At 41.7% G+C, this 117,326-nt stretch overlaps 2 protein-coding genes across 2 annotated transcripts; one reads left to right on the forward strand and one right to left on the reverse strand.

The window, feature by feature from the left end:
• Positions 1-9,754: 9,754 nt before the first annotated feature.
• Positions 9,755-46,508, reverse strand: FAM124A (family with sequence similarity 124 member A). Its single transcript, XM_053971095.1, has 4 exons — positions 46,348-46,508; positions 35,722-35,753; positions 19,590-20,329; positions 9,755-10,546 (listed from the first exon to the last, which is right to left on the reverse strand). Exons 1-4 carry the CDS (start codon positions 46,404-46,406, stop codon positions 9,755-9,757), a joined length of 1,623 nt encoding a protein of 540 aa, XP_053827070.1. The 5' UTR covers positions 46,407-46,508.
• Positions 46,509-74,407: 27,899 nt separating this feature from the next.
• Positions 74,408-78,760, forward strand: C2H13orf42 (chromosome 2 C13orf42 homolog). The gene is made up of 3 exons (XM_053969816.1): positions 74,408-74,821; positions 77,535-77,682; positions 78,528-78,760. The coding sequence occupies exons 1-3, from the start codon at positions 74,408-74,410 to the stop codon at positions 78,758-78,760; spliced, it is 795 nt and encodes a 264-aa protein (XP_053825791.1).
• Positions 78,761-117,326: the final 38,566 nt, after the last annotated feature.

Raw genomic sequence — 117,326 nt, forward strand, 5'->3', positions numbered from 1 at the left:
CCATGCAACAGTACATGTGAGCTGTAAAAAAAGCCTGTTAATTCACAGAAGCAAGAGGAATTATAAAATTGGTATTATGTGTTGCATTCTTAAAGAGTATCTGTTCCGGGCAGCCCTGTCCCCAGGTTCATTACACCTAAAGAGCAGGAGCTCTCCAGTAGCACTGCTAACCTCACAAGAAGCATTGTCTTGGCAAGACTTGGGTCACACTTAGCAGATTATCTCCGTACCAGGAGGGCTGAAATTTTCATCAAAGTAAACAGAGGAATTCGTGACAGGCAGCCGGCTTACCGTGCCGTGCTCAGGGGCTCCTTCCCAGCGGATGCTCGGCTCCATCCCAGGAGCAGCCCCGTGGGCTGCGGCTGCTTCCTCGCCCTTGTTTCCGGCGCAGGGAAAACACACACGAGATCCCTTCGGGCCACGGAGCTCACTGGGCTGTTCTGCTCCCCAGCTTCGCGCTGGAAGGGAGGGAGGGCAGAGAGGCAGAGCAGCGGGCTGGGAGCGCAGCACGGGCGCTGCGAGCAGCTCAGGCTGAACCACAGGGCACGGAGGCTGCGGGGCAGCAGGGTACCAGGCCGGAGCCGGAGGGTGCTGCGGGGCAGCGGGACACCGGGCCGGAGCCGGAGGGTGCTGCGGGGCAGCGGGACACCGGGCCGGAGCCGGAGGGTGCTGCGGGGCAGCGGGGCACCGGGCCGGAGCCGGAGGGTGCTGCGGGGCAGCGGGGCACCGGGCCGGAGCCGGAGGGTGCTGCGGGGCAGCGGGGCACCGGGCCGGAGCCGGAGGGTCCCCCGGTGCCCCGCGGGCGGCACCGGCCGGGCCGGCAGCTCCGTGCGCTGCCACTCGAGCGCGCCGGGACCACGAGATGGCACTAGGCACTTGTGCAGGCTGGTGGCTTCCCGGCGTGGCACACAAACCTGCATCGCTGCCATCCCGTCACACGGCACGGGCACTCCGCGGTCCCACAGCTGGGGACGGCGTGATTCTCCTACCGATCGGTCAGCTTTGGCGATACCCATTTCCATCGCCATTGCATTACGCGCCGTTAACTCACCAGTTTTCATTTACGACTGGCAGATTGAATTCATGGCCTCCACCTGCCAAGCTATTTTTCCATATTATGCACCAAATATTCAGGTGGAAAGGGATTAAAAAGGACATCTGATTAAAACGGCAGCCATGTCTTAATGCAGGAGGCTGGGCCACAGCAGGGGCAGGATGCAGCTGCACAGCTGCGAAGCCCTCTAAGACTGCCTTTCTGCGGCCAAATTGAAGCAACACTGCCTATCTGTAAATTGGTAAAAACCAACAAAAAACAGCAGCAGTTTCAATACTGTTCTTGAGCTCCAAGGTCAGCCCAGCACTGTTTGAGTTGGGTCCACAAGCTTCCGAGACTCCCCACAGGTCACTAGACACAGCACACTGCAGCTAGCCTGGCTTCCCTCCTGCACTGCCGCAGGAGCCGTCCAGCCCTCGGACACAGCCAGCCCACTGTGCATGGGGCTGTTATCTGAACTCAAGCGAGGACTGCACTGCAGCCCAGCTGAGAGGTGTTTTTTACAGCATGAGCCTGAGAGGCTGAGTTTCATGCTGTGGTTATGTCCAAGGGAACATAGGATGACAGGAAGATGCAAAAAGCCCAGTGGGAGAGTGCTGGAGACAGAGAGGCCAAAGCTTGATGTAGCCTCTTCCATAGTGGGGACAGTCCTAGGGGTGAAGGGCACCACCTGGAAGTGTCTTGGTGAAATCTGCTTGAAGTGGTCCAAAACAGAGACAAGCAATCAAACAATCCAGTGTCTGAACCTGCACCCTGTCCCAATTCTATTTACCACTGAAGACATATTCCTCCACAGGATTTATGCCTTGGAAGGCTACAAGTCTTTCCAAAACAAACACTCAGATTACTCCACAGCTATCTCCCAACCCACTGGTTCCTGAGCTCAGGGAGACACAATCCTTCCCAGCTACTGAGGCAACATGGCCCAGAAGCGTGCACTGACTTCTGGAACAGAAAGTTCTCAGTGAAACTGTCTGTCTGGGTGAAGGCTACAAATAAATGTGTCCCTCTTCTCATGCAGGGAATTAATTCAGTGTTGCTCATTGCCCTGACCTGCTGTGGAAACCTGAGGAATTAAGAGAGATTCAACAAGAAATCTAACAAATTCAGGAAGAATAAATCCATTGGTAGCACAATGTAGCAGTTGGTCACACAGTGATCTGAGCAGTTTTTGGCTCAGGAAGTCTGGGCTCTGTGTAAATTTAGCAATTTGCACTATGCCGAATCCTGGAAGCTGGGAAAGAATGCCACAGGGAGGATTGCTCTGTACTCAAATGACACCTGGGCTCAGATGAGAGACAAGTCACTATCTAAACAGAGAGAAGTTTGAGGATATTTTTTTGGGAAGAGTCAACATGGTTTTAGAAAAGGAAATCACACCTCTTCAATCTATTTGGGGCTACAGAAGGCATCAACAAAGAGGTGTAGAGCTAAGAACAGTTTTCCAAAGCCCTTCATCAAAGCCTTTACAGGAAATCCTGCTGTGATGGTTTAAGAGGTAAGGTTATGTGAATACAGGGCTGATTAAAAGGCAGGAAACAGAAGGTAGAAATAAATAGCCAGCTCTGACAGTGGAAGGAGGTTGGCAGTGGAGTCATGCAGGGATTTGTACTCAAGCTTACATTGCTCAGCATGACTTAAACCTGGAAAAAGGGGGGCTTTGTGAGATGGGAGTTTGTTGAGGTTATTAAGCATCCAAGACAGTAAAAATGATGAACAACTGGGGAAGCTACAGAAAAATCTCACAATAGACAGCAACTGGGCAATAAAAAGGCAGATGAAATTCAATGTAGCTAATTCTAAAATGAATTACATCTTAAAAATATCTTATTTTACATACATGATAGTAGGGTCTCAACTGACTTTTTCTGCTTGGGAATTGGACTTTAGGGCTATGTAAATATCTATGAAAAGGGTAGCTCAGTGCTCAGCTGCAGCCAAAGTAGCAAGTTCCATTACTAGGAGAGAAACAGAATAAAATAGAAAACACTTTCAAGCTGTTCTGTACACTCATACAGTGCATCTAAGTCTCCAAAAACTATACATATTTATGGACCCTCTAGTTCAAAAAGCATACAGCACAGAAAGGTAACAGAGGGGTAACAAGAATGAATAAAAGCATGGAATGGTTTTCTTATGAAGATTGAGTTACTGGCTTAAGACTTTTCAGCTTGATAGGAAAAACAATTATCTGATTTCTGCAGTAGTTAACACATGGACTGTTTGAAACTGCTTCCTAAGCCCTTTGTGAGGTGGGACTCTCTTCCCAATACCTGGGTAGCTCCATTCTGTTGGGCAGATGGGATGGCCAGTGCCAAAGCTCAGGCTGCTGAACCTGAAAATCACTCCTGGAAGACCTCGTCACTCTCAGGATGTAAAACCAGATGATTTAGAGATATGAAGAGGCAATTGGGTCCAGAGCTTTCATGGCTGGATACAGGTTCTTTATGGAAGGGTGGAAGATGGTGATAAGGTTTGTGCTCTAATCGACTGAGTGGCACGAATTCGTGCATGTTTGTGGGGGAATAGAGGGTGAGACACTCAAGAGCTCATGGGTCAGGAGAAGCTAACAAAAGGGATATTGTTGTGGGCATCTCCCACAACCCAATCAATCAATAAGGAAAGACAGATAGAACCTTCCTTAAACAACTCAGAAGTTACTCAGGGCAGACTAGAAAATTTTCTGTCTTCTGTAACTGGAAAAACCTGCCAACTGGAAAAACCTGCCAACTGGAAAAACCTCTGCCTTCAGTCACAAGGTCGTCACTCACAAGATGTTCTGTTAGGCCTGCCATGTGTCTGTATCTAGCAAAGTTCTGAGGAGAAAATTACTAATCACACTAGAAGACTGAGTCAAGGATGCAGAAAGCTGCACATACACAAGTCCACGGGGCTGGATGGGCTACCCACTGACAGTGCAACAGAAACTGGCCAATGTGATGGCCATGACTGATACACTGAAGGACAGGGCTACCACTCACAGAGACCTTCACTGGCTGGAGAAAGGTGCCAGTGAAAACCTCAATAAAAGCAAATGCAAGCCCAGCACCTGGCATAGACTAACCTGGTACGACCAGCACAGGAGGAAGCATCTCCTGGCTAGGGAGTAGAAAGAGACCTTGGGGTCCCAGTAAACAGCAAACTGAACTTGGTTAAGCAGGGCAACCTTGCAGTGATAAGGCCAACAGGATACTGGATGGTTGAACAAAGGGAGCTGTTATCAGGTTGACAGAAATTCTTTTTCCTGGCAGCTGAGCACCCATCATCCACATCCATCCATCTGTGTAGGGTTTTGGGATCGTCAGTACAAGAGTGATATCAACAAACTCGAGAGTTCAGAGGGTCAGGGAGTAATAAGACCATGGCTGCAGGAGCAACTGCAGTCTTCCAGCACCTAAAGTGGGATTATAGAGAAGACAGAGCCTGGATTTCTAATAGGTACTCAGTGAAACAAGAGGGAAAGATCAAAATTTTGGACATGGGAAATTCTCACTGCAGATTAGGAAGCAATTCTTCACCATTACAGCCGGTAAACACTGGCACACATTGCCCAGAGACACCGTGACATTACCACCTTTAGATACTTTCAAGTATGACCCAGCAAGGTCCTGAACAACTTGATTTAACTCCAAAGCTCAAGGCTTCAGCAGCTTTGTGCTTGCTTTCAGCAGATGCTTTGGACTAGATGATCTCCAGAGGCCTCTTCCAACTCCTGATGTTTCTACAGCTCTGTAAGTGCCATAAAAACATATATAAACCCCATCATGTTAAACCATAAAAACCAAACAAAGCCAAACCTACACAGCTTTGCATATAGAATGTAATCCTGACATGCAGACGTGTCCCATGGGAGGAATAAAGAAATGCATTATAGGTAACACCACACACTGATGAAAATAAGAGGTGATTATGAAGACCAGTGTACATCAAACAAACCCAGATGGGATTTGAGCATGCAAGATTACCAACATATTTGTGTCACAGCTCCTATTTTATCATTCAGCTTTACTAGAGAAAATTATTTACAACACCACAGTGAGAATCAAAAGACCCAGTCTGCAGAGGCAAAACTGAGTACAACAAAAAACATTTTTGCTGCGTTTATTTTGTAATTATCCCACCAATACATACCGCCAAAAGCTGTAGAGCTTGTGGCACTGCAATTGCTTTGGAAGCCTGGTTAAAATACTCTGTAAGTCTGCAATACTTTATAAATGAACACACAGAAGGTTACATACAACTGACTTTTCACCTCTATTTTATTTCACAGAAGTGCATTCTGGGGTGATAAGGAGAGAAAGTTCAGGAAAAACCTGCAGTTCTCAAAATACACTGTTGATAATTTAACCAAAACTTGTGCATATTCAAGTCTCTGAAGAGATGAGCCCCTTCTTAAATAATGGGAAGAGAATTAATGAAGCCTACCTTCAGTGAAACACGCTTCTAATCTAGCTTTCTTTTTATAGACAGAAAGTTTTCTGTACACTATCACCTGTTTTTCCTGACAGTAGGACACTCATTTTTTTACAAGATTTGGTTACAAGCACCATCAATGTAAACAATTAAAACTTTAATCTCTCAGTATCAGTAAACAGAACAGAGACAGAACCAGTGGGGACAGTACAAACACAGAGTCTGTGGTCAGTCATTTGGCTTGCTTCCCATCAGGATTAATGTGGCAAAATCTGGAGCTGAGATGCTTGTGGAGCTGCTGGTTAATAACACACACAAATGTCATGACTGACACTTGAGCTGTCCTGTGCTTCCCTGTGGACCTCCAATACCAGTGCTTCCTGCTGCAGCAGGTGACAGCCCCCAGATGTGATGGACTCCTTTTAGAGGCATGCCTTAGCAGAAAAATGGTTCAGAGCCTTGTCTTCATCAAAAACCCCAATCAGCTTTTTGTCAGGAGTGTTGGCAGGATGCCAGGATCAGACAGCTACATCAGCTCAAATGAGTTTATTATTTCATGTCCAGATCAAGTGTTTTCTGTATTATTAAAATATTGTGAAAATACCATGATTATGGACAGAAAATGATGAAGCATAAATTTAAACCTGTGGATGCTGACTGTCCTAGGCATCACTGTTTGTATAGTGAAATGCAAGCTGATGGAAAAAGTGGCTAGTCTGACTTCATAGTGTTTTATATATATTTTGGCAGGGTACATACAATAACAGGGGGATACAACTTTAGATAAATCAGGTTCACATGTTCCAAGGAGGGATTTGATCTAAAGGTCGTAACAGTCAGAGGAAAGACTGTGGGGTATGAAGGAGCACAGAGCAGGTAAACACACCATGACAAATTCTTCATTAGTGCTATTTTTGGTTCCAGAAAGAGAACAGTTTACCCAAAACTGCAGAAAGCCGAAACAGTTTTAGAGGGCAGGAGAAGGCTGATACTCTTCTGTGCTCTTTACCTTAATAGACTTTCTTATTTATTCATTGTCTTTAGCACAAAAGATAAAGTCTACCCCTGGTAAATGTTATGACAGCATCTCACAGAGAGGAGACTTTGGACTTCAGTTTGTTGCCTTTTCTCCTGTGTGAAGAAAATAACAGCAAAAGGAAAAAGCCTTGACTATCCCTCTGGCCTCTTCTGGACTCAGGCTGCAGGTTCCTTCCCTAAAAACTGTACTCATTTTCCTTTAGACTTTCTTCCAGTATAATTTGTAAAAACCATGCACTTACCAAAAAAGGCCAGGGGAGCAGTTCCACTTTTTGTAACTATTATTTACAGTATGTGTGTGCTTTTCCACCTTTTTTTTTCCCTGTCCAAAGCAGAAATTCTTTTGCTTAAAATTACCTGGCAATACAGCAAATATCTTTCTCTGAAAATGCGTTTTTATTCCACACACCACAATGCCATCACGGTACGACTTCAGCATTTACACCTGTATATAGGCTACATCCAGCATTATACACACACCTTTTAACATGGTCATTTCCCCAGTGGCTCAACCAGAGCTGTGATCAGTGACACTTGTCAGCCAAAAATACAACTTTTCAGAATATGCATAATAAAATTTGTTTATATGACTTAAATCCTGGTGAAGGTACTTAGCTGTCATATTAGCAGCTTTTCACTTACTTTTTTTTTAATACCAATTTAACTGGAACAAAACAGGTTATCAAAAATGCATATTTTAAAAACATCTTCTGAAAGCCAGAGAATTTGACCTTTTTTTCCCTTTGGGGAGAGGTATTCAAGAAGAAACAAGTTTTATCCAGAAAGAAGTATGCTTGCACTGGAAATATGAAGAAGAACTTTCTGCATGAATTATTTTTAACAGAAAAATAACAACCCATTAAAAAGCAGGGAGCTGTCTTTTATTTGGGTCTAATGGTGTAGCAATATATAAAAATGCTGTGTTATCTTTCTTGGTTTGTATTCTAAAAAGGTAAGCTGTATTGCCTGAGTTAGGAGTAGCAAACATGGTTTACTCAGGTTATCACTGTCTGTACAAGTGGTTCAGAAAACTGCCCAGAGGACTCCCTCCTAGCTGAACAGGATGGGCTTTCAGGGTGAGGGGGCTGAAAATGTTCACTAAGGTTTCTCTTTTGGCACTTTCTGCATCCTGGTCTGTCAAAAGATACAGTGGAATTTCCTCTTCCCTGGGGAAGGAGTGACACTTCTTCTGAAGAAGTTTCTATAAATACATTGGCAGCAAAAGGAGGGCTAAGGAATCTCCATTCTTTGCTGGGTGCACAGGGTAACACAGTGTCAAGGGATGAGGAAAATGCTAAGGTACCTAATGCCTTTTTGCCTCAGTAACACCAAAGCCAGCTGCCCCCAGCATACCCAGCAATGACAGCTGGAAGTTAGGGTTGAGGAGCTGAATGAAGTCCCCATCATCTGTGAGGAAAGTGTTAATGACCTTCTGTCCCAGTTAGACACACATCTATGTGCCCTGATGTGATGCACCTGAGAGTATTGAGGGTGCTGGCCAAAGATCTTGCCAAACCCCTTTCAACCCTTTTCCAGCAGTTTTGGTTTCCCGGAGAAGTCCCATTGGACAGGAAATCAGCAAATGTGATGCCCATCTACAAGAAGGGCTGGAAGGATGATCTAGGGAACTACAGGCCTGTCAGCCTGACCTTGGCACTGGGGAAAGTCATGGACCAGATCATCCTGAGTGCCATCATGTGGCATGTACAGGACAACCAAGGGCTCAGGCTCAGCCAGCATGGGTTTATGAAAAATAAGTCCTGCTTGACCAACCTGATCTCCGTTTATGACAACGTGATCCACTCTGTAGGTGAGGGCAAGTCTGTGGATGTTTTCCACCCAGACTTTAGGAAAGCATTTGAAACTGTCTCCCACAGCACTGTCTTGGAGAAACTGGTTGCTCATGGCTTGGATAGGTGGACTCTTAACTGAATAAAACTGGCTGGATGGCCAGGTCCAGAGAGTGGTGGTGAATGAAACTAAATCTAGTTGGTTGCTGGTGACTGGTGGTGTTCCCCAAGGCTCAGCTCTGTTTCACGTCCTCATTGATGATTTGGATGAGCGGATTGAGTGCATCCTCAGTAAGTTCACAGATGACACCAAGATGGATGGGAGTGTTGATCTGCTGGAGGGCAGGAAGACTCTCCAGTGTGATTGTGACAGACTGGATCAACAGGCTGAGGACAGTCTTGTGGAGTTCAGTAAGCTGAACCAAGCTGGGTCCTGCACTTGGGTCAAAACAATCCCATGCATTGGAACAGGCTGGGGGAAGAGTGGCTGGAAAAGGACCTGGGGATGCTGGTCAATAGCAAGCTGAACACGATCCAGCATGTGCCCAGGTGGCCAAGAAGGCCAATGGCATCCTGGCCTGTATCAGGAATAGCATGGCCAGCAGGACCAGGGCTGAGATTGACACCTGTACTTGGCACTGGTGAAAGCTGCACCTTGAATCCTTGTGTTCAGTTCTGGGCCCCTCAGTTTAGGAAGGACACTGGGGGGCTGGAGCATGTCCAGAGAAGAGCAATGGAGCTGGTGAAATATTTGGAGCAAAAGTCTGATAAGGAACAGCTGAGGGAACTGGGATTGTTTAGTTCGGAGGAAAGGAGGCTCAGGGGTTATTACCTCACTGATCTCTACAACTACCAGAAAAGAGGTTGCAGTGAAGTGGGGGTTGGTCTCTTCTGCCATATCTTGAGTGCAACGACGAGAGCAAACAGCCTTAACTTGCACCAGGGGAGGGTAAGATTAGATATTAGGAAAAAATTATTCACTGAAAGAGTGGTCAGACCTTAGAATAAATTGTCCAGGGATTTCGTAAGGTCAGTGTCTGGAAGTGTTTAAGAGGTGACAGGATGTGGCACTTGGGGATATTGTTTAGGGGTGATTATGGTAGTGTTAGGTTGTCACTTGGACTTAGATGATCTTGAAGACCTCTTCCAACCTTGATGTTTGTGTGATTCTCCCCCACCTCACCGCTGTCAGCTCTCAAACTTTGGAAGGAAACTGCTTCCTCACAAAAAACTTCTTGCCTGACCCTACTGGGGCTGTGCTGCTGTGCTCAGACTGCTTTACTGTACCCAGTTTGGGAATGCAAATCTCAGATGGTTCTGAGTATTTTCTTCAAATATTTAACACACTTCTGCACAACCTTCTCCTCAGCAAGGAACCTTCTCTAAGTTCAGGGTGGACCCACTGCTGTCATTCACAAGTAGAACACGTCTCCTCTGGAAGGTGTAAGTTAGAGAAACCTCAGATGTAAAATTCTTCTTCATTAACTGGTGAAGCTGGGCAAACATGATCATCCAGAGAACAGGGAGCTGCTCTCAAGGGCTGTTTGTGTTGCTTGGAGAAAGATGTTGACATGAAAGAGCTGGAAGACCATTCTGACGGAGAAGGCAGTGAACCATCAACTGACTCAAAAGTATTGCACATGGCTGATACAGGCCTTCCACTGGTGGCTGCCTGTTTAGCCCTACTGACAGTTTGTTTCTGTGATGGAAGAGAGTCTTCTAACTCACTGCAAAATCCATTAAGGGCAGAGTATGCAGAAACCACAGACAGGTCTGAGAAGGACAGCTTCATCCCTGTGTCCACATCAGTCTCTTGGGCACCCTCCAAGTCATCAATGTTAAGCTTGGGGCTGCATTTCCATGTTTTTAACCTGGTTGCAGGTGACCCAGTGTTTAAAAACTGAAATGGTTCACTTAAATGAAATGTCTCTGATGCAGAAGAGGAGTTCACTGTGGGCAAGCAGAACAGAGATTTGCTTCGTTGAAATGACCAAGAAATGCTGGAGGTACTCCTGGATCTGCATGTGAAGTCTTCTAGATCACCGTGTCTCAAGTCCTGCTGGGAGAAACCAAGATAATGACCAAGGCCATTTGTGGCCTTTTTTTGACCCATTTCTTGTGGCTGTTCAGAGACAGATCGGTGGCTCTGAGGAAGAAAGGCTGGCAGAGTAGTGAAGTGGGAATCTGTTGACACAGATGGATATGGTTGCTTGTTCTGCTTTGCAGACTTCCTACACCAACTGTGTGCTTGCTGCAGTCAGGAGAGGGAGAGAAGAAGATCACATTAATACAGAATTGGCAGTTTTACAGCCCTAAGTCTCCATTGCTGAGTTGTTACTGCAAATAATTACGAAGCAGACTTCAGTCAGTGTGCTTGCAGCAAATGTTTTACTGCAATAACAAAGACAAACCACCCTGCCAAAATCCCAAATATTTACATAAGGAGCCTCAAAGACAACAAGAATAAATGGTAGAGAAGCCTTGCCTTGTGGGCTGAATTACGCTAGCTTGAATTTCTCACTTCCTATTGACTTATTCAGATTCATTCATATTCTGTCTTCCAGCATTTGTACCTTAGTGGACAGCTTAAGAAAAAAATAAAGAAATGGAAGAAGTATGTTTTATAATTATAATTTCTCATGTCTTCCTTATTTTTTTTTTTGTCCTCCTTTAAAACATCAGAAAGCCTTCAGCAAGCATGCTCATTCTGTCTTCTCCATGGAAATTTACTAATTCTTTCAATTTTCTTCCTTACCTAGTAAGCTCTATTAACTAGCTCACAGTGACATTACAGACACACATTCAGTTTGCTTGTAGATACCTTGACTGAAGACCCAAACTCATGATTGTGATCCAAATCTGGACCTGAATTTCAGTCTCAGTTGCCTATCCACCAGACACTCAAGCATTTGAACAGGGAAAGCAGCTGTGACAAATGATGACCGAACATCCTACTCAAGAAAGAGCTGGAGCAAGGTGGCTTTCCTATGGAACTGATGTCTGGGTAACTGAACTGTGTTTGAGCAATCATAAGGTTTTTCACCTTTGCCCTTATTTCAGTGAGGCCTTTAGAAATTAGCCTTTTAAAAAGTTTAATTTAAAGTCTTCTTAATAGAATTTCTTGCATAATACAAAATGCTTGCTCCCCGCTCCAAAGGGGACAGGAACTAATGGGACAAAGTGCAAGATCATACCCTTGAGAATAAACAATAATCTCAGCTATGGGGCTTGTCAGTTGGAAACAGGAGAGGAGAAAGAACTGGGTATCCTGATCTCTTTCTGCTATTAAAGCAACAAGGCTGTGACAACATGGTATTGGGCAGTCTCAAGTGAGTTCAAAAAGCACTTTGGACAACACTGTTATGGCCTCATCCGGAATACTGCACATGATTCAAATCACACCTATGTGAAAAAAAATAAATTTGAACTGAAACGGATGGAGCCACAAAAAAAAAAAAAAAAAAAAAAAGAAAAAAAAAAAAAAGAAAAAAAAAAGAAAAAAAAAAGAAAAAAAAAAAAGATGATCTATCCATTAAAAAACCAGAACCACAAACTAATAAAAGATTTCTAATAACAACAGAAAGAAAAGAATCTTCTGGGGTGAGTAATGGATAAAGACAGAGCCTGCTCATTTTACCAAACAGATTATATGACATGACAGAAAGAGCTGAGACCTGGCAACCAAGGAGGTTCTTTGTACCCAGTCTCTAAAAGAGCTCCATACACTGCTGCTTCTAGCATCTTGCTAATGCACATCACATTGTCTTAGTGACCTAGATCTGTCATAGCCATAATCTGGTTTTTACTGAAGTGATTCTACAGGCAAAAAGAAGGATTTTCACATCTGAAAAAAATGCTTGGTTCTTTCATGATCTCTTGCTAGAGATTATAGGACAGCCAAACCACAGAAGTTCATTTAGATGCTGTAGATGAGTAAACATACATATATATACTATATATATGTATGTATATATATATCTGTAACAAGGTGTGTTAATTCATAATCTATTTCTATGTAATATAGTAAGCTCTTTCCCTTAATGTCATAGAGAATTATATGAATGAAGAAATTGAGGACAAAAGAGTCAAATGTAATGAGTCAGTTGTCAACAAAACATTAGCCAGAAATCACATTGAATCTCTATAAATAACATTATTTTATTAGTGCAATATGTGAGCCAATTTGTTTAAAATCACTCTGCAAGATAAAAAGCTGGTCCGCAAAGAAAATACCAGCTGTTTCTTAACTAAAGACATTTTTGGATAACTCAGAAATAAGAATCTGACATGCTGAAAGCCCACAAACAGATCACTGCACTCTTGTGATGTGTTTGACCAAGAAGACACTCTTCATTATATTTTGTTATCATTAACAAAAGGTACAATTTTTTTTTTTTTCTCTGCAGTAACTCTGATATGAGATACACTACATGAACTCAACCACCATGCCCAATGAATCAATTCCCAAAATCATTTTGGGAACAGATCTATCCTTGCACTGCAGAGAGTTCCGGGGCCATTACCTTTACCTTGTGCAGGCCACACCAACTGTGTACCACACGTAAGTCAGGCAGACCCCACAGACATCATAAATAAAACTGAGCTGTCTAGTTAATACAGCCAGTGGGGTCTGGAGAGCAATTCAGCTTTCCCTGAAAAAAAATTCTTGTGTGTGGTTGGTTAGCTGAATTGTTTTCTATGTCCTTGGGCTGTACTACACTGAGAACACACACTGTAGCTGACAACCTACTTTAGGTAAGATGTTAGTTTTAGGGTTTTGCTATTTTAAATGTTTTTTTCCTAGTAATTTTAATGTTCCTGAAGACAGATAGAGGTACTTCATTTTACACAAAGGATTTGCTGTTAATCTTGCTCCTGGATCACATGTCCTGGTCAAGCCCAGCTGGCCTGGCAGGAGGTAATGGTGGATGGTGGGGAGAAGAGAGCAAGCACAGCCTGCCCCCAGAATGGCTGCCTGCAGGGCAGATCAAGCGACATCACTAATACAGCTTATTTCTGAACAGCTGTTTATAGGAGGAACTGCTCCCCTTGATAACTTTTTTCAGATGAGTTAAGATTTAGAAGACCTATTTTCCAATGCTGCACTTCATTATATGGGCAGAAATGTGAAATAATGGGGAAATATTAATACTTTAATCTTAAAGCAATGTAACAGAAGACTTTCCTGGCTGTGAGAACACCAGGCAGTACAAGCAGCAGTGGTGTACTACAGGTAGAACAGTGTACCACAAGTAGCGTGTCAGAAGCTCCATCCCACAAAATACTAGTGAATAAAGATTACAGGCTAATCCTGTATTGTAGAGAACTGGATTATGTGGACTAATAGGACTTTTCTATATCTACATTCTCTAACATGTCAGAGATCACAGAGGGGATTCAGTGATTTAGCCAGGATTAAAAGTCAGGCAAAACTAGCTCCTTGTCCTGTGCCAAGGCCAGTGACTGTGCTCCCCTGTGCCACCTTGGGATGGAACACCGAGTGTTGCATGCAGCCTGTGCATTCATGTGACCACTCCTCTTCAGTTTTTGGAGGAGGCTTCTCTGCCTCCTTAATCCTGCCACTGGCTTTGAAAACAGCTGCATCTTTTCTGAGTTATTTTCTTTTTCAAATCCTCATCGTCAGCCTTCTCACGGCTTGTTAACACTCTCAGCATTGCCTGTTGCCTCCCTGCTGCTTGGCAGAGCCCTGCCTGGTACAGCCATGCTGCCTGCAACAGGCACAAGCACCAGGGAGATGTCAGAGAGGGCTTCGAGTCATCTGAGAGGCCAAAGACACAATGCAAAGTGACACGTTGATTTTGACCAAAATTCCAAATGCAGGGAGGTAGATTTGTCAGACCTTGCCACAAAGATGTGCAGCAAACCTGGCCACTGACAGATTAGCTCTCTAACAGAACAGATTTTTTCATCTGGCGCTGATCTGCTGCTCATTTATAATCTCTGCACAAATCTTTGTGAAGCCTGGAGGGATTTAGAGTCTTTGTGTTTTACAATGGGCTGCAGAAGAATTTCATGATGAATATCCGGGAATGCCATGAACAACTTGGGGTGAACCTTTCAGAAATGCACTTTCAACTTGGGCTGCCGGCACCTAACAGAAAAAATCCATGAGTGTTGCTGCAGTCTATTTTAAGTTATCTGCTTTTTAAGAAAGCAGAGAGAGATCTCCTTAAGCATTATCTGCATTAAGAACTGCCAGCAAGGCTTTGCTGAGGTCAGTACCCAGCAAGCACAGCAATGACATCACCATCTCGAGCCCAGATTTTGCCTGCCTTGCTCAACAAAAGTGCGATGGTGTTTGTTTAATTGTATTAAAACCAGTGGAACTGATCCAGAGGAAAAAAAATCAACACAAGAAAAAGTGGCAGAGATTAGTCCTCAGTATCATCATAGTAAGTCTTACTTGAAAGGCAAATAGTCAGAAGCACAGCATTTCAAAAAGGCAAAATGCAGAGATTTGATTAAAAATTGAACCTCTTTGAAAAAGCAGCTTGTAATGTGTTTACAAAAATAGAAAAGCTGAGTGCTTTGTAACACAAAATATATTCATTCTCAAGAATTTTTGCTGGGTGTATAGATTTGTAAGAGATCCTAGTATGCCATAGAATTTAACTAGATAAAGTACCTTAGGCTGAAGAAAAACAAGTGAAAATCTCTTATATGAGTTAGGGACTGATTCTCTATGCTCCCCCAAAACCCAGACATTAGCATTAAGGACAACCAAACACTTATGGCACAAAAAGGAAAGGAAAAAATAGAATAAAATATTTTGTAAAACAGGAGACTAGTATTAGATTTGCAGATTAATTAAATCAGTTCATGGCACCTCCCTTGACGGAGTCAATTTTTGCTCTGAAATTGTGTCTTTTCCACAACTTTCAGAAGAAAATAAATATAATTTTTGTAAGGGTGCCCTGTACACATCCTTGCCTGTCGTAAGACATAGAACAGTTTGGGTTGGAAGAGACTTTAAAGATTGTATAGCTACAACCCCTCTGCCATGGGCTGGGACACTTTCCACTACACCAGGTTGCTCAAAGCCCCATCCAACCTGGCCTTGAGCACTGCCAGGGATGGGACATTCACAACTTCTCTGGGCAACCTGTGCCAGAGGATGCTTTACTTGCCTTTCTTCCTCTTTGCGCTCAATTCTGCTCTATCTGCACTATTACGTATAATAATTCAGCAAACTTGAAGGTCTTTTCTCGTCTCCATTTTCCTTCCTGCAGACCAAACTGTTCTCTGAAAAAGTGCCCTTTCTTTGCCTGTTTTTGTCTTTTTGCCTTCTCTGACCCTGGTTTAGCTGCCTTTCTTTCTCTTTTCCACTTGTACGTAACTGAGTCCTCTTGTCCCAGCTCCTTGTGTCAGTTATGGCCACTACCTCTGCTCCTAAAACATGACACCACTTCTCAACTCAAGATTACAGTTGCCCCATACAGATAAGAACATTGGCCGATTAATTCAGCAAATCAGCTAAAAAAAGAATCCCTTTACCTCCTCATAAGCTGTGATCTGTTAACATTTGCAGTGTTATTTCAAGGATGCCTTAAAAACCAACACTAGGCAGAAAATAGCCACCTCATAAACTGCACAGGGACTCTCTGGCATGTAAAACAGCAGCAGGTCCTATGCTTAAGTGCTGAGTCTCTGCCTAGGTAAGATATTAATTTTTCTGGTGTCCACCTTCCTCCTGGGTATGTCTGCATGTTCCATCTCACACAGAGTGGCTAGAAAATCCTGCCAAAATATTATTTTACTTTGCCTACTCTATCCAGAGATGTTATCATAATTTAAAGAAGCCATCTGTGAACTTTCTCCTCTCTGCTCACTATCCTTACTTCCCACACATGCATGGCCAAGCCAGTCCAATCAGTTATCAACCTTTCCTGCTTCCCACACTGCATTGCCAGGAGTGTAAGTTGATTAGCACTTCATCTGTCTCTGTGTGGATTATGCCCAGAGGCAGCCAAGAATCTGGACAAGACCTATAAATCCAGCAGTATACTCAGTATACCAGTAGATGGTATATTCTTAGCTGCATTATTTACATATTCTTCCCACTGCTCTGACAAAAGCTCCCCAGTGCTCCTGCTTCTGGGCTTAGCTCTGGTGAAGCAGTGTTGGACATCTTCCCATAGGATGCAATCGTGTTCCTAAGTCTTGCTCCTGCTCCAGCCAACTGAACCCTTTACCTCAGCTGTTATATAGCTGCACCCTTGGAGCAACTTGCCAATGTGTAAAAGCTACTGTGACAAAATAATTCTGAAGGGCTTCCCTGCAAATGAAGGAATAGTTTCTTGGCATTAAACAGATTTATCTTACCCATGAATAACTTTGTTGTCTCTTGAACTGACTTTATCTAAGCCCCTAGATAACTGCATTTGCAAAATGGATTAAGAACATGGATCAATCTGGCTGGCAAGTATCCAAGTCCCTGTCAGGACAAGCAAGAGGTCATATTTCTTTAGCTTAAACATGAAAGTATACCCAAACTTCAAACTTTAAACACTGCCTGCAATTTAACAGGGATGTTAATCAACCATTTTTGGTACAATTATTTTTAAAAAGGTGCAGTATCTGTATAAAGTAAACAAAACCATTCTGGTGATTACTAACTATCAACTGATATGGAGACTGAAAAGTACTGAGCTGAGAGGTCATTGTTTAAGTTTATATAACTGGGAAGAAATCAAAGTTATCATCAATGCTGTGGCATGTATAATATTGCTAATAGCAACTCTCTGTAAAAAGTCAAAATGTAGTCTTGTTACTTGCAAAGGTAGTTACTACAATTGCTTTGAACTTAAAATGAATTAAATGAATATAAGGAGTCCATGGAGCACCAAATCTGATGTTTTCTATATCCCAACTCCATCATTTCCTCTCCCTAACTGACCATTCTGCCTTAAATTAAGGTATTAACCTGCTTGCACCTGCTGAGTGGCTGTTATGTGGTTAGCTATGAATATGTACTAAAGTCTACTTATTGGCAGGTTCTTGTTCCTGTATCAAAACAATCATTAAGTAAACTAGCCTTTTCCTGCTCCTGCTCTTTATCATATGATCTGTCTTCAAGTCAGAGCTCCCTTCAGACTTACTTTGGTTGGGCTCAGGTGACCCTACTCTTCCAGTTTCCATTTGCAGGACTGTTTCTCCATTCCTCTGCATGGGGTGAGCCCTTCCCTGTCCCTGCACCTTTCTGAGGTCACCTTTCTGGAGTCCAGAGCTGAAGACAGGTGTGGCCCTTGGGACCCTGTGCAACTTCCCATGCTTCCTATGGCATAGTAACTCTGGTACCCACCAGAGTATGCAATTTTCTTTTCATGGTCAGGTTGCACTGGTGGCTGTAGGTATCTGAATAACAGGAAATTTTCCCTTTGATTTAGCCTTAGAGCTCCACTTCTTATTGTACAGATTTGCTTAAAACCCATATACCAGGACCTAGTTTTCACAACTTTAAAACGGCATAAGTTAGATCCAAAGTCTCTGTTTTCCTTCCACTTTACATATACTAAATTTTTTGCTTCACCAAACTTCCAGAGTGATAAATGCCATTTCTGTAACTTCATTCTCATTTGCCTTTTTGTCCTCCTGTTCAGAATCATCATCCTCACCGAAAACAGAAATGACAATCAATTGTATTTGCAGGTCATACTCAGGCAGGTTTCTGCTCTCCTCTTTTGGTTCATATGGCTAAAATCTTATCCTGATTTTCTTTGCTCAGCAAGTCTTATTTTACCTCTGCACTGCCTGACATTTGTCACTTCTGAAAATTTGCTGAGTTTAAACCAAAAGCCCTATTTATAAGCCCTATTTTTTTTTGTTTTCTTTTTGTTTTTACCCTTCCCTTCAATTTGCTTGAAACCAGTGTAAGGGCCCATAAACCAAAGTTATATCACACAGCAGATACCTCCTGAGAAAGAACAGGGAAAAGAGGACATAGGTGAGTGTGGTTGCCATGTATAGGTTTGGTGATGACTTGTCAGCTTCAGTTTGCAACTTAGGCTAACACAGATATGCCTGAAGTGCAATCAGTAACTCTGACAAACTGGTGACTGTCTTGCCAGATGGGCAAGGAAGCTGCCCTCTCCAGTGCTTTACAAGTGTTATTCAGCTCTGGCATGGGATTTCTCTGATGGTAGCATCTGCAAAGCAGCATCGAAAGGTTCCACTACCACCTGGATGTGACTCACCAGAGCAGAGATGTCCTGTGTACTTGGAATTTCGGTCCCAGGAACTACAAACCCGGTGGCACTGTTCTACAGAGGGTTGAACACACTTCTCTGCATGCTGGGAGGTCTGTACGGTGCAAGGATGGCACTCATAATGTGTTTTCCACAGAAACAAGGTCAGGCAACTGGACAAGCCACATGAATGAAATTCACTCCAAAAGAACACCCTTTGAAATCTGAACAACAGCCTTATAAAGGTGAAGGACTGTGCTCCTTGATTTTAATGTAAGCAGCAATAAATAGCTCTGCAGTGCAAGAATGCACATTAACCTGGCTCTGGATTGCCACAGATACCCCTCTGCAGGGCAGACACCTATTAAGAGTTTGCTGCTTATCCTTTTATCTCCCTTGGATGTGGTGTAGTGAAGCAGAGCATGCTGATATATTGCCCAGATATGGTGCCTACAGATGTCCTAACAAACAAACTCTCAGGATTCGGTTATGAGCACTTGAGATTAGTTCAAAAAGAGAGTCTGGGAATGTCTCTCTTAGGCTGCTCTTCAGGATGCATTTCTTTTCCTTCATCACCTCTCTCTTCATCCTGATAATCACTGTGCAAAAGAGAGATGCAGTTTGTCACCCAGTGATGCTAGAAAATAATGAGTACCATCAGGACTTCTGCTTGTCTTATATAAAAGTCTCATAACTGAGGGCTATTTTAAAACTCCATGTCAGTTCTGTGCCCATACTTCTTATAAAATTACACTCACCAGCCATGATTTCTGCACTTGGGCTCATAATTCCTTCTCTCCTCATTTTTTAAAACTGCTATCTTATCTCACATCACTCTTAGCATAAACCGAGGTTGACTGATATCTGGCTAACATCATTCACTGCTTTGGTGATCAGTTACGCAATACAGCAAGGGGTTTCAAGTTATTTTTTCAGCAGTACTGTCCTGGCTCTTGCTCCAAGGATAGAGCAAAAAAAAATCCAACCAACCAACCAATCAACCAACAAAAGGGCAACTCTCAGCGCAGGGTAAGCTTTCCTGCACAAAACCAAGAAATGTACTTCTATTTCCCTGTGTACTGAGTTTACCTGCAAAAGGATCCTATTTCCATCGTGGTCTTCAGTCTGCCACCTGCCTTCACTGATGGGGCTGCAAGGGTTGGGTAAGAGAGGCACAAGCTGCCCCACATCTTTTACTCTGAACTCCAGCACAGCTGACTCTGTCCTCACTGGAACTTGTCCCTTTGGGAGTTTTTTTAAAGAAAACTGAATGTCTATTTCCATGTTAGAATAGACAGGAAAAACACAGAAGTCTGCTTTTTTCTGACACATTGGTCTTTTCAGTATTAACTCATACAATTTCAAAATGTCCACAAAATTCTCATTCCTGCAGTATATGGTGAAGCGGATCATCTCCTTCCCGTAGTGCACTGGGCGAATGGCCCACAGAGGAGTCTCTGGAGCCAAAGTGTAAAAGTCTTGGCTGCATGGCATGTAAGGGAGGAATTTCCCATGCATTAGCTCTGTGTGGTGGTAATGCCAAGGTGGCCGCTGAAAAGTTTCATGGAGCTGCAAGATGGGTTCTTCTCCATACTCCTCCTGCAGGAACAGAATGACAGCAAGGGCTGGCTGAGAAACACCAGCCTTGAGCGGCTTCCGGCGCTTCCTGGGCACTCGTCTTTCTGAGACCCGAAACAGCTGGAGGTCTGGATGGATCCAGGCTAGAAGCTTATCAATGGCCTGCTGAAGAGTCGTGGATTCACCTGGGTCTGTAATAATATGTACACTAACAAGGAATGGGTCTTGTATGCCTTCCACAGAAAGTTCACCTGAAATATTAAAAAAAAAAAGTCCTTTAAGATTTGCAGCTAAGTTACAACACTTAGGTGACTCTTAGAGGAGAAACAGTCTACTCAGTCACAGTGGGCTTGTCTTTTTCTCCAGCTCTCTGAATCTCCTTGTAGTAAACAACAACAAAAAAAGTACAGTGATATAGCAACCAAGAAAATAATCAGAAGGCAGAGAAAAGTTTCATCAAGCATACCATAAGAGCTGCAGTTTCTTTGAGATAGCATCCAAAAGATGCTAGTCAACATGCATTTATTTCTTAGAAAAGACCTGTTCCATACAGTTGAGAGGTAGGAAAGACAAAAATACTGGTGTGGAATGGAGGTGTAAGGGACATTAATGATGTGCAGAATGATAAGGGTAGAGAGTGTTCATGCCATCTTACTTTCATTTTTGCCAACTGGCCCAGGGCATAGAAATCACACCATTGAATTCTACTCTATCACCCTGACACTGGAGTTTTACACACAGTTAAGTGTTTTATGTCCTGGAGGCAACTGTTCTAGTAAGTAAGGCAATGTTTGTAGGGAAAGGTAATATCTTTTATTAGACCAACTGATACAGCTGGTAAAAAAAAAAAAAAAAAAAAAAGCAGACAAGCCTTCAGAGACACAGGTCCTTCTTTAGGAAAATATATTACTTGTCCCTACAAATCCTACACGGTTTATTTCTTCAGACTATCAGGACTGTAATACTACTGCTTCAAGGTTTTCTTAAGATTAGGGAAGACCTGTAAAGGGAGGAGGCACAAAAAAATTACATTAGGGGAAAAAAGAAACCTCTAGTTAACCTTGGCAGTGTTCAGAGGGGCACTATCTCTTGTTTGTCCCTGGAACGTCTTTGAGAGCCCAGCAGAGCAATGGCTGGGTAGAGGTCTAGGGAGAAATTGTTACTTTGTTCTGCTGGAGTTATATGCCAAAAAAGAGGCATGGTGATCCAAGACAGTTTAAAAAATTAATCAAGTAACCTTGATATTTTTGCTGAAATGGTTCCCCTTGTGTGGTATTCTGAAACCACCTCCGTGTCTGAGACCCTGAGTTTGGGCACAAAGCCTAAATGTGAGAAGCCTTAGAAAGACTTCCCAAGCTTTTCATTGTGCAGACCACATTTAATAAGGGGATTGTCTCAAAGGCTATTCCCCCTCCTATTAGCAATCAGTACAAACCTCTCCCTCCTCCCTCCTGGCATCAGAACAACATTCTTGTGATACTTCACCAATTGCTTTAATGGAAAAGCAGCTTTGTGCGAGTAGTGTATTTTAGTTGTCTTTCAATATAGAACAGCTGCAAGACCCAGAGAAAATTTAGATGCAACTGCATAGCTTTGCAGACAGAGATGACTGGTAAACACGACATCAGCCTCAATTTAGAAGCTGCAGAAAGATATGGTATGCAGAGCAAATAGCAAGCATGCATCTTGCCTAGGGGAAATAAAGAAAAACTATGTAAATAATCAGAAATACAATTACAGCAGAGTTCTCATATCTCTGCATGAAATGGGTGATGTGGAGTGACTTTGTCAGATATGTAATGGAAGTAAAAAAAATTGAAGCAAAAATAAAAATGGGGACAGTATGTTGCAAGAGGCTTTGCTGTGGCAATCATTACTGGTAGGTAATTCTTTGAGATACCCCCTGTGGGTAGTTGCAGTGTGGGAGAAAGACAAAAGGGGTGTGGGGAGAGGTCCTCCTGTGGTCCTCTACATCAGACAGCAGAACAGGAAGGAAATAAATTGCAGAGGCTAGTGATCTAATAAAACCTGAAACCTGATAATGATGCAGTCATTCATTTTCTAAGGCTTTTCTAAGGCTTCTATTTCTAAGGAATAGAAGATGTTCAGCTTTTTTCTCTCTCTGATTCCTTTGTTACCCAAATGCTATCAAAGCCTGCAACAAGTGACAGGCTTGATATTTATGCATATAAATGACTGCAGTTCTGAAAGAAGCCTGGGTACAACAATGTGAAGCACAGAGCCATCGCTTCTGTCAGCTTCTTGCTCTGCATTGAAAAAAAAATCTCTGAGCACGGCTTTTCTACCCTCCTGTTGCTCAGCATGGTGCATGGACACTGAATGGCTGAAGCATTTTTCAGAAGTGGAGCCTTGTGGGAGCCAGTGGCAGCATTAGTATTCTGCAGCCATCGCTGCCTGTGCCCATCAGCACCAGATGCTCACAGAACCAACCTCAGAGGCACAGCACAAAGCCATCCTTAGTAGCCAGAGTTATACAGAGCAGAGCAAATCATCTCTTCTTTTTGAGCTAGCAGCAACTATGTGAGTGCAACAGATCAGTACGGAAAGAGCTTCAGTCCTATTTTATGTTAGCACAGATGATTTAACAGGTTTCATTATGTGGCTTCTGTGCTTCTAAAATGGTAGCCCTTTCTGTTTGGGCAAGAAAAAGAGAAACTTAAGCAGAAATATGAGCAAGGAGAAACCTTCCCTCAGAGTTGCAAATTGTTTCTATGTTGCTAACAAGTCTTTTTCCTTCATCTGACAAAGGAGGAGGAGAAACAACACCATTTCTCATGACACAGTTCAATTTGCCCCGGGGCAAATTGTTACAGAAGCAAATGAAAGGTCTGCATATGTATTAGCCTTCCTGTGTTACTAGTTAATCCCACAGAAAATATCAAAATGCTGAGGCATCTATTTGAAAATGAGCTTCACAGTTCTCACAGCTATTACATTTTTTCTCTTCCTATGACAGAAGTGCATTAGGTCTCTCTGAGTTGGCAAAGCACTAACTTTGCTAAGAGGTAACTACTACCAGGAACAAAAAAGTATTTTATAATTCTAAACTTTTTACTCCTCTGCTCAGTAGTATTAACCACCCATGAGAGGTTAAAGCAGTCAGTCAGCCCAAATGCTGTGGAGCTGTTACTCTTCATTTATTAAAGCTGGGAGTGGAAGGTGGCCCTGATATTCTATGATTGTATAGGTCCTTCTGTACATATTATTTTTATTTTGTTGCTGATGTGGTATTGCTGAGCCGAGATAAAAGAAAGTCCTGCAAAGCAGAATGGCAGTCCAGCCCTGTGGTTCTTCCTGCCCAGAAACCAGGACATTTTCATCAGTAAGACAATCTGAAAGAAAGCAGTTGGTCTTGTCAAGTCTGCCTGTGCCAACTACCTAATTTTGGTGACTTCTCTGAAACTTAAGTTGCCTGGGCTTGGGGACAAACAGGACAGGTGGATTTGACAGTGCTGGGTTAACAGTTGGACTCGATCTTAGAAGTCTTTTTCAACTTAAATAACTTTATGATTCTATGATCTAGTGACACAAATACCCATGGGTGAACAGCCACCACCCCTGAGAGGTGCCATAAGGACTCAGGGATCACTCTTGCTGGCTGGGAAGGCAGGGCTCCTGACCCAAGGCAGGCACAAGTGGGTGTAAGGTCAAGACAGCAACCCCAGCAGCTGGGAAGCAGCCAGACTCATCTGCAGATACGGAGAACTAGATCTAACACTCCTTCTCCCTGCAGTATGTATGCATTTAACTTTAATCCACACAAGAGGCAAAATGTTCCTAGAATTTTCTTCCACACCACCTGCATAATCCTAGGTTAGAGAAGTCTTCCTCTTTCATTTGCTTTTTGACCCTAGGTCTCTTGCACACCTTGCTCAAGCAAAACTCTGGCCATGACCTGGCTGTCTGGTCCCTCTTTTACACTGTGACATACCCAGGTTTCATTCCCTCTGGAGGTGTCCTGAGCAAAGACCCATTCCTTCTCATGGCTGTGTTCCAACTACTTTTTTATTTCAGGAGAAGTCACCACCTTCAGCAGTCTTGATGAGATCTGATTTTGCAGGCTTCTCCAGTGGACTAAACTCATCCCATAGCAGAGCTTAGGAAGAATTTAAATAGCTGTCTGCCTGAAGTGTCTCTCCTCACCCTGTGCTGGTGAAACAAAGGGCGAACCTAAAGACCTCTCAGACTTACCAGGATTTATTTAATGAAGAATTACCTACAGGGCCAAGAAAACCTGGTAAGTTTGGTAAGATGGGATTGAATTTATAATGAAGTGAGATTTTAGGCAGACTGGTTCCTGGTCCTGGTTTTGCATGTGAAAAAGCATTTCCAAACAGTGGCGGACATTTTCAATTTTCTAGCCATGTACACTTTCAATCTTCTGTCCAGGAAACACAGAGGAAATACCCAATCTAAATATACTTGACAATTTTTTTTTCTGACCAGAAATATTGCATTGAGAATCAGAACACTGGAACACAAACTTCCTTTTTTATTTTCCGCTGTAGCATGCGGATTCACAATTCATGAGAATCAACACCTGACCCTGTCTTATGCCGTACAGACCAGATTCCTCTATTGCTACATCAATAAGATTTCAAATTCCATTTGCCCAAACCATTTGCATGATGCAGTACCAGAGGTGTAAATCAGGCAACAGGAGCAGTTCAGGGTGAATTTGCCAAGCTTCTGAACTGTAAGCCCCATCAAGCAGTACTTCATTATCGAGAAATTACTGCTATTAGGAAGTAATGAAATAATTCAAAGCCAAACATTACAAAACAGCATATTTATTCACTGTTAATCAATCAAAATATTTCAACTGTGGGAATGTAAAATAATCCCAAACAGTGTATAAATAATGTCAGAATAAAAAGGCACTATAATATTATATTTCCAATTAAATTTTCCCAGGATTGCAGTTGCACAGAAAGTTATCAGTACTTCCCTACTTTGATCACATTGCAAAACACAAAGAAATGTCAAAACTGTAGCATTTCTCAGTGAACAGGACCTTCACATTTTATCTGAGTCCAAGGCAAGAGTGATCCTTTTATGTGTACTAATTGAAAGGCTCATTGAAAGTCAGAGGCTATTTTCACAAACAAGGAGCATTGCTTTATGGGCAGCTGCAACAGAAGCAGTAACTGGACACCTCTGGCAGCAGAACCCACCGCTAGGTTGGTCATGTTTTGATGAAGTATGCAGCATCAATAATCTTTGAACAAGCAGGATGTGACAGATTCACCAGCTCCTCCATTCTCTTTCCCTGCTGTTTAATAGCATCTGACAAATGCAGGGCTACTGGATGATGTGCTTCTCAGCTTGCCCTGCTTTGCACCCCACCTCGAACTCAGGAAGGATGTTCAGAAGCAAGAAGAAAGGGGATATTCTGCACAGCACAGTGCCAAGAGAAGAAACCTCTTTCACACTCCTTTCAGAGCATCATTTTCCTGCAGTTGAATGTTCTACAACGCTCACTTCTCAATCTGTGCTAAGAAAGCATAGACAATGCACAGAAGGCCAGCACACACAATGCAGAGACAAGCACAGTAAAATGGTCAATCTGCTCCTCCAGTAGCTGAAAAACAATAAGAAAAAAACCCTGAGCAAAAAAAGAAAGCTCAAAATCAGGCCCATTATCTCTCTGATGGAGATAAAAAGCCATCTCTGGTACGTTAATATGAACAGTCTTACAAGGAGTCATTATTACCCTTAGAGTACAGCACTGCAGCCAGTCCTGAGGGAATAAATCTTGTCAACAACCAACACTTAATGCCCACAGAGGCCCTGCATGACCAAGCAAAGGCAATGGCAGATCTAAACATGTGGTACCTTTGCTGTTAGATGGTAAAACGTCTGCTGAAAGTACCCACTGTGCTCCAGCTCCAGTGAATTTTCATCCCTCCCTCGTCAGTTATCTTCTCCTGACCTGCCCAGGGGTAACTTTACATGATCAATTTAAGCTGCTGTTGAAAGGGGCCATCTCACACTCTTCACCTCTCCATGTACTCCTGCTGCCTTCCCTTCTGCTGGCCTGGGTGCTTGCATAGCTACATTTCTTAAGCTGATAATGCAACAATACCTGGCACTCCCATTTGCAGTCAGATGGTCTGTGGTGCCATCTAAGCCCTCTTCAGAGCCATGTGACCCTCATCTCCTTCACAGGAATCACAACTTTTGTGGCACAGAGTCCTCCCATGGAAGGTTATGGACCTGATGGATGTCCCTCTAGCACACGCCTGGCTGTCCTGGGCTCCTTTTGTAGCCCAAGGTGAGAAGCAGAGTCAAACCTCAGATAAGGCCCATCACTCTCCACTGTACACACTTCAATCTTGGGTGCCTAATCTGTGTGGGCCTACACACATTATCTTATTCAAGGACATTATCTTGCTGTACTCCTTGTCCACGAATGAGAAGTGGTTTTGTGGTAAGTGTTATGGAAGAAAAGCTCCTGAACTACATGATGATCATGTCTTTCATTGCATCCTCCAAAACTTCTTCGACTCCTTTAGTAAGGCTGCTGACTGTCCATACCAAGGCAAAGAGTCAGAGTCACTCCTTAGGGCACAGATACGTTCTCAGCCCCCATTTTCCTCGTCTCTTCATTCACAGTACTGCAGATTTCTCACCAATCCCCTCACTACCTGGCAGCTAAGGAACAGCTCATGCTTGGCATAAAAGGATGTGTGTGTTGCCTGTGGGCTGACTGTCCAGCTGCAGGTTAGGAAAAGGGGTAACTTGAACTCCTATTAGCACTTGTTCTCCCTCTTGTCCCAGTGTATTTCGTTCAGCTCAAATGAAACCTGTGGGAAGTTAGTGTCTCTGTTAAGAAAGATGGCACAAGTTCACATTGTATTTCCCTTCAAAGACAGGCTAAAAAGAAAGGATGAGAGTGCCATATTGTGTTTCTGGATGTGTAATCCCATGAGCCTGACACTTTTTACTGGGTGTGTGTATTCCACCCAGGCTTTATGGAGCCTGGAGGCATGTCAAAGCAGAGGCTATGCTTATTGTATATTAAGTACCCAATGGAAAAAAGGACTCCCAGCTCTGAGAAGACAGTGTATGGGATCTTCATGAAAACAAACTTAGGAACATACAGTGGGTGCTTTCACACCATGGTTACAAGCAAGTAAACTGCTTGGCACTTCCTTACAAACACCCTGTAAGATGATTTTTCTGCATATGTTCTGGGCTTCTCCATGAGCTCTTTATTTTGGCTGCCTGGTGTTCTCCCCCAAAATATGATGCTTGAACATTATGTTACATTGTTAGAAATAATCAGAATTTCAATTTAAAAACCCAACAGCTTTATCATCTACTTATCCTCTGGAGAGCACTGAATATTTCAATACTCTCCTCAACTAGAGATAAGGATCATAGTTCTTGGCAAGAACCCAGACACTGATATTTGGTATAAATACCAGATTCTGTAGAGAGCTGCAACGTGTAATTCAATTACAAGTTGTGTGTGTAATTCAATTATTATGTAAATAAATTACTACATAATAAAACTCCCATCAGCAACCACTAGTAAATCAAAAGCTGTAAAAAACTGCATCCAACACCATAATTTCCAAAGTCCTCTGATTATAGGCATTGTGTCTTCTCCAAATTCCACTCCTGTGAAAAGCTGAGATTTTCAAAAATGTGGTTTTTATAAAAGGGCAGAAAGAACACTGCCTTAAAAAAACTCGCACAAAACACTGCACACTTGAGCAGCTAACAAATTCAGTCCAACAATGAGCTCCATACCACACACAATGTACTTTAGTTAACTTAAAGTGTGATTTTATGATGGGCTTAAGACAATTTAAGACTTTACTGCTGGCACTCTTCCCCCTGCTATTCTCAGCTAAGTGTTTCCAGCGCTTCCCATTTGTCAGGTCTAGATGCAAGTTGAAAGAGCTTGCTGAACATACTGAAAAGAAACTCTCAGACTTCAGGAATAATAAGGATTGTGTCTTCTGGTGGCAGTCAGAAAACTAGTCTGGCTAAAAATGTTAAATTTCAGATAGATCTCTTTTAATCAACCTGTGCTTTTGCACAAATCTTCCTGGTATCACAAAGATATGGCAGGGAAAGCCAGCCAGAGAGAAGGCAGAAGTCACACCAAAACATCCACACTGAAGAAACAACCAAAGACAATATGGGATCAAACCCCGAGGCATGGCCGAGCATTGCCATGTTTGTGTCTCTGTAGACAATGAACAATATCAACATTACAGCAAACGACCCATTTCAGACTTGGCAGCTGACAGCAATGTGTGGCTCAAAAGATCTCCCCCCTAGCAGCTGATGGAAAAGGGAAGCAGGAATAGAAAGCATGCTTCGTTGTCTGTGCTCCATCCTGGTCCCCTATGATAGCAACCAGAAGTCACCTGGTAAACATTTCATGAATGTGTCATAAATTATAGATACAATTTTTTCTCCCCAAAACTATGAATCAACAAATGTTGTACCAACAAAAAAACAAGGCGGACAGAGGACATCTACTGCTCTAGAACGTGGCATGCACTATTACCAAATGCCCCGGTTTCCACTGAGCGTGCATAGACAAATAGTATTTATTTATTTTTAAAAATTCAGATGAAAGTACCCCACAATAATGTACTATGGCCATGAGGAGACTAACTGTTGGCATTGGCAACATTCACTAGAAACTGCCTTAATAGCTCCAGCCTTCACAAGTGTTTTGTTATTTGACCCGGTGACTCAGATGGCTTTCCCTGTTCTACCCCAACTAGTGCCTCTGAGTCAGGAGTTGCCATGGGACAGATTTACTTTTTTAGCTTCCCTCTTTGGGCTTTAACAATTCAGACAGACATAGCAACAATTTCCAGATCATTCTCATCACTGTACCAGCTGAACTTAAGAGTGCCAAGATCTTTCCTGCAACCCATTTCTTAGGGCTAAAACACCCACTAAATGGCTGCCTAGCTCCTTGTGGTTTTCTGGGACAGCAGCAGTAACACTTCCACAGGGGGAAATCTAACCCACATCACCAAATAATCCAATTTAACTTTCTCTGACATATTTCCTGTAAGATTTTACTACAACTGTATGGCACTCAATAGCTCAGTGTCTACCAAACATTTCCTATGCTCCTGAAATATGCTTGGATTATTAAAAATGAGGATGTATTTGGTTACATGGTTTTGATTATGACTATATGGCCTTAAAAAAAGAAGCTAGAAAAAATTTACATTGTCATCCATACACTTTATTCTTTTTTAATAACTAGTCCAGTTTTCATCTGCTGTATCTGTATGACAAGAAAAAAAAAAAACTGACTGGATGTGGTCAGAAAAGAGTATACAAACCAACTGCAAACAATGTTTTGATAACTCTGGTCCAGTTTAGAGTACACTTGCACATCCTTGATACAGAAATCCCAAGCTAGCACCAAGCCAGTAGAAAGTAATTAAGCCATGGGACACACAGCTTGGCACACGCTAAATGATTCTGAAGAGTGAAACCGAATTTAACAAAAAACAGAGATACACAGGTTACTCCAAGACAGACAAACTTGAACAGGAACCTCAGTCTTAACAAGGGCAATACTATGTTTGTGGTCAACACCACTTGGAATGCAAAAATCAAATCTAGGTTTGATTTCAAGTTACGCATTCGTCTGTGCATGTCCTTACACATGGCTGCGCCTCATCACTAGAAGTGCCTTCCAAGCTCAACTCTCTGTAAATCAGCACTGTACTTTTCTATCCTGTATGCAAGCATTTGGTCCTTCATCGCAGGAATCTGATGACAAGCAGTTACATAAATGTTTTGCACAGCCAAAGACCGCTAGGTTGCACGTACCAGTGACATTTTCCTTCTTCACCCTGCCACAGTGGGAGTCAGCATTGCATTTTAACCCCGGCACCATAATACGAGCCAGGCAAGATATTCAGAAGATGTATCATATTTTCCACAGCTTTATTTTCCACAGGAGCTGACACTTCAGATTTCATTACTATATAAAACACCTGAATTTGCAACACTGACAGATGCTGCAGGCTAAGACTCTACATGATTTGGGTCCAATTTCCTCTTGCATTTTTCCTCATACTTTAATTAGTCTTAGTTTTATAATAACACCTTCTGGAAATGCAGTATGATACTGGCAAGCCTGTTGTAAATTGTTTTTATAATTGTATTTAATACAGTTTATTGCCAGCCATTGTAAAAGCATCTCTGTTCTCTATGGAAATAAGAAACAATATACTACAGTGTATCTTTGTACAGCAATAAAAGAATATAATTATATCCTTACGCTCATTAAATTAGGTTGTTTGGAGAACGAAGATACCCAGACCCGCAGATACCCAGTGGGTCAGAATCAGTTAGAACTAACCTAACTTAAAGCAGGCAACTATATTACGGAATTCAAGCTTTGTGACAGATTTTTCAAAGCCAAAATCAGACCCACTCCTCTTCCTGATGCTGGTTAATTTTCATCACCTTTAACAGTTCATTGAAGACAGATTTTGAAATGATACACAACAGGAAGCCATTTCTCCCTGTGCTTTTGTTACAAGGCATCTTGTGGTGGGTTGACCCTGGCTGGACACTTGGTGCCCACCAAAACCACAGCATCACTCTCCTCCTCAGCTGGGCAGGAGAGAGAAAATTTAATGAAAGGGTTGTGAGTTAAGGACAGGGAGAGATCAGTCACCACTTACTGTCATGAGCAAAACAGACTTGATTTTGGCAAATTAGTTGAATTTATTACCAATCAGAATCAAAGTAGGATAATGAGAAGTGAAACAAATCTTAAAAACACCTTCCTCCAGCCCTCCCTCCTTCCTGGGATTAAGTTTATTCCCTATTTTCCACCTCCTTCCCTGCAGTGGCACATAGGGATGGGAAATGGGGGTTACAGTCAGGTCATCGCATTGTTTCTACTGCTGCTTCCTTCTCAGGGAGAGGAGTCCTTCCCCTGCTCCAGGGTTTATCTCACTGAGAAGTCCCTCCCATGGGAGAGAGTCCTCCATGAACTTCTCCAACATGAGTCCTTCCCACAGGCTGCAGTTCTTCCCAAACTGCTTCAGTGTGGGCTCCTTCTGTGGAGTGCAGGCTTTCAGGAATGGGCTGCAGCATGGGCCCCCCATGGGGTCACAAGCCCTGCCAGCAAACCTGCTCCAGCGTGGGCTCCTCTCTTCAAGGCTCTGCAGGTTCTGGCAGGAGCCTGCTCTAGTGTGGGCTTCCCACAGGGTCACAAGCCTGGGGAGCTGATGCAGATGACACTGACAAAATATTAACCAAACCTTGAACAAATCGCCAAAGATCTGAATTTATACCAGCATAGGAACAGAGTATCAAATAGAGCATTTATTAAAAAGAAACATGTGCAGTAACCCATATATTTTATATCTGCCAAAATAAACTTTCTTGTGTTCAATTTCTAGAACCAGAAAGTGGGTGAAATTCCATGGGCTAGGGACATGGGTATGTGCAACATGGAAATAAAAATTTTAATACCCCAGCTCTCAGGTTTACCACAAAAGAATATGAACACCCTACAAGGACTCGATTGTTTTCTAGCTGCTAAAGGAAAGGCAGGGGAGCAGGGGAAGGTGAATTACCAGCTTTCCACCTGCAACGCAGGTGAGTGGCAAGCTCTTTACCTCACTGAGAAGCACAACCTGAACTACTGCATGCTACTGGGTTCTACAATTTCAAATGCTCCAAACTCTTCTAGAAACTTGCATCTTATCCCCATAGGGCCATTTTTATATTTCATTTACCAGCTTAGCTGGACCAGTACAAATGTGTATCCAGGCAGCTACCTGACTGCCAGGCTAAAAATGGTTAAGGAAAAAAAAAAATCATTCACTTCCACAATTATTTCTAAGACAACCTATTTATATTGGTTCCAGGTCTGACTACGTGTGAAATACTTCAAATCATAGAATCATTAAGTTTGGAAAATACCTCTAAGATCATTGAATCCAATCATTAACCCAGCATTGCCCTGTTCACCACTAAACCATATCCTCAAGTGCCATGTCCACACAGTTCCAGGGATGGTGACCCCACCACTCTTCTGGGCAGCCTGTTCCAATGCCTGACCATATTTTCAGTGAAGAAATTTTTCCTAACATCTAATATAAACTGCAATTTGAGGCCATTTGCTCTTATCCTTTGTGAATATTACAAATGACAAAAGTCATGTTTCAAAACATCCATTTCTGGTTTGAGTCATTCTGAAGAGCCATTTTCATCAATGCAAAAATTAAGCAGAAGAGGCAATAAGCATCCCCCACCAAAACTCCTCCTCCCTAGTTGAAAATCATCTCTGAAACACATAGCTCAAAGCAATCTGAAGATAATTAAAATTATGATGTATGGAGACTGTTGTCTATTATGCCAATCAACACTAATTAATTATTTCTTTCTGATTCTAACTGTCTGTATCCATATGCCACTTATGGTCTTCATATTTTGGCATTATGTACTTCAGGTAAAGTCCCTTCTTTGGGTGTAAAGTGCCTAGCACAATTCTCTCTCATATAGTATTAGGGATTTCTAATGGTAATTGAACACCATAATTGAAAAGGTAACTGAAAATATGAGGAAAATGAAGGTTAATACATTTCCCAGATTAATGAAGAGCACACCAGTAGGCAAAATATCCCAACAAGACAAAGCACTCTTCCTCCTAAAGAACAAAGGAAAAAGTAACTACATACACCAGCATTCAGGTAGAAAAAAAAAGAAAAGGCATTCCTCTTCACTGAAATCATACTGCTGAACCTTTGAAAGCTGTAATACCTCCAGATGCATCATTCTGCAGACAGGTTTGTGTGACCTTTTTATTCAACTCAGTAAGACAAGGCCAAGTGGCACAGTTACCCTGACAACAGCCAGAGCCAGTGCAGCAGGCACCCGCTGCCTTTTCTTGCCGAAATACACATGCTCTGCAAACTTTGTCACTCTTCCCCAAATTACCTGCTGTACAAACCCACATTAGATGAATGCTGCCAGTAAAAGGCATTTTTGGTTGTCTGAAGCTGGGACACAAGGGCAAAGAAGACAAGAAGTGAGAGGCTGCCTAAAACCCAAGGTCCAACCGTTCCACCAGGCAGGGCTTTGAACTGCTGAAGCACTACACTGACCACAACAGCTGCTGCCTTGTGCTCAGAGAAAAAAAGTACTAGAAATAAACACAGAATGATCCTGCCACTGCCATTTAGCAGCCAAGGAGGTTTTACTTCTGATTTGGGGGCTCTGGAATTCCTGTACAACTTTGCATTGCTGCAAAGTCCTGCAGTTTGCTCAGCTACTGTGATAGAAACTGTAGTTGATCCACCTGCTAAGTCTTTCTTAACTTGTTCTTGGCATGTCTGTGGAAAACCATTGTCCAGTGGCCTAAATCCAGAAAGTGAAAAGATTATTCATTTGTTTGTTAAACACTGAAATTGGAGCCTCACTGGTACTACCAAATAGGACCCCCGTAAAACCAATTTAGCCTGTAATCCTTTTGTTTAGATAAACTCCATTAGAACAGGGGCTTCAGGTGAAGCAGCTGCAGGTAATGGAGATTCTTTCCTTCTTAATTTACAACACCTTACTTTGTGCTACGCTAGGGCCTAACAGCATAATTGACTAGACTGCTTTCTGTACTGTGAATGACTGAATCTTTTCCCCAAAGAAATTAAAAGTTCCAAATCACCTTTTTTTTTTCAATCTCTCTTCTCCAACAATCTTTCTTTAAAATGCATTACATACCCACTACCAGCCTCTGACATGAAAGTATTTCTATTTTACTAAAATTCTTGTATGTAACTGCTTCTGTTACTGATGCAGTGTCTGACCAAACCAACCACACAAACCCCTCAAAAGGCAAAGCTAAATACTGCTACTCGTGAAGCTGTATCACTGTAATTTGCCTTGGAAGCAGAAAAGAGAAAGAAGGAGACTTTTCTGTCTCCTGAACTTGTGTGTCTGCTGGAATGATAATACCTCCTTGTACTGACAAATTACTGGTGTTGAAACACAACTGCAATGGCCACATACACAGCACAGCAGTGGCCAGCACGACACTGAGCAGGCCATAGATAACATGACACACTGTAGCTGCCACGTAACAAAAGATTCATTCCCCTCAGAAATACCTCATTTAATAAAAACCAAGGCTTACACATGTAATTTGCTACCTTTATTTGTAAAATGTGCAGCAGCCATGCAAAGTTTTTAAGGGATTCAAACCAAGTTTTAAAATGAGAAATACTCTACTTGCACCTTGTCTTTTAAATTAATCTACCTCCATTAAGCAAGTAATGCTTAATCCACCCAAAAAGTGGAGGAAGTTGGCAGCATATTCCCCAAACCATCATCTGAAGTGAGCTGAGAGGGTGGCGTGACACACATCTGGTGTAATCAGGCAAATCCAATATGCTTTCACTATCACAGAGAAGCTGATTGCCTGGATTTTGCCTCCCAATCATTTAAAAAATTATGCCTGACAATGAGAATCCAGAAATCTATTTAAACAACAGAATTGAGGAAAAAGCTGCACTAAATTATCTCTTTTTTAGACACACACACACTGAGCAGATGGAGGAAACACAGCGAGTTCCTTGCTAGTCACATCAACTCAGGAGTCAGACATTACGAATGCTGTCTCATCCAGCTCTTGTTGAAATCAATTAAAGCCCTTCAGTGAAGACCACGGGAGATGGAAAATAACCCTCTCCACACTTCAGCCAGAATGTGTGAATGAGAAAAAAACTGACAGCTTTCTTCCCCTCTGATTTTCATGGTGCTTACAGATCCAGATTATAAAACACAACTTGTCATCTTGGAATTTTTGATGTGCTTGCTTGGCATAAATAAAGCTCATGTCTATGTGTAAATCAGGAAGACAGACATCACTTTGCACTTGGACAAGGAGAGATACCAGCAGTCATGCATGAATAAGCATTCTTGCATTTCAAAGTGCTGCGGATGCAGTGTGTACTACAACTAAGGAAGTAGATGGAGTGAAAAAGTGTTCCTCGTTGCTTAAAAAAAATCATCATTTTGCATTGGTGAAAAATAAAGAAAAAATAATCCAGACACAGGAATTTTTCTTTTATCAGTTGGATAACCTGAAAATCAACTGGCATTGTAAATATCTAGAAAGACTGTGGCACTTACTAGAGCATCTACCATCTCTGAAATAAAAAACTGACTTCACTAGAGATTCTCTGAAGTGCTTTGTTGGCATCAGCTTACAATAAACATTCAATTATTCCTGCATTCCCAGCTCCAATGGCATTAATCACTGCAAGCAAACTCCTTTGGCCCAAGGGCCCATTCACACTGGCCCACACTGTGTCTATAGATTTTTGTTCTCATTTTGCCTTGCATCCTTGTTGAGTGCCAATATTTAGGACTTTACACATGGTTTGTATTTGGTCATAAATATTCTAACAGTTTAATTTTCTATACTGTTTCTAGACATAGATGCAAGAAGAGAAGGAATGGAGGCTTTACTGTGTCCAAGTGAACTCTGGCAATAATTCCAGGTTGATGTTAATAAATATTAGCAAGCATAATAAAAGAAAATATAATAATCCACTTTAAAAAAGAATCTCAAAGTTACTTTAAAAAAGAATCTCAAAGTTATACTTACTGCTGGTAGAGGACATTCGACTGTACTCAGACCTGCAAGACAAAGATTTTAATTAGAATGTATTAAATCTAGAAGAGATAATGAAAACATTACCAAAGCTAACACACAGTGCTTATTGAAATAGTTTAATGCCCATTTAGCATTATTTTTGTGCTAAGAGAATAACTAGAACAGGTTTTGAACACTGCTTCAGAAAAACTGGCATCTCATGTGAATTTTGAAAATATGTAAGTAGAATGAGTAACTATGCTTTTATCTAGCGGTTATTCATGCTACCTAACTCTAGGTGTGAAAATAAAAGCTTGGAAGGATCTCCATAAAGAAGAAATAGTCTGCTTCAGACACAGGTGAGGAGTAGAAATCTACTAGACTTTGACGCAGTTCCTCTACTTCCTCACTTTATGTCCTCTAAATGCTGCTGTGCAGAATATGTTTTTTTGAGTTCTTTTTAAGAGAACTCTATTTGATGAGCAGAGTTTTTATAGTTCTACAATCACAACTGTCAGAGAAGGGAAAAAAAAAAAGAATGCCAAAATATAAACATTTAGATGACAAAGCTTTTTGCTTTAGTAGATTGTTTTCTTCTTGAAGACATCTCAATAAAACTACACAGCCATTGGTTCTAGTTCAGGGCATACTGAATTATCTGTGAGAAAGTGAGAGAAGTTGAGTGTGTTGAGCAGCAGTGCAATTAATTTTTTTGGCTGCATATAAGCCCAAACTCCTGAAAACCCCATTCTGAGCTGATTAAAACATAACCCATTGATGTCTTGAAGATTCAGAAATAATAAGGTAAAACAAACATGCCAGCACTTAATATTTAAAAGGAAAAAAAAAAAAATTCCACTGCTGAGGCCCTACCTATGACCTTTGAGTGTTTGGGTTTGGAGTTCACAGCTACACAGCCTCTACCCTCACACTTACTGGGTCCCCAAAACAGACCCCATGCACCAGAGCACCCTGCCACCATAAACATATGGCACATGTGCCCTGCAGTGCCCTGAACAGGCAAAGTGCTCAGGGAATCCTGACACAGCTCTTGGATTCAAGCTTAAATACTTGTCTTATATAATAGTTACAGCAAGTTTGCAACATTGCTTTAAATTAAAGACACCACATGAGCCTTGACTCCCAAGAGATGTGTGTAAGTAGATACCATCTAAGCCTATTCTCAGGATATGCTCATACTCTAGGCTCTCAGGCAACCAAGGGAATAAAGGACATCAGTCCCATATATCTACAGTATCTGCTTTTGATTTTAATGTAGACATATCTCTGCAGAAGAAAAAAGCAATTACAGTTATCCCCATATTTCATAGCTTTGCTCCCAGTACTCTGCAGATCAGATGCCAAAACGACTGGTTAGGTGAGAAGATGATGAGGAACTACCCCAAACTCTTGCCAATCCTCCTGCACTACTGAAAGATGACACAACCCGAATTTTTCACAAAACTATGAAAAAGGACTCAAGTGCCATGAGGTTTTCATAGTTTTTGGCAAAGATCTGGGCAATGCTGGGGAAAGAGTTGCTGGCGGGGGCTTGCAGCTCTCCCTCACTTTTCTCCACTAATCCTGTACGCCCAGCCACTTTGATAAGGCCAAGGAGCAAGGAAACACCTTTGTCCCACTGGCAGAGACCACAGGTTTAGGTCATTAGTAGCCACTCTCAGGCACCCCATACAGAGGTGCTCCACAGCACCTCCTCCATGAATCAAGTGCTACCCCTCAACCAATCACCTCCAGGACTCCAGGACTACATAGCTGGGAAGGGCAGGGGCAGTAATGACATTGTTGTCCTGAATGTAGGCTCACTGCCCCATGTGCAGCACCAATTTACACACCAAGATGAGATGTTTCTCACCATTTCTTTTGTCTAGTTTGTGCAAAGCAGGGAGCTGGTGTGGCCCACAACAGGCTGGCTCCCCAGTCATCAAAGCTCCATGCCACTCACGTATTCTAACAAGCAAAGAAATCAGGGCTCCTTGGCTACCAGGCATTCAGCTCTGTTACTGATCAGTATTCTGTCTTTGGTGGGCTACATGATTCTCTCACTTCCCATGCCAAGATCAGCCTGCCTCTTGGGTCAGTGGGCTAGGAATTGATGGTCACTATTTTCCACAGTGAAATTGTTTTCTACCCAGTTAGAGATGACTTCAGCTCAGTTGCTGAAATTAGTTGTTTTTATTAAGTTTCTTCCTTATCTTGTGAGTTCTGCCAAATGTCCTTGTGGCCCATGAATTCCATGTTCTTTGTGCCCACTATCAGCAGCACATCCCTTTCCCCAAGCTTTGCTAACCTCCCCCTAGATCTGAGACCACTGAAGCACATCAAGCCCTATAATTTACCAGGGCAATTTTACAGACTGATAAGTTCTAATTTATCTTTCTAAAGCCTGAACATCAACATAAGCAGAGAAGGAGACCTTCTTGTTCCTACTTCTGGGCAATGTACACACCACTGGTCTGGCTCTGGCCAGGGACCAAGGGGAAGTGATGCCAGGGGCTGGCTAAGGTGCTATGCAGCCCATAAAACCACATAGTATTTTCAGCAGCAAGTCACATCAGTGTCACTTGGCACCATGTATATTTGAAAGGGTGTGAAAACTGTGTAGTGTCACCCTTCATAAGCCTAGAGGCAAGCAATATATATCCAGCTGCCTCCAAGCATCCCAATCAAGAATTCATTTAGTCTGCACTTCTGTTTGAACACAGCCTGGGGCTGTCCTTCAATGTATCTGTGTTCAGCAGTTGGCAGCTAATTCAAAATGAATCTGCACTGCTTGTATTTCGGATGGAAGCGAGACAACATTATGCCTTTTGCTTACTGCAAGTTGGAACAGTATTCTATTACTTCACACTGTTATTTTATTACCCCAATGTGCTGCAGGCACATTATAGGACATGGAGAACTAATGAGTCCTGAACTGAGGGAGTAGCAGTCTATGCACATGCTGGATTGAAAAATGAAACAAGAGGAAAAATAAAAAGATGGGGGGTGAGAAAGGAGGAGACAACAGTGTGCTTGGAGACTAATTGCACATACACATTTTAATAGGCTTTATAATTGTATTGCAGGAGCTTTTTTGTTGTTCTAATATGGTTCAAGCTAATACTTAATTCATGTTTGTTGCATAACTGACATCCACAAATTAAAAAAGGGTAATTAGGCTCAGAGGCTTATGTCAACCTCAGATACCGAAATGAGGGCTGTACCCTTCTTAAGCTCCCTCTATTGTCAATGAAAAGAGAAGTCTGAAGTATCTCTCCCTAACTGTTGCCTAGACAAGAAGCCTACAGAAACCACATTTCTAATGTAGAAAAACCACATTTCTAATATAGAACCCTAGACCATGTGTCTAAAAATCAAATGGGATGAATATGAGTCTCTCTGTGTACTCTCAGGGAGAACCCTTTTTGTTCTCACTCCAGCTTCTTTCTTTGCTTTGAATCTAGTCCTTAAGAACAAAACAAAACAAAACAAAACAAAAAAAAAAAAGCAGTGCTAGCAAAATAATTATTGTTCTTAAAATATTAGAAGAAACCATTCAGATTCATGGCATGCATTGGTAAGTGGCTTATAAATTAAATTTTTTTCTTTACCGTCATCTATTTAGGACACTAAATTCTGAAGTTAGTCTAAGTATTTTAAGCTTTTTAGACCAGCACACACAACATTCCCTTTGACAAAATCATGCACTAGAAAAATCAAGTACTGAAATAAACATCTCCTGGGCATAAAGGCTCTGTGGACATCAAGTAACTGTGTTCATTTCTGTTCTTTTCATTCCTGTTTTAAACCTCCTGAGAACTGGCTTCTGTTATTTCCCTTGGAAGAGGGTTTTCCCAATAGGATAACTCAAGAGTAAAGCACTCATGTGCTTTAATGGTGACACCTGGGACCACACTGGGGCTCAGAGGTTCCAGGTTTATTAAGTGGTCTTGCAGCAAGATATTTCCTCTGACAGATGTTAGATTACAGATAAAAGGAAAAAACATCCACAACAGAAAGTGAACAAATACAGGACTGCTCCCTTTATAGGCACATAATGAGAAGAAAAATGATCAAACAGGGTATTGAAACAGTGTGAGGTACTGAAAAGGTAGGCTGATAGCTCAGTCAAAAGACATATCAGTCTGCGAAGAATGTGTGCTCAATGTGAACATGTCAAGAGACATTAAAATAGGAATGCAGAAGCTTCTGATTAAAGGTGGGACCTCAGTTCCAATTACCACCATTGAAGGATCAGACTTGTACATTATTAGACATGGTAAGAGCGTCAGGAGCACAAAAAGATACTGAACAATCCTCTGAGATCTGTGTACACCTCTCACCGCTGATTAGTAATACAGAACCTCAAAATATCCAAGAGAGGGAAGCATTCCACTGAATACCAGCAAAAGCTACTAGTGTAACTTGCAGTTGCTGAATGTGGTACCTAAAAACACCGTAAGCCTGTTTCTTTGGTAAGAACATGGCTATTTCACAGCTCTGGCTCACACAAGCAATGCAGCTCCTCCAGCATCACACGGTGCTTGGGTTCCTTGGGCACACTGATCAGCTGTGGCACAGCACCAGGTTAGCACAGCTACAGCCCTGACAGCTGCAGCCATAAACAAACAGCCCCCAGGGAACTGCCTGGGACCCAGGCCAAGTGCCGTGAAACAGTCTGCATCTGTACCAGTAAAACCTCTTGCCTTCCAAAACATCCTGGCAAGTGGTCTGCTGGGAATGATCCCTGAACCATGGCAACGTGACAAAACAGATTCCTGGCCCATGGTAAAACATACCCAGGAAAGATATGGGAAACAGCTAGATGGCCCCATTCAAACAGATGCCATCAAACCATTTTAAGGATTCAACAATATGGACAACTCTGTCCTGTGCTCAGGGACACCCCTACATGCTGTTTAATGCACTGCCGTGGCTGTGACCAAGGTCTCTGAGCTGTGCAACATCCCCAAAGGAAGCCTGCTGTGTAAAACAAACTTATCTCAAATAATTCTAACATAATCCTATACCTCAATATGCCCATGGTCTCCATTGCAAGGGCTCCTTAATCCCACTACTCAAAATTAAATAGTGGAAAGTTTACAATCTCTTCTGCTCTCTGCATCCTTTGCTTGCCTAGGACCGATGGAATGGAACCTGCTGGATTCATATTTCCCACACTTTCTCTACCTAGACTTATGGCACATTTCACTATTTCATACTAAGTACTGTATTTAACAGCTTCTTTTCCTTCCCTCTCTCAGAAAATGCTCCACAGGGCACATGGGAGTATTTTATAGCAGCTAAAGTCCCAGGCATGAATTAGAAGATTTGGCTTTATAGTTCTGTTTTGAGTTTCTTATCACCAAATTCCTGCAGGTAAGATTACAATCTGCTTCACTAATACCAGTCCAGCACAAATCTGTTACCCTCATGGTACTTCTACTTGTGCAGTCAAGATGACTGAAATGGAATTACTCACAGCAACTTGTCTCTAAACTCCTTGCTCTGGATTTCTAGGAAAGTGACAAAGATGACGGATTCCCACTGGGCAGCTCTAACCACTACGCTCCAAAACTTATTACCAACAGCAATGTTTGAGACCCCACGTGAGAGACACCATTGTTGTATAAGGTTTAAAAAGTTGTTTGTCATCTTCCAGAAAGCACCTGATGAGGCAGGACCACCCTGTGCTTTAGTGAGCACACCAAGCTGTACACCCTGCTCACCACTCCCTCACGGAGCACTCCCAGAGGGACACATCAGGTGGCATCTACCCACACATCCCAGGCCAGGGGGGGTGGGCTGAATTATCCTCCTGAGGTCTTGGTTCTCTTAATTAACAACAGAAGAAGCCTTATTTACACCAAACATCAAACCTTCACACAGCTACATTTAGCTGAGGTGAGCCTCACTTGCTGAGACCTAAAAAATTATGGGTATCAGCACAGAGTTCATGGCCTCCAGAGTGAGATCTAAAGTCTGTTTCAACTTTGCTGTCCATGCCTTGCTCCAGTGCCTGGCACTTTCAGGTCTGCCTGCCCCGATGTTCAACCAAACAGCTTCACTTCACTGAGTAAATCTGGTTGGAAATGTGCCTCAACCCCAGTTTGTGACAAACAGCCCAACTTCACATTATTCGAATGTCAAATGAGAGAGACAACTTGAGTATCATGACATATCTGGACTGATGGGTCTATACATGAAGTGAAACTGTCAGCAAAAAAAACCCACAGCAAAACAACCCCCAAAACCCAAGATAAAAATAGGCCTTAAAACAGCTTTCAGCATCAGTGGTTTGTGTTCCTGAGTTTCTCATAGATGGATGAAATATTTGACAAGAGACTGACGTGTCAGTTTGAAGGATTGCCATACAAGGTCATAAGTGTAGAATTCCTTAAAGCCAGAAACATGAGACATGAAAGCAACCTCTCACCCCAATAAAACATTCAACTATTCATTTGATAATTTAAGTGATCCATTCTGGCTGAGGACACACGTGGATTACAATGTTCTTGATATTTTACCTCTAAGTGGGGTACAACTTCATATATATATATATATATATATAGGCTGCCTTACCTTCTATTAACAAGTGTATTTTCTCGTTTAGAACCTCACACCTTTTACTGAACTGCAACAATTAAAGAAAGGCTTTTTTGATCTGCTTAAGAGATAAGTTAACAGAGGTTCAAATAATTTGTGATTTGGGCAGGATCACACATGCAGCTAGGGAGAGCCATAAGGAAAACAAACAAACAAGTATAGCACACTCCAAAAATGAACATAACCTCTGCATAATTAATTTGAGGAATGAAAGACAGGAGAAAATGTAAAGGAGGCAACAAGCACCATGAAAATTAATTGTAACCAAACAGCATTGGATTTTGCTAAGTATATGTTACAAATAGCTGCTGCATGGTACAGTGTCATAAACTTCAAACATCTCTTGTTTCTCTGTTTTGCAATGGATTTCTCTATCTCTTGTTGAACTGTTTTGTTGCAGTTGCCTACTACTAAAAAATACTATAAACAACCTTCCTAAAATTCATCAAATACCCAACAATTAACTACTGTTTAATTCAGTTTGCATCATCAATGTTTACATTTTAAACTTGTACAAAAAAACTTCCCCACTGGTACTTCAGCAATATTTCCCCACTTTCTCTAAAAAGATTGATAATTTATTTGAAATACAAGTGGGTAAGTTGCAAATTCAAATAAAAGTTATAACTTCTCAAAACTTTAAATAACTTTAAAGTGAGGAAAAAAATTACATGTTTAGGCAAACTTTGAGACAATCAGTAATCTAACGATTAAAGTGTAAACCTTTTAAGACATGGGCTCTTTCAGCTGTCTAAGCAAACAAGTTATCTTCTGCTGGGAACTATCATGGATGTTGAAATGCTTAGAAATTGATGTTTAGAACTGAGAAACTACCTGGTTTTCCACATTCACTGGGGATATCGGTCCTGAATGCAGTGAATTAAGCTGGTGGTTTGTCCTGGATACCAGTGGTAGCCAACCAAGTATGCCTAACAACTTCCAAATTGTCTTAGTTTGTCATCTTTGCTCTGCTGTTCAAGAACAGTGAAATAACAGCATTTGCATGGCTTGTAAAATGAAGAAAATGTTAAAATTAATATTTCTACAATTCATTTTAAGTAACTGTTATTTTTCTCACTTTTTTGGTTTTCTTTGCTGTTCAACTACAGTTCTATAAATGCATATATTTATCCTCCCTTCAATCTTTCTTCTACTTGTTTTTCCTCTCTGTTTTCTTTCTAATAAAAGACCAAATAAGGACTATTTTATTCTTCCTAAAATGTCAGGTTTTATAGTACAAATCCACTACTGAAACTATTACCAGAGAAAGCTCTGTGTCCCATACTTCTGGACTAAAAGTTTTCAGTGGCAGATGAAATAAGGTTCTTATACTAAAAACTCCCAAAATATGTTTCCTGAGAACATACAACTTGTATAGGCAAAGTGTCTCAGATCAAGGATGGTCAAACTATTTCAAATCTCATTAATAAACAGCCAATATAAACTAATTGGCTTATATGTTCTATACCCTTTATTTAGGTACTTGACAACACCAGCTCAATCCATTCTTATTGGATTCAGGAACTCCAAATATGCTATTTTTGTTCAGCAGACTGTTTGCCAACCCTATTTACCAAGGCAAGTGCAGTAAGAGGAACATATTTTCTAAAGGATTAGGAAAATGAAAGGTTTGAATTGTAATTGATCTTGCCTTTAGCAGAGAGTTTTGCCTGCTTTTGTAGCTGGCAGCCACAACAAAACCTTAAGCAACATATGCCCTGTGGAGTACTTGATGTGTTCAATTTGTTAGCTGCTCTAAGCAGCTTCAGCAGCCCAGGCTCTGTGTAAGAGCTCACACATCATTTCGTACAATCATTGAGATGACAAGGGCGTGCAGCGCCTGGAGTTACTACAGTCACTGTCCACTGTTGTTCCCTGAGTGACAGAAAGCGACCACTCCATGTAAAAGTGGTACTGAATCACTCTGACAGTTGTTCCTCCTTATTCTTTCACAGGACGATTGCTGAAGCTCAGAATAGTTAATGAATATTTTTTTTTTTACCATTGAGTAATTGGAGAAAAAGGAATACAGTTCAATTTAGCAATAGTGGTGATGGAACTGAGACAAAGCAAATAGCAGATCTTCTGGTAACAGGGAAAAGCAAGTGCTGTGAACAGTTGGTTTGGTGAGAAAGCTGAAATATAAACATTGTGAAAGAGACATACGCAATATGTTTATCAAAATTAAATAGCTGCTAAACAAAACTAAAAATAATAATTGAAATGCAAAGACCCATTGCTTTTCAAAATAAACGTCAGTGCAAAGCACTGCAGTTATTAATTGCCATATGTCATTGTTCAAATTCCTCAGACAGACTCTTCCACCAACCCATACTTTCCAGTGTCACACATGGGACAGAGACGCTTCATAAAATCTACAGCTTTAGCACCTCATCAACACCAGACACAAGCAGCTGTCATGCTGCTCCATGAAGTCTAAAGGCTAATGTCACCAGCTGGGTCAAATCCGTCCAAGTGCCTGTCCCAAGGAAACCCAGGTTTTTCCATTCCAGATACACACAGCAAATTAAGAGTGATTTGACCAATCAAGGGGGTTTTGAGCTTTGAACCAGGCATGAATTCACTGATTACTTTGTCTTCCTTTTACCCACATCCCTAATGGGGACTAACCTATATCTGGAAAAGAAGCCTGGATTTTTTCCTTTGAACTTATGTCACATAAAATATTTTAAAGCTTTTACTGTTAAGTGTGCCTACAATACAAGGGGATGGGAAAAGTCCTTAATTTCTCAGACTACAGAACAGATTTAAAAATTATTTGAATTACTAGCTGGATGTATGAAAAAGATTACCATATGCCATTTTCACCTTTTAGATTTTTATTTGCAATATTGCTACTTCAGTTTTGGTGTGGTGCACCTGACACCATTGTGCAAAGAATTAGCTTTACAGTTTTGCAAGAGTCAGACTAGAGGCCAAAGGAGATGCACCAGGCAAGGAGCTTGGAGAGAACAGCTGGAGGAGCAAGAAGAGAGGAGAAGGAAGACATGGGAAAGAACAGCCTTAGCAGGAGTATGCAACCTCCTTTTGCCCTTCTGGAGCCACAAGAGGAGCAAAGGCTCACTGCTATTCCTGACGATATCCCAAGGCAGCAGCATGTAGGACAGGCTTGAAAGCACTTCTCTTTCTCTCCCACAGAGATGGGCTGAAGGAGAGAGCTGAATGGGAGATCCCATGGATCATCCTTGCAGCTCCATTAACTTAGGAGAAGTCATCCAGCTAAGAAACACAGCACATTCCTGGCAGCAGAGTCATGAAGTCAGAGGGAAAAAAGTCTCCTTGACTGAGATGACACTACCAACAAAGTTTACAGCAGTCCACAGGCTAGCATGGTGAGTATCACAACGAAAATCACAACAACAGCAACCCTCTTTCAGGTTGTCTGCAAATCGAACTTGCTTTTGTAGAAGGCTCCCAATGGTCCTTCTGAGGAGTCAGCTCTCTCTGCCTGATGCTGCCTGGGTGTCACTGCCAGAAGAAGAGGATAGGTCCTGGACACGCTCTCAGACTATCCCTGGGATACAGGATTGGCGCGGCACCAAGCCCTGACCAGCGCATCTACAGCCCGCGCAGGCGAGCGCGGGCAGCACCGCCGAGCCATCACAGCGCACTTTGGAGCTCAAACTTAGAGCACACAGCCACGACCTGTCCGTGTCTTCCTCCCCGTGTGTAGCAGGAGGACGGTGGGGACTGCTTCACCGAAGGGGAACGCGAACTCCCCGGGGCAGTCGGAGCAGGGTGATGCCTCCTCGGGGTTACGCCGGACCGAGTCCCAGGAGGGCAGGAAAGGAAAGGCAAGGCAAGGAGATTCGGCGCTGAGCGGGATGCTGCCGGGGCGCCGGCCCCCGCTGCCGGAGGGAAGCTCTGCCCGGGACACGAGGCCGCCGCCCCGGCCCAGCCCCAGCCCCGCCGCCGCCGGGACGCGCTCGGCGGCGGCCGCCGGCAACAAGTGCAGCCCCGCGGGCCGGGCGGGAGCTGCGCCGCCGGCCCGGGAGAGCCGCCCGCACTCACCCGCCCGTCTCCGCTCCCGAGTCCACGCACTCGTCCTCGCCGCCGGGCTGCTTCTCCATGGCGGCGGCGGGGCTGGGGGGCTCCGCGCCCGCCCTGCCGCCCGCTGGGAGCGGCGCTGCCGCCTCTGCCGCCCGCCGTGTGCGGCGGAGAGAGCCGCGACAGCGAGAGCAGCGCCAGCCACGGCGAGAGCAGCGCCAGCTCCGCCGGCCCGGCCCGGCCCGGCCCCCGCCCCGCGCCGGGGGAGGCACCGCCCGCCGCGCCCGCTCCTTCCAGCGAGCCCGGCCCGCGGGCAAAGCCTGCCAGCCGCGCTGGGACACCGCGGGCAGGGGCTGCCGGCTCAGAAACGACGTCAGCTCCTTCACTGTGGCACTTCAGTGCTTCCCGGACTAAAGGTGCAGCGCCCCATGTCCAGTGGAAGTTAAGAGAGACTGTTGGATGTATGGACGTTGTCACTATCCATGCGGTCTTGGAACATCCGCTGTTACAGCCTTTTATTTGAAGTCTTTCACTGTGCTGAGCTTTCTCCAGCCTCCCTCAGTGCTGCCTGGCACTTGTTCATTACATCGAATACAACAATAGTTTTGAAATTACACACAGAAACGGGCAAGGGGTCGTTTCCAAGCTGATGAGAATTTTTGTAATGATGCAAAAGGAGCGCTAGAAGCATTTTGAATGCTGCCTCTGAGGAAATGCTGATGTAGAAAAGCTGAGTGGTAGTGTCTGTAAGATGAGAGTGAAGGGAAAAGTTGTGAGTGCACTCCTGTTGTCTACTTACTGTTTTTGGAAGTGAACACCAATCTCTTTCACCATCTCTTACAGAAATACAACTATCCATCCACGTAGATGTGAACCAAGATCTCACCCAGCCAAAAAATAAAAAGGAAAAAAAAAGTCTTCCCTTAATCCACTGAGTCCATTCAGTCTGTGGCAGATTTTACAAGGGGAGGGGAGGGGGCATAACTGATTTGTTAGCTCTGCTCTCTAACCTGAGAGACCAGCTCTTTGTCTCTTCTTAATCAGGTTCAAATACTCAAGCACACAACTGGGATGGGGTGCTCTGTGTTCCCCACAATGTAGATATTGTGGGACAATTTAATCTACCCCATACCTGGAGGCCTTTTCCCTTAATATTTTGTGGAACATGCTTTGACAAGTTGGAATTTTCTTTTGGAAAATCTCTAACAATCACCAGATTTCTATCACCTGTGGGCTCTTGGAGAAAGTGGTCAGAAGTAAAAAAAAAAAAAGTTATTTTAATAAAAAATTATTTTCTTATACCTTTTCTTATTTATGTCCTACAAGAAAGAAGAAAAATAGTGAAAATCTTGACACTAAAGACATAAAACTGACCAGAATATAAAAACATACCACACAAACCAACCTTCTATTGGTCTAATAAATGCTAAACTGGTTTAGTTTGCCACCAGTGCTTTCATATCCATCTCTACATTGCATGGCACTGCTGTCCTTTATGTCAAGCCTGACAGTGGTTGCTCAAGTTGTGTATGGCAGCACAAATTAATAGTGACACCTAGCACTGTTTAACAGGCTGGGTGTAGTTCATGCTACTGTTGTCTCCAATGGTCCAATTCTCTAAAATAATCAGGGTGTGGGTAGGACTTTTGTGAAATAAAAGGAAAGGAGAACACCTTGGGAGGAGCTGTCAAAGTGGTGTTGCCTTGTTGTAGGAACAACACGTCAGTACCGAACCCCAAAGTGCTTATTATGAAACTAGAGAATTCCCATTGCTCTGCCTTGGAGAGACACTGAACTCATGTGCTGTCCTGTGGCCTCTCAGTATCACAGAAGGTCAACCCACTGAGTGTCTTCAGAGATTTTTGGAGGAAAGTTTCAGCTTCTACTATTCATCAAGAATTAGGAAAAAAAATTGTAGTATAGAAAAGTTGGTGTTTGATCTGTTTTGACTATCTGGTTGCACGCATGCATGGGTTGTATGCGTGTCAGTTTGAAAGCGGATAAATGATTTCTCATTTTATGTAGAGGATTTCACATTAACATTCCCATAAATATAAGGATTTAGGTATGGAATAAGCCCCCTTAATAATCCCTCTTCCATTCTCCCCCCAGCAAGTTGTTAAAAGCTAGTTTGGACAAAACGCTATAAATGGGGCTCATACAGAACAGTCCTCTGCAGGCACCTACACAGTAATTCAGAACATATGGAAACAACCTATGCTATGCTTTGTGACTGGTAAACTGCCATCCAAAACAATTTACTCACAAGATGAAATTCATACAATTTCTTTTAGGACTGGGACCAAAATGCTGTGCTTGTCTGGTTCCCAGCTTGCTAAAATTTGAATCACCACATTCAGGTAGGAGGCATAAATATTTTCAGATATTCCGTGTCATTAGGGGATTCCCCCAAGGCTGGTCAGAGGCAAAACTGAGACACCAATTCTTGATTCCCAACTCAGGGCTCTGTTTTGGGTAAGTATTTTATTCTCCATCACTGCAATGGCCACAGACAGCCCTGGGCCTCACAAAAGTGCTGTTACCAGCATTGGACAGACCTGCTTGTCTGTCTGATTCTTAGCCTACACACATCCATTTATTTAGCTAGTGCAACTGTGCTTTAAAGCAGGTCACTATTATTTGCTTTTAAAAGTGGTTTCAAAGTGAAATAAACTGACTCTAGCCACTGTTGAACTGATTTAAGATGTAACCAAACCTCCCTAAATATTTAGAAATAGGTTTAGTTAAATTGATACATTTCTGTTTATAAAATTTTAGGTGGTCAGCTAATAGATCTTTTCCATTTCTGACTTTTATTATTCTAGTTAGTTTTGTTTAAACACTGGCATATGAGGGGATCTGGAATAGATTTTATGCTGCATTTAAGATTAATTTATTCCATCTGTCCCAGGGAGGGAAAAAAGAAACATTCAAAGGAAATATATAATTAAGATAGTAAGTAAAGCTACCGCAAACTGTAGGTTCTCTTTATTTATATATTTGCCCCATTTAACTCTGTTTTATTCTGGTCTTTCACATAATTATGGTGAAAAGGAGACTTCTCTATATTAAATTCCAAGCATTTAAAAGGTTTTAATGAATGAGGTGTTAACTCCTGCCCCTTACTTAGTTTTTCTCTGTTACCTGTACTTCACATTAAGTCCTCTCTACCATTTCTTGAAAAAAGAGAAGTTAAGTTTTAATTAGTTTATTATACTTATGATGCTGTAATATCAGTTTAAAGAGAAAGATAATAGTGAAAATATTTCTAAGTTAAATTTCCTCAAATTTCAAGCCTTTCATTTAATAGCAGTGGTGGCAAGAACCCAGACACAAAAGTATCAGGAGACTTTGGAACTTCAAAGATGCCAAAAAAGTAAAGCATTCTGTTCTCAAAATCAAACACTGAGGATGTGAAATGAGCATTAGTTCTGCAGGAAGTTCTCTTGCTCCTACTTGCCTAGATCCAGATCTAAAATAGGGCCTAAGGCACTTAAAAGAGGACGTAAAGCCCAGTTTTATGACTGTTCAAATCTATCATCATAGTAAGTCCTACACAGTGGATAATTAGGAGGTTTCTACCTTCTAAAGGAAACTTCCAATCTCTATGGGGCTCTATGTGAAAATTGCTCAAAGTTAACCATTTTAGCTTGCATCAGCAAAGTTAAGCACCACCTAACTGCAACCTCCATCTGCTATAATCTCTGTCCTCACCAAAGGAAATGGAGGCAGCAGATCCTCCTTCATCACACAATGGTCTCAGTAACTGAGAGCACGGTGCAGGAGAGCAATAGCTGCAGCCAGCCTCCAGCTGAGGAAAGGCAGATTGGGAAGCTGAAAGATGAACCGCATTGGATCATATGGGGACTAAAAGAAGGGGAAGCAAAAGCATCCATTTCCCTGATGAATCCATGCTTGGATTCAAATTTCAATATCTTTTCTGCTCCCTGAGTTCTGTCTGCTGGGATATCATCTTTCCTGCACCAGCTGGGAGGATGGAATGTAAGCAAAAGAGTGTAGCAGGGTAGGGAGAGAGGAGCAAAATGTGTCCCTTTTCATGTGACTGAAATTCTCGTGATAGGGGTGTTCTTTTGGGGAAAAAAGCACTCTATTATTTTCTTTTCATGCAGCACTTGGGATCGCTCCCTTTTCCTGAGCAATTCCAAAACAAAAGGGGACTGATGCCACTAAAGTTCCTTCTGGCGTTATGCTATAAATTAGAGTCCTCTTAGCTTTTGAGAGACAGACCAAGAACCCAGCTTAGCAGAGGATTCAGTACCATAGACAATGAAATAGCAAAGATGCCAAAGGATGGGATTTTTATTCCCAACTAAAACCTTTCAAATTGCTCTGTTTCTACCCTCTGCTACCTGACTCTGGAGGCAGAATCTCACCCTCTAATAAGGGGTTCTGAATTCCTTTCCTGGCACTTTCCACACTACTCTAGGTATTACAGTGATGAACTTCTCAGTTTACAGAATCTGGCATTTATAGAAAAGTTTTTCTCTTTTAATGGTCCCCGTGGAAATTAGCCCTCTGCAGGTCAAGGCTTTGTTAACATTCACTGCTGGACTTAAGACATGGGGTTGTGGTTAAAAAACAATTGCAGTTTTGGAAGGAGGAGGAAAATTATGGCTTGGCATGTGGTTCACTCTTCATGCTAGGTCAGCCCTAAAAGGCTGACTTTTAGACTGGCAAATGTTGCCAAAATAGTTGTGGCAGTTTCTCACATAGACTGTTGGGTTGTTTGGATTTTTAAAGGTTATGATAAGGTCAGTTTCATTTGTGGTGGGTCTCAAGCCAGACACCCAACGTCCTAAAATTCTACGATTTTGAGGTAAAATACAACTATGCAATAAAAAGCTATTTCTTCAAAGTACCAAGGTGAGGGTTTTCAGTGAAGTTTAAGGAAGCTTGGTTCTCAGGTCCCACTCTTCTAAGTTGCATTTGAAATCTGTAGCACACACACACTCCTACCCAAGTTCATGGTACAGTACAACAAATGCTCATTTTATAAGCAAATTGCTTCTTTTTTTCCTTGAATTCCAGTATATTAATGTTTTATGGAAAACTCCTAGCACTCAGCAACAACTGCTATAAAAACTTGATCATTTGGAGTCCTTTTCAGTATCATCCTGAAGCCCAGAACTCTATGGGAGTACAAGGGGAAACAGAGCTGCACCCTATCACTGTTCAGGCTTCTGGTTGGAGGCTTGACCAATGTGGGTGATGAAAAGCCCTTTCCAGGTGAAGTAAAGTCAAGGTGACTCTGTATTACGGACATCAGGAATTAATCTTGCCCTTACGTTGCAACGATCCTTTTCTGACAGATCTTTCCAGTGGATGTAATCAGTGGTGCCAAAATCAACAACCAGGATTGGACCTGGGGCAGTGGCTCTGTGCCAGACAATGCTGAATCAGTCCCCAAGCTCTGTGAGTGCACTGATCAGTGCTGACATCCTAGATAAAGCAGGAGAGGTGAGCCTTTGCTGCAAGCTTTGACGCAGCCCTTACTGGTGCGAGGGAACTTAGAAGGGCTTAGCAGCAGTTTGGGCAGCCCTGAAGGTGGAAAGCTTGGTACAAGGGCTATGTGCTATGCTTGTGTGAAGGCAAGTGCAAGTCATGCACTTGAATTCCCCTTTTTCTGGTCACCAGCTGGTAGTGTTACACTGCACCTCTTCTTTGCTGCTCTGCAAGAAGAGAGAGTGCCAGCACAATCCAAACAAAGCCATCTCTACTTTCTCTAGGACTAGAGAGCTGCTTTCAAGATATTAGTGGATGGGTAGAGGCCTAAAAATTTGCACATTTCCAGGTACTCTTAGCCCACTTGGCCAGAGACTACTCTGACCTGTGCTGGCTGACAGAGTATAGAGCTGTCTTCTGTGGACTTGCTGAGGTAGGGAGGCAGAGCCTGAGCTAGAGTATGAGTCTGGTGATGCTTGGGTGTTTGCCTTGTTTCTCTGCTGATAGAAGTGTTAAGTGTGTACTGGCACACATCCACTAAAGCACAGTGGAAATGTTTCAGTTGACACATTTAGAGAAGTGCTAACCAGTGTCATGGGGTGCCACATGTGTGAAAAGTATACCAGGAAAGCAGACAATGGACTTGCTGTCACTTTTATGAGGTCAGTGAGACAGTTCTGGCTTCTGGTAAGTGTCCTGAACCCTTCACATATACTCAGTGAATGATTATTATATTCAGAAAAGCACTCCTATATTGGTAACCATGACAACTCCTATTAAATGAAGGGTTTTTTTTCATGAAATAGTGTGCTTTACAAGGCAGAGAAAACATTTATTTTCAAGGACCAATCCTGTACCCACTGATGTTCAAAGAGAAAAGATTAAGCCCCTGTGGTAGCAGCAGTAAATGTAACAGCAGCTTTTACATGTAGACTCTTCTGAAACTGAAAATGATCTTCAGGTTTTTTCTTTTGCAGCTGGTCATGACAGTAAAAAGTTTTACTCTGGAAAGCAGCTACATTTAAAACACTGTTAGATCTCCAAGGGAGATTTTATTTCCTAATTGTTCTACCACATTTACAAGAAATAAGTTTTGAATTACCTGTGATACAATTTTTTAATTGTAAGATTGGCAGTCAGATGGTTCTACTAGGTTTAAAGTTTTTTACTTAAACTTTTCATCCAGTAGATGTGAATTTTAGCTACTGATGTATCAAACCAACATCAAGAATGCCTGTTTTATGAATATTATAAACAATGGTAAACACAGTGAAGTAGATCACTAAAATAAAATGTAAGCAATTTTTTGCTAGAAAATATTTGATTCCCTTTCCACTTCTGAGATCTGTAAGCAGGAGTAGGTTTACTGGTGTACAGGGAGATGTTAAAGTCCCACTTGCTCTGGCTGGTGTAGGAGCTCCTGTGTCCAGTGGCTTTGTGCAGCCTTCCCTTCCCCTCCCTCATTAGACTGAGGCTGTGACTGCTATAGCCCTTCTCTCATGTTGAGAGCAGCCTTGAATATGTGATCTCTCTGCCTGTGCTGAGAACACTAGAAGGCAATGATGAAATGTTCAGGACTGGGTTGGATGGGGCTTTGAGCAACCCGGTGCAGTGGAAGTTGTCCCTTCCCATGGCAAAGGGGTTGGAACTAAATGATCTTTAAGGTCCTTTCCAAGCCAAAGCATTCAGTGATTCTACCAAAGCCTGGCAAGGAATGAAAGCATAGTCTTGTACAGGAACCATAGGAAGAAAATCATTGGGACTTAAATAGAAACACTCTGCCCCAAAATATGGGCCAGGCAGTTTTTTAATGTCTTATCAGAGCCGGTAAATCATTGAAAGAATTTCCCAATTTTCTGGTTCATCCATTTGTACCAGGGTGGTCTTTTCTGAGAGTTCATGGATCATATTAAAGGTCTAAACTAAACCTGCAATCTGCATCATCCAGTGACCCACAGAGCCAGGAGGTCTCATTCTGTGCAGCAGAGCCACTCAGCAGCTAACACTCAGCTAAAGGGAGGATGCACATCTGCCTTTCTCTCCTGTCCCTGACTGTGCATGTGCACCTCCTCATCTCCACACTACCTGGAGAATCTGAAGGAGCTGATCTGACTGAAAACCAGCCTAGCAAAAGAAAGAAATGGTTCATCCCCAGAAACATTACTTTCCTGGACAGACTCAACTTCTCCTTGCACCAAGTCCAGCAGCAAGACAAGGAGAGGGACAGAACAGCGTGGTTGTCAGTGGATGGCTCCTCCAAGGCAGAGGACAGGACCCCAGCAGGCCAGATTCAATTTTACTTCAGCTGCTGTTCTCAAACTGCACTGAAAAATTTGCAGAATTGTAACTAGGCCAAATAAAAGTATAAAGGGCAGAAACTTGGCCTGAAAATCTATTAGGCAGAATGGATTATTAGGAAAGAAATTTGGATTCTATTTCTGTGGTCTGCAAGTTTTAACTGAAAATTACATAAGTTTTTTTGGCTTGTGTAAATCACCTTTAAAAAATATCTTTGATGTTTAAGAAGCTCAGACATGTAATAGCTGGCTCTGGCATTTTGCAAGAAGTTCATAAAAAAAGCCTAAAACCATTAGTATTGGTTGTAAACTCATTCTGTAGCCTGAGAGCCATCTGCTTATCTCCAGAGTTTATTGCCTTCCATCTACCTTAGTGTTTTGGATGGCTGCCCATCACTGAAGCACATGAGTGCCTTTCCTTCAAACTGCAGTGCCTCCTGGGTTCCCTAGCTGCTCTGCAATCTTCTTTTATTAGACACTATTGGAATAGTTTTACTAGGTCATGTCCAAGATCCATCTAGCCCAGCATCTATCTCATCCAGTAGCCAGAAGCAGATGTTTAAGAAAAGCGTAAGGACAGGACAAACTTCTAATGATACTTCCATGATTTATCTCCAGATGTGACTTTGATATGTTACAAGGGCAGGGAACAAAAGAGTGTACAAAGCAGATCAGAGCTTATCCCACTTCTTATTGTCCAGCAGTTTGGCTAAAAGAAAATGTGGCTGATTTTATGATTACTACACATTCTAGCAGCATTCTAGGGGCATCCCATAGCTAGTGGTGAGGAAAAAATCTTAATGAAACATGAAAGCTGTCTTGGTAGCAGTTGTGCTGTGATTTCACTCCCCATGGAATTCTGCACTGTGTAGGTGATGGAGAATCTAACGGCTGCTGTCCTCATCTCTGATGTGCCTCAGTCAGGGGTTTTGACGTAGCAAAACTTGTTGGTGAATCTACCAAAACCCCCACACTAGTGCTGCTGCCAGGAGCTGTGTTTTATAGGTATTCAGTGTTTTATACGTATCATCCTGTACACAGACCACCATAGAAAACACATCAGAGGCAACATCCAACTATCAAAGCTGCCAATTGCATCTCTCAGCTCCAAGCTGTTTGATGCACAAATCAAAGTGGAAGGAAACCCATCTGTATTTAAATGTTCTGTCTGTCAGGAAGAAGAAAGTCCTGTTCATGACAGTAAGATTGAAATGTGTCCTTTCTCCATCATGCTACAGGATTTGGCCTGGCTCTGCACAGCCCTGCTAGTCCCACTGGCCCTCTGCCTGGTTTCCCTTGGGCCACAGCTGCAACAACAGTATCAGTCTGGCTCCTCTGTTGTGGCAGAGGGGAGGAGGAGGGCTAAATGCTCATTTCCCTGCTCACCAGTTATTTTACTGGTTCCTATAAAGTTTCACGTGGCTGGTCTGCCGGGTGTGCAGGGGCTGTGTGACCCGGGCTGGGAGGGGTGTGCTGACACAAAAAGCCCTATAACCCATAGGAAGCCTCCATAACCTGTAGGAAGCCCCCATAGCCCAGGAGAATGCAAACTGCATTCAAGCTTTTCAAACACACCAACTCTCAAAGATGAAAGGTCTGACTGTAACTGTGCCTGCTGCTGCACCTACTGTAACAGATCTCCTGTGAAAACAGACACTGCCAGAGTATAACAGGTAAAGTCTTTACAGGTGGACTTAGAAATTATGATGCAAATAAAAGCATTTGCTTTACTAGTCAGGATCAGGTTTTGCAAGGCAGATGGACACGAAATAGAAAAGTTTCTTTCTAAACTTACTCCTTTTCTCTGCTGATTGCTGGATTTTTCCCCAGACTTGGGCCCATGAAGCTCAGTGGCAAATAGATCCTTTCAGAGAGCCCAGATGGGCAGTAAAAGGATGGCTTGGGAAAAGGCTTCCAAAAGCTATTGTCAAGGCACTTAACATGTAGCAGCTAAAAAAAGGACAATAACATGTGCAAGACACTCTTAATCCAAATCCCAGTAATGGAGTTACAGGATAGGGTGCTGCCTCTTGCCTCTTAATTTATGAAGGATCAAGTGGTATTAGAGCCAGTCTACTGTCCATCATAAAGTCCTCCTCACAGCATGTCAGCATGTAAAAAAATGCCACTCCATGGAGAATAGGCAATAAATTCATCATCTCTCTTTAACTTGATATTCAAGGAAGCTGATCAACATGTCCCTGTCTGAAGAATGTTGTTTATACTCAAAGAAATGGGGTGTGACTTACATGAAATGGTTTATATATGGATTCTGGACAAAACGGAATTTGATGAAACCAGTGGAAGAGTTATGTTCATTGTCTGAAAATGCAGTGTTGCTCTTAACTCTAAGGCCACACTGTCCATTAGTTTTATCTGTTCAGAAAATAGTACTGCTAAGTACTATGAACAACATTCTGTGTTTGCAGGACTGATCTCATAAATAGTTCTTTTCCAGATATTTTCCATGATAATGCTATAGATATGAAGACCACAAAAAAGTCTTAAGTTTTTCTTAAGATTTAAAATGTCTAAGAACTTATAAATATTTTATTCCAAGTCTGCCAAAGGAAAAAGTCAAATAGATAATTTTAAGCACTTGTCTTTGCTTAAAGGATGTGAAAATAAGTTTTACAAGTTATTGCAACTTGTCCAGAAGTTTCTCCCATAAATACTCTTCAGCAATTCTGTTCATGGAGTAATGATAAAGGTGCCAAGTTTACTCATCTGAGATTTATCAAATAAAAATTCATCCTACATTTAGACAATCACTTTCAGTCTCATCCTTTTAAAGTTACGTGTCTACATCTGTGCTTAGGTTCCCACATAAACTGATTGGATGTTCAGTGCTTACTGTTCACAGAGAATGCAGATGCTCAGTAGTCTTCAAAATCTGCAACTCTTTTATTGCTCTATATATAAGCCATTAGTTCAAATGTTGCTTGCAGAGGATAAGGAAGCCTGTGAGCATGTGAGAAAGGGATAGAGTGGTTGATAGAAAGGAGAGCATGCTCTTATACCATCCAAGGTTACACCACTCCTCTATCTTCCCCCAGTTTACATATACATTGCCATCTTCTGTCCTTTATTTTGAGTTGTGGCCCTAAGGAAATTACTTTTTTAACAAGCATCTTTTTTTTTTTTTAAACTGACACACCTTGACCTCCTTTATCTCATCTCAGTGTTTCCACCCTATTTGTTCATCTTCCTCAAAACTCCACTGCTTCTCTTGGTGCTCTCAGGAAGGCAGAGCAGAAATACTTCTTACTATGGGTTCCAGCATCTGCATATTGTCCTCATAAAGTCAGCTGAAGTTTGGAGAATATTTAGTATAAGGCAGAACAATCTGTACTTCTATCAGCAAAGTCTATGTCACCTTCTTCTTCCATTCTCCCTCTACACAAGTCTGTGCTGAACACATGAGAGAGACAGGCGGGTTTGGTCCAAAGAACCAAATAGTGCCAACTTCTAGGTAAAAATGAGAGGCATGAATCACCAACCCAGAGGACAAGCACAAGATAGAAGAGTAGTCTACAACAGAAGTTTTCTGTCTGTGAAAGCAGGGAGCCATTCTCTGAGTGGAGATGTGTGTGCAGCTCTATTTTGTATTCAAGGTAAGCAATGACCTTACTGAACAGGTATTGGACAGAAAGAATCTTGCTTAATAATAGACATCTTCTGAGCACTCTTAAGTGAAGGAGCTAAGAGATCTGGACATCTGCCTGCCTTGGTTAATGGAGAAAGACAGGCACCTTCAGGGTGATTCACACTGCATGGTGTCTCTTGTAATAATTAAAAAAGAGGCCTACACATGGGTGATAGGGAAACTGTCCAGGCTTGTGATAGTATTCTCTACAGATACTTAAAAAATCCTTATTCTTGAAGGACCCTTATAATACTGTCTATAAACTGCACTGAATGTAACTGCCTCAGCATACTGCCTACTTCTGCTAGATAAACATTTCTTGTGGGATAAGATCATTTATCTGAAGAAGAAAAGTTTCATTTAATAACTACTATAGTTACTGCGGTTGCAATATCATGAGATCACCCACATGAAGAAAATGTTTATTGGATTGTTTGAGTGATTGCTTCCTTTCCTGTGTTTTTGGCAAAGTTTTTGGGCATTAGAAGAAGTAAATGGACCAAAAAAGTCTTATTCACCTCCCCACCCACATTGTCACCCTTGATTATATCAGCCATGATATAATAACATGTGTTTAAACATTCCGTAAGTAAGGAAGAATTTTAATGGGTGATAATGGTGGAAGCTCATAGTGTAGCTTGTGACTAATTTTGCAATAATTGTGGAAAGTGTAGTAGGTGGATCAGGGAACCAAGTGTGGGCTCTGGAATATTTCACCAGCTAATAAAAAATAGCAGTGGTTTACTGTCCAGTATCTATATAGTGGTTTATCTGCTGTAGTTTCTCTTCTACTGAGAGTAACCAAAAAGCACAGGAGTATCTATCCACCTTGTAGGGGGAGCAAAAGGCTGGACATAGGGAAGCCATCCTTCCCACAGAGCAGATGCCTGGTTAAAGTTTGATCTTGCCAGGGCATTGAGGGTTGATGGCTTTGTTGAAGGGGTAGGTAAAATTTACACAGTACTAAGATAGGAAGAGTTGTAAGAATACTGTCTTTGTTGATTTGCATATGTTAGTGAAATCTAAAAGACTATGAACCCTGCTGCTAATCTGATATCTTTATTTGAAAAAAAATACCTCAGCTTTCCACATCATCTTCAATAGCAGAATATTTACTTAGTCTATAACAAGAGATACTGCTATTTGCTTTTCTCACTATTTGTGCAGATGTGGTTATAAGAGGAAACCTTTCCACAATATTCATCATACTGTTATTTGAACTAATTTTAGAACTGCTCCTCAGTTACAGCTTTCTTTTCTTTTCTTTTCTTTTCTTTTCTTTTCTTTTCTTTTCTTTTCTTTTCTTTTCTTTTCTTTTCTTTTCTTTTCTTTTCTTTTCTTTTCTTTTCTTTTCTTTTCTTTTCTTTTCTTTTCTTTTCTTTTCTTTTCTTTTCTTTTCTTTTCTTTTCTTTTCTTTTCTTTTCTTTTCTTTTCTTTTCTTTTCTTTTCTTTTCTTTTCTTTTCTTTTCTTTTCTTTTCTTTTCTTTTCTTTTCTTTTCTTTTCTTTTCTTTTCTTTTCTTTTCTTTTCTTTTCTTTTCTTTTCTTTTCTTTTCTTTTCTTTTCTTTTCTTTTCTTTTCTTTTCTTTTCTTTTCTTTTCTTTTCTTTTCTTTTCTTTTCTTTTCTTTTCTTTTCTTTTCTTTTCTTTTCTTTTCTTTTCTTTTCTTTTCTTTTCTTTTCTTTTCTTTTCTTTTCTTTTCTTTTCTTTTCTTTTCTTTTCTTTTCTTTTCTTGCCTTCCCTTGCCTTCCCTTGCCTTGCCTTGCCTTGCCTTGCCTTGCCTTGCCTTGCCTTCCCTTCCCTTCCCTTCCCTTCCCTTCCCCTTCCCCTTCCCCTTCCCCTTCCCCTTCCCCTTCCCCTTCCCCTTCCCCTTCCCCTTCCCCTTCCCTTTCCCATTCAATAAGAAATGTCTGAAGTCCAGCCCTCACTCTTCTGCACTGCAGCTTGGCAAAAATCCCTTGCATAGAAAGGAGCTCCCCTGATGCTGAGTGCCCTGCCCAGGGAACAAGGGATGGGGTATTGCTGGGGCTGTTGCAGCTGGACCCTTGACTGTCTGCTGCCCTGAACAGCACTGGAGTGTCTGGGTGTCGGGAGATCTCCCTCTCTGTCATGTAGCAGAAGTTCTTGGAGAAGATTTGTGGGCAAGTGGTCCATCTGATGAAGTTTAGACACCCAGGGTGTGACACATATCCCTCAGGACTTCCTTCAAAGTCAGGGAAGAGAAATAGATCTTCTGAATCATCTGCAGAGGAATTTGTTCTCTTCCAAGTAGTAGGCAGCATGCTTTTGGAGAGTAGGTGGCATCTTAAACAACTAATATCACCACTTAGAGTTAGTAAAACCAATATCCTGTGTATGTACCTGCAAGGTGGATTTTTTGCCTCGAACCAGAAAATTAATGTAATTCGAGTCTAGATGGCAATGACCAAACAAGCAGCTTGTTGGAATGCTGCCATGTATGTGTACATATGGGATTACATGAGCTTTTATTAATATTCAGGAGTCAGGTGACCAGTTCCAGCAGGGTGGCTGGGGACATGGAAAGCAGCTGCAAAGGAGGCAGATGTGTGATGAGGTGCTACTGGTGTTTAGCTGAATTTCATTTTACACCAAGATCTGTAGAAGTCACATGCCTCACATCTTCTGGAGGCATTTGAGTTCCAGCAGCTCAAGTGATATTTTGTAAGAATAGAGCTCTTTAAGTGATAGGCTTCTTTATCTGCTGCTTTGAAATTATGTTTGGACACGAGAAGAAAGGGGCTACTTGTAGAGAATTAGAAATCCACTCTAGTTTTTGTCAGTGGGATTCAAAGCCTGTCTACTAAAAAGCTATCAAGTGCTTCCTTTCCCACTTCACAATTAAATGTCCTTGATGTGACTTTCAATCCTGTGGTGCTGACAGAAGTCCTTGTCTAACACCTTTTCACCCATGTCTGTGGAAGGAAGATGTTGGAAGGTCTGTCTGTATGAAGGAATGGAGCACAGTTCTGAGATCCCACAGCTGGTGGGGACACTCCCAAGCCATGTGGACTTAGCTAGTTCAGGTCCCAAATCATGCTGACTGAAGTCATGCAACAGGGCATCTGGAACAAGGTTTGTGAAACTGGGTGCAGTGCTTTGTGAACACAGACTGCTTTGGGACCTGAGCCATATAATATCCATTTACCTTCCTTCCACCTTCATAGCATTTCTGTGAACATAATTAATTCTTTTCCAGCTGAAACCAGGACAGGTTTACATTAAGGGGTTCTCTCTAGTTATCTCTTGCTCCTATAAGGCTCTGTTTGAAATTTTTTCATGCTTATGCAGCAGGGAACATCCCTAACATTCTGGATAATCTGGCCTTCAGTGCCCATGAAAAAGCAGAGTCTGATCCTTGCATGGGTGGTCACATGGTGATCATTCATCTCACTAATGAGAAGAAGAACATTACTCCTAATCTGCTGTGTGTTTTCCAGTCCCGCCTGGTCACCTCCTTTTCTGCATTACACAAGAACAGGATTATGACTGAGAGTAATTTTTTTTTTTAAACTTGTGGAAAAGAGAAAAATCTAGAAGCAGTCTAGTAGCTGAAATCTGACTGCACTCAGGATAATGGGCTTCATGGGTACATATACATGCATACATATATATATGTGTGTGTATGTATGTATACACACACACCTCAGGCTCTTTCTCAGTAACACTTTGTAATAATTTCCATTTAATACGCAGGCAGGTCCACATGACAGAGGGTGTAGTTCAAGGCAGAAGCTCCCTGTATCCACACCTCTGTCGAAGAGAAATCTTTATGGTAGGAGTGCACAGATATCTGTGACATTAAACTTGGCGTCTTTGATCTTGGTCCCAGATGTGCATGGTGAGTGAGATAAGCCATTATATAGCCAGAACAGTGGTCAAGGATGACAATTAGCCAGTCATTCCAATACGGAGTTTGTTACAGCTGAATTAGAACACAGCTTAGAAGGAGATGGATAGAAAGTAAGAAAAGATTTCACAGAAATGTAGGTGATGAGCTGGAAGAAAATGTCAAAGAAAACCCCCATACTTAGGAAGTTGCTGCAAGAAGTTTAACAGATTAGGGACTTTTCCAGGGGGTGTGAAAGTAATTTGAGATGAGCTCTCACATAGAGGCCTCATTGTGATCTCTTCTAATGTTCTCATGCTATTGCCTACATAAGGAAAGACTCAGACACGAGGAGCACAGCATTACACATTAGACCAAATTGGTTTTTTTTGGGTTTTGGTTTTTTTGCGGTCAGTTTTTTTTTTGTTTGTTTTTTTTTTTTTTTTTTGTTTTTTGTTTTGGTTTGGTTTGGTTTGGTTTGGTTTGGTTTGGTTTTGTTTTTTCTTTCTGAAAAGTTCTCTACCTCTGCCCAGAAAAACTTGCTGAAATTTCTAGGAAGTGTGAGCACTTTGTAGGACAGCTGCCTATGGGCATGAGCGTACAAGGAGAGCCTGCCAGTTTTTATTTCTAGAAAGATCCTTCTAGCGACTGTTGTCATTGCTGTTCTCTTTTCTTTGACAGCAAGGGCAAATTTGACCATGGCTCTGACTCCTGGGCACAGAGCAGTCTGCCTGCATCCCCACACTCCAGTGGCTTTAAGCCATTAATCTAATTGTATCAGACATTGGAACCAGTGAAGCCTTTAACTTATATCTCTGGCTTGTAAAACAACATTAAACTTTGTAAAACTCAACAATCCGAAAAAGTTTTCTTAAGACACCTTTATTAGTAATTAGATTAAAGAACAGATTGTGAATCTACTAAATCTGGCGCATGTCTAGGCAGCAGTTAGCTTATAAAATGATGAAAAAAATTCAGCAATTTGACCCATTAAATGAACGTTCACATGACTGTGTAATAACTATAGATTAAAATAAAACTGAAATCAATTATGGATTAAAGTTATAGTTATCAGACCGGCATTCTCATCTCTTCACATAGAGCAGGTTCCACTCTGTGTGGATTTTCCACTGGCAAAATCTCAGGCATCTGCAAATCACAGAAAACTGAAAATTATTAGTATGACAAAAAGGTGCTGTTTATAGAAGATCACTACATATTTATTATTTACAGTTTCCCATTCAATGAACACAATTCCTGCCACAACAGACAGTGATGGAACAGTGACATCATCCATCGATCAGTACTGATACTGCTGAGAATGAGCCTTTTGCTTTTTTCCTCCAAATGGCTTTCAGAGTAATTGGCACTTCTTATAGAGACACTGGCAATCTGACATGCGTTTCGTTTCAGATATTAATTCAGAGTGTTTTCTGGTAGTGCACCTACTCATGATTCCTATAAGTTGGTGCTTAGTGGTTTTTTTTTTTTTTCTCCATTCAGCTATAGCTTCTTCCTTTCCTTGTTACCATATAAAATATGTATACAAGCCAGATATTATCAGTTCAGACTATTGGCCTGTAGTGCTCAAGTTGAGGCAAGCTTAGCCATAAGCTCCAGCTGGTGCAAGACCATGTTGTAACCCAGGGAATGAATGGGAATGTGTAGGCAAAGAAACCATGACCAAGTCCAAGATTTTTCATCCATTTCAGTTACAATTATTTCCAGTGTTATCTGTGATTACACAAACCAAACAATTTACCAGGAAAAGTAAAGTTTTTGGAGTGTTAGATACACTACCTGTAAATTTTAAGTAGCTTATCCCACCGGGAGAATATGGTGTGGTCTTCTTATAAGGTGTTCTTCTTCCTGCAATAAGCAATAGTATTGCCTATCAAAATGCAATTGCTTCACAGAGATGGTACTTCTCCCCTCTTCTGCCCCAATACCCAAAAAGGACAACCAATAAAACCAAGCAGCACTATAAAATAGATTGACTTAAATGAACAGAAGGGGTTAATGACATCTAGAGTAATGACAGCACAATTCTAATCCCAGGCAGAGCTTCAGAGAGAAGAGCTGCCACCCAAGAGAAAAGAGCTGCTTGTGAGGCCCGTAAGAGTGTTGATTCTGCTCTCTGTGTTACACACAATCCATTTACAAATGACAATATGGAATTTCCAGCTATTTTGTAACAAAAACAAATCCATAGGGTTTTTTTCCCCTAACCTGAACTGATCTGTGCCAGTGTGTACCAAATCCTGACTCCAGTGAATGTGAGTAAATCCCTTGAATTACCTTGTCTATACCAGCTCAGGGCTTTAAGAGCTGTGCCTGAACTGTTGGATGGAACAGGCCCATGTCCCTGTGCAATCATGACCAGATTGGGATAGCCCCCACTGGCTATGTGCTTTTTTGGCAATTTTGGCTTGTACCCTCTAGAGCTCCACTGAACAGTGCACAACACAATCTGGGTAAGAGCACAGTCTTTCCAGCTGGCATAAAAGGCAAACCCAGATATTCTGGGGGAAAAAAGAGAATTTATTTAGGTAGATGTAATCCATGCCATGTCTGTTGCTCTCAGAGCCGGGAATCTGACCTTTCGCTATCTGATGTTCCTGCACAGATGCAGATGCATAACATCTAACATAAACTGAATGCTAATTCTAATGCTGAATTCAGCACCTAATGCTGAATTCAGCACCACTACAGAAATTATAGCTGTGGCATTGTGTGTGGAAACAGTCGTAGACATACAGCAAAATTATTGTCAGATACCTGCACTTTTATTAAAAACTAATTGAAGAGCAAGAAACAAGGAGCGTTCTAGAATCTTATAAAAGTAAGGACTAATGATGCTTGAGCATCAGAAATTCTTCTAACAAACCATCTTCTGACTCTCTGAGCGAATTTCTATAAACTGTGTTTTATGTTTTCTTTGTCTAAGTATTGAAAAGAATTTGCTGTCTCCTGAAGCAGTGGAGTTCTCAGCATCTGGCTTGGCATTAGGGAGCAGGAATATCTCCCATTGATCTCATTAATATTGGCTAAGAGCCAATATGAGTTTTCTGCAGAAGCAAATTCTGAGTTCATAATTGTGAGTATTCAGCAGTTCATATCCCATTACTGAGAGCTACTTCTTCAGTTAGAGAATATTCCCATGAGAGCCATGCATCCTAAGCACCTTGAATCCGTAACATAAAAATTCACATTTAGCTTCTCGGAAATAAGACATAAAAAATATTCATTCATGAGAAACATTTTGCGAGTAATGAAAAGTCACTTTTCATTTATGTGGTGCTTGCAGACAGAAATGTTGTGGGGAAATTGGAGTATATAGCGCCTGTTTCTGTTATGTCCTGGGAACTCAGGGCTGCCCTGGGGACCTCAAGTGCAAGCCCAGCTATGAACCACCAGGGATTACCTTCTGTGCTGAGACTGGAGGGAAGAAGTAATTTCGTTCTCTTCCCTTTTTAAATCCATGGCCACTCCTGTCTGTTCTTCATATCACCTGTACAGATACAGCTGCAGTAATCTCTACAGTTTTGTCTAAGAATACCACCACACTTGGGAGGTTTATACAGTTTTATACCTTCCCTGTACGAGCTAAAGGAATGTCTTGGTCCACAGAATATTGTTATTTCGATATCTGACTCAGGGCAGGTAAAGCCCCTGTTCCTGGGAAGCGCGAGTGCGCAGCGGTACGGCAGGAGCCTGACGCGGTGACTCTGGAGGTCGGGGCTCCCATCTAGCGGTGAAACTGAAAGGTGCAAAAGGAGCCGAGGACGGGAACGAACATTGCCGTGAGCAATTGTGAGCATCCTCCCTCCTGTTCCAAGCCATAGCTGACTCAGGAGAAGAGAAAGACAATGAAAAAAGCCAGGCAACCCCCAGCATCTCTGAAGTTTGGGACGAGCAGCTCAATTCACGCAAGAAGGGAACGCAGTTCTCTGTGATAGGGGGGGTGTTGTGTTTACTGAAGGCCAGGCAGGACATTCTGCAGATGTTCTGGCAGTAGCTAAGGTACTGTGAGCCGACCCACAGGCTCAGGAAAGGCAGAAAGCAAAGCCTGGTCTCTGCACAGTAACCTGGATTTTCTGACTTCCTTTTTCAGAAAAAAAAAAACAAAAAACAAGGTGTCTGTCAGGTAGAGTGAGGAGAACAATATAATCACTTCTGCCGGGATGCGCCAATGAAATGGAATAAATAGAGTGCTTCTTGGAAAATATAATAACATTATTGGCTCCACAACAGCAATGACCTTTGCAAAGATGTCTGTGACCTTGTAAAGGTTGGGTTTTGTGAGGGTGGCCTACCTATTTCCCCCTGAAGCCACCTCAATTTTCCCCAAAAACCCCACCCAGATACCACAGAACAATGTTTGATATCCACAGGCACACATCCAGGCAAACTGTGAAGAAATCTAAGTTCATATTTCATAAGCACATCAATAACCATAACCATATTGACTATGCAAAAAATGAAGAACAGTGACACTTGAGTGATAAAAGATAGTGTTCTGCATACTGTTGAAGTCAATAAGGTGAACTGAAGTGAATTAAATTGAAATATCAACTCAGTTTCTGCTGTCTCATGTTTTCAGACAGTTGGATTTCTTTTTATGCAGGGAGAATTATAGATGATAGATTGCAGCTCATTTCCACTGCAGCAATTTTTTTGGGATGTTCCTGTTGTATTTGCTTAGCCCCAGTGGATGTGTTGAAGATCCTCCACGAAGTCCTTGCTGAGTGTGTTTTGACTCAGAGATGAAGTGACCTTTGCTTGCTGCCAGCTCTGGCACCTAATTGATCTGTAACTTTGGCCTATGCATTTCTGGAACTACCACAGTTTCCTCAAGATGCTTTTTCTGAATAATGGTTTTAGAAAAAAAATCACAAGAGAAATGCTGGCTGCCTCAGTCCTTGCCACTCTGACTGTCCCTTTCATTTTGTGCTGATGTTCAGATTACAGGCCTGTAAGACTCAGCTGTTCCAGTTCACCAGGGTTCACATAAATATTTCCTTCTGTTTCAGTTAACCTAGTTTCACTCCCTCCTGCCTGACCTGGAGGTCACAGAGAAAAAAAAACCATTAGCATCTCCATGTTTTGCTCACCTTGGGCCAAAGGCACATGTTCTGCCACATTTCAGGGCACAGGAATAAAAAATCTCCATGTTGCTCTGAGCACAGACTAAGCTGACTTGCAAGCTTTGTGAATTTAACAGGTATCTTAGCCCGGAAAGTGTCATTTGGCTTTGCGGATTACTGCAAACACCTTGCCAAGCTGTGAACTCATTTCACCATCCATGACCACCTGTGCCTATATCTCAGTGTTTTTTCTGACCTGGCTGAAATCTCACCTTTTTGAAGACTTTCCAAGTTGTTTTAAGAATGTGAGTAGATAACAGTTTCATTTTTATTTGTCTTACTTTCTTCAGTATTATTGGTGAGCCATGTCAAAGGTGGACCCACTACAAACAATACCAACACCAGGGGCACATCAAGTGTCCACGTCTGCAAGTTGCCAAAGGGCTTCATTCAGTCTTTTTAAATCTAGTTACCCCAAAGCAGCTACCCTGTGTCCAACAGGCTGGCAGTGGGCCTCTTTGCAACTTCTATGCAGCCACTGCTTTAGTATGATATTTTTCCCCTTATATTTAGATCCCACATCAAAGATCAGCTACTCTGGAAGATGGTGTTAATTGATTGAAAATTCCTCAGAGGATACAAATGCACTCTCTTTGCCCCTGCAAATAGCCACACCTGTGTATATGATTTGGCTATTCACAGGGAGTACAGGGGGAAATGCTCTTTGGAGTTTAGCTTGAAAGTGGTAGGCAAGGCTGTGTAGCCACCTCTTCTTCTCTTTCCCCAATCATTTAAATGTGTCTTAATACACAGCTGTGTTACAAGAACAGTGGAAGGTTGGGTAGGTAGGAAGTGAGTAGAGGCAGAAGATCAAATTATCCAATAAGAAAGAATTCATGTTTACCAGCAACCACATTTTTCATTAAAACTGGCAAATATGAAAGAAAAACATGGAATCTGACTTCTCCTGCTTCTTTACTGACCACTCAGAGAGAGGTGATAAAAATTGCTCCTACCAAACCTGGTTAATAATTATCCTGCCTGTTTTGGGTTGCTTCTCTTCAGGGAGCTACCTATTATCAGTAAAAACTTTTCCGTTCTCACAGCGCATGGAGTGACGTCAGCAGTTGTTGGAGCAGACGGCTGGTGAGGCACGCTCATGGTAGTGATGGTGTTGTAGGATTCAGTTCTTGTAGGATCACTGCAGATGTAGCTGCTCCCTGCTGAAAGGGCCCTGGCTGGCTCTGTGTATTCCTTAGCATGACCAAAGTTGCTTCACTTTGCAAGTGCGTTTGCACATGCTGAAGGAGATGTACTAGGAGATGTGTTCAAGAAACTTATAGCAAAGATAAAAGTCCCCTTTGATTAATCATGTTGTAGCAGCAGGGGCAGGGACAGGGCAGGCTGTGTTTTAGGCTATGTGTTTTTTCCCAGAGACATTATGATATGAGCAGAAAAAAAAGTTAACATGCAAAAACCCCACTATTGGTAAGTGCTGAAGATGTATTTCTTCTGTCTTTTCATCTTCCCTAGAGCTCAAATGATACCTCACTTGCACTGAGACCCTCTTTCTCAGATATCCCAGCCAAACTGGTCCTTCTCCACTTAAATTAGCTTTGCCCTCTTTCACTGGGTTAGCAGAGCAGGAAGGAGATAAGTATGGAAAGCAGAGATCCAAGAGTGCCTATGAAAAAGTCTGGAGGTATTGTGACAAGGCCTTGCCTGGGAATGACTGATGGAGTCTGGCAGCCCTTACCAAAGATACGCTGTCTCCTTTCGTAAGTCCTCCTATGGACATCCTTTATGGGAAGGATAATTTTGCATGAGAATTTAACTGGAATGAATAACAGATGATCCAGTTAAAGATCAAGACAGACAGGTCATTTAAATGTTTGTGTTCTATAAACCAATTTGAAGAACTGCTGCTTATGACTTCCATTCCTCATTGAGCTATCATGAAAGAATTTTGGCTATTTATCACATTCACCTGCCAAAGACTCCATCAATGGGTGATGGATGTGACAGGCAACAAGCTGGACATCACAATAATTCTTCAGCCATCTTGGGAACAAAGGACTCAAGAGGCGAGACAATATCTAATTCAACAAAGACTAACAAAGCTCTGAAAGGTCCTAACAGAGTTTCCACTAAAAGGACATGAATTCCTCCAACAAAACAAGCAAGGCCAACTGCTTGCTCCCTTGACCCCATGTGACAGAAGACAAGACAAAGTTCCCTTGTCAAGCTTGTCACAGAGATGGATTTTTTAATGATAGCAGGGTTGTTTGAGGAAACAAAAGGAAGGAGGAGGCAAGATACAGCAGGGGATATATGTGGTAACCTCTCACCCTCTGAAAAGGCTGCCAAACAACAGCTGTAGACAAGTCTAAAGCAGGGTGTGTTTCACTAGTGTTCATCTTATTGCTTTATCACAAAATATACACAAAAATTTTCCCAACAACAACAACAACAACAACAACAACAACAACAATAATAATAATAATAATAATAATAATAATAATAATAATAATAATAATAATAATGTTTTTAAAGTATTGATATCTCATTTGTGTAATCATTTTCCATGCATGTCACTGCAAATGAATTGGCATTTCTTTATTTTCTTACACATGGTAGGGGTGGAGTCACTGCTTTTGTTGGTCCCAGGCTATGTTTATGCTACAACGAAACGTGTTCAATGAACAGAATCTTTCATGTAGTGAAAATTTATGGAGAGTGTATTTTGATTTTGAACAATCTAAGTCAAATGGTAATACTTTGATTAAAATTTAGGTTAGATGGAAAGACAATGTTCCAGATTTACAAAAAAAAAAAAAAATATTCATCTTCTGATAGGAGAGTCAATGTTCTGACTCAGCTGGCTTGACAGGTTAGTGTTGTCTGACATGGCTCAAGTATATACCGTTAAAAATCAAGATTGATGAGTGGGCAACACAGAGAGATTTAACTGCATTTTCCTCTGAATCAGCTCAAATGAAAATCTTTATCTTCATTCTTGAGAAACTGATTTCTCCGGTTTAATGCCTCAAAGAAGCAGTCATAGATGTTTGAAATGCCTGATATCAGAATTGATCTCCTTTCCCTTACTTTGTGAACTTCCAAAAAGAGGAAGAATATCAAGCAGTTCCTGATTGCAGTTTTGGGAAGGCAGAACAGACTGTTAAATCTGTGGGCTGAAAGAGAAGATATAACCATTGTTGCGGATTCTTTGCTTTATAACAAGGTCAGTTCTTCTACCATCTTCCCTTTTAGCCAGTGAAAGGTGGGAACCAGTGGTATTGCACCTCTAATGGTGGATGTTTCTTGCCACTCTCCAAAAGCACTGATGATCAGCACCTGATTTAGGATTTGGAAATGCACCACCACCTCGTATTTTTAAGTATGTGTGATCTTTGAAACACTAAGTTTCATAACTACTACCATATGCAGCCAGGGATGCTATTTTTTTTTTTTTTTTTTAGAACTGAGCTGTGGTCTCAGCATTTGCAGCATTTGTTGTCTTTCTCTTAAATTTTTACCAGATCTTGTGTGTGTGTGTGTGTGTGTGTGTGGTTGCAGAACTTCAAGGGAATATAAGAAATAGTCAAGGACTAGGGAGCAAAGTGTTGATACTTGCTGTAATGAATTGCTTACTCTGTTCTCCTCTATTTTGGACTGTCTCAATTAGCTCTGTCCATCTGTCCTAACAGTCTACTTTTTATGCAGCTATATAGACATGGAAGAGTTCAGCAGAGACTGACAACTGTGCTCTAGTTTCTGAGCTAGCTAAAATACCACAGGCCTCAGTAACTTTACTATCCACTCACATATTTTATGTGTGGAATTTTTTTTTCTTTAAAAGCAAAGAAAGTATTCTCATTTTAACTTTTAAAATATAATAACATGTGTTATCCTAACTGATACGATACAACAGATTGATAAAACTTTATGATAGAAAAAGAATACATTGTCATTTACAGTTTATCAAAGATTTTCTTGTTTGAAATCAGAACTTTGTTACAAGGATGATTTGACATTCCTTTGTATAAGTCATAATGAAATTTAACTATCAAGTAGATAGATTTGTATGCATGTTGTCATATTATTCAAGAGATAAAAATGCATTTTGACAAATAACTTATTGATAAAATATTTAAGTATATTTATCTGTGTATTTGATTTTATGGTTTTTTTTTCAACTATGTAGTTAATTTAGTTAAACAAAGCACATATATTGGATTTTCTAACTTGATTTTCCTATCCAGTCATGACAGATCAGGAGCTGACAGAATGCCAGGGCTATAAAAAAAAAAAACAAACAAACAAAAAAAACCCAAAAAAACAGTTTTGGGAGTGATTGGGTGTTGTTAAATGGAACTTAGATCACTGTGGTAGATGCAAAGAAGGCAGACTTGTTGAAAGCAGTAAAAGGGAAAAAAAAGTGACTTGAAACAAAAAACATTGAGTAAATGAAGTCAGATTCAAGTAGCCAAATGAACAAGCAAGGTGTGAGCATTGCCTTGTCAAAGCCAGTAATCTTAGATGCAATTAAATATTTAGTGTGGTCTATTTGATGAGTCTGGTCTATTTGATCTGCTTCTCACAAGCTCTTTCTTTGGGAGGTCTTTATTTATGATTTAATAGCTGTTCATGAATTTGGAACTTTGAATTAAGAGAATTAAATTCTCTTCTTCAGCTGTATTTGGCATTTGATGAGTGTCTGTGCAGAAGGGAATAATTATTGAATCAGACCCTCACTTTTAATTACCAGCTGTCTTAGATAACAGTAGCATATTCAGTCCATAGCTGTAACTCTGGGGAAAAGACCTGTGATCTGTGGTTCTGGCTGAATTATAATTGCCCTGTTATTTACTTTAAAAGGGACACTTACAAGTACATGGGAAACAGAGTTTGAGTATAAATAAATGAAACACTGCTCTGGAAACATCAAAGCAAATGCCTTATAGGCAAATATCTCAGAAAGACATTTCGAAGGGCATTTCTCTTCTTAGAAAACAAAGTAGAGCATATCCTTTATTTCATCCTTTAAATTTTTAAATCCATGGAGCTATTTAAATTACAGTAGATTCTCTGAAGAAAACAAAGTAATATACAATATGAGAGAAAGATTGTCTCACTGCCCATTGCCAAAGCATAAAATAAAGCATTCATATCTGAAATAATTGTAAATGACCCTTTATGACTGCAAATGAAATTCTATTATATAATGCAGTTACTGTATTTTTTCATGCATTTATTAATACTTCCTTATTTTAACAACACCATGAAAAATGGGAATGACACATATGTTGGCACAGAATGCATGTGACCCAGCAAAATTTTAAAAAAATTGGGAATGAACATGTTTGAAATTGAGAACTCTCTTTAGAGCCTGAAAGTTTTTGTGGTTTTTTTTTTTTTTTTTTGCTTGTTTTGTTTTGGTTTTTTTTTTTAATTAGTGAGATGTCAGTGTATGTTTTCAGTATTCAGTTGAAGCAGGGTAGGAAAAGCTATGGCTCATATGAAGTGTTTTTCGAATGCAGTACATATCATCAGATTTACTCTTCACAGACACACCTTTTCCTGTGGTTTCATCAACAGAACCTTGGGGGGTTTTCTGGTTCTTTGGTTGGTTCTGTTTTTTTCTTTGCCCTGTAGTTCTTTATAAGCCCAACTGAGGTTATAAATCAATCTGCAATTGAAAGGCAATGTCTGATACATTTCTCAGTTTCTCAGCAGTTTCTCAGTGGAGTTCCCAATGACCTTATTGATTCAGGCCTTTATCAATATTTTCTTGATTTCACACTGATTTTCTTGATTTATGGGTTTTCTGACTAGGAAATCTAAGAGGCCTTAGAGTGCTCTGAGGCTCACTGGTTTTGTATCTTGTCTATAAACAAAGACCAGTATCCCATGAAGCAAATCTAAGTAAATTTTTAATATGGTTATTCTGGGAAAATCTCATTTTCTTAACTTGGCAAACAAGTTCCCTGAAATGGCTGTGACAGATATTTACCTCAACTACTCAGGACAGTGCATTAAAACCCCCTTACAGCCTTTTGCTCCGAAAAGGAAATCAATATGTAGATGGGATTATTATTATTCTGTGTTAGTATTGATGACCCAAAACTTTATCTCAGACAGGTAAATCTGGTGAGAAAGCTCGTATTTTTTTTTCACAGTTCTAATGATCTATGCTAGCATAAAGTCAGCTTAATCTATTACCTAGCTTGGGGATTGAGTAGACCTTTGGAGAGAATCAATAATGGAATACCTCCATACAAGTACTGGGTACCAAACAGTTGACTATATTTCAGAACAACTCTAGGCTGCTTTCAGCTGCAATGGGAATTGCTACTATTAGAAGGCAGAAAAGGTGGCAAAAACTAGTTTGCCGCAATTCTTAGTTGTTGTAAGTACGTACTAACTTTAGCTATAAATAAAAGGAACATTTTGAGATGGTTGTGGTATATGTTTAATATCCAATTTTCAGAGTTCCCAAAGCAATAGGCACAAATTTATGTGCCAAGCTACCTTTTCTGTTGAGAACCTATAATCTTTGGATACTTAAGCCTTCAGTTGGCACTTCCAGAGGCATTAGAAGAAATTTGCTCAGTGATGTTTGCAGGGTGATATCTATTTGATTTAAAAATAATTGTTTTTCCTCAAGCAGTCAATGCTTGGGCAGGATCACTTATCAAAACTCTTTTGAACAAACTCTTTTGAAAACTCTTTGGGGCATCTCTGCTTGCTTTTAAATCGTTGTTGATTGCCTCAGTTCACTATCTGCTTATCTCCAAAGCATACATCATGTGGACGCATAGTCACAAATACTAGCCATGCCTCGAGTATGCCAATAATAGTCAAAGCTTCTCAGTACTTTCAGCCAAAAATCAATCATCAAACCTGCTGTATTAAATATTCTTGGACCAATCTAGGAGGACAACTAATGTGGAAAGATACAAATTCTTAGGTTTCTGTCTGCAATATTTTGCCAGAGGAGTACTTTGGAAGAGTGTTTTATTTTACAGCATCCCTTACACAGGGCAGCTTTGTATTGAGTGTAACAGAGCCTGACATCTGAATCCACTTGGTTCGTGGCAGTGCTGTGGTATCAGGTTGCTGAAGCCATCTCCTGGTTACTGCCGGGTGAAGCCCAGAGCGACTTCTTTCAGCAACTGGACTCCACTCGACAGAAACTATTCTTCTCCACCCAGACTTTCGCCCCCGTGGAGGCCGATTCCTGCCGGCTCTTCCCGAGCACCGCCCGCGGCGGCCGGCGGGTGCTCGGTGGCGGCCGGGAGCGATCAGCACCACGGCCAGCGCCCCTCGGCCGCCCGCAATCGGCGCCCGGGGGAACCCAGGAGCGCACAGGAATCGTGGGAGAGGGAAGTCCTGCCTCCGTGCTGATGCTTTTTATGGGGACCAGACGCCAAACAAAAGGTCGAAGCATGATATTTGACCTCCTCAACTATATTTTAAACCGAGGAAAGGACAAAGCTCTTTCACAGACACAAATGGAATAGAAAAGACATTTCTGTGTTTCCATCATGCTTCTCACAATGTTAGACTGAAAGCAATTGGTGCAGGTTAGGTTGCAGCATAGGTTTATTTTTTCTCCCTATTACAGTAAGTGGCAATTTTTTTTGTCTGCTGAGGGCAAAGGTAACTGCTGCTGATTGCCAGATCTAGTGTTAAGTTAAGGAGCTGAAAGAGAAAAAGTATAAAGGGGAGGAAGTGACACATTATGTTCAAAAAGATCCATTCTATATTTCACCCCAACTCCCAGCGAAGAAACGTGACAGATGACATCCCTTACAGTGATGGCGCTGGTTCTGCAGTGAGACTGATCCGCAGCACTTCTATGTATGTCCTTGGAGGTGAGCAGGAAAAAGTTAGTGAACCACTAAAAAAGTGCAGAAGTACAACCAGCATCGACTCTTGCTTTCAGCCAAAAGAGGAAGACAGAGACTGGATGTACTCTAAGACTCAGGACTGCTTGAAGTACCTACAGGATTTGCTAGCCTTGAGGAAAAAATATCTTGAAAACATCAATAACTTGAAATCCATGCATATGGCTGCAGATTCTCCAGCATCCACAAGATCATCCAAAACTGGAAAAAAGTCATTTCTTCCACTTCCTTCCAAAGAGTCTTCTAAGGTAATTTCCAAGAACTTTTGCCATGTACTTAGTCTTAAGCAACAAAATCATTGTAGCTATATCACCTATATTGATTTTCTGCTTTATTGCTTTCAGCCAGTTGTCATTTTACTTTTGCATTATTTGAAATGTTGCTAAATACCTTAAGATTCTTTCTAAGTAGTGTAAAATTAGGAATGAATGGCTGGTCATAGAAAGAAATGTGTATGTCTGTGTCTGAGGGGGGGAAATGTTGGGAGAGAGAAAGTAGGAAAAAGTTATGAGAGTATGGAAAACGTTATGAAAGAGCAAGCTCTGACATTCTACTTATGTACCATGGAGTCCTTCTCTATGATTATTTATAGCTGTTAATGACTGACAAATGCAGTAATCCCTGGATTTCCTGGCAGTCTTCTTATTGACAAAATTACTTACACAAAATAATTATAAATTCACTGAAACAAGGAGGATTTTTTTTTTTCTGAGTGGTCAGTTAACATGTTAGTGCTACATTTAGAATCAGTGCAACCTCTACTGGTAGGATGTGGGGCATGAGGAATTCTTAAGGTTTCCTTTCTCTGTTCTTGAGTAAGTTGGTCGGTCATTTATAAATAGTGTAATTCTTCACCCTTTACTGTAATTATAATACAAAAATAAAGCTGGAATATCATCTGTGGTGCAGATTATTTTATGGTGCTGATGTATCCTAGTATTAAAAGTTTTATAGGTTAGCATGTCAGTAGACAGTTCAGTGGTTACTTTGACTCTAGTCTTGGTTCAGTGAGGACAAAACAAAGGACTGCAGCAAATGGGATGATCTGTTTAGGTAACATGACTGCAAACAAGACTTCAACAGGAGACCTGCAGGTTATCCAATGCAGCTTTTAAGCTGGATAATGATGGGGATGGTGGGAAGAAGGGATGTAGGGCTGAAATTTAAAGTCAGGCCAGACCGTGACTTTAAATAATGTTGCTGCCATATTTAGATGTTCTGTCACAGCAGAATGTCAGAATGGTTTGTGAACTTCTGAGATGTGCTGCTGAAACTACTGCTTAAAACACCAAAAGCTTAACTTGTTTGTTGGCAAACAATTGGATCTCCCACAGTCTGAGGCTAAGAATGGTGTCATCGGACTTTGGCCAGCTAGCCCCTGTGTATGAACAGTCCTGGTAGTGACTGGCATGCTCACTCCATCACCCATCCCCTTGGAAACAGACAGGCACATCAGCAGGATATTCTTGCCAACACAAATGGCAGGGTTACAGCCGCACACCCCAGGCTTTGTAAAAATCAGGGAGAGGTCAAGAAGACTTTTACAAGATTCAGACTATTCTTCTTCTTAACTACACATTTTATGTTCACAGATTGCAAGGTTTGTGTTATCACCAGGTTTGAATGGTTTTGTCCCAAGCTACCTGTTCTTTTTAAATTGCCTGTCAGTGGAAATTCAGTTCTTTCTCTAACTTGCTGCATGATTTATAGGAAGGTAATTTGTCCAGACAAACCTGTCCTCATGGGAGTTTTGATCCAAAGATTCCTGGGTTCTGGACTACAGACTGGCCATGGATTCAAAATGTGCCACTTGTGTCCAGTGGAAGAAAAGAATAGTGAGGTGGGTCAGATGCTGAGAGCACATAGGCATGTCTTTAAAATGCCTTTTAACCAATAAGGGCTTAGTCATAATAGCAGTCACTATTTCCAGTAGATGTGTGGTAGCAGCTATCTTTTAACACTTCTGAGGATGTCAATCAACCCATAATGTCAGGAGGGGAACCAGCTAGTTCATCTCTCTGCCTCCACAGAACAGGGAACAGGCTGGTCCTTCAGAGGTGTGATATGTCACGTATCCTTTTCTCTCACTGAAACCCAGGGTAGCAATTTTCTGAGCTGGTATTGCAGCCTGACAGTATACCTGACTTGGACTAGCAAGGAAAATATATGTCCCTTCATTAGGTAGAGCCTGGCAGGAATTATTCATCCCATATGTACCTTCAGAATCCCTAACCCAGGTTTTATGACTGCTTCAGCATTTACAGATAGGCATTTCCTTTTTCATCAAGACAGGCTCCTAATTTTATGCTGTGTGGCTTTCCTGTGGGAATTAGCACAGTGTTGAATGACTCATATTTTAGCGCACACCATCCTTTTTAATTTCAAAAAGACTTCAGCAATTTAGATCTGGATGAATTTCACCTAACCTAGGCATTTTAATAAGATGCTTAAATTAGTAACAAAGTTACCCCTCAAACCCTTTTCAGCTGAGAGAAAGAGCTGCCTGCAGAGGAGGGTGCAGCCTACTTAAGGCCTGACTCATCTTCTGAAGGTACTGGAGCCCAGCATTAATTACAGAAGGAGCCCTGCATGACTACATTTCTAATGTGTGTCTCCTTAGGAGCCTAGTGCTAGGCAGAATAAATTTGGCCACAAAGCCCAGCTGTCACCTAGCCACCCCATTATATGGCCTGGTACATGGATTCTGAGGGATTTCTTAACACCTGGCCACTACTGCCCAAGTGGAAGAAACTTGCTGTTGAACATGCAACAGGATGGATATTTGTTAGACTGCTGCCTTGTTTTCTTTGATTTCTACACTGTGGAGTAGTCTGGACCCATGTTTCTTTTCTGACAGCCTGAAGTGTGGCATCAAATACGTCTTTTGAAAGAAGTTTGCTCACTAAGAAATCTTTGTGCCCAACCCTTGGCTAACTTTTTTCTCCTTTGTCTGATCAACAGGCGTCCATGGAAACAAAAGGCCCACAATCCAGTTCAGATGTAAGAGAAGCAATAGCTTTCTTTGACTCAGTCATTGCAGACCTGGATTCAGAGAGATGGCGGAGAGTTCCTGGCATGGATCTGCCAAATGTGGATGTCGATTTTGATGGTGCAGTATAAACCAGCCAAATATGATGGGTTTTGGGGTGCAGAGGGTAGAGGAAGGAACAGCATTGTGACATCACATTTGTTTAATTAATTTATTTAATGAATCAGTTGTCCTCTAGTTCTGCTTCCCAAATCTAGGACCATTACATGCAATATGTGAAATTAGAGTAATACGTCACTTGTTCCCTGTTGAATGGGTGCAACTATTTTATGTGCAGTCATTACATGGCAAACGTAGCACGTGCAGGGTTAGAATAGTGCTTGCCTTCTGCTCAGGGCTGAACTCCACCCTTGCATATCTACCTCAGGCTGTCTTTGGACAACTATAGAAAGTATAAATGTATTTCTTCTTCTTCTTTTTTTTTTTTTTTTTTTTTTTTTTTTTTTGAGCAATGACTGGGTGACTCCTTTACAACTATCAAAAAAGAAGTCATTTGGTGATAAAGCAAAATAACTGGAAATTTCCATCAGAAAGGATGGGGTTGCCCAAAGAAATGAAGATGTCGCAGTCTAAAGTCATCATCTCTCCTGTATAATCAGCAGAGGGATTTAGATATTTCTCACCTTCGCTTCAGGCTGAGGTGAATAGCTGAAGCAGGTCATTTTAGCAGTACCCAAGGAGTGTATTTGAAGGGACTAGCTCTCATATACATATTTATGCTGCAGGTATTGAAATTCTAGATAAAATGAATCCTATCTCAAGTGATATACTGCAGTGAAACAAGGTTTGTCTCTTGATTTTACCTCCAGGAAGGACCCAGCAAGCACCCTTGCTGTGTTCCCTCACTGTGCAGATAAGAATGTCACTGACAAACTGTTAATCCCAGATTATCTTCTGTCTTTCAGTTGCTACCAGTACGAGTGAACACAGTTTGCATTCAAACTGGATCCTTCGTGCTCCTCGGAGATACTCACAAGATACTGCCCAAGCAGCTAAGCAATCTCAAAGAAACAGTCAGCGGAGAACCACTGGCTCTAGGAAAAGGTTGGAAAGGCATCCCATGTACCTGCCCAAAGCTGTGGAAGGGGCATACAGCACTTTAAAATTTAAACCTAAAACACGCAAGAAAGAATGTTGAAAGGAGAATGTTCCCTTTTCACTTGAAGACAGAATGTATGAAATAGAGCATGTAAGACCTGATTTTTTTTTTACCACTGATCCATCATTTTTAAGCCATGGCTATTCCAATGCTGGACTCATATGAGGGTTTAACTCATCAAATTTTCTGTGCCTAACAATACTGCTTTGTCATTCAGCTTGGGGGGGAACTCCAGCTTGACAAGCCTTTTTTTCTAGTGCTGTTACAGAAAGCAGTGATTCAGAGATTGCCTGGTGCAGTAATTTTTTCTTCTGACTCCAGTACTGCAAAGCAGTTCAAGGAATTCAGCAAATATGTTGGAGTTTTTGCAGCAGTGTTTCCAATGTCAGAGCAGTGAAGCATAATTTTCTCCTTCTGTTGCTTGTGAAAATTTGTATGTGCCATCATTGACTCTGTGTTCTGAGAGTATACAGCAGCACCGAGATACACTCAGTCTGCAGCATGAGCAGAAAAACGCTGGATCGTGGGAATCAGCATTAGAAACTTGTGTTTGGGGGAATAGTGTGCTCCAGTATGTTTTGTACTCTGCTTGGTATTGGAAATGGTTCTGTTGTTGGATACATCAAAATACTCACTGCACACAAAAATGTGTGCAACTTTTTTCATATGGTTACACCACGTGCTAGTTTTCATCTATTTTAACACCCAGTTGATGAATGTAGACACCTCAGTGTACACTAGAAAAGCTTAAAGTCATAGAAAGCATTTTGTGAATAAGTTGTTCTCAGGGGCAGAAGAGAACTTGCAGACAAAGCCACCATATCACCTTTAGATTATACCCAATATTTGGAATTCTGCTACTCAATCATTAAAGACATTATATTAGGATTAATGCAGTCTAGAAGTGTTCCTCTTCACCTTGGAGGTGATATGTATTCCATGTGATACTTGGAATTAATAAGACCCATGTTCTGCCTGTTTTGCCCAGCTCATACTTTGTCTCAAGAATTTGCTAAGGTGTTTGTGATCAAACTTTCGCTTACTCTGATTTTTTTCTTTTCATCTGGCATCGTTCATCTGGTCCTGGACTATGACAGATGGATCATGGCAGCACTGGTATGACCAGCTGGTGATTTGCTAGTGTTTTCTTGTTTCTATGATCAGTAGTTTTTCTGTCCACATGCTTGGATGAATTTCCCAAGGCACTGGCCATCAATATAGCCCATTTGATATACCAAAACCTCCATAAACCTTGTGCCCTCACACAGAACATTTGGCAGGTGGCAATTTTTGCTGATTTGTGTTCCCAGTCCAAAGACTAAATTATTCAAAAGGCATTTCTGCCATGGGTTGCAAGTATATCTCTGTACTTAATGATCTAGGCCACTTTCTGTCATAAGATAGGAAAGTGCCAAAAAAACATATGTTCCTCCATTCAGAGCTGGCATCTCCTGTTTGATTAAAGCATTTTGATTCTTTTTCTAGTGATGTTTGTGAAGGGGATGGAAGAATTGTTTCTGTAGCACTTCAATTCTGGACGTGCTTTTGCTGCTTTTGGCCTAGTTTGCATCCTTTTGAAAATGACCAGTTTAAACAACATAATTGATACATATTCAAGAAGAGTTTAAATAAGGTCTGGGTTTTGTCTCCCTGCTGTTGGTGCTGTTCACAATAGTCTGTATCCTTTATATTGTGTTGCTGCCTTTGTACCTCCCCAGTTCTGTACTGTCTGCTCTGAGCTGAATGCCCTTAAAACTATTCTGCCTCTGAATGTGATCACTGAATTCCACTCAGCCAGGTGGGATAGCCAGAGCACAGCATGTTCCAAACACACCTCTGGGTTCTGGCATGCTCAAGGCTGCAGTTCTGTGTATGTGTGAGAGAAGGGGTACAGTGCTCAGAGCCTGTACATTTTTGGCAACTGTGTCACCCTGAAACTCCTCTCCAAACAGAATTTCATACTGAAGTTTCTGAGGAACATTTTTACTGACTGTGTGGGCATCCTTTTGCTACTAGAACCTGCAACATGGATGGGTGCTGACAGAAAATCTCACCATCTTGTTTGAGTTACTATAACAGATTTATGCATGTGCATAATTAAAATACTGATGAGAAGAAAGAAGAAAAGGATTCCAATGTTTTTCTGCCCTGGGATGTGTTTCATGCACATAGTGCCAAGGTTTTATGCATTGGAGTAATTGATCCCTTTGCTATTGTTTTAAGAATGCATTTTGATGTGCAGAACCAGACTGCTTCAACATGTGCGACCTTCCCTGTAACCTCTTGTCTGTTCCTTGTAAAACAGAGACATACATCTCTGATCATCTGGTTGTGATACAGGGTGAGGGTCCCCCTGCTGTCCAGCACAGAAGCTTCAGTGTGAAATTGGGTTTGCTTTTATGAATGAGACAAAGGAAAGGGAAAATCAGATTTATAATTTCTATTTGGATTCAGTGATTTTTTTTTCTCTTTTCTTAAAGTTCACTTCAAGCCAGTCATCATCTTAGGAAATTCTAATTAAGCAAGTAAAATAAACCAGTTTTTCTCTGAGAACATATTCTATCATCTATCCTATGAATACAGGCACTTTCCTTCTTCTTCTAGCCCTTGTATACTCCTCACCGAACATGGCTCAGATCCAATAGAGCTATGGAGAGCAACCCCTGCACCTTAGGGCACTCTCTGTGGAGCTGGGAGTCGAGGGTTCAAAGGTCTTGTGCTACCTATGCTAGAGCAGGCAGCTAAGCAGAAGGGGAGCAGGAGAGAGGAAAGGAGAGCATCTCCATCCCCAGTGTCAGCTGTCTCCTCAGAGAAGGATTTTGTGTGGATGGCAGCACCCTCTGCATTATCCCAAGACAGAACCCTGCCCCTGCCTGGCACTGGCTCACCGTAGACAGCTTTCTACACAGCTTCTAGGAGCAGTTGGTTGCCCTACAAAAGTGCTCCCCATCTGTGCTGAATCATTCCCTCATGGCTTTGCAGGCAGAGCTCTCTGCATGGACACTGAAGGGATTCTGCCAGGGGTATGTCCTCTAAATGATCTTGCTGCAACCTGCAGTTATTTTCAGGCATAGCATCCTAGAAATTAGGCAGCTACTAGAGGTGTTCTGACAACGCCAATCACACAGAAGAGTTGTTCATGACTGGCAGAGCTCCGCATGACCTAGATCTTTTGAAGAGATTGTTAGTGAGACCTTTGAGTCTTGCCCCAGGCCCTGGTAGTGAAGGGCATCAACTAGGAGCTCTACCAATCAAGGTCGCTGCGTGCCAGTGTTCCCTGCAGCACTGATCCCCAAGAGCTCTTTCCCAGAGTGCACTGGAATAATAGGCAAGATCTTTGCAAAAACATCCCATATTTTGTTGTTTCAAATCCAGCTCAGTTGAAGTATTAGGATATGTCAGGTCCCTCTAGCTTGTGTCATTGCTGAGTACTAGCTCTGAAGGGACCCTGGCTTAAAATTTCTGTGACAACACATCCTCATCTGTCTTTGAGAAACTAAAGACACTGTGTAAAAGAATCCAGCAACTGAAGAGAGGTGAAGTCTGCTGAGGAAATCATGTCCTGGAGGATTCAAAATAATTCTGTCCTTTTGCGTTGAGCAACTCAGTGTAATCACAATGTAAGTGAGGTGAAATCGTAAGGGTCTTTGGCAGAAACAGAAGAAATATAGGGAGCCAATGGAAAGTTGGCAGCTGGACAAGATATAAGCTCTGGTTTGAATCTTGCAGTGCCATAAAGTTATGATGAAGGCAGAAGGTGTCAGCATCGCCTTGAGTAATGCAGAAAGTCGTCCGAGGTAATGTATAGAAAAATACATGGTTATCTGCTGCTCCAGCTTTGAGGGGGTGTATTAAAAATATTAGATTCACACCTAGTGGGTGTCTTGAAAATTTTCACAGCTGTTGGGTCAGTTTGTCATTCTGCTTGGGTAAATTTGGGAGAGTGCCTCCTGTGATTTGGTGGTGGGGCACATCCACAAGGAGATGCAAACAGCACGAAGCTGACCAGTCACAGCAGGCTGTGTTCAGGAGGCTTTTGCCAACTTTTGGGCCTGTAGCTCTGAATTATGCTCATGGTAAAGAGAAAAGTGGCTGCATAAAGTTGATGGAATGATTCTTTAGCTATTGTGAATTTAACAGGTAGAAAAATGTTCTGGAAGAATTTTGAGGGCAAATCATGACAAACGAGCCCAGCTGCTTCAGACCAGACTGAGAAGCAGAAGCTAAAGCCTGTTGTTTGATTAGCAGCAATTTAGTGCATGATGACAAGTTTTCTACTACTAGGCAGGCTTGTTATATTAAAATATTGTCCATCTTTTATAAGGCAAGACCAGGCATCACCACCCAAATGACTCAGTGACTGTGATACCCCGACTCCTCACAGAAGATGAGGTAACCTATTAAAGAAAATATAAAAAGAATTTATGGAATTAAAAGTGATGTATTCCACCCTTTTATTAAAGTGAGATTGAGAAGGAAGCAAGACTTTACCAAGAAGTTTATGGACACTGATAGGGAGACACAGCACATGACACCTAAGTAAAATATGTGATTGAGCACAAACCCCACAGTTAAGTACTGGGGACTGTCACTTACAGCATCAACTCTTGCAGATTTCTAGAAAGGTAACTAAAATTGTGCCTTGGCCACACGGTGGCAGCTCATTCCTAGCTATTCTGCAACCCTCCTATTTCTGTGAACAACAAGAGAACTGAGAATGAAAGTAAAAGGGAAGTTTTGCCCTGCTTCATCAAGGGACAGACAGTGTGTGTGTCTGTTATTCACTTCTGGCCTCCTTATTTCCCAGGCAGTTTTTTAGCAGTTTCCAGATCATCATTAGTTTTTAAAATGAGTTTACTTTTCCAGGGAGAGATTTCCTTAGGATATAAACAGCCATGACATCATAGCGGACACTGAGACCTCAATAAATCATGGCTGAGATGGTGACCACTTGCCTTTGACTGTGGAAACAAATGGACAAAGTAATGTCATCACTGGGAGTAATGCACTCTTAAGGTACAGAAAATACAAAGATGGATTTTAAAAAATGAGCAGAGGAATTTAAAATTCAGAAGTTCAGTCTTGAGATAGGTCTGAGCTAAGGATTCTGACCTGATTCTGGAGTTTCTTCCAGGGTCCAGGAGAATCAATATATCAGGTTCCCAGCTTCTTGAGGTTTGTAATGCTGTTGTTCCAGAATTGACTAATTCAAGCAGTTTGGTTAGTCAAAAACTAACCTGCTCCTGCTCCTGCATCAGCTGCTGCTATGTCTTCCAGGGGTATGTTTATATTTAGGGTATATGAAAGCTAAACTTCTAGAATTATTTCCTCTGTTTTATGCCAAAATACTGATTTAAAGGGAAAAAAAGGAAGATGTCTTTGCACTGCTTATGACCACAAGTCAGCCATGGCAGATTTCAATGGCTCTATGGTCTCAAAATATTCAGACTAATAAGGTTCCCTGCATTAAAAAGACTCATCAGCCCTGGCACTGCCCACATGCAGGCTCGCAGTCTGTGCTTGGTTGTGGCTGGATGTGACACTGAGTCCTTTTTAACTGACAAACATGCTGCCATCATATTCAGGTATTTGTATGTGGAACAGCAAGGGGAGATGGGGCTGGATCGAGAATAAACAAACTGTTCCTAAGTTAGAGCTAGCTTTAGTATCACTTCACTGAGAGAACTGATTCATAGCATTCTCACCCTTCAATAGCTTCACTTTTCAGTTTCCGATATGCAGAATTAATTTTACCACCCTCACATCAGGGATACAGATCATTGCTGTGCCAGGAAAGTGAGGGGTTCGGTGGGAGGACTCTGGTGCAAGCAGAGCTGACCTGTAATTACAGTTGAATAAACCCAAGTGAGTACACTTGGGGCAAGATTTGCAGTCACCCTAAGTGGGATTTTCAAAAGGCACGTAACTAGCATCAGTGGGAGTAAAGTGACTCTGACAAATGCACTGGTGCCTGACTGCTTCTGGAAAAGCTGGTCTGGAGCCAAGCTTGAGCAAACACAGCTTCACTTCTAGGAATTAAATTAGACTCATGAGAAGTCTAGAATTAGGCCAGTCTTTCTGCCTGTAAGCCTACTAACTTTAAGCCCTGGAGTTGTGTCATTCTGAGAGAAAGGACTGTCCCACACCTCTGTCAGATTTCTGCAGCCTTTGCTGCTCTCTTCCTGCAGGGCTGTGGTTGTTACTGATCTTCCCATTTAATTTGAGCCCCAAGAATTTGTTGATAGTGTTCCTCAAAGTTCAGTTACAAAATTCTCTCACAAAACGAGAATTTTCATAAATGCTTTGTGAATTTGAGAAATGCTGCTGCTGTTATACTCACACAGCCATGTCTGAGGTCTCTGAATACCCTGTTGCCTGTTTTCCCTCAATACTGGTTGCCTTCCACTCAAATCTGATATGAGATCCATTAATTTCCTCTTTTTATTCTGTCAATAGTTCAGCTATATTGGTTCTATAAAGATTCAAATTGCCCAGAGATTTTCTTGTAGCTGTTTTTAGTCACACTCTTCCTTCAAAATTTACTGGTTTTGTTACGGAAACTTGAATTATTGGTGTGAAGAATTTAGGACTGGGGGTCAAAATGAGCAAAATTATTAAAAAAATGAATGCACACAAAAATGAGAGCACTTTTTTTTTTTTTTTTTTTTTTAGGGGCTTGCCATCACACTTTAAATAGAATTTCATGAGCTCTGTTTTTCCCTTTTTATTCCATGAGGTACAATATGTTAGTATTTTCCCTTCCTTTAGTATGGATTTATCAATTCATTTCTGAAATGTCATTATAGACACCTTCAGCAAAGAGACCTGCATAAAACATATGTATTTTATCCTCCAGAAGAGAAATATTGGTCCAAATGAAGATTTTTGTAATGGGGTCAAAGGGGGTTAAAATCTGATTACGTGGTGAGAAGAATTATCAATAGACTTGGGGTCCCAACAGCTCTGCACTTCACAATTATAATTAATTCTGAGCAGCTTGTGCCAAAATTCAGTGCTGAGTCATATCCCCATAGAAGATGAGTGACTTGTGCTCAGTGTAAATTGGGAAAGAACTCAGAAGAGGCAGAGACATCTCTCATCAGTGGTGAGAGATTCATTTGCCCATGAGATTAATAATGCCTTTACCTATTGCCAGGTTTACCTTTCCTCTCTGGGTTTCATGTGTCGAGTGTGATAAAACAGAATCATTCATTTGGCCAACCTGTGTCAGGAGGCAGCAAACAGCTGAGAGAGACCCACTTGGCTCAGTGTTACCCTCCATCCTCTCCTAGGTGGAGGAAAGCTGTGAACCAATACCACATCAAATTACAACAATCCTTTGAGGGAGATGGCCTTGACTGGAAGAACTTCCTGAGACAGGGAAGGGGACTCTGTGCAACTCACCCTGTGGTGTGGCATGGGCTGGGAAATACTCCACTGGGAAACTCCTGCTACTCATCTCTCCACAGCTCTGGTTCATTGACAGGAAGGATGATTTCATGAACAGATCACAGAAGGTACATTTTAACTCAGAAAAACCCTCAATGAGTTCATATTGTCATTAACTGAGCTCATTACTTTTGGGGTGTGTTCTGATTCAGCAGAAATCTTAAATAACAGGCCCATGGCAATGCACAGCTTAACAATGACGATATTTAGGTAAAAATGAGTAGTTAGGTTTCTTGCTAGTAATTTTTGAAACAAGAGTTTCAGTGCCTACTAGGTGGTTTGCACAGATCACAGCTCTGGTCCTCAGGAAGGAATTTCCATCCCAATCTACATTGCTTGACTTTATTAATATGAAGACTACACACAGACAGATGGCAAAATATACTCTGTTAGGTTGGTGTGAATCTGAAGTTCCTTCCACCAACATAACTGGGCAGATATTGAGCCAAAACATATAGATAGCTCTTAATGTGAGTCTGAGATGTCACAGTTTGCACAAAAAAAGACCTGAGAGTCAAGTTCTTGGCCTCTGGGGCCTGTATATCAAACCAGAGTGGATGGTGACATTTGTGGAGATTCTCTGGCTCTTTTCAGCATGTACACACATGCTTAAATTTGGCCTCACTAATTTTTTTTTTTTTTTTCTGGATCTGACAGCTTGCTTTCTATGCTGAGCTGATAGTAGTTTTGTCTTTCAGATGTTTACTTGTGTTGTGCCTGCAAGCTCACCAGAAACACTCAGGCTGTTCTGCTTGTGCTCTGAGTTTTTTGCTCTCAGCCTCTGAAATGGTTTTGCATGCAGTGTCTTATTTGTCCTTCCCCCACCCCCGCCCCTCACGTCCCACTATAACTATTTCTCTGGTAGTGGCTTATTGCACTAATATCAGGAGAACAGGAAGAAAAATTTAATGATATGTGTAACCAAAATACAAGAGCATGCAGAGAAAGTGGACCGACTGATATAAGAATTTTCTATTAGGTATAAAATATTGCAGACACGCAAACTCTTCTTGACAGGGCACATGGGCTCCTCTTCAATCTGTAGAACTCTGTCTGGAGTGCCTCTTAACCAGCTAAGGATTTGTGCATCCAGCACAAGCCATGGCTCAGCTCCCTGTGCAGTCACCAGAGGCTGATATAGCCATTCATGCAAGATATTCTTCACAGGGATAGGATGGGTAGGATGAATCACCTTCTCAAAATACCTTTCTCTCACAATCCATAAAGGGCTCTAGCCAGTTAGCCCTGACTACATGCATGACTTCTAGCAATCCAAAGGTAGGTGAAATGAATCACAAATCTTTTCTTTGCAGCATGTGTGATATCTCAGAGCAGTTCAGCCTGACTGTAGCCTAAATATACCTCTGTCTCTCCCTCTGCAGTTTTCATGCTGCTTTGTTGATGCTTACAGGGCAATCAGAAAAGAATTGAAAATTAAATCAATGTCAGTAGCTCCACTGGGAAGGTGTTTGAATTTACTCCTGGCTGCTTTATGCCATTGGTATTGAAGATCCAGAAAGCAACCATGAGACGACCTATCTCTATCAGGAGTTTCATTAGGAAGATAAGAGTGACATCTATTTATTTATTTCAAAGTGGGAATCCAAAGTCTACTTTTGACATCTTGGTGTTAACCACTCCTATAAACTCATGCTATCGCTCTTTCCTTTTCAGCCTTTCCCTGCTTCCACTGGGCCAGAGACTCTTTGTTACTCAGGCTTTTGTAGCATCTGGCACAGCAGGATAGGTCTTGACACACCACAAAGGTCTTGTCTGGGCTGTCTGGAAGTTGCTCAGATGCAGAAGATGCAGAGGGACACATATGCTGATGAATGATTGATGATTCTGTATAGTTTTTTATCTATGGCATTGATTGAACTTCTTTCTCAACAGGGGAGGAGAAGAAAGCTCTGCACTGAGTTGAAAATATATAGGATAGAAGAGATAAGACTCTCTTAAGAGATAAGGCTAAAATACTATATTTTCTTTCCTCGTATGGCTATTTTTTCCACTTGTATTTCTATTTCAGGAATCATACCTCCTGGACAAAGCATGGAGGAACCCTGGCATGCCCACTCCAAAGACCTCTTGACAGGGATCGATGCAATTTCTTTATTTTTCCTTGGAAATTGCTTTTATAAAATCAAGAAGTTTAGAGAATGCTGTGTCCTGCTTTCTGGCTCCCCTGTATCCAGCCCTATCACTGGCAGGATTATTTTCAGAGGGAATTGGATTGGATGATTTTGCCTGTGTGTTACCTGAATCATTGTGCTCCATATTCTTCAGAACTCAGGCAGGAATCAGAAATACCTTCATGCCTTGTGCTCTGTATGATGATGTTACTGATTCAAGTAACACACGTGAGTAAATAAAGACATTTTGCTCCGTCTCTATATCTTGGAGAGCACATCTATGCCAGTGCCTCCTGCCAGACCCTTCTGCTAGACCAAGGTGTTGAGTTGTTAGGAAGTTCAGACTTCTGTATGTCAGTGTCCACACCTAAGTTAGAAGTCTAAGCTCCAGGATGATAGAGATCTAGTCAATGGATCAGGTAAAGTCTGTGATTATTCAGCTGACCTGTTGTATACATCCCCTCCAGGAATGAAATAACTCCACAGGCCTGTCCGCTCATTCAGGAGGAGCTCAGTGTCAGGTGCCTTTAAGCCTGTCCTAGAGTTTGTCCCTACAGAGTAATGGAGACATGGATGTGACCACTCAGCACACGGAGAGCACAGCACCTCTGTGTGAAGAAGCAGTCCTTGTTCTCTGAATTCCCACTTGCACAAGATCAACAGCCTTCCCTGTTTCTCCCTGTAAACAACTCTCGTGAGTGAGAAGCAGCCTTTCTGTGGGGCTTGCCCCAAACAAGCCTTGATTTTCATTAACAATATCTCAAAATATAAATAGAAATCTCCATGAAACAAGCAGAAGGAAGGGGATGCCTCATTCCAGTCGGTTAGTTTGTTTTCCTGATCTTTGCTCAAGCTTTATCTCCTAAGTCACACAGGTAGCATGCTGATTCCAGCAACTTTTATGTCCAAGCTTTTCTTTGTGTCTGTAGGTCTTTGGAAGTTCTGCTCTGAAGTGAATGCACTATCTTTTCATCTGGAAAGGAGGACAGACAGATCAATGCTTTTTCACTGCTCTTTTGCCAGTGGAGGTCTTTGTGATGTGATGCCAGGCAAGTGCTCACTTGTACTGCACCTGGCCAGTCTTGCTTTGAGGAGAACTGAGAAGAGGACACCTACTGAGAAAGAGTAGTCACATGCAGGAATTAATAATGCAAAATATTTCCATTTTTCAGCTCCAGGCCCCTCCTAATCCTCCCCAGAATTTAATGGTCACCTCTCTTAGTCCTAAGACTTTAATGTGATCATGTCCAAATAGCAGTGGTTATGCAGCTGGTGTATGTAGTGACAAATACTCTATAAATAACATAGGCAGAAAAAAAAATTATAGTAACATTTAAAGAGTCAGATGAACATCATATTTTTTTGTTTATAATTTTTAGTTAGGGGTGTGAGACACAATTTTCTCTCTCAGATTTTATGAATAGAATCATAAAGTTGCCTGGTGGTAACATTTCAGAGAGACACACCATCTTGCACACCCACCCCCCACCCCTCACCCTGTCCCAGCACATGTACACAGAAGCTTCATGATTTGAAGTTTTTTACTCTGGATGAAATTATGATCCGGATGTTGAATTTGGTTCTTCTGGTGTAAATATGGAATAATTACATCTTGACTAAGATTCTTTGAGTTTTACAAATCTGTAGGAATAGAAATTATTCTAAATCTTGCTATAGTTTTTACCTTATTAGGCATATTATATACTTAATTTTCCTGTTGATGTACTAGGTAAGAGCTAAAATGTAGGTTGAACAAGAGAGAGAAGAGAAAATGTGTTTAATCAATAAACTTGGGGTGGGATTTGACATAGAGTAATTTACTTTAATCATGAAGCTATGACTGCTTTTAAATAAGGCCATCTAGAGTCTGTTGCCAGAGTTCTTCAACAGTGAGTGCCAGTGGAAGAAGAGTGCAAAGAAAAAGAGTGCAAAGGGGGAGAGAAGCATATAGTATTTCTTGTGCTGCAGAAGTTTAACAGCCCAAAGAGGAAAACAAGAATAGATGCAAATTTAGAAAATGGAGCCTTTCATAAAGGTAATGAAGTACATTCAATGATTTACACAAATGAGCAAAATTGCTTACAATTTTCTCTTCCAGTTTGGCATTTTTTTTCATCTATCAGAAATATTTCAGTGATAACACACATTACAGCCTTGAAGTCTAAAGAAGAATGGGGAAAAATGAGTTGGATTGTCTTTTATCTTGCCATTCACACAGGGCAATTGTCTATGAGCCAAATCAAGGCAAGTGACTATATTTTATACAGGTGTAAATGATTGAAGGGTATTTTTCAAGGGTGATTCAGCTGTCATACTTTGGATGTCTATTTTCAGATGAGATTAATTGCACTGCAGAAATGCTTGTTTATTCTTATTGTCTATAAAGGGAGCCTGGGGCAACCAGCTCAGAGAATGGGAAAACATAACAAAAATGTGCAAAAGAGTATTTGAGAATAAGTGTATGAGCATGTAATGAAAGAATGCATCATCACCCTTTTGCAGACTGAAGCAAAATTAATCTTGCATGCACCACTGCCATCTCATGTTTAGTAAGTGCTTATCTTTCAGCCTTTGAGTTATCTAAGTGCATCATGTTAAATCAGTCTACTGAGATGATTCATGTCATGCACAGGAACATGTACACACTCACATATGGTCTTCTCTATGCTGTTCCCTAGACAGCATAAGCTGGAGCTTCACAGCAGACAAAACTCTGTTCAACATTGTCATGAAATGGAGAAAAGAAATCCTGCTGGGATATTGTGCAGAGTGTGTGAAATTAAGGCAAGGTGAGAGAACATCCTCTTTATCTCCCGTACAAGGATCAAAATGAGTTATGGGTCTCAGCAGTGGAGACACTTTCCCACGAGGGAGACAGCCTGCTGAATATAAATATTGTAAGCAGTGAGTCATCAAAGGTGATGTCATTGATTTATGCAGGGATTGCAGAGTTCGGATTTAGTGGGAGAAGTTTTCTTGTCTAAATGCAGCCAGACCATGTTATGCAGTGCGTTTATTTTCTTCTAGTTGTAGTAGGCTTTTTGCTTAACTTATGTTTGTGGTGCATTGGGTTATCTTCTCAGGAAAAATATGTATTCTGGATCCCTCTTCATTTCTTTCAATTATTTTGTGTATATTTGTCCTGGAAGGAAGTTGGTTTTTCATCAGTTATATAATTGCTGTCATTGCTTATACAACCAGAGGAGGAGACAAGAATGGTCCTGTTAGCTTTCCAGAGAAGTGTCTGAAGTGAAAAAATGCAACACATCTTTGACAGCTGTTGTCATATGGGACATTGATGTCTGGAGTGATGGTGAAGAGGACGAAACTATTTATTCTTTGTCAGAATGGTAATTCCTCAGATTTTAGATAAGCACTGCTGATGGCTGTTTACTACCACCACTAGTGTTTGTGCACACACACGGACACACACGTACACCGGCTAAAGGAGACATCCCGGTTTCAATGATCTAGAATGTGCTAGGATTCATGTACAATATATATTTCTATACATTCCCAGATGTGCTACAGTTCAGTGGTTTTGGGTGACTGTCTTTGGCTTATTTTATTTCTTTCTGAACTATTCCACTGGTCAGCCACAGAATTTCAATAGGCTATGGCAGACAAAATACTGCCATTTCTACCAAACTACATGAACGGCAAATATTGCTTTTCTATGTCCATGGGAATATTTGTAATGATGAAAGAGTCATCTCACAAGTCACTGGAGGGAGGCAGTCTCCAGTGTCATACAAAGTTTTGCATAGAAATAAAAAAACATGTTTGCATTATTATGTGCAGGATCTTTTTCTGTAGCCATTTTCACAAAACTGGTTTTCTGGACTTACTACAACTTCCAGAAACCACTGTTTTCTATTTTTCACATAAAAATCATCCCATGACAAAAAGTTTGAGAAGGTTTTACAAAACAGTTTTGTTAAGATATTTTGTTTTGTGGAAAATAAAAATATTTTTTTATTAATCAGTTGAGGCTCTGGTACCAGTTTATTACAGATAAAGAAGGTTTCTGAAGGTACAAAGAACAGAAAGACATTCAAGGTCTTCAGCAAGGCTTTTTTTTTTTTTAAGCAGCATTTATGCATCTCAAAATCCTCTCCATGGTCTTGGTGTCTCTATTTTGTCTTACTATATTCTTTTACAGAGAATTTGTAACTTATTTCTAATCCTGTTATTCAGAGAGGCTTGGGGCTGAAGATAGAAGATTCTGCCATGCATTTTTTTTTCCAGTCTGTGTTTGATGAAGCAGTAGGGCAGTATATTTGGGTTAACATGGAACTAAACTTTATTTCAGAGAGACAAGTCTATGGGCTGGCTCCTTACCTGCACACTGTCGTTATCTTACATTTCTTATGAAATAGAGCTTTTTTAATCCTTACTCATCATTTTCATTCACTCAGCTGTGTATCAAGCAAGCAGATATGAATATTAATGAGTTCACATCAAGTGTATGAAATTCAGGGGCCTGTTTAGATAAATAGTTTTCTGTTGTCCATCTACCAGTCACCTTCCCCATTCTGAGGAGGAAAAAATGTATTGTCAACTTTGTTCTCAAAGCAAAAGGAAAAAATTAACCTAACACAGGGAGAAACACAGCCCATGCTAAAGTTCAGAAATATCTTTTTACTTGTGTCTTTGTGGAAGAAACCAGAGTGAGGAGAAAATAAAAAAATACCACAACAAAACTGAACGACGCAAATCTAACAAAAAAGATTAGGTAACTGAAGATTTTGTGAATATATGTTTTATATAAACTCATATAATATACAGAATATCAGTTTTTCTGGAGATATTTTTTTCCATTAAGCAACCTTCATTTCCAAGCACCTGAGATTCTAAATGTAATTTTCTGATAGGAGATAGGGTTTTTTTGTTTCTTCACATTGTTATGGCAGCTCCCAGTGAAAACTTTAGTTCTGACTTCAGTGGGAATGAAGAGAAGTTGCCAAGGAACACTTTTAAAAAAATCTTTTCATTAATGCATCATTACAAATGAGGTTAGCTCTACTTTTGTTCTCCTTTTGGAACATCTTGTCCATGTCTCCATGAAAATTACCGCTGTTGATTAAAATGTCTGGAAAACCTTCCAAGTGTCTTTGATTCTCATCCATGAAACAAGTCCTGCTTTTATTGTGTCACAGGGCAGGGATTGGAGATAAAGGGAGCAAGGACAGGATTTGTTTTGGGTGTACAGAGCTCTTCCTAGATGGCTAAATATGGTCTTCTATTCTGTGGCCAGGTGCATCAGCCAGATTCATAAGGCAGTTAATTGTCTACTTCTAGAGACTATAGTGGAAAAAAGAGAGAATATAGTGTCTCCAATGAATGAGGTATAGCTCTCTGTGGGGGAGTGTGACAAACTGAAGACATAGCTGTACCTCAGCCAGTTCAGGAGGCTTTCCTCAGTTGGTTATACTAGCCTATTCCCTCAGCTTTCCTTCCAAGGAGTCTTGAGATAAGTTCTAATAATTGTGCCTAAATAATATTAAGCATAGCTAGACTGTGCTGTCTATCATTCATTAATCCATGGGTTGGGAAGATGTGAAGGAGAAAAACGTGTGTGCTAATAGTGTCACTGACCCATGTTTTTTATTTAAAGGATAATCTGGGATGAGCTGGGTATAGTCCATGCAATGTAGGATGCACTTGTGCTCCCTCAAGATTTGCAGCTTGGTGTAACTAGAGGAGCTGAAGGTTAAACTCCCTGACACTGCATCTCATGATGCAACAAGAAAAAAATCTTCTTGTGATGAACCAGTGGCACCTGGCAGAGATAGAGCTTTCTAACCATCTGGAGAGGAAGAATGGAAGAGGTCCAAGAATTTGGAGGCTGAAAAGACAGAGAATGTGCTGTATGCCATGCTACCAAAACACATTAGATTAAGGAAGCTTAAGGAATCTGCTTGGTTTCTTCCTTGGAGGTTCGTTCCTTGTCCTCTCCTTCTCCTAATATGTATGATTTTGAACTTTGCAGCTCCCTTTGTAGCAGTGCATTTACCAGAGCAGTTCCAAGGTATTCTTTTTCTCCAGACGATGAATTACAGCACCCAGGGCATACAAGCGTCATCAGGGACACTTGCAGCTATGATGATGGGGAACAGATGGCTGCACACGAGGAACAGGCCTTGCCTGGGAACTCCACCTAGGCGAGTTGCATCGTAATTCATGCCTGATACCACTGCTACAAAGCTTTTTAAAAGAGAACCCTGTTATGAAGAAGTAGATGTAGAAGTAGATAGTTTGTAGCAGGAAAGGAGGGCATTTCTGGCATATGTATTTTCTGATCTTCAACCTGGAATATACCAGCTCAGCAAAATCCTGTACAACAGCTACCAAACAAGCCCTTTTTAGCCACTACAGTTAGAGGTGTCTGACTGCTTCTTGTTTAGCATGCAATAATTTACTGCCCAATGTGTGTGTGTGTTTATTTGTGTTAGAATTCCAAGCTTCAGCATGTCTGCACAAAATGGTGACGGTGAATTTGGCGTTAATGCTGCAAATGTATGCCTCTAGAGTGAGGTCCCCTGTGTGTCTCTGGGAACTTACACTTCTTCAGGCAAATCCAATCTATAAACAGATGCAAAATAGAAGTGACCCAAATTCTGTCCAACATGGCTGAGGATGTTAGAATACTCAGGATGGAATGTCAAAAGAAAATTTGAAGGGAGATATCCATACTTCAATCAGCATAATTCAGCTACCAAACAGGGAAAGCTGGGAATCTTTCCTATTCTTACAGAAAGCTTTTCTTCAGCTATCAAAGCAATTAACAGAATTTTGGCAAGTTACAGAAATCTGTTGTCAGAGTCTATTACTGACTTAGTGAAATAAGAGTAGAAGCCTTTATGGAGAAATGTATCTTGCATCTAGGAGCTGAGTTCTTCCTCATGAGGATTGGATTCCTGTACAGTACTCTTCAATGATATTATGACAATCACAAATACCTATTCTGTCTGGGAACCCTTCCAAGCAGTGGATATGATTAATTAAAGGTATTTCAAGTTGGATTGATTTGGCAATGTCCATCGAATTTATAAAGTAAATGTTTCCATTATTGTTTCCTTTGGTGGGTGATGCTTTTGTGTGTGTATTTCATTTGTTTGAGTCGGGTTTATGATGAGCTTTCTTCTGTCTAACCCAACAGAACCTGATGTCATCACAGGAAGTATGACAAAATACATCCAGAACCAATACATCCAGAAACTGGATGAAAATGTGGGGTATACAGAGTTCCTTCATAATTTCAAATATCAGTTCTTGTAAATAGTATTTCACTCCTCTTAATTCTTTGAGATAAGACTTTAGAGATATCTTGAATGTCCCTTTCACTCATCTATGTAAAAAAAAAACCAAAAACCTGACAAAATAAATCCTTGCCATTGGAAAATTTTTGAAGTGATATTAAAAAAAAATTGCTTGTCCATGTAAACGATAAGTACTTATCCTTTCAATGGCTGACACCCACACCTTCAATGGCAATGGAAACATTTAGCACATCCTAAGACTGGGGCATTTTCTGAGTCCATCTCATCCCTATGGGAGGTTTACCATTAACTTTAATGGGTCATAGGGATTGGGCATTACTTGACTGTAGAATCTCCTGCTGTTCAGATGAAACAGTTGGAGATGATGCTTGGAGGCATCACAGTCCACATCACCAGCCATGCATGAAGAGCAGCCAATCTTACATTTGGCATGAGAATTACCTCCAAAAGATCATGAGCCCCATGGCTGAAGAGACCAGCCAGGGAGGTATGACTAGATTCTTGCTCTGGAAAAGATGCTATATACCAATAGATGTTTAAGCAGGATTTCTATTTCAAGTGAATGTCAACATATTTGCACTTCAGGTTGATATTCATGTGTAATGCTATGCTGAATTCAGGCTGTGGGACTCTAATTTTGCAGCAGGAGCAACTTTGCAGTTCAGAATCCAATAATGCACTAAAACATGCATTTAAACATAGCCAAGTAGTCAGTTCACTGACAATTTAGAGAAACAAGCACTCAGAAACAAACTCTGTCTTTTTTGGTATTTGTGCTTAGGGATAACTAGAAAGTAATTTAGTAACTCATGCACAGACACAAAATAATTGATGTAATGGTTTATTTTGCACTTGCTTTTTGCTTGCAAGAGGTACTTATACAAGGACATGTTAAATTGCTCATGGAAAATATGCAGATTTACAGCTCTGCATCAGCCAGCTATAAAAATATAACATTAATTGTATAAACACAAAAGGCTCACTTTAGCATGTTGGGTTGTAAGGAAGAGAGAATAGTCCAGTGGAGACATGTTCAAAGTGATGTTTTTCATGAGTGCACTGGGGCTGTAATCCCTTCTCCTCTTCTGCCAATTACTGTCATGGGGTGACAGTCACAAGATAACAGGAAAACAACTAAGGTGCTACAGTCTCAATCTTCCCCTTAGGAGCACCACCTGCCCTGTCATTAGCCTAAGGCTATAGCTTTGTTTCTCCAAGGAAGTGCACAGGTTCCTACAAAGGAGTAAGATGTTAGGCCCTAGAATGCTGAGTGGGGACCAGCCTGTTCAAGCTTTTGCGAGGCATGGCTGTTCAAGAAGGAACTATGAACAGCCTAAAATATTCTAATATTTTCGACAATATTAGAATATTCTATATTCTAATATTATAGAATATTAGAATATAGATTCTATATTCTAATATAGAATATTAGAATATAATAAAAATTCTAGGTAGTGATAATAAATATTCTAGGTAGAGGCAATGAGAAGCTGATATGATGTTTCCTTTTTGATTCTTAAAAGCTGATCAGAGTTGGGATCTGCTCTGGACCAATGCTTGCTGGGGCTGGTGATGAGAAAATGCCAAAAGTGCCACTTGTCTGGAGACACTGTCAACACAGCCTACTGGAAAGAAAGTCACAGTCTTCCAGGAATACCCACCTCAGCTCAGCAGCTTTTCAGTAAGGAAAAAGAAATGCCGATGGAGCAAACCTATCTGAGTATTTTCTTCCCCATCACTTTTTAGAGCAATCATAAAACAAGGGTTATTTTGGAATTATCTACAGCAAGTTACTTTGGAGATTTCATTTTGGGGATGTCCCTAAGATCAGTCAAATCAACATGAGTCAGTGGAAAAAGGTAGGTGATACAGGGGGATAATCCAACATGTCTAAGAGAGACATCAAGGGAAGCTGTAAGTGGAGGTGTGAACACTGCCACCCACACACACATACCATGTGAACAGAATTATTTTCACATTACTTAATATTTCCACCCACCACCTAAAATCCAGGTGCTTAAATGGAGGAGTAAGATTCTCCTAACCCTCACCTTGTAAAAATCCTAGCAATTGCTTTACTCACACAAGAGCCAATTGTTGGCAGACAGATCCAGACCTGTAAGCAGTAGCATGCTTCCCTGCCTGGACAGGTTTCCATGGGCCCAAGGCCCCTGAGAGCAACAGTGTACTGAGTGAGGTAATAACTTGGAAAGGGTGTAACATCCACTGGCTTCCGTGTTTGGACTTTTTTGCTGGCAGGCTCTTCTCTTTCCGCTCGGTCTTCAACCTGGAGAAATTTGAGCTACACACGATCTAGCGATTCCTCGAGTGTCTTAGACTTGTCCTCTCTAGTGCTGCTTAGAAGGAGTTCAGCAAGGTTGGTGCAAAATGCAGGACAAAGGAGTTGGAAACTTTCTGTGGTTATCCAACAAAGAGAAAGCACAGAATAGAGTGGTAAAGAAGGCAAAATATATACAGGATGCAGAGAAGTTTCTTGGGCACATAAACCTGAGTTCTTTGCAGGTACCTAAAGATTTTGTGGAATAATTGAGGCAACTTCCTTGAAAGCAAGGACTTCAGATTTACGCTTACCCATACCTGTAGAAGAACAAGAAACCTATTTCCTAGTAGTCCTGATTTTGGTTTCCTATTTTATATTCGCAAGGTCTCCAGCAGGAACATGTTGTCTCGGATTTATGATTTGCACATTTTTTATTGGTCATGGTCTTTCAGAATAATTCACAGATAAAGCAATTTTTTGGGCATCCAAAAGAGCAATGCTTAAAAATAAAATTTCCATGACCAGCAATTGATTTAGTACCTGGCACAAATCCTAACCAGCCCTAAACTCAGCAATAAATAACTTACATAACAGCTTTCTTTCTGTGGCATTTCTTCCTTCCCTAGTGAAGAAATAAAGAATCTGACTCTGCATTCCACATCCAGGCAAAATTTCTTTTGATGTTAGTGGGGCTTTTTCCCTCAGGATCCTAAAGTCTGGTCTGCAGTTGTCATAATGGTGACACAGTGGATTGAAGATGCTCCATTCTGCTCCTGTGTAAACCCGAGGTTTTCATCTGGCTCTTACAACCTAGTCACATCCAGCATCGCTTCCTATCATGCAACACAGAACAATTTTGGGTTTATCTGCAAGAGAAACAGTGCCCAGTTTGTGAGATAAAGTCATTTACCTGTTGTTACAGAAAGGAGGAAAAAAATGCTCTTGTAGTGTACTTTAAGAACTGAGCATCATGGATTCTTTCTGACTTGCTTTGGGCATTACCAACACATGCTCTCCCAAGAACAGAGAGAAATACTCATTAAATAAAGTCACAAAATGGTTATTGCTGTGCTTGACATATAACACCTTCACATATTTCACACCACCAATAACTACTGCAAAGTGCAATAACAAGCAGGGAAATAAGTGTGCAAACTAAGCCTTAAATGTCTAGAGCAGATTCCTTTCTGAGAAGTCTTGCAAAGCTCACTTCTGCTTAAAAAAATTGCTAACAACAAATAATTTTCACTAGCACTGTAGAGCTAATGGAGCTGGAGGAGAGAACTCTGGATTCCTTTCTGATTCATGCTTCACAGTGGAATTGTTAAGTTCCAGTTGCAGGATTTTTTTTTTTCCTGGTGATGATCTATGAGCCAAAGAAGAGCAGGGGCCGAATGGTTGCAGAGCTGGCACTCATGAAAGAGATTTTCTAGTATAAACTGAACGAATCAGACCAGAATCCACAAATATGGACCCTCACACTCTCTTTTTTACCAGCTCATTTTTTCCTGGTTTATGTGTGAAATTTGGATACTTAAATGAAATATGAATTACAGAAGGCTTCGCTGAGCCCCAGTCCCACAGCATGACATGCCTGGCCAGAGTGCTACATGTACAGGGAGGGAGGCAGAAGAACTCCATGTGGTTTAGCTGTCTACCCATGTGCTGTGCATTAAGAGATACTTATTGAGAGGTTATTGAATTCTACTTATTGAATTCTACTTGAATTCTCTTGTACAACTCTTTAATATCTTGAAATCCTATCTTCCATTCAGCTTTTTGGTATCCTTTCTCGAAGTAAATGAGGTTTTTGGTATCTCTTCCACTGCAGGCAGATCCTTATCAGAAGTGGGAAACTGTGGTATATTGGCTCCTTGGAGTGCTGGGTCTGACACTACCCGGTGCTTTTATGCCATTCTATATAAAAGAGCAGAGTACATGGGAAGCTGTTTTCACCCAGAACCAATTACAGCAGAAAGTGACCTAGAACAATAAACTATTGCCTTGGATACCACTGCCCTGGCCATCAAAATGTACACAGCAGTAATGAGGGTGCACTGTCATTTCAGTTTTTTAATGTCTTTCAAATAATTCTTGGTCCCCATGTTGGCGTACTCTTCCTTATTCTAACTTCCACATTTTCTCTTGTGCAGAAATCTGCCAAATGATAAACTCTAAAATAGGTGGAAGAAGAGAAACTAAAGAGGAAGTGAAAGGGAGAAGGGCTTTTGCATGCAACTGAGGATGAAATCAAAGCCTCTCTGCAGCCAGGCTGAGCAAAAAGGTTCATACAGGAGGCCTGCTGGCCCAATATAAAGCAGGTAAAACAGCTCTGAATTCTAGGAAAAGGTAGCAAGCTCAATTTATTTTTAAGTGTCAAGTAATTCAGCCATTCTCCATTTCAGGCCTAAAGAAAATCCCTCAAGAAATTCAATTTACATCCCAGTGCCCAGCTGTACCTTCTTTTCCCCTTTCATGGCTGACAGTGGACACTCTGGATGATATGAAAATGAGACATCAGGATGTCTTTTGAAACTAGATATAGAGGAAAGTTGATGCAGCAGACACAGAATTAGATCTATGCTTCACCATGCTGGGGAAACCATACATGTAAAAAGGAGTAAATATTGCCCTGGCCCTGAACAGATAGTGACCAAGAACCTGGAATTGGAGGACACAACACAAAACCTGTGTGAATAGGATATCAAATTACATAAATGCTAAAGTTTCTTTGTTGCAGTTACCTCAATATTTTTTGAGAGTGTTGGTGGAAGGAGAGAGGAGAACCAGCAAGGTGGGAATAGGGAAATATGTCTTGAAATAATCTGGGTAGAAAAACATGCAGAAGGACAAAGGAGCAGGCAAAGAGCTTGGCAGTGGGTCAGGAGCACAAATATAAATCTTCTGCAGGGTGTAGGATAGGGAAGTTTAAGGGATAATTTAGGTTTAGAAACATGACTCAAATGTCTGGTTTGAGCCCTTTTCCAGCCCCAGGATTTGGAATATGGACTGCCTCTCACCTTCACATGCAGCAGCCTATGCTTGCACAGACAGGTGTGTCTCACTGAGCCATGCACCTTCTGTCAGTGGAAGGCAGACAAAATCTCTCTGTGACTAACACATCTCTGCCCTCGAGGGGAGGGGATTTCACTCCATCACGTGCTCAGTGACCTGTCTTTGAAATACCCATGGGTGAAGCACTGACTCCTACCCTGCAGTAAATCAAACAAATGTCAGCAATGTACCATGAAGTGCCCCAGGAACCTTGGTCCAGATGCAAGCACTTTGCCTGTTTGTTGGCTCATATATCACTGCTTGCAGGGATAGGACCTCACCTTAGAGTGAAATTCTGACAGAGCAGGAGCACTCATGGCAGAAAGCAAGTCAGCAGGATCCCACTTCATGTCTAGAGAGACAAAAAGGCTATTGCTTCTGGCAAAGACTGTGTTTTGAACCTCGGGACTGTGAAAACATAACAGATTTATGAATTCCTCTTCAACACATGAAGCCACCAGCTTTTAGCTAGCACATGTGAGGAACACATATCCTATAGAAGCATTGGGCATGCTGGGGATGTTGCTGGGACTAAGGAGGACAGCTAAGCTCATTCCCCACTCTTCCTGCCCATGTTATATATAGGAATAACAATGTGAAGTTGGCTGAACATGGTCAGATCAAAGGTCTGTCTAGGTCAGCATTCTAGCAGGAGGCAGTAGAAAATCCTTAGGGAAGATCTTTAAGAATGGGAAATGCAGAGACACAGGCTCTGGTTGGCATCCTGTCCTGGCTTCCAGCAATCAGCAACTTAAAGGCTTTCTAGGCCTGGGGTTGTGTCCAGACCACCAAGTTTAACAGCCACCACAGATTTACCCTCTCTGAATCTGTCTAATCCCTTTTTGGATCCATTACCCCATAAGCCCTGTGATAGCTGCACACACAAACCCAACTTGGCAACTACTCACATGCCTTTGTGTGGATGTGAGGATCCAAGCAAGCCTGTAGTCATTAAAGGAAAAGAAAATGTAAGAAAACTTGGCTCCTAAAAGCCTTTCTTCCCTCCTGATTTTGAGTCCATGTTTTCCTGGCTCCTCGGAGCGCTATGTATTGTCACCCCTGCTTTCTTCCTCCTCTGAGCCCTTCAGGAGGCAGATGCTGTAGGAAGCCTGGGCAGAGAAGTAGAAACTGCTATGGAGCACTCTGATGATGAGCAGCTGCTTGCTACAAGCGGCACTGCCGGCAGGGAGCTCGTCAGAGGCTTGCTTTAAAATGGTCCTGATACTTTATTTCACACAAGGGGGGGTGAGCTGAGGATGATCCAGATGAGCCTAGTAAAGCCAGGTCATACCTCATCTGCATGCTATAGCAAATAGCTCCCCAAGGGCCAAATTTTTTTTCTACAGCATTTATGGGCTTCAATCCTCCTTATTAACCTGGGAGAGAAGGAACTAAGCCCCTTTAAAATCTGTCCCTTTGGCTTTTCTACTGGAGTCCACATATCCTTAATGAGTTACCTCATCTTGAGAGACAGGACGTGTAAGCTGTGGCTTTGTTTGCTGACCTGGGTTTGTACCTGGCCCTGTCTGTTTTCAGGGCAGACATTCCTGATTGCTGATGCCAGTGGAAAGCTTTGCTCAAGGCTGGTAAGCTTGCACAGCAGCAGTGAGATTTGGCAGATGTATTTATGTTAGTGCTAAACCCAACCATAGTTAAAGAGCACCGCTAAGAAGTCCCCACCACAGCAAGCCATGCTAAACACCAGATTTCCAGTTTTGTACCATGTGACACCCACAAGATGAAGCAGTTTTATAGTCTGATTTGTCCTTATTCATGCTGAACACTGTGAATAAAACCATACTCCATTAAATACAGTATTAATCTGGTTTGATCACTGCAGAGTTCACACCTTTATGGGTTGGCGATAGGTGACCATGAGGGTCATTTACATTGTGCAGAACAAGGCACCACCCATCTCTTTATTAGCCATTTGCCTTGCAGCAGACTCACTTCAGAGTCTCCTTCATCACCAAGTTTTCAAGAATCTTCAAAGTTTTTGAAGACTTTGGAGTCTCCTGGAGACATCATAAAATTGCTGTTGGCTATATGGGGAATTGAAGGTAGAAGAGTCAGACAATTCAAAGGAAAAAAAAATGGCTCTAAGGATGTGGACACATACAGTATTGCTCCCCCAGCTCTGGTCTGCTGGGTGATGGTCACAAAACAGAAGGGAATCATTCCCCAGGTTTTTCGCTCCACTTCTCTGATCTGATATGGCCCTTCAAGCCACCTCACATGCATTTGCTGTGCCTGGTTATGGTCCACTCCACCTGTCTTGCTCCATCTTCCATAAGTAAGTTTCTAGTACAGTTTTGCTCTGAGGTTTTTGGGTTTGCTGCTTTTGCTATGTGAGCTGTAGTGTTGGTGATATGGCAGATGACAAAAGAAATCAAAAGCAAAGAAGCAGCTCTGTCAGACACAGCTGAATGCAACGCACCAGCCCTGCCACAGAGAATGAGTGAATCCCACAGGACAGCACATGCATAGAATCATCATAGTCAATAATGCTATGGATTGGAAGTAATCTTAAAGATCATTTAGTTCCAACTCCCCTGCCATGGGCAGGGACACCTCCCACTAGACCAGGTTGCCCAAAACCCCATCCAGCCTGGCCTTGAACACTTCCAGGGATGAGGCACCCTCCAATTCTCTGGGAAATCCGTGACAGCACTTCATCATCCTCACAGTAAATTCTTCCTAATATTTAATCTAAAACCAACTCCTTTCAGTTTAAAGTCATTTTCCCTTTTCCTATTACTATATATCCTTGTAAAAAATCATTCTCCAGCTTCCTTGTAAGTCTTTGTCCTAGGGTGACGTTATGATGCTTGTATCCCCAGTCGTCTGTTTTGTTTATGCTGGATATTATGTTCTGTGCCTTCAAGACTGGCTCTGAAAAGCGAAGTTTTGTTTTGTTATCAGCCTGCTCACTCCCCCACGGTCTGCTGGACACAGACAGAGGTACATAGTGCTGCTTTTGCTTTTTGGTTTTGCTTTCACCTTTGTTCTTGCTCTTTGTGCTTGCTCCTGCTTCTGCTTGTTTTGCTTTTTGTTTGTTAGCTAGTTAGCTGGGGAGTCCAAATTTTCCCTGGACTGTCTTTCTTTCCGTTTTCTTGGAACCATTTGAACCTGCTCTGGACTGGGACCTGTGAAAACACCGAGAGTTTGCACTTTGTGGCCTGCAGCGCCGGAGGGACCGATAACAGGGCAAGCACTCCCAGGAGAGACTTTCTGAATTTGTCATCTCTTCAGAACAGTGAAATAGTTTTGTCATCTGGTGTTGTTCTTTTTTTTTTTTTTTTTTTTTTTTTTTGTGCTGGGGAGTGCTTTGCCTGTTAAATAAACAGGTTTTTTTCCACTTCTCTCCAAGGAAATTCTTCCCAAACCAGGTTGGGGGAGGGGCCGTGGGGGTTTGCTTTCTGGGGGTTCCTTCTTCAGATTTTCTCCCATATTTGCCCCAGACCAGGACAGCCCTCTTCAGATACTGGAAGGATGACAGAAGGTCTTCTCTTCTCCAGGCTGAACAGCCCCATCTCTCTCTGCATGTCTTCATAGGAGAGGTGCTCCAGCCCTCTGATCATCTTTGTGGCTCCTCTCTGGGCTTGCTCCAGCAGGTCCATGCTGGACCAAAATGTTGGTGATCCCAGAGCTGGATGCAGCACTCAAGAAAGTGTCTCGTCAGCCTTACCAGAGTTTTCTCCTGAGGTGACTGACAAGCTAGATCTGTTCACACTGAGGACTGCTTGGAGATTTTCTTGGCACTTTTTTAATACCTCTTTTTGTTCTCACTTTTTATCTGCCAGCAACTAAAGCCAGTTGGCCTTAATGAAGAATGAAAAAAAAGGAACAATGAAGAGTGGCTTTCCAATTAGCAATGGCAACAGACATTCCAGGATTAGTGTTTTCTCATAATACATGGAAAATAAGGAACAATAAATTGCAGAAAGCCTGATATTATGCACTTTAATGAAAAAAGATGATGAGTTTTCAGTCCAGGCTTTAGGAATGCCAATACTGTGTAATAAAGGTAAACAGAAGTGTTCAGTGCTTTTGGTCTCAAGCTCCAAAATGAAAAAATATGAAATTTTATTACCCATATTTTAAAAATCAAATACAGCCTACAGCCTTTCTCTTTGGCTGTTAATATGAAGAAGTTCAAGATGAGCTATATGTCATTACAGAGTAACTACCCTTTAAAAGAGGAAAGACCCCCCAAAATTCAGTTTGCTAATATGACATTCATGAGAGATTATTTTAATAAGAAACATACAGCATGAGGGCAGGTGTCTTCAAGCTAGATCTGGAGCCATAATTTAAGTCCTTTGCATGATGCAGAAAATTCAGAGTAACAGTGACCACGGACTTTGGATCGCTGTCTTTGACTTCATTCACAGGTGAAGCAGAGCCCAGAGTTAAGCATGATGAGCCACAAGTTCAGCAGTAGGTGACCCATGTAATACCTTGGCTAAGAAACTGAGATTCTGTCATCCTATAAAGTCTGGAACAAGAAGCACCTAGGAGCCATTACTTACAGTTATAGCAGGGATTTTCTACCTCAATTCTTTGAGATCAGGAATGCCTCTTGCTAGTGGACTTAAATTCAAAATAAAGCAATGTGTCTTTCCCTTAGAAAAACTTAGAGGGATCTGCAAAAAGGGAAAAGTTGGAAGTCATGAATCTACAGAATTGTGTAGAGCTATGATTGCTAGCCCTAACACCTGCGTCTCACAGTGATGGGTTCTGTCACTCCTTGATGTCTGCACTGACCTCTGTAAATATTTTGCCAATGACTTCTTCCTTTCCTGCTGCAGGCATTCCCCAAGGTCAGACTCTATAAACAGTTCATGGTAGCTTGGTTACTCCTCAAAGCAATTCAGATCCTTCATCGTAGGAGCTCCAGAAAGGTGACAGAAGGAAAGTCCTGATGCCGTCTCATCTCTTCATGCTTATGGGGGATGCAGAGATGAGTTTAGAGAGGAATGGAGTGATTGTCATGGGGATTATGGGCTCTGATGGGGCTAGAGAAACAAGAGACCTGTCAATAGCATTTTTATGGATCAGAGAAATTCGCATGTTATAGACCAGCTCAATGGGACAGGCAAGGAAGGGACCAGGAGTGGCTGGATGACCACAGCCATATGGTGAATAAGCAGCCAGCAACAGGAAGGAAGAAATGGACTCTCAGGAAGGAGATGTTACCTCTAGCAGCCCAAGCTTCTAGCTCTTTCTTAGTTTTTATGCTTGGTTGTGCCATTTCATGTATGTGTGAAATGAAGCGGAAGCATTTGTGTCTTCTGGTATCTGGTGTTAAGACTCCAATACCTCTGAAGGATATTCCAAAGAAGTTCTGCAAGCTCTTCCACTAGATATGAAAAAAGGAGCTTGGCCTCCTATTCCTGGAGGAATGCTGGCTGTCTCTCAATGACACAAGGGGAGAACATGAGGATGCCATAGTCACTAAATCATTCAATTATTCCTAAAGGGAAGATCATTCACCCCAAGAATTGAAGAAGGATATCAGCTGTGAATCTTATGAGTATTTTGCCTTCTTGGATACTCCATTTCTATTTCCTGTTCACTGTTCTACCAAAGGGTGCCACTATAAACAGAGAATAGATAAACAAACATTTGGAATATTTATGCTAATAATAAGAGCTGGTGGCTAAACTGCATTTCCTTGCAATGTTAAATCACCTGTGATCATGAGCAGGAAGCCTCTCCCACAGGATACCCAAGTATCGTCCCCAGTTATCAAAGACAGCATGTCAGAGGGCCAGGCATCAGGGCAAAGGGTGCAGCCCTAAACTGCAGGAGGACTCATTTGGGAGCAGGGGGCCTGCTGACAAGGCACCCCTCTGCTGTTTTGTGACCACCAGGTGATGAGCAAGCTGCCAACAAAGGAGGCCAGCTGGCTGTCCATAGAAAGGAGGGCCAGAGAGTACAGCAGAGTGGAACTACAGATGTATGACTGGAGAGCAACCGTGCCCTAAGGGGGAAGCCAGTTGTGGGATGTCCCTGTTCAGTCCATGAGAGATGCTGTGTGTGCACCCAGCACATGTACTTTTGGCATTTCTGTGATACAAACCAGGCCATGGGTGGAGGCAAGGGACTACAAATGCTCTGAGCAGAAAGGAGTTCTTGAGTCCTTTGAGATGTTACTTCCTCAGGAGAGCTGAATGACCTCCTTCCAGCTATCTCCCTCCATCATCTTATGGACTATATCTGATCTAAGAAACATTGGTAATGGGTGTGCCTACATTAAGACCACTGGAATTATTGACTTTCCACTTGAGGAGGAGATTATCCATTAAACTGAAACAGAAAAAAAAGAAATTTCCAATATTCAGTGGAATGAAACAATTCATTCTGTTTGACTGAAGAATTTGAAGTGACTCCAAACAAATGCTTTCCTTCCATTGCCTTGGGGCTTTAAAAAAGTCAAAGAAGGAAAGACATACAGCCAAAGGGGAAGGCTAGGTGTCCTAGTCAAAGCTATCAAGACAAATGCTGCCTTCCTCCTCACTTTGTGTCTGAGGGACTTCAACAGTAGTGTGGGGGGCGGGGGAGGGAGAGGTGCCGGGCTCTTGCCTGGGATATGTACAAATGGGCTTCAAACCTTTGGCTTGCCCAGTTGAGGCTAATGAGCCTGTGCTGAGATCTCATGAGAAGATGAGAGGATGGACACATGCTCTGGGCGTTGATGCTTTTCCACTTTCTAAAAGGTGGTAAAGGGAGAAAATGTGTAATGGGGACTTGAGACTGGAGCTGAGGGAAGTGAGATCCAACTGCAGCCAGCAAATACCCATCTTCTTTTGCCTAATGACCAAAACCCATAAATTAGTTAGGACAGCTTTGACTAGGATGCTGGGAAGAACATGCTGATGGTGGGAAGATTCATCTTGGGAGTCCCTGTGCAGAGCTGTGCATGAGGCAGAAGGGGTATTTGAACCTATTTCCTCTGTACTAGGTTGACAGGGAAAGTTCCAAAATCAGCCTCTCTTTGCAAAAGAAGCCCAAATCCCCTTGAGAAACCAACTTCAGCAGATGGAAATGTTTCGTAGCAGAAATGTCAGCACAGAGGATAAATAATGCTGGTGGCCACCCCCTGTTGGTTTTTGGCAAATCAAAGGTGTGCCCAGCTCCTCATCTTGGAACTTTTTCCTTTTATCAGCACTGCCACAGGTCAAGCAGGATGCAGGACAATCACAACATGGGAATTTAGTGAGCCTTTCAGTACACAGTGTGTGGCACATTCATTACCTAGACCCACTGGCTGATAACTGTGTCATTTACTTGGGCTGCTTGTTCTGCCAAGTCCACATAGGTCATCAGTAGAAATGCAAACACATTCCATTTTTTATAGGCTTTCTTATATTTTTCTTTTATGGAAAATACATTTTTCTGTCATTTTGTACCCGGAAGTTTTCCTCCCACACATCATGCAGACAAATAAACAACCCCACAGCCCAGTCAGGGAGGTAAGCAGGCCTGATACTGTGCTATGTCAAACGGAGCCAGTCTTTTACATATGTTATATATTCACCTTTTCTCTGGCATCTGCATTGCACTTGGGAAAACACTCGCACGCAAAGGGATGGGCTCTAGGGAATGGAGAAACATTATCTAGCACGGGAATGCTCAATTAATTTTCAGCAAGCAGCTTTTATAATACATAACATACACTTAACATAATACACTTTGGTCTTGTGCCAGAGATTCTAAATGATTAGGCTGTATCAATTTACTCTTGAAACACTGATTAAAATCTCAAAACTTTCATAGCAAATGATGCATGAACCAGAATCTGAAATGTGATGATTGAAATATTGCAATGTCACAGATTCATCACACAGCCTTTCCAAATCCACTCTCAGTTTCAGCTGGCCCCTTAAATGTTCTACTCACACATCCTAGTGATCAGCTTTTTTCTCCTGTTCTGTCTCCCCCTCCCCGACCCTCTGCCTCTTGGAAAGATAATAGCCAGGCCTTAATTGAAGCAAACAGGTCATTAAAACAGTAATTTTGTAGTTATTCACAATGACAGACATTCATTCAGTGCCAAAGACAAGAAAAGAATCAAGGACTGGATATTCCATGCACATTAATTCTACCATAGACCAAATTAAAGTTAAACATCCTCCTCATTTCTTACTGTGAGAAATTTCCATTGGGGACAGAATTTAAACAAAGAAAACTGAAAAATAACTATTCAATTCTTGCCCTATGAATGGTGCCCCAGCTTTGAAGGACGTCTTAACAAATGGTGTCACAGCTTCTCCAAAGAGAAGGAAGATTCTCATCTCCTGTTTCTTGGTGCACAGTCACAACTCATCATTTGTTGCAGATAAGAGAGGTCAAATCACCCTGATTATTTTTACAACCTCTCTGTAGGACAACCCTTATCACAGTGTCACAGAAATGCACTTAGTTCTAACTGGAATCCAGAAACTCCAAGCAAAATTTCTTGCTGCATGAAGCACATTGGCCAAAGATGATGTCTGTCCTAGGAACCATTGTTCCAGAGCTTTTGTGAAATGATACTTTAGCAGCAAGCCAACACTGTAAATTTCATATTGGGTCTCAAATGCCTGTATAGATAAGTGCACTTGGACTTTTTCAAACTGTCAGCTACAGGTCCCTTCCTTAGCTGTCAAACTGCAGTGTCTCTGGGGAGAAACCATGTGTAATTCAGATAGTCTGACAGTGAGGATGTCCTGACCTGCTCTGGCAAAGGACAGCACTCATCACCCTGAAGGGAGACATATGAGCCTGGACTCATTTCACTTCAGGCCAAGTTGAGAGTCTTATTACACTTTGACTTTTTCCCACAGTCTGTAGAGAGAGGCACCACCAGACCCTTTGTCAACACTCAAATGAAGATGTGTTTTTGTCCCCAGTGACCCTGAAGGAAACTGCTCCTAAGTATTCAGTTAAATGCCTAAAATGAGATGAAGTGGCCTGGACCAGACAGCAGCCTGGTGTAGCTGCCTCCACATGAACTGCAAATGTGCTCCAGTTCAAGTCCAGGCTTGGCAAGCCAGGACCAAACATGCCAGGCCATGCCTGGCATCACACTAACATCTAAGGATGCTAGATACTGGGACTTTGGGGAGATGACCTCTGCTCCAACCATTTTAAGGACCATCTGAGAAGTAGGGAGAAGTCAGAGGGAGAAGCACATCTTCATTTCAAGATGCAGAGTAGACACCTGGCTAGACCCAGTGGCTATCCCCTGAGGGCTCTCCTCCTCCCAGCTGGCAGTGCTCTCCACTGTGCTTTTGGCATGCTTGAACTCCTGTCCAGGAGCTTTCCTGGTCCATCACACGCCACCATTAGGGGACAACTTCTGTGTTCTTTTCAGAGCTTTTACTCTGCTCCAGCTCAAACTGTATGTATGCAAGGATGAAAAAAACTCCAACTGAATGAGATCATTTTTCTCTTCTCATCTCAGACATTCAGCCTGCTAGCCAGGGTTACTGGAATAAAGCAGGGAAGCTCTTTTTCCATAGCAAGCCATCTGGTTGACATAGACTCACACTGATGCTAATCTGTTGGTTTCTTTCTTTTTATTATTTTTTTTTTTCCGAGGAACACTTCATCTGCAGCTGTAAATTCAGACCTGCTCCCTCTGTGTGCGGAGCATTCATTTTGCACACATATTTATTACCACATTATGCCCCATTGTAGGTGTCAGGAAATCATTGTTATCCTTGGTGTGTCTACGTTGTTCTAATGTCAGGGATGTACTTTCAAATGGAAATTAAGCAATTATGTTTCACATGGGGAAACCTGACAGACGCATAGATTTTTACACCACTGGCAATGTTGCTGTCACAAAAGCAGACATTGTTCTCAGTGGACTGCCAAAGAAATATAATGTATTTCAAGAGCAAAGTGGGAGAGGGAGGGGAGCAAGAAGGGGGAATGTGGTGTAATTAACTGTGTGATTTGAGTTCATAGATCATGGAGCTGTTTAACTTCAAAATGCAGAAGTGACATGACAATGAGGCTACTTAACTCATCCTTGAAAAGGAGGTTTCCAGTAGCCTTTTAAAACACAAATAAATGCTTTCAGCACTATCTTCAACTCCTAGTTAAATCAGGATGCTACTGCATGTTGATTATTTGTAGTGCTTATTTAGGAATTGGTCTTATTAGCTACTAAGACAAGTGCTGTAGGAGCAAAGAGCCATGCTGGTCCCCAGTTTATTGAACATCAGCCCTCTAGCCCAGTCGGCTAGGTGGTGTCCCTGGGACAGGGAGCTGGGCAATCCTTCACCTGGTGAGGAATGTGTGCTGCAGGTTGGTGCCATACATCCCCTAGGGATGGGAACACTCCGCTCGTCCCCCATGGCTCTGTTCTTGTAAGGAAGCACGCAGAGCCCATCTGGAACCTTGTGCAGCACAAGCCGCCTTCCCTCCTCCTCCTCCCACCTTCCCCCCAGCTATTTTTGGTTTGTTGCAGGCTTTATTCAGCAGCCTTTTGTGTAACTCTCCTCTGCCCTTGGTCATTAGCTTCATACTACTCCCTCGGGTGTAATAGACCAACAGCAGTCCAAAGCCAGGAGCCAGTGAGCTCAGGCAAAGGGCTGTACTTGTGCCCAGTTGAAAGCAATAGAATTCTGGGGCCCAAGGAAGAGAATATCTTAAAAATGAAGTATTTTAAAAATATTTCAATCAAATCCCCACGTTTTATAAAAAGGTCTGTTAAGAAGCACAGCAGTGTACATCATAAACCAAGCCTTCACTTAAATGGATTTCTAGAAAATATCAAAAAGGACTTAGGACTCTTCAAGGAGAATTTATTTGTTTCACGGATATTTTAGATGGGCAAATCCTGTAGCCCTGAACAAACCAAAATTCTTACAATTGAGATTGAGAGGAATAACCAGTGATCAAGACTTCTGTAAGCCAAGAACTGCATGAAGATGACTGAGAAAATGGCTGTTGCCTCAAGGAGCTCATAGTAAAATACAAGGCACCACAAAACCACTGAGATGGGGGAAAAGTAGAAATTTCTATCCTTCCTCCCCTCCATGAGGCAAAAAAGGTATATTTATCATCCCAGGTCTCAATGGAATTTTGGAGCAAGGGAAGAAGTGTAATCAGATTTTCGGATGCCAGTCAGGGCTTTTAAGCTCCTCCTCTGGCCGTTCAGGTCACCTTTACCTGTATGAGAGGGGAATAAAACCCACAGATGTTTGTTTGGGTCCAGCTGGCTGCAGATAGCCTGCTCGTAGAGGTGCAGAGCAGAAACACTTGTTGGCACCTGGACACTTTTGCTGAACATGAGACCCTACCCTATCTCCACAGTCCAAGAAGGCTCAGGGGGCAACTGTGCCTACTGCCATAGCTTTCAGGCTAGGAAGCAGTGCTGATGTAATTTCCTTCAGGATATGAACCTTTCTTTTCCCGTCTTTCACCTCTTCCTGCCCACTCATCAACCCTGGTCACAGGCTCTAATTTTAATTATTTTCCCGGCTCCCCAGGGAAGACATCTCTTGTTCATTAAGACACACCACTCCTCATTCTTCTTCCTGTCTCATTTATTTCTTTCTCTATCTCCTGCAGAAGGTAAACCATATGAGACCTGGAAGCTCTCCTTGAAGAGATTGAAGATCACTGGACAAATAAGTGCTGCTCTAACACCAGTAGATTAATACCACATAGCTTCCTCAACAAGAGGGAAAAATCAGTGTCCCACAGATCAGGTGGGAAAAATGAACCAACAGACGCAAATTATAGAGCTCCCTGTAGGTGCAGAAGACGAATCAGTATCAGCACCACCTGGGTTTCTGTCAAGCAAGGCTGGGGTGGAGGGACACATGACATTTTTTGGTCCTCTGCAAATACATGTTTTACAACAACTTGGCAAAATGTCCAAAATGTTTTCTAGGAATACTTGCAGCTGATAGGATGCTGAAAGAGGTAAACAAGTTAGTGACAGTGTCAGGACAGTAGGCCACAAGCAAACCACGAAGCGCTGCCAAACCCAGGTGTAAAGAGCACAGACCATCCCAGGAAGTAATGGATGTGACAAAAAGGCATAATGTGGGCTCAGTATACTCCTGATGGACCACCCTCACCATCCCCTATATTGTGGCTAGCAGGGAGAATGTGATTCTTGGCTATTAAATTGCAAAATCCTGAATAGGATCCAGATTTTTAATGAAAGACTCCAATCTATTCAACTTTCCCCCCCTGAAAAGTGACAACTTGGAGCACAGATGGTGGTTATGTTCTCCAGCTCACAAAGGAGGACAAAAACAAGCCTTTCTCTTCCACAGAGGAGCTCCGTACATCCAAAAGGCTCCTTCACATAGACAATAATCCCTCTCTGCATCTTCCCTGCTTTGTTCCTAACCTTGTATCAATCCGCCACAACTCTCCACTTGGGCAAACTCTCCACTTTGTCAGATGCATCCCACCTGTTCCTAGCAGTGGGTTCCATAGTTGTCAATGCCCAATTCCTGTTGGCACTAGATGTGCAGCCAGGTGTTTACCCATTGCAGCTTCCCAAGCCCTTCCTTTTACTCATGGAGACCAGGTATTGAAAGCATAATGGCTTAGGTTATGGCAACCAAAAAGCACACTGTTTATACACACTGTTAGTTTGAGCTCAGTGCTTCCAAATCCCTGGACAGAATTCAGATACACAACTCCCCTTCTGCCCAATAGGATTTGTGTGGTTACACTTTGGCAGGGTTGAAAATACTTACACACACATGGAACAGAACACATGGACACAAGTATAAGGACATCTGAGAATGTCACTGTTTGTAGTTATTCTGTAAGCCCACTGGGACAGATACCTCATCTCTCAGTGGCTTCAAAGCCAAGTAGGACTCTTTTGTACACTGTAAAAATAAACAGTTTTCTATGAAGAACTGCTGAAAAAGGCCCTGGCAAACTGCACCAAGAATCTTTCTGATCCTTGCAAGTGCTACTGGCAAACTCGTTTCTATAGTGGTTTTCTCTTAAAAGGGTCCAGTAACATTTTCTTCTTGTCATGGAGTATCATGTCCATTCTAATGAGTTACTGCTTTTTAGTAGTTGCCTGCTATCTAGTGGTTTACACATACCACTGGCACAAGTAAAGAAGAACTTTTAAAGCACGACTTCCAGATAAAATGAGAGCATGGAAAAGTGCTGAACCATGGTCCTCTTCACTTCCCTGTGCTATTCCAGCTCTTTTCTCTCTGCCCTTTCTACCTCCACTCCTTTATTTCCAATCTTATCAGAGTGATAGCATTGTTTGGGTTGGAAGTGCCCTCTGGAGATCATTTAGTCCAGTTTCCCTGCTCAGGCAGGGTCACTTGGAGCAGGTTAAACAGGCATGCATCCAGGTGGGTTTTGAATATATCCAGAGTGGGAGACTCCACAACCTTCCTTTGAGCCTTTTATTCCCCCCATATTTTCCTGCAAAAAAACCCCTCCAATCAAGCCAACAACAAAACCTCTGATCTCTGTAGATCATTTGGCCCATGCTGCTTGTCATTAAGCAATAGTCCTGGAAGGGAAATGCTCAAGTCAGGCATATGCATACAGGGACAACTTGCTTTGGAAATAAAAACCACAGCAAATAATCCTTTCTGAAGGTCTCCTCTCTGCCAAAGCTGCACTCTAACCAATGGGCTGGGAAAAAGGTACATAGCACTCACTCTTGCTGCAATTCTGTGGTAGCACATCCATTACAGATTTCACAGAACTATAGAACAGCCCATGTTGGAAGGGACTTCAAACCATTCATGGTCCAACCATTCATGGAAGAGCCTAGAGGACATTATCTAGCACCCTGTCCAACTGAACCTTGGAAACCTCCAGCGATGGGGACTCTACAATAACCCATGAAAGGCTGTTCCAGTGAATGATTGTTCCTAATGTAAACAATTTCTGTCTGCGTCATGACAAAAGCTCTCCCAGTGCAACTTATACTTGTTGCCCCTTGTCTTAATGTCCTGGGATGACTTTATGGTGTTTGTATCCCCAATTGTTTGTTCTGTTTATGCTGGATATTAAGTTCTGCACCTTTAAGACCAATTCTGAGAGCGAAGAGGGGAGAGAAAAAGTGCAGAGTTTGTATCAGGGACTGCACTTGCTCCCCCACATCCTGCTCCTCGACTGTGTTGTCTGCAGCATGGACAGACGGCAGGAGAGAGCTTTCCTTTGATTTTTTGTTAGTTTTTTTTCTTTTTTAGCTATCTGAGGCAGAGAAGTTCCTGGACTGTGGTTTTTCTTTTTCTTGGAACTGTTCAAACCTGCTCTGGACAGAAAACTCAGAAGAACACCGTGAGCTCACACCTGTGGCCCACTGGGACCAGTGATGCTGCATTCCAGCACCAGAGGGACTGATAAGAGACTGAGTGAGCCAAGCTACACCCCACGAAAAGGACTTTCTGAATTTGCCATCTCTTCTGAACAGCAAGAGTTATACTGCTTAATATTATTAATTTTTTATGCTTGTGAATACTTTGCTTGTTAAATAAACAGTTTTTTCTACTTTTCTCCAATGAAATCTTTTCCTGAACCATCTGGGGGAGGGGAGGCTTGAATTTGCTTTTCTAGAGGGACAACATTCAAAGGCTTCCTCCCAAAATTTGCCCTAAACCAGGACACTTTTCCATGTGACTCCGCAGGAAGACAGAGACAATTCTCTTTTGGGAATGTGGCTCTGCAGCACCAGTAGCTAATGCAAGTGGCACTCACTCCTTAGGAGCTTTCAGTCATTGGTGGCACCAAGATATTTTGAAATACAAGAAAGGATGGTCCAGTGGCTGCACCATCAAGAGACGATGTGGCAGGACATGACATTGGGGGAGAAAATTGAAGTCAGAGGAAGGGTGAAACACATGTAAGGAGTTGCAGACACCACACAAGCCACCCAGTGCCATCTGCTGCTGTCTGGAGATGATGTGAGCCCTGTAAAGGGCATGACACTTGGGGATCGACCTCATATGGAAGGAACAGCAGGATTGAGCTCAGCGCTGCTCCACCTGCACCTGGAGGAAAGGTGCAGCAGCAAATCCCGCTGCTGATAACAGCAGCCTGATCTCTGTATCCAGTGTGCCCACTCAAGTGGCACCAGATCCCTGGTGAGACCTTAGCATGACTGATGCCAATAAAGGTAGAGAAATTCAGCAGAAATTATAGTCTTTTTCATTTGCGCTCGCATTGCTGTTGCTTTCTTCATGTCCAGCCTTATTGTGGTCTTTTTCCACATTCAATTCAACAGTTCATTTTCCACTATTTCCTTCCTCACTGCCTACTTTTCTTCATTTTCAACATTGCCTTTTTTATTTGAGCCAGCTTTGCTGCCTTCTTCTTAATTTCCATCCTCATTGCTCTCTCTCTAACCTTTCTGCTCAGTTTCTCCAGCATAGGATTGACTAAAAGAGAAGAAAATACACCAGCTTGGAGTTTTTTCACTTTCACCCCTACTGAATACACTCTGAACTGTTTTGGAAGAACCTGTAGCAATGCCAGCTTGCACAAGGAATTCAAGAGGAAGTGGTGATGATTCCATTCACAACTAGGGCTGCAGAGAGTTTTGATTTTGGCTGTCCTCATGAATGTGGATTCCTGTTCTGAAACAGTTTGCTCAGCTGGCCTGAAATCAAGGGGAGATGGGGCTATAACAAATTAGCATATTCTGAAAAAGAATCAGATCCTCAGATTGAAAAGAGAAAGGGTGAACAAAACAATGACCATAATCCCAAATCAGAAGCCAAATTTTAAAGCAGAACTTTTCACCTTCCTATTACCTTATCCTTTTGAAAATTGAAGAGACTCACAGGGGCATTGTTTTACCTGACACACCATTGTTTGCTTTGCAACTGTCTCAGGGTATGCAATGCATCTTAAAAGGGAGCTTTGGAAAAATTAGGACAATTTGCAATGTGACAGACCCTAAAAGACAACAGTTGTGCACAGAGGGGGCACTAGAGTTCAGCTTGGACACTTGAGCTATAGAAGCTCTTTAAGAATGTAAAGCAATGTGCTGTTTTCCTCAGTCTTAGCAATCCTTTGCGAGATAACTTCAGTGAACTAAGAAATGTAAATGCTACTTCATATTTAAATAGATGCTGTGCCATTGCTTTGTTGTTAGCATTGGTGCTTCTCTTTCTTCAGATAAGTGCTGGTGAGTGATGGGTATATGAAATGGTACAAGCCTTACTTCTTTCCTTTTTTGGTTTCATTAATATCAATAAACCAACTTGACAGCCAAATAAAATACCCATCACCTTTGCTTTGCCCCTTGTTGTCTGGATTTTATAAATGCAATGACTGTAACTATCCTAACAGCCTTGAAGATTCATGTCAGCACTTACAGTATCGGGGTGATACCAGGATAATGTTTTGGCAGAGGAACAGCTTTTCCTCTGTGTTTTATTAACTGTTATTAAAAA

This window comes from Vidua macroura, chromosome 2 (assembly GCF_024509145.1).
Source record: "Vidua macroura isolate BioBank_ID:100142 chromosome 2, ASM2450914v1, whole genome shotgun sequence".
NCBI lineage: Eukaryota > Metazoa > Chordata > Aves > Passeriformes > Viduidae > Vidua > Vidua macroura.

What these genes read in the sequence shown, in the direction of transcription:
- FAM124A (XM_053971095.1), bottom strand. Translation starts at nt 46,406, where the DNA reads ATGGAGAAGCAGCCCGGCGGCGAGGACGAGTGCGTGGACTCGGGAGCG. An exon ending in TCGGGAGCGGAGACGGGCGG is followed by an intron (nt 35,754 to 46,347) that starts GTGAGTGCGGGC and finishes TTTGTCTTGCAG; the next exon opens with GTCTGAGTACAGTCGAATGT. An exon ending in TCGAATGTCCTCTACCAGCA is followed by an intron (nt 20,330 to 35,721) that starts GTAAGTATAACT and finishes TTAATATTTCAG; the next exon opens with GTGAACTTTCTGTGGAAGGC.
- C2H13orf42 (XM_053969816.1), top strand. Translation starts at nt 74,408, where the DNA reads ATGTTCAAAAAGATCCATTCTATATTTCACCCCAACTCCCAGCGAAGA. An exon ending in CTTCCAAAGAGTCTTCTAAG is followed by an intron (nt 74,822 to 77,534) that starts GTAATTTCCAAG and finishes TCTGATCAACAG; the next exon opens with GCGTCCATGGAAACAAAAGG. An exon ending in TGTGGATGTCGATTTTGATG is followed by an intron (nt 77,683 to 78,527) that starts GTGCAGTATAAA and finishes TCTGTCTTTCAG; the next exon opens with TTGCTACCAGTACGAGTGAA.